The sequence below is a fragment of the Chaetodon auriga genome, chromosome 13, assembly GCF_051107435.1.
Source record: "Chaetodon auriga isolate fChaAug3 chromosome 13, fChaAug3.hap1, whole genome shotgun sequence".
NCBI lineage: Eukaryota > Metazoa > Chordata > Actinopteri > Chaetodontiformes > Chaetodontidae > Chaetodon > Chaetodon auriga.
Window position 1 is genome coordinate 2,553,956 of NC_135086.1, and position 144,179 is coordinate 2,698,134.

The 144,179-nt window shown below is 44.7% G+C and overlaps 4 protein-coding genes and 1 long non-coding RNA gene across 5 annotated transcripts; 1 reads left to right on the forward strand and 4 right to left on the reverse strand.

Annotated features, from left to right (window-relative positions):
• The first annotated feature begins 570 nt into the window (after positions 1 to 570).
• LOC143330695 (uncharacterized) lies at positions 571 to 71,814 on the forward strand. The gene is made up of 5 exons (XR_013077967.1): positions 571 to 755; positions 49,237 to 49,381; positions 53,092 to 53,181; positions 53,282 to 53,376; positions 71,408 to 71,814. It is a non-coding gene; the product is annotated as an uncharacterized LOC143330695 (long non-coding RNA).
• Positions 58,427 to 67,463, reverse strand: LOC143330694 (inhibin beta B chain-like). The gene is made up of 2 exons (XM_076747422.1): positions 66,288 to 67,463; positions 58,427 to 60,784 (listed from the first exon to the last, which is right to left on the reverse strand). The coding sequence occupies exons 1-2, from the start codon at positions 66,673 to 66,675 to the stop codon at positions 59,961 to 59,963; spliced, it is 1,212 nt and encodes a 403-aa protein (XP_076603537.1). The 5' UTR covers positions 66,676 to 67,463; the 3' UTR covers positions 58,427 to 59,960.
• klhdc3l (kelch domain containing 3-like) lies at positions 67,926 to 76,755 on the reverse strand. The gene is made up of 8 exons (XM_076747421.1): positions 76,701 to 76,755; positions 73,561 to 73,753; positions 73,291 to 73,373; positions 73,132 to 73,210; positions 72,106 to 72,152; positions 71,160 to 71,280; positions 70,766 to 70,955; positions 67,926 to 69,951 (listed from the first exon to the last, which is right to left on the reverse strand). Exons 2-8 carry the CDS (start codon positions 73,730 to 73,732, stop codon positions 69,330 to 69,332), a joined length of 1,314 nt encoding a protein of 437 aa, XP_076603536.1. The 5' UTR covers positions 73,733 to 73,753; positions 76,701 to 76,755; the 3' UTR covers positions 67,926 to 69,329.
• Positions 76,756 to 79,914: 3,159 nt separating this feature from the next.
• slc10a2 (solute carrier family 10 member 2) lies at positions 79,915 to 82,865 on the reverse strand. The gene is made up of 7 exons (XM_076747757.1): positions 82,850 to 82,865; positions 82,035 to 82,485; positions 81,476 to 81,594; positions 81,235 to 81,323; positions 80,966 to 81,141; positions 80,701 to 80,858; positions 79,915 to 80,102 (listed from the first exon to the last, which is right to left on the reverse strand). Exons 2-7 carry the CDS (start codon positions 82,418 to 82,420, stop codon positions 79,915 to 79,917), a joined length of 1,116 nt encoding a protein of 371 aa, XP_076603872.1. The 5' UTR covers positions 82,421 to 82,485; positions 82,850 to 82,865.
• Positions 82,866 to 90,172: 7,307 nt separating this feature from the next.
• On the reverse strand, positions 90,173 to 96,050 carry gtpbp8 (GTP binding protein 8). The gene is made up of 8 exons (XM_076747140.1): positions 95,899 to 96,050; positions 95,421 to 95,608; positions 95,124 to 95,277; positions 93,220 to 93,318; positions 92,873 to 93,003; positions 92,268 to 92,367; positions 90,761 to 90,879; positions 90,173 to 90,329 (listed from the first exon to the last, which is right to left on the reverse strand). Exons 2-8 carry the CDS (start codon positions 95,588 to 95,590, stop codon positions 90,239 to 90,241), a joined length of 864 nt encoding a protein of 287 aa, XP_076603255.1. The 5' UTR covers positions 95,591 to 95,608; positions 95,899 to 96,050; the 3' UTR covers positions 90,173 to 90,238.
• Between the last annotated feature and the right edge of the window lie 48,129 nt (positions 96,051 to 144,179).

Here is a 144,179-nt window from a genome sequence, read left to right on the forward strand (position 1 = left end):
AAGAGCTCCAGACTTAATTAAACGAGCCCCGCCAATAACAAATGCTTGGAAAACAGGCACGTACAATGCAAATTAGTGAATAAAATTCAAATTCACATATTATTATATTCATGCACCATATACGGCATGCTAATTCACAAACTAACACCACAAACAAAAGCGTGTCAAAGATCTTTGAAGAAAAATATTCTTCCTGGGTGAACGTAATTCTAAGTGAACGGTTTCCAAACTTGCTCATCATGCTTTCGTTCTGAGGTCCAGGTGGTTACAGAATAATCCAGCCTTGCGTGGAGAGAGAGTGTGAGTGTCTTATGGCGTCTGGACAGTGACCTTGGGACTGGCGGCAGGTCCAGACAGACCTAGAGAGGGGATTTGGTCACGCAGTAGTGGGAAACTGGGGCACACTGGGATCTGTGGTCCTCAGAGTGGAGTCCTGGGTTTTACTGAATGAGCCTGGGCCGACCCAGCAACAGTTGCAGCCACGTCCCATTGGTCCAGCTGCAACTGGTGGCGTGCAGATATTGGGTATCAGCTGTAGTGCTGGCAGCTGTCAGTCAGTCACCACCTGTCTTCGCGCTGGATTGGCTTCTAGACTGGCTGTGTGGCAGGTCTTTGGACTGCGTGTGCGTCCGGGGACAGGTTACATGACTGGGACTCCAGATTTCACAAGGATAATTTTTGATGTATGTTTCAACTTCCATGGATTAGGAGAATCACTGGAGCATCAGCACGTGCATGTCCAACACACACCTGGGGTGAGTGTAATTCATTTCTCTGAGCATGATGTTTGTTTGATATCGATAAAAGTCCCACAACCTGAAACAAATTCGGCTAAATGTGAAAACATCTCAGCTGACTGTCTTTTAAAAGTCTAATGATCATATCTGACACAGCTTATCAGAGTAAGGATTTGCTTCCATGTGTCGTATGACTGAATGTTTGCATAAGTAAGTTGCACAGCCTCTGCCTTGATACTGCAGGGAGCACACAGAGAGGCCAAACAATCACATTATAGGAGATACAGTAAATGCAGGTGAGATGCTTCTGGCCTCTTGTGGTTCTCAGAATATGACGCTACCATTGGATAAACCCTCTGAACGGCCTTAAAAAGCCTTAAAAATAACTCTTTTCACGCTGATGGCTGTGCTTCTTACCATGTATCTCCTCTCGGCTCCAGGATGATGTGTTTGTTTTGAACCGGCAGCACGGCAGGTGCTGCACGCCCCCCCTTATTACCTCGCCTTAGTTGATTGCTTGTAATGCCTGAGTGCGTATGGCTGAAGGCACACGCCGGTGTCACAGGGAATGCCCTTTTAATGGGGGCAGCAATCAGGCGTCCGTCGTCACTGAGCCAAAGGAAAACACACTAGAAACATGCAGCATGTCAGAGGCTCATTAAGGGACGGAGCAGCGTTTATAACACTGCTGAGAGGAACAGTAAATCACTGTGCTCCCCTAGAGCGCTGAGTGGAGGGAGTCCTGCCCTGTTAAAGCACTGGTCATCATTCTACACACACCACTGACTCTGTGTGTGTGTGTGTGTGTGTGTGTGTGTGAGTAAGTACACTCACAGTGGCCGTAGCAGAGGCCAATTTTCTTACTTTTTATGTTTAAAAGTCTCCAAAATAGGAGCAACAAGCTATGAATGTGACCCATATAATGATGCAAGTAAAACTGTGTGTGTGTATGAGTTATATATGTATGTGTGTGTGTGAATGCTTTGCTTTAAGGGGATCCGTTCAGCTAACCTGGCGCCAGTTACTGTGCCGAGCAGAATCACAGGCAAAATATGTCTAAATATTTAAGACCTCTTAAGGTCATTTAAGGCCTGCTGGAGTGTGGTGCTTCAAAACCAAATAATGAGTCCCACTAAAGGTAAAAACATAACCAGATCACTCAGACCCACTCACCTCCTGGTCTCTGTCCAGGTCCGGTCTGCTCTCAATCTGACTCTGCTCCATTGAATCTTTTCTATTAAGCGTTCCCGGAGGAAGCACGTTGTGTACAGCCTGACGTGAACGCATCAATTCTTCAGACATTAGCTCTTGATTAACTCTTCCAATTAGATAACCATCAGCAGCGCTGGGGCCCTGATACAAACCAAATGGGATAGCAGACACACAGCCAGAGTGAATTGTGTCATTGTAAGGCTGATAATGGCTGCCTTCTTACACACATTAAATGCAAGTGGGGGGGGGGGGCCCTCGAGGCCCCTGGTGGCCTGTTTTTGCATGAAGTAAAATGCCTCCCATTCAATAGGGCACGGGCAGCAACGTTAAACATTTATGGAGGTTGTTTAAACAGCCGTTAACTGCAGATTAAGTGAGATCTGTGCTCCTGGTTAGGAAGAATCTGCCGTTCAGATCCTGCACACACACACACACACACACACACACACACACACACACACGAGCGCAAGCATGAAAGTGCATGAGAACAAGCACACACACATGCACGCTCGCACATGAAAATACAACCCAGCACACACAGATACATGACACACAAAGGACCCCTGCTTTCACTGCCGCTGGAGTTTGATCCTCTCATGAGTAACATGTAAGCGTTAGGATCTAAAGGTTCCCTGATTGGTTGTTAATGGATCGAACAGGTGTGAACAGAGTCACGGTGCTGCCTTTTTTAATCCTCTCAGACAAAAGCATCACCTCCAAGTTATCCCAGCAGAGTCGGACAAAATAAATTCTACCTTCAGAGAAAGAAGAAAGGTGTTTTTATTCTTCATCCTTTTCCAGACGACAAAGACTTTGGCCTGATGGGCGACGGTCAGTATTTTTCATAAGCTCCGACTAATGATGTGTAAAATGACATTCCTCACATAGGCCTGCAGTATGATGACACACGTAATCATGCTGCATTTACTCGAGAAGACAACAGTACTCTGTAATGTGTTCCACATTTAATCGCAGCATCTCTCAATGATGCATAAGGGGATTAGGAAATGGCTGCATTGATGCAGTCATGCCGACTGACAGCTACTGCTCTTTCCCAGCTTTAAAAAAATATTTGTCCAATCAAAGCTCAGTAAGATTAAGAAAGGGGGATGTCACTTAGTGTCTTAGCTACCTAGCTACAGTCAGGAAAATACTAACAGAAAAATGGCAACGAGCCTGGATGAGACTGACACTACTGACTTACAGAAACAACATCTCATCAGACATATTCATCTGATCCTCATGAGAAACGCTGACTGCTCCTGGCAACATCGCTGCTGATCGTTTAGGGCAAAACAAATACAAAAAGCTGATTATTCCAACACATGAATGCAGTGAGTAAGAGATAAAAGGCCCCGAGTCAAGTGAATCTGGAGGCGATCAGGAAGGTGATAGCTACAAATCTTTAATTATGCATTAGGAGAGGAGATAATGGTGAAAATGAGCATTTTGCAGCAAACACACTTCCTCACTGCTTAATTTCCAGGTTGGGTGTGATGTATATTTTGTCATTGACTCATCGTGCTGCACACGGCTGACCCTGATCTTGAGGGGTTTCTGGAGATGGGTCAACTCTTTTACATCTTTTATGGAGGAAAAAGTAAAGGAGTCACTGGTTCGTCATTGGGTAATCAAACATTATTTCCACTGCCCCAGTGACCTGATTTTGGAGGGCCAGTCTCTCACAGTGTCCTATTTTTCACTTGCCCTTTTCTTGGCTAATCTGGCCTTGAAACCTCTGTAAAGGATGGGAACTGAGAGTGTGACCTGACCAGATTATCTTTGCCGGTCTTTCCCGCTGTCTTGCTCTCAACCCAGACAGAAACGTGACGTAAGGTTGAAGTGGCGCCCGGTGCTGAGCGTCGCACGCTTGCCTTGTCTAATATGGAGTTAGCCTCCTTTCGCTGCTCTGTAATCAGCAGCGGAGGCAGGTTGGGAGATGGACTGTACGTGGGGAGGAAACACCGTGAGGTCATGAGGCTGGCGGTGGGTCACTGTCAGGGTCAGGGACTTGTTAATGAGGCGAGGATGTTTTGACTGCGCTGATGAGTTAGCTGGCCTGTGGAAAGAACTGGAAGTGATTTGGACTCAACAAAAAAAATCACGGGTCAGTGCTACGCCACCTGGAGCCAACAAAAATCCCATAAAGTCCATTAACAAACCCGACTTTAAACGAACAAAAACCTTTAAACATCATGAATACTTCCCTAATTTCACATGAATCAGCTTGGATGTATCAGTGAAACCGGATTTTGAGATGGCAGAGTTTTATTTACATCCTCTGAGCCAGTGTTTGCGATATGGTAATAAGCCTGCTCACACAGTGGAATTGGCAGCGCACACAGTTGGCTCGTTGTTGTTTTGGTGTTTTGTGTGGGCTGGGGCCGGGGTGCCTGCCGAGGCGCTGGTGTGGACAGCTGGCCCGTCTGATCCCTCTAGTCTGCTCTTAAATTGGTTTTAGCGGCAGCACTAATAAAGCTGATTATCTGTGTGGCTCAAGGCCCCACTAACCCTGTGACACTCCTGGCAGCTGGTGGGACCGGGCGCTCGGAAGCCAAAAAAAAAGGCATATTAATTAATCATTTTGTCATCTAACATGCAGACATCACATTTTTCCTCAGTATGTGCAGGAAAAGAAGACTCCCAGGTAGTTTGAACTAATCCTGTTCATCCCACTGGATTTGTTTCCCTGAAAAGACTTAATATGCGTGAAGCTAACTGACAATTTTAGTATTTTTCGGAGTAGCACTGCCTCCTCCTCCTCCTCCATCCACTCCTCTGACTCTCTTCCTACGTCCTGCTCCGCCCTCCCTCCTTTATTTCTCCCTCTCGTACAGTCGACGCTCTCTGGGCAGCTGCTGCTAAACCCTCTCTGCTGCTTTGCCCCCCCCCCCCCCCCGTCATCACCCCGTCCCACCCTCGTCATCGCTGCTTGTTCCACTCTGCACGCTTCACGTCGGATGTCCACACTGGGGAACAGGTTGTGTGCTGTTTGAGTGCCTTCTGGCATTCACAGCACAGGTAATCTGTTCATTTCTACTTGGTTATGTTCAACATATTGTCAGCCCATATGCACGCTGACATATGTGTAGTCCCATTGTTGAACATGGGGTGGGGTGGGGTGGGGGGGGTGGATGCCCCTTTCACAGCCTAATTGTTTAATGTGCTAAATGTGTGCTAAACGACCCACGCAGACTGTGTGAGATGCTCGGATTACGACGTCTTAATATTCATATTGATTAGCGTGTGATGTTCTGTTGGGAGGGCAGAATTTCTCCCTATAGGCAAACTATGCTGCAACCAGATTCTGCTAAATACAGCACATAAATGTGTAATACAAATGTACTTTGATAGATCTTTTAATGGAGAAGCAGATTATGTGCCACAGAAATCTGAATCGAACACGTTTTCTCCTCTTCTTCACTGTCCGTTGTGTGCTGATTTGACCTTCCTGGTGTTTCGTTATGGCGGCTGACAAATACTCAGACTCTCTCAAGAGCCCAGTTTCACACAGGGAACGTGATTTTACAGCAATTTAAAAAAAAAAAAATTATTTAATCGTTTTTCACAAGATGTTTCATTGTGAATGCATTTGTGAGTGACGGGTTAACGACAGGGTTGTCGATCAATGCGAACACTGTTTTTGAACCTCTCCGAAGCCAATAAGGTCAGAGATTGTGTCAGCAATTTACTCAGAATGCTACAGTGATCAATGAAAAACATGGATCAATAACAGCGTTTAGGTAACAAAGGGGAAGGTGCGATCCTTGTATAGTTCTGCTTGTGCAGCTTCCACCCTTGGGAAGAGCGTTTGGCTGGTGAATGGGCGTCTTTGACTCGCTATCCCTGCTCCCATGTGCACTGCCATTTCTCTGGTTTCACTCGCTGAGGAGGCTTGCTTGAATTGGCCAGAGGCCCGGGCTTCCTATAGGCCCTAAACTCAACAGAGCTTTTATGACACCAGCAGTTTCAGCTCCACTGAGAAAGAAGGAGAATTATCACGGCACGGAATATTTCCTGCAGCAGAGATCTGAAAAGAGAGAAAGGCTTTTTTGTGCTCCCCTCAGTAACAGTGAGGTGCCTCTTCTTCTTCATTTACTCTGCTGCTCATCTGCACGAAAATCTTCCTTCTGAGAGTTGCTGGTTTGATTTGGCCACTTATCTCAGCGTTTTATAGCATCACACTGTATGTTTTGAGTCATTTTCACACATGAGGTGGTCCAGGCTTCTGTTTCGGGCTCCTCCTGGTCACACACCTGCCCCTGATACCTACAGACCCACGATACACCTCAAAATCACTGAATACAGGACAGACAGCACATGTACAGCACATGCAGTTCTGTATTTTCTTGGGCATCGGCATACGTGAATGTGTTCCACACACGTGCAGTCAGCATGTTTGTAGGCGTGCACAATCCACAGTTATTGATTTTGGATGGAGCACCGACATCCACCTAAGGGTACGAGTAAACCTTCCCAGCTGTTAACACTTAGACCTCACAGACCCTCGAGGCGACGTGGAAGCAGGATTTAGGCTTAAGATGGAACTTGAGACTGACAGTGGGACTGGTGCAGTGTCAGCAGTGATGCAGGCAGTTTACTGGACTGTTGGTGAGGAAGCTCAAACGATGAGGAGTTCAAACATTAGGAAGGAGTTTGGATGCATTGTAAGAAACCAGTTGAGGTGGTTCTGGCATCTAATCAGGCGGACTGCAGGCAGCCTCCCTTTGGAAGGCACGTCCACGCGGGAGGAAGCCCAGGGCAGATCCAAAATATACTGAAGGGATTATACATCCTGCCTGACCCGCCTCGCTATCAACCAGGAAGCGAGTGCGTGAGTGGGGAGAAGCTGCCTGACCGAGGCTGCTGCCGCTGCAACCCAGAGGTGGAAGGAACATGGATGGAACTCACTTTGTCTCCATAATCTAAATGAGACGAAGTTTTCTGTTTGATTAACAGCTCTGTTTGACATTTGTAATCTGTTTCTGTGAGACAATGGAAAATGGAAATGTTAGAAGCCAAACATTTTTTTTAGGTTCAGGCTCATTATTTTAAGTTTCATTAAACAAGAAGAAATCTGGGATTTTATGTGCCTCCAGATGTGATTTTAAAAAATGATTCTGTTGTGTTTTCGTGTAGCTGATTAGACTTCAGGACTGTGTGAGTGTGTATGGACGAGTCACACCTTTATCAGCCTGCTGCACTGAGCTGAGACACCTGAGGACACCTGTGTAGGTGTGCAGCAGAGCAAGTACCAGTTTAACCATTCATTGCTTCCTGTCATTACTTTAAATCACTCTGGTGCACAATCAGCAGCTCAGTTGAATTTTCGGTAAATCATGGTAAACAGGGATGCAGTATCATTAAAAAAATCAATTCTAGTCAATCTGAATGTTTAAGAAATGGTTGTTTTGCAATGAAAAACAGTAAAACACACACGCGATGAACACCCATCCATCCAGACTGAAGCCCGGTTGGGACCGAGCTGACGTTGCCTGCGGCCAGTTTCTTACCCTCAGAGAGAGAGAGGAGCCCCCTAACACGAGGAAACGACTTCAAAAGGCTCAGAGACTTCTGAACGTTTAGGAAGTAAACAAAAAAGTGACGCAGGCGGCTGCACTGTAATTGCCTGGCTCCTTTGACTGTTGCCTGGACTTTAAGCTGGAATGTGCAGCGGGGAAGAACTGTGTTGACATTAAGCTTGGCCTGGCTGGAGAGCTGCATGGCACGCTGCTGTAGCTCCGCTGAGCTTCTGCTTGGTTTGATGAGCTTATATATTCCCTGATGATGGATGGACTGACTTTGCTGGGTGGTTAAGTGGTTGAATACTTGCCTGGTTTTTACACATGTCATGTGACCTAAGGATGTCCACATCTGCAACCAGTAAGTCAATTATAAAGAACAGGATGATTATAGCCAGTGACACTACTGCGGGAAGGGTAACACTCAATAACTCACACTGAAAATGAGAAATGCAGTACAGTAAATGACTACTTTTTCCATAGAGAGTACTGGAAGTCTTTTCTAATTTAGCCATATATTGTGACATTATCACCCACACTGCTCATTTTGTAAACACTTTGTCATTATTAATGGCACACAACACCACTGTAAAAAATGACAGAAAAACAAAACAACCTCATAAAGTCAAGTTTATGATTTCCAGTAATCAGTTTCACTGCGAGGGAGACAGTTAGGACAAACCTCAGATGACTAGCTGCATTGCTAAGAATAAGGGGGAAAGATGTGCAAATCCACACTTATTGTTGTACTGCAGGTCTTATGTTTCACCAAAGCCTCTCTAACTCTCTTAAATATGTATACACTCGTAGAAATTACATAATACTGCAAAAGAAAAGGCTTAAAACATGAAGCATACCAAAGGGATTTTATTTGTCAAGCAACACACCATCAAACGAACAGCAAACAGAGGCTGTTTCGGGTATTCAGGGGTTTAAAGGAAGGTATCTTTCTTACACAGTTACAGTAATCTTCTGTGTACGTCTGCAACACTTTGTCTTATCTCAAGGAGCAAATGTGTCTGTAGACAGAACTACCAGAATATATCTCTTCTCATAATATTACCTCTGAAACTGATCGTGATGCCAAAGAATGTGTTTCGGTTTACACGTTTCATCACTTAGAAATGATGGACCACGTAAACCAGAGAACATTCTTTGGCAACACGACCAGACTGAGATTTGTGATGATGAAGAGAGATGAAGAACCTTTCTTCGCACCATGTAATCCAAGTTCAGATGAATGACATATGGGCACTGGATGGTTCTCTGCATTTCATTTCTCTTTGTCTTCACCCTGCAGAGCGTGTTCGATGCAACATCTGTTTGATGTTTTCAGGCGGGGGGAGGGAAATCAAGAGAGCGCAGATACCAGCAGTGATGATCCAGGGCAATGCTGGAGAATCACGGGGGAAACTACAGAGCCATAAAGGCGTAAGATGGAAACCATGTAAATACCAGAACTCATTTTCCAGCACAAGTGGCAATTTTGATGCTTAATCCAATTCACGTAGTCTTTATTTCTCTGCTGTTGTTTAGTCATCTACAGCCAACACACTTCCTGCTGCTCAGTGACCAGAGTTACACGTCTCTTGAGAAAACATTTGTTCTTGCTCGGCAACGCTGAAGCTATCAACGGCTCAAAGCACAGTTTAATTGTAAGGCAGCATGGTTGCACCTCTGACATCACTGTAATGTAATGGGGACCATGATGGAATATTAATGGATGAAACCCGTGCAAGCATCTTAACTGGATTAGAGCCTTATGCTTATTATTAGCTATAATTGGATTATCATGTGCATGTAAACATAGCCAAGGGGACATGATATAAGAAGCAAACTGTGTTTGCAGCAACAAAGTTGTAATCATAAAACGTTCAGTGCACACAAGGCCACCTTAATTAAGTTCCAGTTTCATTTCAAAGGGGTAGAAAAATACAAAAAATACCAAAGACTGAGGACAAAGAACAAAAGGCAATAAACAGGGAGTGTGTGTGCTACACACACAGGCTATGCATAAGGTATTTCTTATGGGGCACTCCACTGATTTGCCACATAAAGGTCAGATTACACATCATGAAGAGCAGTGTTTAGTCTATGAAAAGAGTTGTATACTGTTTTCCGTGGCTGTGAAAGAGATTTGTCAAGTGTGGGAAAACAATTCTGCTGATGTCATCAGGATTATCTCAGTTCAGTTCCCCAAAACTCACGTGGGATGGATGATTATGAGACTATCGGTCATGCACGGCGATGATATTTGGCGTTCTGACCTCGTCACTCCTTAGAAGAAATCACAGCGGAGCAGCAGGGTGACTCAGAGCCTACAGGTGGAGGCTGAGGTGGAGGCGGGGCTTTGAAATGCTCCATGAACAGCAGCAGTGGAGGAAGCAACAGCAGCAAATGACACGGCAGGTTTCAGGTGAACAGTGTGGCAGCAAAGGAGCAGAGTCCCGGAGGCTTAAAGGGGCATTCCACCAATCTGACACACTGAACTCGTGATGGACAGTTTTCAAAGTCCATGCAGCAGGAGCAGAGGTTTTGCCTTTTCATTCCTCCCCGTGGAGAAACAGACGGCTTCCTGCATCTTTTTCAAATGGATTCCACCGTCCTGCAGACATTTTCTGGTGGGTAAAATCGAAGTTTCCCTTTCAGTGTGTTATGATGGATGGAAGAGCTCCCAGGCTTCGCTTCATTTTGGGGACTACAAATCTTTGCAAGGTTGCCTGTTAAAAACCATGGTTCAGAAATCAAAAGATGTGTTTGTTACCAGGATAAACAAAAACACTGTATTGAGTTACGTTATGGGAAGTGCAGGATCCAATGCGTCCAGAGCATGACCCATAGCCGTGACTAAAACTCTCTCTTTCTTGGCCTCCTCTGCTTTGATTTGGACATTTCTTCTGTTAATGTGTCTTTAACGACTCCCTCAACGACACAGAAGTTCAACATTAAACTTGCTGGTGTACCCTCAGAGGGCAAGTCTCCATTTTTAATCATTCATGCTTGTTGTGATTCACACAGAGAAGAATGTTAAACGGTAAAATTAGCCCTGTTATTTGATGGCTTGTGGTCCCTCTTGTAGACACACCTAATCCATCCCAGTGTTAAACTGGGGTAAATGTTTGTCAGCGCTGTTATCTTTAACTCATGCAGAAAACCTTCATGCCGTCTGCTTGTGTGCGGTTTACAGCCTTAAGAATCAAAGGCGAGTTTCGGCATTTGAACAGTAACCAGCAGATGAAGAACCGAGGATTGCTGCCTTGCTCAAGGGCATAAAATGTGAGAGGCAGACATGAGAGCATGAGCCATCAGGCTGGAGATTCTCTGACCGCTGGCAAGCCTTAGCACAGACATGCACAGTTTGTTCCTTTGTACAAACAGAAGTAATGCAGAAAAACTACCTCACTGTCCTCAGAGAACCATAAAACTGCTGGGTGCAGCTTCAGTACATGGTATGCTTCCATAACCCCGGCTCCTAAAAGCACTTTCATAACAGCTGTAAATGGGACAGTGAAAACAGGACAACCGTGTTACTGGGCTGTGGTGACAGACAGCATCCAAGCTGTTTACATTGGACTGAGTCTGACATAAACACACACACTCTCTCTCTTCACGTTATCCACTCTTTCTCTCCTCTCTCGGCCTGCGGGTCTCTCTCTCCTCCCCTCCTGAGCCCACACTGGGGCTTCTCCCAGCAGGCCTGTCAGCAGTGGTGCTCGGGGTCAGAGGTTAAATATGTGACCTGGCCTTGTCAGGATCTGCTCAGGGTTCATCACGACCAAAGATAAGATCCTGCCCCGATGCTGGGTCCCTCTAATTGTTTGAACTCAGCCATCATGGCCACAGCCTGGACTGTGCTGGTTGTATGAGTATGTATTATATATAATCTGTCTGCTGTGGAACTCCCAAACTATTCACGTCTGCATAGTGTGTATAGATAGTACATGTGGGTGCGTCTCTCAAAGTGTGCATGCGTGTGTCCTCGCATGATGAGGTAGTGTATGTGAATCTGTGTAAACAGCAGCTGAAATGCCTCCCCTATATGGCTCATAGCCTCATGTGTCTCCCTCTGTGCCTCCACATGTTTTTGTTCCTTCTTCAGTTAACAGTTAATCTGCGACTGTTAGCCCCTGGCTGTTAGCAGCCGCTCAGATGTCCTTCATTCATTGTCTCCTGAAGTATGACAAAACGCCCTCACACTGTGAAATGGCAATAAAACCTGAACTTTTGATAATAATGAATATGTGCATTAAGCAACAGTGTACCACATTATGCATACACCACTTTAAACATGCAGCACAGAAACATATCATACACACAAAGAAGTTATATTTATAAAATAAAAGCAAGGCCACAATGGAAGACATGCATGCAGCATTTTCATGCTTTTTTGCAGATAATTACTACCAAGCAAAGAGCTGAAGATGTGCGTGCCCCTGTTAGAGATTACCCTTCATTGTGTCCTGACCAATCCATCACGTGGTTTGTGAAGCACAATGTGCAGCGACAAGTGGGAAACAGAGCTAATGACACTTTGTCGGGTTATCTTTTGTCTTGACTGAGCGAAAGAAGAATAACTGTTGAGAAATGATGAGAAAACAGATGTAAAACTGGGGTCTATTTAGGATCTGAAGTTGTTACTGAAAGAGGCTTTGTTTCATGATAATAGTACAACATACAGGCTTAATTTGATTAAGTTCTTGTCCTCACTCTCTGTCCTCGTCCAGGCAAAGGACAAAACCTCCTCCTGTTTGGTCACAGCAGCACTGAGGCGCTCAGCCGCTCGTCTCCTTGCTTCTTCTCCTCGTCGTAAGCTTTGCTAGCCTTGACCTTGACAACCAAGCAGCCTGCCATCACACCTCATTAACATTAACAACAGTCTGCCTGGTGTGAACTGCTGGCTATGGGAACCTTCTGGACTTTTATGGCTCCAATTGGCTGTCAGGTCCTAACATGTGGAAAGAGGAAGTTGTATTATCTTCACTGCTAGGCTAATGGTGGGCTGCATTCATGTTAGAAAAGCCCCACGGTGTGCGGCGGCGAACACCTACACGTCAAATTCGGCTGGAACATTGAGGAAAATCTGCTTTTGTGCCCTCAGCACCCTTAAAAATGAACTGTACTCTTATTACTAAATGCATTAGGTTGTTAACTCTATTCACTTATTATCAGAAGAGGTGCAACATGGGACATTTTTAACGATGGTGTAAAATGTAGTAACTGTATTAAAGGGATATTTTGAACTCGATCTCCTCAATAGCTTTTCTTTTGTGGAGGGCTTAAAATTCACATTCCACACTGTCAGGCATGCAGAAAAACACCAACTTTGGTTTACAGATGGTCCCACTGAGATTCTAAAGGTTTTGAACAGATCCAGGAGCGAAGGAGCACCAGGAGCTGAACTAAGGAGCTAAATCAGGAGCAGCAAAAGATGAGATTCTGAGATGCTGAAAATGCTTCCTGTGTTCACTGAAAAGTTCCTGCCATGGAAATGGGCTGAGGTTAGGAGATAACACCCGTCTGAGGAGCTCTGTGCTAAAACAGTTCCTCGCTCCTGGGCTGTAACTGTCCGCATGGCAGAGCTGGCAGGGCGTGCTGTCATGAGGGTTTTCTCATGATGTTGGTCATGTGGGTGTGGAGTCCAGAATGGAAGGAGAAAATGGAAAGGAAAGAAAGGAGCAGTGTACTGAGGAGTAGAGGTGGAGATTAGTTTAGAGATGTAATGAGGAGAGGGAGGGTGGCAGAGTAGAGGAAAGGAAAGGAAGGATGACAAGGAAGGAAGGAAAAGAGATCATAGGACACATGATCATCCAGGACGAAGAGGACAGAAGCAGGTAGGCAGGGAGGGACAGGGGGAAGAGGGTTGGAGAGGGGGTTAGGATGGAGCCAAGGAGGCAAGGATGCTTCTCTCCTCCTTTTCCAGCTTCCTGCAGCCACTGGAGAGAGGAAGCAAGACAGATGAGACGAGAAAGTGACAGGCCAGAGTGTAAAGTGTGAAGGATGGAGGATGAGGAGGAGCGGGCAGATGGGCCTGACAAGAGGAGAGAGGAGACTGACGAAAGGAATCAAGGCCGGGAGAGAGGAAGGATGAGATCAGCGCACTCTCAGGCGGTCGGGAAGCGCGCTCGTAATGGCTTTTACAAATGGCTGCTAAGCTGTGAAATATTTAAGGCCTAGAACGCTTCTGGTATGTCAAAAAGAAATCCCCGTCCCGCCAAAAGGCGACCCGGGAAGACAAACAAGGCTCCCAAAGCTCTGGTCGTAAAATAAGCTTCCTCTTGTCTTGTGCTATCTCCTGAAGGGTAGCTGGAGTTAAAACAAGGCAATCGGGAAACAACAACAACAACAACAACAACAACAACAGAACAACAGAACAACAACAACAGAACAACAGAGCGAAAACCCGACGCGGGGACTCTGCAGAGCACGGGGGGAATGCACAGTAGTCAGCTGGATTTTAACAGCCTGCTGAGGAAATGTAAAAGATTTTATTGGTGTTTAAAAGAAGATAGGGTGAATGAGGGCCTATTGTAAGCGGCTCTGCAGAGGAGCGGGGGTGGGGGTTTTGCGGGGTAGAGGATTGTGCAGGGCTCAAGAAGCTTTGAAACACAGGGGTTCAGGATCAGCCTCCTCAGCTGTAAAAAAACATGAAGGCCAAAGCTGTTTTATTCCACCGTAAAAAAAGGGCCTCCTGCCGCACAGCGCTGTTTACACAAACGCCTTTTATGTAAAGTCACCAAACTAGAAGTGATGGTATTAAGAATGCACAAAAATTATATTGTTTCCCACTTCAAAGCCGAGGGAAAATCTGCCCTGAGGAAATTAATTGCAGTCATAAATGTAAGCTTTGTGAGTATAACATCAGCAGAACCATTCATGCTCAGGAGATGTGAGCTGGCTTTTGTTTATGAGTTTGCCTGTTAAAAACAAAAAACAAGTAGTTTCAGTTTGAGAATAAAAAAAAGTGGCCAAACTTTTTCTAATAATATTCTTTAATATTCAATAACAACGATCATCTGATTCAGAAATCTGACCTGCAGATTCCACTTTGACAGAAGCTGCGTCAAGCTGCACAGAGCAGATCGAGCCAGGCAGGAAGTCAGACACAGGAAAGACATGGAGAAGATTTTCAAAATAAAACAGATTCCCGCTCATATGTCAACATTAAGATTAAAAATTCCAACTGCACAGCCTGCGCACCCGTGGCAGAGGCACAAACATCAAGGAATGAAGACCAAATCAGCCAAATCTGAGCAAGCTGACGAAAGACAGGCAAAGCAACGCTATCAGCCAGGAAGGAAGCCGTGTGGAGGACGCAACAAAAGCACGGGACAAGAGGCAGCCGGGCCCGGTCAGTAGCTAAGTCTCCATTCGAACGTGACACTAATTTTAGCTACATTTACAGAAAATAAGCAAAAGACAAGTTCTATGATGGCAGCGTTGATCTCCTGACTTTTCCTTTCTCCGTTATCTCCGGGTGTGAGCCGTATGAAAGCCCAAAATCAGGGAGGATAATGTGAGATAATCTGCTCAGGTGGCAACAAGACGTTCATAGAAAACGCTCTGTTTGTGTGTGCATGTGTATGAGTGAAAACAAAAGAAGAGCATGATCTAAAGTGCTGTAGATGTTTCTATCGAACATGTTCTGAGGCGTCCATTTAAATTCTGGAGCGTTAAACTTATTTGTTGAAGTTGAAAGCAATGCCAACTATTCTTATTGCTAACACGTCCCACAAAGACACCAAAACCATCAAGGAGTGTGTCCACTGTTGCACTGGATGACAAGCTCCTTTATAACCGTGAACACACACGTGGGGAAGCCTGAGCAGAGCGGTGAGGAAGACTGTAGGAGGCAGACTCCTGAAACCACGTCCAGGTGTAACACAGGTAGTTTATTTACGAAGAGGAGTGGCACCACAAGCCAAAAAGCAGCTGCTTAAATATCCTCTTCCATCAGCAGGAGCCGATCTGACCTGTACCACACATGATGCAGGTGAGTCCAGCACCTCTCCTGACAACAGGGAAGTGATGAAGTTATTAATTCTGACTGATTTCCAAGTGGAACGACTTCAGATAGTTTACCAAGTCCCACACGATTACAATCACGTGTACAGGGATCAACATCAACATAAATAACACGTACTTAACCCGATTTAAAGCCTCCCATACTTGGTCTATCTCAGTGACATCACTGATGATGTAACCACGTGTATAAATACAGGAAGTATTCAGGTACCCCCTCCTTTAGTCCCTGGAACACATGGAGGGTACGGTAAGTAATAACAAAACAAAATGATTCACTTATGTTCCACATTACAGACAAATGATGGAACGACAGCTAAACAACGAATTAACGAGCACGGAGACGTTTGGAAGCCACGTGAGGTTGATGTGATAATGGGGACAAATGGCCAGAAGGATCAACTCATTGTTGGTTTTGGTCTTTTCATGGGAGTCGTTGACGAGAGAGTCGAACTATCTACAGTGAACAACCCAAACATAAGCATGAAAGGACCAAGTTGGGTACGCCAATCTATTCAATCTACAAGACAAATCATGAGAGTAATCTGCAGTCAGTGCGTTGGAGCATCGGATCATTCAGCCAAGCTCTCACATGTACCTGAGGAACCAATCCTGCCGAGGTGAAATGAGGAGTATCAGAGAAGCCAGGTGTAGCTAAATGTCCGTATTTTGTAAAGCAAGTTTTAATATTTTCAAGACTTTTGAAAGACTTTTTCTGTTTTTGGCTGCAAAAGAGGAACTGGTGAGTCTTCATGTGTTAACAAAGCATCTGAAGATCTGAGACAGACACAACTCAAACAAAAACTGGAAACAAACTGATGCATTTTACCACAAACACTGAAGCCCGACACTGTTTCATCCATTTACAATGGAGGAACAGTGAGTACGAGTACGTTTATTTTTCTTGTGTTTTATGGACCACGTCCAGCAAATCTGCAGTGTGCCTGATAGTGTTAGCCAGCGTTAGCCTGGCGGGTTACATGATGATTCATGTCAACCGATGACAGGACACTTTATGCAGCTTGGGGGTGTCGATGAAGAAAGTTATGACAAATACACTCAAAACAGGTTGTCAGATAGCTAAACTGCTGAAAGACGGCGGTCATGTTCGTTACGATAATGCGTGTTTCTGGCGGTGTTCATAAAGAAAGGATGACAGAGTGAAGGTGGTCCTCATGAGCTGATGCTGTAGAGTTAGCAAGATAAAAAAGAGACGTTTCCCTCAGGGCTTTCTGCCAGGAACAACAAATGACATGAAAAGGCTGAAACCAACAATTTGTGCATCTTTCAATAGTTTAATAGTTTAATCATTAAAGAAGTTAATTCCTAAAACAGGAGGGCTCTGTAGTTTTTAGCAAATGCTTCTCAAACAGGAGGAAGTCGTGCGTTTGATAAGGACTGTTTTCAGCTGCAGATTAATCTACATTTTCTACATTTGGTGTAGATTATTGAAAGCTGCAGCTGGTTTTCTGACACTTTCTTGCATGCTGGCCCATAAATGGACAGTAGAGCAACCTTTGACTTGAAAATGGTCCTGGACACTGTGGAGCGTCTGAGTTAGCTGACTCACACAGAAGCTGCACACTCACTGTCGGGATGTTTGCCTCATTAAGTGTGACTGCCTGTGCAGCATGAGTTATTTGATTGTGTTTTGATGTCGTGTGATGAGAGAAAGTAACGCAGCAGACTGCAGTTTAAGGAAAATTGTCAAGATGTCCCCGTTTGCTGCAGCAGCACATACATTACACATACACAAAATACCTTGTGCATAGCAACATGCTTATCTTTCAGTGTTGCTAGGTGGAAGCGTGTTCTATTTGGAAGTGTGGTTGTCTGTAGTCAAGCAGCAGCATTTACTGTTTTGGAATATTTTTCCGAGCAGAATGTGGGGCCTCCGGGTTGAGTTCTGTCCTTTTCATCATACGACTAAATAAGCTCCCAGTGCTGTTTTGTCTTTTTTTTCACAAACTGTACATTTGGCTGCGTACTCCCAGAGAGCTCAAAGCGAGGAAACACTTCCAGATAGAGCTGTATGGGCGTAACCAAAACTCAGGGGATAGCTGACGTGTGCGAACACGTCCTGTCAGAACAGTGAGATCCCAGGTGATGTCCTCATGGACAAACACATGACTCATTCAAGTCCATGTGATATGCGTCTCTGTGACAATGCAGGAATAATAATCACAACAATCAGTAAATAATTCGCTGTATCTGTGGAAATGTTTGAGAATGATGTTTGTTAATGATAAAAAGGCCTGCTGCTGATGATGTTTAACATCTAGGCTGACCTGATGATGATGTTATTCAGGACAGAGGCAGTCCAGGTGTTTTCTCTGTCACAGGTGTTGTTCAGCACATGACGTCACTCTGCAGCGATTCTCCATGATCCGAATTAGCTCCAACACAGTCACCGACATTCTGTTCCAATATATCCTAATGTCGCTGCTGCTGATGTGACACGGCTCTTTTTCTTTTACAAATAAATAAATAAACTCCCAACACTTTCTACTTTTAATTATCCTAAGACTTTGATAAACGTGAATATTGAGAGAATATGTCAAATGAGGGCTAGTGCCTGCAGGAGTATCAGAGGAGAAGCTGGGTGTAGCTACGCATCAGCAGAGAGACTTCATGTGTTAACAAAGCATCTGAAAATCTGAGACGGAAAACTCAGTACATCTTTAAAAACTGATGGATTTTACCACAAACTTACACTGAGGCCCAACACTGCTCCTTCATTTATACTGAGGAAACGGCGAGTATGAGTACGTTTATTTTTCCTGTGTTTTATGGACCACGTCCAACAAATCTGCAGTGCGCATGACGGTGTTAGCCAGCGTTCGCCTGGCGGGTTACATGATGATTCATGTCAAACAATGGCGGGACACTTCATGTGGCTTGGGGGTGTCGATGAAGAAAGTTACGACGAATACATTCAAAACAGATTGTCAGATAGCTAAACTGCTGAAAGACGGCGGACATGTTCGTTATGATAATACGTGTTTTTGGCTTGTTCACAAAGAAAGGACATGATGATGAAGGTGGTCTTCATGAGCTGATGCTGTAGCGTTAGCAAGATAACAGGTTTCACTCAACAAGGGGAAAACCATTAGCATGTTGTGTTATATGATGCAGCTGAAGTATTAACGATTCTGATATAGCACCTGTATGCTTCAGGTCAACAAAATGTCAATCTTTTTTTTTTTTTACTGTTGCAATGACGAGTCGCTCCTCTGTCCAGATTGTAAAACTCTTGTTGGATTTCCTCCCAACATGCTCCTCGTTAATCCCCGGGAGAAAAATCTAACCAGATTCCAGTTAGTTCAGCCACAGGTCTGCAAACAATTAAGCAATCAAAAAGAACCATTCCTGGAGGAAGCTAGCCTATTATTCTGAATTACAGTTTGAGAGATTGTATTTCCTTGTCTTGTTCCATTGAGGGCTGCATGCTCGGTAGGACTCGTGTCCCATGTGTCCCTGATCAACACGCCTCTCCTGGTTAATCAAGCTCACGTCCTACTTTGACGTGTTCTTCCTTCTTTAATGGCTAACATTCATCTGGTCATTTGCCAAAGATCCAAATGAACCTACTGTGCAACTCAAACTGTGGTAGAGTCACAGATTACAGAAATCACATTTAGAGGTTATTTCATCCTGCGTTAAGCTGCAAAGTCTTTTAAAATCTAAGTTGTCAAATCAATTAAGGCTCTGATTAAACTGCTTGCTGGGAAAGGTTTTTTTTTCTTGTGGCATATGACCAGAGATGTGTAGTTTACCGGAAAGCAGCAGGATATCCCAACAGCATCAGGAAGGACATCCGCGAAACTAATCAACCCAAAACCACAGAGCCCCTTAAGTGGCCGGATTCACATATCCTTACGCATGGGATCACCTCGGTCAGATCCTGTATCTAACAGGGCCAACGTCCACTAATCTGGCTTTAAGTCATCTTTATTGACCATGAATTAAATCCAAAGACCCCCCGCAAATAACTTGAGCGAGATGGACGTTTAATGGCTTAATGATGGAACAATTAATCTGTCTAAGAGCTTTCTTTCTCCAGTTCTAAGTGTAACCCACATTGAGTCACAGTGTTAATCTTTGAATTTATGTATTTTTAGCCACGCTGGCAGTGTGGGTCAAAGGCTGGCAACGTCGGGTCTGTTGGGTGGTCGGTCCACCATGTTGCCACTGTGACTGTGGATTACCATAAAATTCTGTCCCCATTTACTGTGGAGATCTGCAGACCCTTCCTCTAATGTCACCAGCAGCTCATAGTTTTCACATATCTTGTGTAATATCAACATCTGCTGGATGGATTGGCACCAAATATGTTACAGACATGCACAGTTCCCACATGATGAATCCCAATGAGTGGTGATCCCCTGACTTTTCCTTTGGTGCTACCATGAGGCGGGTGTGGCGGGCTTGAAATGTCTTGACAAGACTTGGATAGACTGGATGGATGGATGTGAAATTGGTGTAGACATTCATGTCCCATCATTGTCAAAGCATAAATTTGTCAAATACTTTGGTTTATGGCTAAATACACGCAAAACTAATGACATTCCCATGTGTTTAGAGCCAATTAGAAAACATGGTTAACATTAAAGCTGGTTAACATCAGCATGCTGGCACTGTTATTGTGTGCACATTAGCATGCAGATGTTAGCATTTAGCATAACAAACTGCTGCCGAGCCTCACGGGGCATGGGCGTACACTCCTGTTTTGACATCTGTTTACGTGCAGATGTGAGTGAATTATATTCCGTATTTAAACATGACATTTCAGAATAGGAAAGGCGACGTGACAGATGGTGGTGCTGTCTGATGTTTGCAGTAGATAACCGTCCCTTTTCCCACTAACATTATAACACACTCTGTCAACAGCGATGCTACAATCTGTTCCTCAAAATAGACATTTCCTGGAATCAATTCACTCAGTATCTCAGATTGGGAAATTGGGTGGTGGGAGGGGGGATGACAGGAGGGGGTGGGGGGTGGGATCAGAGCCGGATTAGAGGGAAGCTGTAATTTACTGACTGGGAACTGGGAAAGAGCTTCCCATCATCACCTCTTTCTCAGGTCATCGCCCTCAGGCCTGGAGCCCCGGTGCTCACCTTATTTCAGTTTCATGGGACTTTGTGCATTCAGTTACTCAACGTCTGTCCCAGAATAAGAGAGCAGCTGCTCTTCCTATGTTCTGAAGATGTTTTACCTTCCAGTCTAGACACTCCTCACCTGACTACATACAAAGTCCAGCTGCTTTTGTTGGGCAATTTCTAGACATCATGTGGCCTGAAAGGCTGAAATCCTGCCTCATAAGAAATGCATTATTCTCCAGCGGCTTAGATTAGAGCTCGTAAAATCCGAGTCCTGGGCCAAGCAGTTTTCACAAATACCTTTAATGGTTTGTTTTGGCATACATGCTGTAGATACTAGACTGAATAGATGTTTAGACAGTCACAGGGAAGTCAGTTTAGTCTGGGAGTTTAAGCAGATTACGATTTCATTAAAAACTTGTAACAGCCATCCTGCCTATTTGTGGCCACAGAGAGTGGAGTCCTCCCACTGTTCTTGGTGCAGATGCAAGCAGCTGTGCATCTTCCCCCAGCGGTGCAGTGAAAGCACCTGGCATCTTAAAGCTCTTTTGTACAATCCTGATAAACAAACAAGTAAGCAAAAGGGGGCAAATCGCTGTTAAGCCCAGTAAAGATGGCGGCTGTTGGAATAACCCCTGACAGCTAGAGAAGCACAGAGCGCTCTTACTTCTCGAGTCCCTCTTTCTCTACAACACAAAGTCAATATCTGGGCTTACCCAAGTCCACCCTGCATGGTGTCTGGGTTCACGTGGAGAGCCACCCAGGTCTTACAGCTCTTATTGTGGCTGTTCTAACTGTGCTAGGAATGTGGAGGGAAGGAAATGTCACCTCAATGCAGATATTTGCAGGGAAAAATTGTGTTGATCCTCTTGAGTTTGGACCTTTTCTGTTCCATCCCATTGTTCAGCCCTCATACCTCCCTCCACTGAATTACCAGTGAGCTGTGGAAGATTAGGAAAAAGCTCAATAACGCAGCATCTTTGTCAGTCTATTTTTCTCTGTTCCTCTTTTGAAATCTTTTTTTTTTTTATTCCTAAAGCTCACCCCCCCTCACAGAGAAATCCACAGGGGTTTTGACCATCCCACCTGCAGAGAGAATAATATCCTAAATCCATATTAGTGCTCTTTCCCAAAAGCTTTGGTCAACAGATGGTTTACCCAAATCCCCTGGACCTCCCATCCAACCCACCCCCCTGCCCCATTTGACTCTGAGCGTGGACATGTGTTGGCAGGGTCCTATTATAAAAAAGAGATTCCATGATTCCCTCCCAAATGTTATTTATTTTGAACGCCCCACAACAGAATTAGTACTGAAACAAAGAATCTGGATCCTGGAACACTGGATTTGACTTTACGGTAATCTAATCTTGCAGATATAATCCCACCAATAATTAATCATTTTGACTTAAGGAAGAGCAGGACAACACAATATCAAGCAGCTATGACGGAAAGAGAAATAAGCCTTTTCATCATGTGTGTTGCTCGATCTGAATTTCCTGCAATCAACATGTTTTGATTCACACTTCAGTGGTGATTTTTCTCAGCTGGCTATGAGATAAGCAGTAAGGATTGCTGTGCCAGAACCAATTAGGGCTAACCCGGCGCTGTTCAGGAAGTGTCCCTGCTGCTGGCTTTTGCAGTGTTCGGTCATTAAGCCCCAACAGGAGTGGCTGGTTAATTGTAATCCTTGGGCGCTGGAACAACAGCAACACTGTGGTGAACTCAGCTGAGCACCCCCCTCAGAAAACAAGTTAGTTCAAGCTGCTTGTCATGTGTCGAGTGGCTTTGCCGCTCTCTTGTTGTCCCGGGAAACCAATCAATCATCAAGTGTCATTTCAGCATGTTGACGGATAGATAACGTCGATTTTACCTGAGAAATTGAGACGTCTGTAAATGTCAGCTGAAATATTTTTTTTTTGGCACCTGTTGGACGAGGCGTTACCTCTGTGCTCTCTACAGGAACCATATGTGCTTTAAGAGCAGTGCTGTATAGTAGATTCATTGCAATGGGAATGGAAGAAAAATAAGACATATACTTCCTTTAAAAGGCGACTTTGTTTCATATATAAAAGTCAAAGCACATCTGGAACAGGTAGCAATCCTTTAAAGAGGTACAGGAACATTACACGCTCGTATCTCTCAGCTCTCTCTATATTGTATCTCCCATCCACGCGCCGCTTACAGTACATAAGGCAGCGCAGTGTTTTTTGTTAAAACTTGCCTCAGGAATGTTGTCTTGTTTTGCAGTCTTGGTCCCATTCTGTGGGGTCCTATTTGTGCATTCCAGGGAAGAATGCCAGGAATGGCAGCGTTGCAACACAGACACATCACACGGGACATGCCAGGCAATAAATGTGAGGCTGATTGATGCTGCAAAGCAAATATTAAAGAGTGTTGATGTCATTTTATTCAGTTGTTGACCCTGGTTGCAGGTGTCCATGCTGACAAAATCACTATAGATTACATTACTAACATATATTGGCAAATTAAGGATAATAGTATATCTGATTTCAGTCTTTTTACAGTGTAACTATAGCTCAAATTGTTCCCAGGAGCTTTTGAAACAGGTAGCATCTTATCTGATTTGTGTTTGTGTAGTTTCCCAAGGCGTTAGAGGCATGTTGCATTATGTGCTGTAATTTGTTGTTGTATAACATGTATACATGTGCACTGATATCATTGTATGTGCATGTGAGCCAATCGTATACTTATTGTGTTGCACAGAGCATTATGTTACACTTTCTGTGTGCTTTCTACCACATCTCTGTGTGCACAGCGTGCATGCACAATGCATCATGTACTGTACATTACAGAGCATGTGAACTTGATCTGTTTGATCTCTGACAGGAGATGTTAACACAGCATGGGAGTATGACACTCCTACTGTACCCGTCAGCGTGGAGTGTCACCTCTCCGTGGCCTGTGCGTCCAAAGCTAGCACGCGATCCTGTGTCAGCCTCTGTCAAAATGCTGCAGGTGCTTTCTGCACCAGCTTTCCCACACTGAAGGGCACTGGAGGGCATGGACACCTTAGCTGCCTATTCAGCCAACACACTGCACAGGGCGGGCAAGCAGGACCGGGCCCCTCCCCTCTCAATAGCGCAGGGCCGCTCCTCTCCCCGTAGTCCAACAATGGGCACTGCTATCACTGCTTGGCTACACAAACCAGGGCGGGGACCCGCCAAGTGCTCATAAAAGACCCTGTCACTTTGACACTGGCAATCAGAGAGCTTGCCTTTATGAAAACCATAGAGAGAAAAATGGGGCTTTCTCTCAGTCTCTCCTTCCTCTCTGCTTCCGTTCCGATTCTAAATTCCTCTCTGGCCTTTTGTCTCATGGCTCACCTGTACCTGATGTGACATGTTGAAGACTGTGTCAGGCGGTTAGATGCCATGACCTGAGCTTGTCAGGTGAAAACAGCAGGATGGTGCAGTATTTGTGCAACAGGACGGACTGAAGCCAGCCACTGTATGAACAAGCATTTTATGATGACGCAGTGTATGTTGGATGATATGGAGGCTTCTTTGAGAAGTTATCAGCTGATGGTGTTTTCCACACAGAAATGAGTGGTAAATAAATACAAAGCATGTACAAGACATGTAGAGGGACTTTAACTATGAAGATGACGACCACCCTATTCTTTCATTTCGTCAGGTTCAGCTTGTGATAGCGGTTCTTCGACGCTGATGCTAACCAGTGTATGAAAAAAAAAAAAAACCCTCCCCGCCATCATAACCAATGAACCACTGCATGGGTGCAGCGAGGTTGCCAGTTCAAAAATCACACACACTTGTGGGATATGTTGTTATCAGCATGATAACTTTTTACAGAGTTGCAAAATCCTGGCTCACAGTATGAGATAAACTATCTGATAAACTCATCTGTTACTCAAACTGGACGTCCTGGATCGCATTTCATGTCTTACAACATGTGTTCCCCCTGATACAGACCAGTTCTGAATGTATGCTTTGGCAGGTGTTGCCATGATATCTGTTGGCATGTCAAAAAACGGCTGTTTTTTATGCAGAAATGCGCCTGCAGTTTCTGAGAAACTGTGTCTCATGTTGCAGAAAACTCTCTCTTAACTGACAAATACCCAACTATGTAGCACTGTTTGCAATTGTGATTGTGTTACTTTGATATTAAAGCCTGCTGGCTGGTGTGCTGTGGATGTAATCAGCACTGTTCCAGTATCACACAGTGCAGCACGGTCTTAAATGATTCACTATCGCTTATGATGCATCTAATTGTAGTCGCTGCCGTGAACAGAAGCATTGGTTGCCAGGCCAAACCAAGACAGCAGGAGAGCTTTTGGCTCACGAAGGCCTTCAGCGAAATCAGCTCCAGAGTCCAGAGTCAACCACATTGCAATAAGATTCTGATCCATATAGAAAAGTGCATGGAAGCGGCAAAATTATTGAAAATGGGAGCAGCTGAATAACCAGTATATATTGGAACATAAACATATGGTATTCACTTCACATGCATTTTAATAGGCTGTGTTTTGTAATAGGTTTGGACATGTGTGTGCTTGTATGTGCATGCATGAAAGAGCCATTATTCTTTCAACTCTGACATGCATGTAAATAAAGAGCAGATGAAAGTATGTCAGGTATTGTACATATTGGTACAATAGCAGTACAATGTGTTGATGTGATCCTGTAGAGCTGCATTATGTTCAGGCCTTTGTCACAGACAAAGTACTGCCTGTATAGGATCTGTCTGATCTGTCTGACTTAGAACAAGTGTTAAACTTTACCATAAGAGGGATCTTCCACAACAAATATTGAGCTGCTGCTGATGCCAAGTGGGCAGACAATGTGCTCATTCTCCCTCATACTCTTAATTTTCCTTGGCCCGTGAACTTAGAAGGAAAACCTGGTGACAAAACGTGATTTTGTCCTCCCCTCTCCCAAAACCCATTAGGAATTCATTAATACACAGATTAATATTTGTAATGTGGTTTGTTCCATTGTGAACCTGTGCGGAATGTGGCGCTGGAAACATTAGCATGCTTATTTCCACTGTTGCAATAAAACCATGCAGACCAGAGTCCATAAAATCCTTAGTTTACCGTGCTCTCAAATTGCCACTTGCTAGCCTCATCAACTACTGTAAAGCACACCTAAAAACAAACAAAGGCCCCATGGCTGTTTTAGAATCACTTAACAGATCCAGTGATGGATTTATGAGGACAAGAGTCAAAGCTCCACTCTTCTTGTCTTGGCAGAGTGTGGAAAAAAGGCTTCAGTTTAAATGCAGGCCCCGTATCTGTTCATTATTTCATTGTGCACCCTAGCCACCGTGTCTCATGTAAAACCCAAGGGAGGCCATAAAGCAGCTTCTAAAACAGCACCTCACTGTATGCATTTAGCACTTTTGTCATTTTCATTAGGGGAAAATGTTTTTCTGTAACTGCTCCTGAGACTGCGATGAATGCCTTGTATGTTGTCGATGTCCCCTGTGCACGGCCATAAAAGCCACAAGCACTTTTCTGTCCCTGATTGCTCGGTTAATACAAACGTTTATTCATTTTGATTCACTGACAAATGCCTGAAAGGGAATTCTAGCATCATGCTACTATTCTCCCTTCTTCAACTACAATAAGCTATCTGTCATGCTGAAGTGCGCTGTTCGCAGAACGTTTCAGCACCCATTTAAACATATTTATCGAAGATAAATATGGAAACCCGCTCCAGCCAGGCTGACTCGTACTTAGGAATAAGCGAGACTAGACATACATTGTGTCGCCGTAGGTCGCATTTGACAGCATCAATGAATTAGCTTGTTGTGAATATGAGCTACAAACTTGTTCTGTTACTGTACCAAGAATCATTATTATCGTAGGTCATGATAATAATTTTGGAAACCTCTCTTTGTAGGAAAAAGGCAGCCTCCATGAAGGCTGGATAGAGAGGTCACATTTATGGTCAACTCGTGTGTGTTTATTCATCCCAAACAGCCACAATACCTGTTTATTAGCCATAAGCTAGCAGGCATGGAGACTCCAGCTCTGTCTGTTTCCTACCCGTCCCTTTGCTTTTCCTCTCTCCTCTCTGGACGTTAATGCAGTAAAGCACATTTCCCCTCCAGTCAGCTGTCAACATGGACAGAGAGACAAATTACAAACACCCCACAGAGGAGGTCAGGAGGTTGAGAAGGAGACTGAAGATAAATCCACTTTTCCATCCCAAAAATTTGAAGAATAAACCCTGGGCTCTGCTCCTGCTGCTGCTGCTGCTAAACGGCTGCAGATCGGAGCTCTGGATCTTCATACCTCTGGTCCTCCTCAAACACTCACAATACATGTTGAGGATACTCATGAGGAGTATTTTCAACCTGTGCATCCGATGTAAATTTTGCCTATTCTCTTCTTGTAATAAGTGGCGTCTGGCATGAACAGACCTGAATTTTTGTCTATTTGTGTCCTTGCATTGACTTTGTATGAAGCCTGGCTTCTACAGAGAACATGCAGACCGTTCCAAGAAAAAAAACAACATCCATCATTTGTCATCTGCTGAATTATGAGCTGCGTTTAACCTCAAGTGACGAGGACCTCGAGCAGCCCTGTGAATTATGACTATTGTCCGTCTGGAGCAAAGGTGGACGTAGCATGACATTTCTGACAGAGCCACAAATCTTCGTCGAGATGGATCAGTGATGGATCAGTCCAGTATCCCAGGAATTCTGTCCATATTGGACGAGTCCTCGCCTTTGGTTTACATCTAACGGCGTGCCTACACAGGAGGCACCTCAGCCAGGTTTTGCAGTCATCCATCACACGTTGGTCTGACAGAACAGATTCTCCTCTATTTTAATAAATCCAGCTGTCTACACCCGTGCTTTAAACGTGTCAACACAACGCGAAGCCCATTTTTACACTTCAAGTCAGTTTTATTCTGTTTAATGCAAAACTACAGTGATTGTGCGTTGGGCTCCGAGCGCTGCCAAGACATGGATCCAACAGGGCAGGAAGCACGAGCGGTCAGATATTCAGACAGGCTGAAAACAACAAAAAACACTCCGGTTAGCCAAGTTTATCTCAAAGAGAAAACGAAGACAGGGTGGAAAAGAATTTTCCAGACTGTCGGTCGTTCACGTGGGTCCACGCCATCGCCGATGACACAACATGTTTTCTGATCAGCAGGACAACATTCGTCTGCGCCAACGTTTGATCAGGTTCAGACACACAAAGGACAGTTTCAGGGAAGATGTCATGGTGTGGGTTAAAATTTGTACTTTGAAAAATATGGTGGTTATGTTTTATAAAAAGTTGACTTGTCGTCTCCTGTGTTAAACTATTTTACTGGGCCCTCCAACCACCCTGACCTCCAACCACACCAGCCTGCTTCCTTTGGGTTTTCCCCTCAGATAAAGTACTTCAGTTAATAGTCAGCTACAATCATCTTTTTGTATTTGTTGTAGAGCTTGACCGATAAATCGATGTCCTTGATCAGCACAAAGAGACCCTCAATCAGAAGGGTGCACAGTCATCATATTGCTGGTACAGTTTACACAGATACCTTTTTTCATTTTAGACTCTTTTTCATTGCTATAAGTCAGCATCAGTTTTGTTTTTTGAGTGTTTTCAAGCTTTGGCATCGAGAACCTTTCAGCAGTTAAAATGAAAATAAGCAGGTATCTACTGTAAGACATGAAAGTGCAGTCATGTTAATAACAGTACAGACATGGAAAAGCAGTCGTAAAATGATGGGTCTGATTTATATGTCATGTTTTTTTCTCCACGTTGATGTGAAAACCATATCTCACAAAGCTGCTTCACGTCCTCCGTCAGTCATGGCTCATAGCACAATGGCAATTTGAACCATCTAAGATGCAATTACAAACTAATTACAGATTACCCCCTCCCTGCCTTCTCCTCCTCCCAACCCTCCTTACCTTTCCATAATCCTCTCTCAATCCTCCCCTACAGCTACAGTAACTCCTCCAATTATGTGCTCCCACTCATGTCAGCTAAGGGTTGTTTTTGTTTTGCATCTGACGATACGTGTTGCCGTACGCTTTCAGTTTGACAGATATACGCGTACGACGCTGACAAGACGACAGCTTTTTGTGGTGCTGAGGATTTTGTCTTGTATGCATGTGTTGATGGAGATAATGCGCTCGTCTAGTCAAGCATGAAGCTGAACAAAAGACTGTTTACTCTGGGTAAATTATTGAGCGTGGGCAAATGCTATTTGGCCCGTAAGATCACTGAGGCACTCAGCAGGACATGTTAAGTTTTATACTCTCTCTTCAGGATTAAGATATCACATAATTTGGGTGTAGCATGGAGACGGTTTACAGTGCAGATAGTTTTGATGAGGAATAATTCTGTATTGATCATACAAACAATTTCCAGTAGTGCTGCAGGATTGTAGCGGGAAAGTGGGACCACCACCGCCGATTTTTTTTTTTTTTTTCGAAGCTGCATCAGCACGGCTAAAAACCTCCCCTGATGCACAGCACTGCATTGTGTGTTTACACGAGAACGTGCTCTGTTCTGTAGACGACCATGACAGAATGTATACAGTTAGTCGCCAGCCAGAGACTGGATGTTTTGACTGAATACCACGTATCCCCTGTTTGTATATTATCTGCTTTACCCACATACACGCTGTATACTCACAGCCTGAGAGATAGCAGCTTGCATTTGTATTAGCTTAATTCTGTTTTTGGGTTATCTGTGGTGTGTCTGGAGATAATGGACTGAGAGCTGGTCTTTTGCGTCACTGTTCAGGGATTAGACTTAGACATAGTTGTATTTTACAGACTTCAGGGGAAAGATATGAGGATGCTCAGAACAGAGGCGCTTTGAGATGTTTGCCAAAACGAAGGTGAGACCGGCCGATTTCATTCACATCTGTTGATTGCATTCCGCTTTGCTCGCCTCTCGCTCAGGCCTGTGCGTGAATGCCATTATAAAAAATGTCATTGATTACTGCTGCTGGAAATGTTCTCATTGTTGGACTTCCTCCACAGGGAACAGCCAATTAGCCAGCAACTTGGCAGAAACAAATAAGGGCCCTGAGACTCATGCATCCTAGTAAATGGTGTTGCACTGATGCACGGCTACATGGAGGATGATTTTAGCTGACAGTGACGGTCCCTGGATGCATTTCTCTGACAGCGCACCAACGAGCAGATGCACTTAATGCTATCAGTACATACGCACATCTGCTGTATGTAAAAAAGTGAAGCAAACGCGTGACCTGCAGAGGTGATTGCCTAATTGTCTGTAGACTGAAGCGACGTTAAAGATTTAGTCCTTGGGTTCAAGCAAATGAAACGAAGATGCTTTGCTCTCAAGTGCAGATGTATTCTGCTAGTCTGAAGATTAGAACCACTGACCTCTAACCCTTTGGCTGCAGCTGCCCCCAAATCATGTGTCTGCACGTCACGGCTCAGTCCCGTCCAAAGTCGGCCCCAGCTGATGGGCTTCAACGCGATGACAACGACACACCTCACCACCCAAATCCTTAAGCTCCTAAACTGGAGATTCCTTCTGTGGGCTCGTCACTGTTGATGGAGGTAGGCTCAGGGATCCGTAGCTGGACAACGAAATGTGGAAGAAGTTGGCTGGGGGGTTGGTGTGGGCTCTGCTTGCACTGTTGACCTGGGTAACCCCAGTGACCCCTAGGCCCATGTCCCCTTAATAAGTGTTGCCCTCCCCGGTGGTAACAGAATGGTCAAACATTATGTCAAGGGTAATTAAGGTCCAAATGCTCCTGACCCTGATATAATCCCCTTTGAAAGGATCTCCAACTGTTTGCTGTGATTAACAAGGACTGCTGCGCTGGGAGGATCTGCCGCTGGTGAGAAGGCTTTATTGGGCCCTGTTTTTTATCACCACATAAAGTTGCCTCCAAGAGCTTCAGAAGATGTCCACAGGTCCCAGAGACAACAAGTCGGCACTTTGAGCTGCCATTGAACATTACCGACCAAATGGCCGGCTGGTTACAGACTTCGGAAGCTATAAAGGATTCCCTCAGGTCTGAGCGCTGTTTAAAAAGCCCGTAAGCAACCTGCTAAGATACAGAGGGTTTTTTCCACGGTTGATCTCTAATGCTTGACAAATGAATGACTCTGCAGTGAGCCAGGAAGTAAAGGGAAGTAGTTACAACTGTTTAGATGAACTGATTTGCAAAATCACACCCATAGCTCTCTTTTAAGTTAAACATTTTCTATTATTTCATGAATATTGAATGCTTGTGTGAAAAAAGTTTAAAGGATAAAGCAAACAAGTGACCGCCAGCCAATGATGAGACGCGGCTAAAAATACAAAATCGGACACATGTCCCGTGCAACATTTCCAAAGCCTCCCCCACGACTCTAACATCAGGCTTCAGCCACATTTGTCCTACTGCTGTGCTGCACGCAATACCCCACTTCCATAACAAACAGACCCCCCGCCCCACCTTGCACAAGCTCACGAATAAATATTGACCACACGCACACATTACCATCCTTCCACTGGGAGAAATGACAGACTGTCCTTGCCATGTCCACTAACGGTCACTTTAATGCGCTGGAGGTCACAGGATTAGTCTCGGGGGGGTCATCTTCACAGGGCCAGAGTTTTTAATATGAATCCTACAAAGAGGTCAGTGTCCGAGGGCGGGAGAGGTGGTGGATGATGAGACTCCCCCACATGCACACAGAGGCCTCAGTGTGTCCCCTCTCCGCCCCTTTCCCCACAACCATATCCTAACTCTCCACCCGTTCCCTCCCACCTTCTTGTAACCCCCACCCACCCTCTCCACCCGCCTCTCCATGAGGACAGCAGCACCCCATCCATTCTTTATCTCTGGGGGCAGCGCAAGTCATGCAGAACTCACGAGAGGAACATGCTGAGTGTGAGCTCATCGGATTAGGCTTCGCGATAGGGGCAGGGCGCCTCAGAAGGAGTCAGAGTGGCTTCCTCTGCCTCATCTGCCTTCTCCTTCACAGCCAACTTTTGCACAAAGAGCAGGAAGATAAACAAGCTCAGATCCAGCCACAGGACACACTGCGTAATGATGTTTCAGGAGAGACATCTGGAGGTTGGGGATATGTCTTCAAAAGTTTGCAAACCTGGCTGTTATTGTGTGTAACAAACATGTTGAAACTGAACTCTTCACCCTGCCCTCAGCCCTCCTGGTACTCTCCTTTCTTTGTCCTTTCTGTGATAATGTCACCTCTTCAAAACGGTGAGGAGCATAAACAGTAAACAAACATGTGCCCATATCAAAGTGTCCTCTCAGACAGAATGAACCACGAAGGCATGATGGTAGCATTTTCCCCGTCACAGTGCTAATTTGTGGTGATGTGTTCAAATGGGCTGGGTGAGATGAAATATCAAAAGTGTAATAAAGCGTGACAAAATGAGCCACGGGTGAGTGTGGGTGCAGATATGGCACAGATCACAGATCAAAGATGACTCCCAGCGTTGAATTATCCCTCCTTGAATTACATCAGATTTGGAGATGCTCACCGTGCTTTGTTGGATGCTCAAACGCCCGAACAATTTGACTCTGTTACAGCTTTGACGGGAGCAGTGTTCTGTGATGAATGGGGTGAGGCGCAACCTTTTGAAGTAATAAAACAAAGAAAAGTAGGCCGATGCATGGCTGTGTGCCAGAGTTTTAGCAGGGGGCACAGGGGGGAAGGAAAGCACATGATCGCTAACGGCTGATGGCTTTGATCATGCTTCCAAACAAACGGCCAGATAAAAAGGGTAATCAACACCTTTGGCCGCAAGTCCAAATTTGCTCCTGCCAGTGTCTATAAATTACCCACCATTAAAGACGAACATTTGGCATACATTTGGCATTGTTACACCACTCAGGGACCAGGCAGTGACACGTGAAGGGCGTAGCCTGCGTTGGGAGTTTTCAGTTACGGAGGCAGGCGGGAACAGCACAACAGGCCGGAGAGCAGTTTCCAGCTTGTCAACCTTGTAGCTGGGAGCTTGTTGGGATCAGTGGGTGCCAAAGAGTGAGCAAGACGATGACCATGGCTGAATAGTGCGGGGGAGTCTTAGACCTTGGTCTCTGAGTCGTGACCTTTGTTCTCCTCAGTGTGGTTTATGTCTCCCTGTGGACCGGCTCCCAGGCAGCGCTGCTCCTGCCAAACGAGGGAATCCCTCAAGCTGAATGTCCACTCTCACCACTGCTTTTCTTTTGCTCTGTGTTTACAGGAAAAATACCCCCCTGTGCTCACGACGCTCCTGTAAAGATTGGCATTTTTTTGCGCTTGCACTGAATGCTTGGAAAGTCAAACACATTTCAAATCTGTTCGGACCTGCTATTGAACTTTAGCACGAGCCAGCGAGTTGCCTGAAGGTATTTGATGATGACATGCATGTAGAGATACAAAAGAAAATGTTTCATGACTTCAGAAAAACCCCTGCTGTCTCACATCTGGATCGGCATCGTAAAAAAGACCTAACACCACATCACTGCATCTTCATGAAATACACCACAGCAAGGGCTTTTGCATGATCACTGCACAGCGGCACGATTGCTGATACCTTTGGTTGACTGGACACCTATACTTTGCTAATTAGCTACTGTTGGTGTGTAGCTGGATAGAGCTTGTCACTGTTACCGCCACTTGTCGTGTAAATTAATTAAAATATTTCAAGTAATTGATGTTTATGCTCAGCTGCTTTCATTTCTTAACCAGCTGTGATCCACACCAACTGTACAGCCTGAACACTGCAAAAAATAATCATTAAAAAACAGTGAAGAGCCTGGCAGCAAAAGTTTTTAGTTCTTATTAAAGTCCAGTAAAATGCAATAGATGTTTCTACAATGAATTACCAGGAAAGTACAGTCCGACTTCAACTGAATTACAGTTATTTTATCATTAAAATACCTCTAAAATGTAGAAAAGCAAGGATTCTGCCCTTCTCTCCCACTGTCCTCCTGTTTAAATGGTATGAGATGGGTGTGTGGAGCGGTGACAAACAGGAAATAGTCATCAAACTGTTAATTCAGAGTTTGTTTAACTCCTCATTTCCTCTGCTGTGCTCTGCAATCAGTGCGCACGTTAAACCCAGAATACTGAAGCAGAGGAAACATGCAAGCAAAGTTTCACGGCTCACGAAAGACGCACGGTCACGTTAAAAAAAAAAAAAAAAACATGCTTATGGACGTTTACAGAAAGCAAACCAGGGAATGTGACACACTTTAAACGTAGCTTACATTATGGCGTCCTGCTGCAAAGATGGTTAAATGAGCTGTTAAGTGAGGAGAAGAATAGTCTGCTTTGTCTTTGTGCCAGCTTCACTGTGTTTTCTCATGCAAACGGAATTTAATGGAATTTTGTGTGAAGAAAACAACCTTGACGGAAAAGTGACGTGCGCGTCCAATATCCACTGCCTTGTGTTAGTTTCGGTGTCAAATGTTAAAGTTTGGCATTTCTCATGAGCCTCGGATGACACACAAGTTATTGTTTCCCTCTTGCAACATCACGATGAACACGTATTACAAACAATATTTATCGTTCATAGGAGAAAAGTTCCCACTCTCACGTCATCGCACGGAAAGCAACGTGTGGCCTGAGTTTGTTCCAGCTGATTTCTCTGTTTAAATCACAGGCCCTGATGTTTGGGTTACAGATTGTAATTTTGTAATGGCTGTTTACATAGCTTTAGGGCTGGCACACAGGCAGTGAGAACAAGCTGAGGACGCCACACGTGCTGTCCTTTAACTGGAATGAACAGCGCGCACACACATCGAGGCGCTCTGCAGTTTAAGCATTTCAAGTGTTTGTGCTGATATCGTAAATCACTGTAACTGTTGCTTTGTTAGTCTCGTGTTTCCTTTAGGGATTTTCCTCCATTTCACAGGTATTCTCACATTTCACATGGAGATCAGTGTGCAGTGAATCTCAAACAATGCACCTTAACTAACCAGACAGAAAGGAAATATGTGCTGGTCTCAGGACAGATTTTTACCACCATCCCACACTGCATCTCTGGGTATTCAACAGACTTTAAAATAAAAAAGAAAAAGAGGTGTCTTATACTGCAATATTGTGGGCATATTACTGTGAGATAATTGCACATTTTTTAAATGGAGTAAATTAACTGCCAAAGTATTAGAGCACAACACACCACAGTCTCACTGCTGGTTAAATCCTGCATGTGCAGACCGAATGATTTGCATTTGGTTTGCAAACACTCACACGTTTTCTTAACAGCAGCCTTTTTTTTTTTTTTTGCATTTGTTATCGAATCTGGAAATTATTTAAGCAGTTTTCTGTTGAAAAGTGAGATGAATATTTGCTGCTGACACAGAAACGGTTGGATAAAGGTCAGAAGTTGAGACTTTAAAGAGTGTGAAAACACCAGAAAGGAGGACAAGTTTGAGCAGGTGAGCCATGAAAATAGACATTAAAACAAACTCTTTTCTTCACTGTGTAGAAAGAGTCACGGTCAGTTTAGGAGTATCTAAAATCAGACGTGCTATCATCATCTAATGACAGTGTAGATCATGAGAAGCTGCTCTCAGACCAGCGCTAGTCAAGCCTCTGATGACAGACGCTGCTGTGCGCTGGGCACAACCTCAAATTAAAGCTAATCCCCAAATGTTGCCGTGCAGTTCTCGCCGTGCTACATCATCCCAGAAGAAATGAATAAACAATCTGCTCTTTTATCTCAGTTTACCTCTGCTGGCTGTTTATTTTAGGTCAAGCAGGTAGCTCACAATGGCTGCTTTGTCGGACGTAATCAAGACGGCTGCATCCAAACGGTCGATGGTCCTGAACATGACGCCATCGGCAGCACAAAACATCATTCAGGTTTTACTTTGACTCAATAACATGATTACAAAATTAATTGGCTTATTTAAAGGATCCCCATTAGCTGATGTCGAGACACATTACATGATGAGCATTAATCTACAGAAAGCAAGCTCATTTATTATTTGTTAATTTAAGGTTTGAATCAGTCGTGTTTTAGAGGATTACTCCAGTCAGTCAGAGTGGTGCGTGTGATGCTGTCTTCAGTTTTCTGTTTGTGACATTTTGAAATTTAAACACAATATCTAATAATTAACGTAATGTCTGGAGCTGGAGTCACGATGTGTTTAGCTTAGCTTAGCATACAGACTGCAGACAAGTGCAAACAGCTGGTCTGCCTCTGTCCAAAGTGGAAAAATAGCACATGGAAAGCTCAACAAATAGCACTTGCATTGTTTGTTACATGAACAGAAATGTAAAAATAACAATTTGGGGTTTCAGGTGCTGCAGCTCAGTGTAGTGACTGTACTCAGCTCACTAAAGTCCTGCCATTGCAGTGAGGTTGACTGTGGTATTAACCACATCTGTCACACCCTGCAGCATCCAGCAAGTTCAACGTCAACCCATCTGCAGCAATATCAGATGCTCGGAGCAACGTGAGGTAGAATGAAGAGTGAGGAAGTCTTACAGTGGTGGAGATACCACAAGTCTAAACCACATCAAAGCAAACCACATATCAGGAAGGCTTTTCCTAACTCGATCTTATCTTAAACTTAACCAGCACAACCAAACTGCGAGCGTTTCACGACAGCGGCCTCCTCATGCTGTCATGTCTGTCCGAAAGGCTTTCGCTATCTACAGTCTTCATGCTATGCTAGGCTAAAGCTGTTTTCAGCTTGACACTTAATCACTTATCTCAAATCTGGAATGAAAACAAATGGCATGCCTCCAAATACTTGGAAGTGTTCCATTAAAGGAATGATTCAATTACTACATTTACTGCATTTGATTCCTCTGACTGATGATCCAAGAGGTCCACACAACACTACAGCATTAACATCAAACAGCAGTCCACATGTGCATACTTCCTCCTAAGTTCAACAAACTCCTGAAAACAAATGTTGCTGCTGTTTGACATGTGCAATCAGATGAATCAGCAAAAAAGAAATGGGTGAAAGTATGTATTACTGCATCAAAGTGTCAGTAAATGCGATAAGAAACACCAACTTGAAGTAACCAGTCTGACCTTTCTCACAGTGCACAGTTGACACCTCATAACTCCTCGTGTCATTGAATAAGAGCATGACACAGTTTATCACTTATGCCACCACTTCTGACCTCCCGCTGGGACCTGCCATGGACACAGTGTCTGTGCATAGCTGGGGTTTATTCATGGTCCCCTCAGGAGAGATCACAGCAGCGCAGCCCCCTCGCAGTCCAGCCCTGGTGCAGGTGCGCGACCGGATCTCCTGCTTCTCAGGCCGCACACGTCATTCCTCCAGCCCATGTCCGTCTCTCCCCCCTCCTCGTCAGATCCCCGTGGAACAGATTTGTAACTGTCCATTACTCAGCGAGACCACAGGGTCCTACTCGCTGATCCCTGTAAAGCCTTTACTGGCCGCTGCCCACTAACGGGCTGCAGACACCTCGGTACATTGCTTCGAGGGGACAGCTGTCACAACATTCATCAACAGCTCAGGGAAATGTGTCATTCCACCCTCCCATGCTGACCTGATATCTGCCTCACATTAGGACAAAGGTGGACGATTTACTGCACTTAATGGGATGTATGGAGCAACATATGCGAGCTGGTTGCCTGGACAGATGTGTGCTAACACTTTACTTCGCTGTTACTCTACAGTTTGTACGATGCAATATTTATTCAGCCAGTTCATAAAAGCTTTCACGCTCGCTCTTCTAAACATCCAGTGATGTCTCTGTGGGGAAAAGTTCACTGTGGGGTACCAACTGTTTAATCTGATCATTCGAGGAAAAATGAATATAAAGCTGTCGTGATAGTGCTGTCGCCTCTAGGTTTTAACATTACATTGCAAAAAGAAGTTAAAGCAAAGCAAAGCATTTCACTTTGACAAGGACCACAGTTGACATCTTGAATCTTGTATGAACAGACGACATTCTTTTAACCACGAAGATGATGTTTAATCAAAAGCACAACAGGCAACATTTCTGCATTAAAATGTCTAAAAGCATTTCTGCCCGAGTCACCTCAGATGGCTGTTTAACAAATGAAGACAACAACTCTGAGTAGAAATTACACACTGTGCATTTAACTGAAAGTAGATTCAGCTGCCGAAACTTTACCAAAACCAAACGCACATCTGCATGTTTCTGGAACAGTTGTTGTTTATGCTGACGGTTTGGGCAGTAAAGCATTAAACAATGACAACATTTACTGTTTTCAATCATGATTAAAACTTGAAATTCAGTAAATTCACTAAATGCGTTACCGTTACCAATCCCAGTAACGCTCCACTGCTTCAACATTTTAGGGGTCAGCTCATTGGCGCTTGCCATAAGAGGAAGAAGAGGAACATATTTTGTCTTCTTAGCTGCTACCACTGGTACTCCAACATTCAGCTGGGTTTGGTTCAAACTTTCGGGGTTCTGCCGAGTCATCAAGTTACAAAATATCCTCCATATGCTGCTGATGGTTAAACCACAATGTCTCATTTTCTATTTCTACATGTCAAATGACGATGTGACATCGTGGCAGCTTTCCAGTCGTTTGAAGGCACCTTTGACTGAGCGAGTAATGGAAAGCTCTGTAGTCGCCTGAACAACCCTGATTATAAGACAATCCCCCTTTTCCCACACTTGAATTTGGAAAATGACTGTGAGAAACAAAGAACAAATCCCACATTTTTGCAGTTTGCGCTCTTATGATCTCAAGAGCTGCTAATATTCCTCATCCTGTTTATCACTCACACACTCTCCCTGAATGATGTTGGCCTCTTTCACACCGTCTATTTGATCTCCTCGAGCTCAAATAGACTTGAATTGTAGGTCAGTTTCTGCACTGGAGACATTCAGAGACTCTTTATTCTTGTTTTCACATGTAGGGAATTTATCTCTGAGCCATCAGAAACTCCCATAGGTTAAACAGGGCTAACTATGTAGCTTTAAAGAACTCACTATAAACTGTAAATGACTCCCTATAAACTTTCTAACAACCTTGAGGCTACATGCAACAATCCCTTAATGAAAATCGCAATTCAGTCAAAGAGAACAACACGCCGTCTCTGAATATGACATGAAACAAATCCACAAGCTTCTCTAAGTCAAGTCAAGAGATGAAGAAAAGAGTGAGAATGGATGACTTCCAAAATAGCTCAGACAGGCAGCTCGGTACAATGAACCGCGGGCAGCCATTCCTCGTGAAGCACTCAAATATCACTTAACAGCCCTCACATGCCATTCATGTGCACACAGAACTAACAGCCATCGATTAGTGGATTCAGGTGCGCTAATTCAAGCGTAGAACAATGAGGGTACTTGGGGAATAATAGCCGCTGATCTTCAAAGTAGCTCGACGGTTTGATTCCTCGGTCTGTACTTTGCCTGTGTCACAACACGGGGAGGCGTTCAGGGCAAAGTGAAGACTACCAGCTGGATCTGACGACCCGTAGAATCAACACAAAACATGTAAGAAGGGGATGAAAGAGGGGTTTAATCCCTTCCATTGAATGCTCGCTTACAACACATACGAGGGTCTAAAGTGTGCATTGGATGTGGGTAATGAGGGTGGGTTATTCTATTGCCCCTGACCATGGTAGTCCTTCATACGCAAACATTGCTCATGCACTTCAGAGCTCTCTGTTTGGAGCAGAAGAGCCAGAGATGGAGAGGATACGGGTGTGAAAGACTTATAAGAGACGTTCAGAACAATTACTCTGTGAAATTGAAGAGATTATTGAGGATTTCCTCTGAAAATGTGTGATTATCAGGTGTGAATTGAAAACTTCTGATTGGGGAGCCAGACGGGGGCGTTCGGCGTCATAAATGAAAGCCAAATAAACAACTTTAAATATTCTAATTAGAAATAACTGAAACAAGTAGCTGCTATTTGTAAGAGCCTACAGCCATTGGCAGATTAGGAGACAGTGGACACAAACATGGGAAAAGACCCCCCCCACATCCCTCCCACGTTGGAGCAAGACACCCAGAGTACAAACCATGAGGTCAATGGTTGTTTCCTATGTGTTTCTGTGATTGTGTGACAATGCCAACACATATTTCTTTATACAAGTTTGCTTCAAAACTTTTTTTCCTTTGCAGACACGAAGCTCAGCAGAACAGTTAATCTCACATCCAAAGTTCATTCATACAATCAAGACACCTGAGACACAACTCAAGATCAACCACTAACAAACAAGTATTACCACTAACCGTTCCAACGGCCCACCCATGGGGACGCAAGCCAGTGATTCGTCTGTACTCGTATTAAAAAAGGTTTGAAAGCTCAGGTTCACGTGAATCAACTGATGGAAACCATTTCAAGATACAATCACAACAGGAAGCTCAACAAACACCAACAGCATACAAACATTTTCAAAATGGAGGCAACTCACCAATGACGTCTTCCAGTGAGCCACAGGTTGACAAAACTCCAACAAAAACAGTCTGGAAACATCCACAAAGGTCCAGAAGATCCACTGCAGTCAACATATTTAGTCCAAAACATGAAAATAATCCACAGAAAGATGTTTTCTCCTTCAAATTAACATGTGCTCCTCCTCCACTCTTCTTCTATGTTTTCCCAGTTTCAACTTCCTGATTCATACACAGAGGTTTTGAATTACACCTCGTTTGACCAATCACGACCTGCCATATGAAGCCCAGCAACCAGAGCAGCCAATAAGAGTCTGAGTTGAACAGGAAGGCCTCATTCTCCTCTTCCATGTGAAGATCAAGCCAATCACAGCTGATTTTGTAGATGATTGACACTTCCAATAGCCAATGAAATTCTGAACATGCCGAAATATCACTTCAGTGACTTATTTACAGCTCTGTCACCTCAGATCAAGGATTTCAGGGCTAACAGTGACATAACACTCAGTTTGAAGTGATAAACATTATAAATGGCGTTAATATAAGTTATATAGCCAAAATATAGGCAAATTTATGTTAAATACAAATATAGATGGCCAAGATTTTGTTGTCATGAATATATATTTTGATATTCATGTGGATTAAGAAAACCTATATATACCATTAAAGACAACATATGAAAATATTCAGTTTCTGTGGTATTTATTGAAGTTGGACTTGGGTAAGGCCTCTTGCTGTGCTCCCATTGTGTTTTCCAGCTAATAAGTCCCAGATATAGACATCTGCAAGCATCTATTGAAAAAAAAAAAACCTTCTACTTAAATGTTCAAACTTTTATTACTCAATGCCAGTAGCACTTAAAGTGATTCTGACTGCTGGGGATAAAAGTTCAGAGCGTTACCTTTGAGAAGAGACTAAAACCAAGCATGTACTCCAGATGGTTCAAGAACAGCTTTCAATTTACTTTGGGCTTGCCTTGAAGTGATTCCAGTAATGCAATATAAAGCCATACATACAGAGCTTCACATATAGAAATACATCATCACCTCATGTCCTCTCTTCTAACACACCTGAGTGAGTATCCACCACTCGCTGCCTCCACTGATCATGTGGACGCTCATCATAAACCTTCCATCTGCATGAGGAAAATGAGAAACCATGGGTTTGAGGAATGATAGTGACATGGAAGTGAAAGTGACATCATGGACTGTAAAACCACTTTGTGCCTGGACTCGGCCTCACCTGTCCGTTTGCTCACCTGGCACAGGTCTTTTATTGAGTTCACCAAGGAATGAATCTGTCAGCTTAGATTTCAACAGATATGAATAAAGCTTGCAGTGAAATACAAGTGCAGCTAAATGGGTTTTCAGCTCGGACGGCTGACACCTTTCACCTAAATATTAGCCGTATTGTTTGGTGCAGCATGTCACAGTCAACTGCTCGTCCATCCCTTTCAGGCTCGTAAAAAAAGATCTGATGTTTCTCAAGCTATCGCTGGCAGTGATGGGCAGCGGTCCCGCCTTTCATTTGAAGGCAGGGAAACCTCAGCAAACACCATGCTGAGTGCTCCAACTTGATTGATGACTTGTTCTTATTGATACAATGCCTCACATGTGGTTTGGCCATTGTAGCACATGTGGTTAACCAATAAAGGACAGATAGAGCTTGGATGCGAAGAGGACATGCAGATTACAGGCTTTGGTTCCTGTTCTAATTCAGCTCACTACATTGTCATTGGCTGGTAAACTGACTCCAATGGGCATGTCATATTTTTCAACCTGTCATTATTCTACCTCAGAGGTTTTTAAATAGGATTTCTGTCACGCTTCTTGTTCCCAATAGTGGGAGCTAACTGTGTTTTCTCATGGAATAATTCAAGTGGACAAAAGCAAGAATGTTGAATTTGTGTCTTATTTCTTGATTGTACTAATGTACTTTGGTGGGTTATCATCGCTGACGGTAACGACTGCCAAAACTGCAAAAATATGACTCAAGTTACCAGTAGGTTTCTCTACCTATGACAGGAGCATTAGTGATGACATAATACCAGTCTTGCAGGATTCCACAGTTTTAGGGGAGGCAGAATCCAGAGATCAGTCCTCGTTCGAGGGATTCCTTCTGTTTTTCCAATTCTACTACAAGGAGCTTGACTCAAGACTGCTGCTTGTTCAAAGGCAGTTCATTTAATGGGTGCAGCCAAATAAAAATCTTTCATGCATGTCTGTCCCTGTTATGATGAAACAATTACCTGCTGCTAAGTTCAGCAGGTGAAAACACAGGACTTCTACCCAGGAGGCAGCTGTTCATGTCCTTTGTCAAACCAAAAGACTTATTTTAATTTGCCTAGCGAACTGAAGTTACGTAAACCCAAACCGTGACCCTTCTCCTAAACTTATCCAAGCAGATTTGCTGCCTAAACCTAAACAAATTACAACCTTTTAACAGCGTTAACCACGTGATACACGAAGGTGCAGAATGATGAAAGTGTGTCTGTCAGTCATTTTCAGTCGATGCCAAAGCTGCAGCATTATTCATTAAGAGCAGTTAATGTAACAGCATAACTGGGTGCTGGCTGACATTTCCAATGCAAAAAGCCATTAAATGCTAGCTCAGGTCACATGTTTGGAATTTTCTATCTGCTGATGAGGAATGAGGGAAATGTCTTTGAATTCACGAAACCTCTGCAGTCGTGACGCAGCCGCTGCAGCCTGCTGCTGCTTTTCTCTGTTACTGACTCATCATTGATACAAGCTCTCTATTCTAAATAATTTGGAACAGTTGTCTGGATGAGTGATGATTTTAAACATGCTCAGTCACAGTTAGGAGACTATTAGAGACTCTTAAAGGCTGGAACTAAGGATACGTTACTGAATGATAACAGATATTTATTTAGGTCCCGATTCAGAAAACACTGCAGCAACTAGTTTTTAATTTCTTTATAATTGAGCATTGACAGTATAAACTATGCATTTGCAAAGAAAGAGGAAGAAGGCGCTCACTCATGTTTAACCCCCATTCCCCACTTCCTGTCCTCAACCTCTGGTAACAAACAAAACAAAAACAAAACAAACAAAATTCCAAAATACCAAAATACCTCGTCATCTGAATATCTGGAGTGTTTATAATGACGTTTGTGCAGGACCTCCTTCATCCACCGCTCATAAAATGGGGCCAAAGCTCGTTTCCACTCTCTGATTTATTGAAAAACGTTAAGTGTCTGATTGATTTATTGATGAAACGTTAAATGTAGGCCAATGTGTCAACAACACGATGTTGTGGGTAACAACCCTGATAATTAATGAGCTCTGACTGGGGAAACACCCTGTGAACAGAGGTGAGCGTGTTGTCATATCTGTTCCTTTTTTTTTTTGTTAACAATGTCTTGATTATCTGCCAAACGGTCCGGTTGGGAGCCAGGTGCTTGTTTCTTGCGGTTGTCAGGACAAGGATGGGTGGCAACCATGTCAGCTGTGTATGTGTGTGTGTGTGTGTGTGTGCATGTATGCATGTGTTTGAACCTGATGCATTACTGACAGGAGCGGGCCCTGGTGCAGCAGTGAGCCATTGTTTTCCTTGGCAGAGATTAGCGGCCCCCAGGGGCCCGTGCTACAAAGAGAGCTCTGTTACCCACTAGAGTGCTTTATTGTGCCCCAAATTACCCCCGTGGAGAGGGGAAAAAACAGCATGGCAAATATCGAGCATGCATAATGTCAATGAGCAAAATGACAGCTGCTCAGGCCAGAACTTACGTGCTGCAGGCTTCACAAACGCTCGTCTTCTTGTGGCGATCGGTGCCAGAGGAGATGTATGGACTCTCCATGGTGAAACTACTCCAAGCTGTGTACAACAACTCATTAATCTAGAAAATGTAGTCCAAATGTGCTCGCAGTCTTTTTTCTTTTAGGTCTTCATCACGCTCGTGAAAGAAGTGTATGACATTTGTGCCGCGTTTCCACTTTGATTCTTGTGTTTAGAGCCCCTCAGTTTATCACATCAGAAAAAAGAAACCACGTTGTTTTGTGCGGCTTTACTCCCTCTTAAGAGCTTGTTCTTTTTCATCTGAAACATGGGTAGAACTTTATATCCCCAAATTCCTCTAAGACGGCTCAAACCTCTCGAAAAGACGAATGGGGTCATGTCTACAAAGAGCAATAATCTTCTTTTCTCCGCGGCCTACAAACAGGCCTGTCAATTGGCTTCATTGTCAACATCCTAGGGGACTGCTATTTAAAAGTGTCAAGATCAAAAGGCTTGACTGACAAAGCACGCTTTTTATTATTGCAGTGGCAACCCATAAGCTTTTAATGTTGGAAATTACAGTCATTAAGTACAAGCTGTACAAGCCTTGGATCTCGACGGAGGCTTTGAGGAGTTAACCACAAATCAAAAAAACAAGCCCATAGCTGAGATAAAGAGGGTTGTCTGTAAATATGAGCCCTTTGTACTGGTAAGCAGTGCAAAGACCTTGTCTGCGGTGTCTCTTATCGTTCCAAGCAGCATGGGATTGATGAAATTTAAAGAGATGGTGCCTTTGGTTTGGAATGAAGGGAGGGGAGGAAGGGAGGTCGTAAAGAGAAAGAAAATGATAATGAAGGAGGAAGTGGGAGAGAGATTTTAATAAACAATGACAGTGGGAAAATTTAAAGTAATAGCAAAAACACTTGAAAAAGCTGCGAGCGAGGGCTTGATAGTGATCTTTTTGGAACAGCCTGAATGACTTCCATCCACGCTCTCATTTCAAATGTAAATAAACAGTTTGAGACGTTCAGAACGCTGATCTGCAATCATGTCAAGGCCACATACACAGCATGCAACTTTTCCCAAAGTGTTTGCCCTCTCACTCACTCGTCTGAACGACTTTCCTTTCAAAGACCAGGCTGGGATTGGGTGGACTTTAAAGATGAAATTATGGATGTTTGGCCACACGGGGCAGAAAACATCTAACAATACACAGCAAATTCAGTTCAACGTAGCAACCTTTGAGTCGCTTTAACAACTTTATTTAAATTGAACACTAATTCTGATTGTTTGCTCAGGAAACTCTCGTTTTTACCTTAAACTGTTAAACTTGATTTTAAGATTAGTAGGTAAAAATGTTCCTTATCTGTTGAACAGATACTTTGTTATGTGGTAGAAACACACTTTGTTTGTGTGACTCACATCTTTCGTAAAAGCACACCACCACCTTATGTACTGTCAAACTATGTGACATATTAAATACTAAGATACTAAGGAGCAAATGAGTCCAACTAAGTCAGTGCTGTACTATTGAATCGTTTGAAATGTCTCAGTTTTGGTCTCCACCAGCTCCAGAGAAGAATATCTGGCTCTTTGGCTGCTGAATAGCTGTCTTCATTAGCTAGCGGCTAGCTTTGTGTGCTGCTGCATGTCGGACTTGTTCTGCTGTAAAAGGCTCAGGCTCAGCTGTGCAGTAAACTTAGTGTCATAAAACTACAACAATGAGCTAAAAGGTAATAAAACACTTTGTGCTGCTGAGGTGGTTGGTTGCTCACAGCTCAGACTCAGTTCATTCAGTGTAAATATCAAACATGTAGATTAATTAATGCAGGTTTAACTTTCTTCCCAGTGTGACAAAGGTTGCAGCTTTCACTGAGGATATGCATTGTTGGTTCGAGTGAGAAAGACAGAGAGACGGCTCTGTCCCGGCTAGCTTGCAGTGCAGTGTAGTGCTGGTAGTTGCCCTTTGGGTGGCCACTGCGGTGAAAGGCTGGTGGGCAGGGGTGACTCGGCCCTCTCCTCATTGTTCCCAGAGCTTGGTATTCCTCTCATAGCATGCCCCGGGCTCTAGAGGATATGCTTTTAAAGATCTCAGGCCCTCCTAATGGCCCCACTCACCTCCCCAACTCACACATTTTAACAAACACACCCCTTGAACTTCATTTTTTTTAATTTTCCACCTCATAGCGGAAGGTGAGTTTCTTCACAGGAACAATGTCAGAACAAAGATAGAAATCCTGACAGATTGTTTGTATATTTGTTTTAATCACAACCCCACCTTCTCCATATATCCTCTCTTTCATCCCTCCTCTCTCAGGCCTCTCTCTCTGTCTCTCCTTCTTTTTTGCTGAGTGTCCCGCTCAGCTGGCCAGCACCTTTTCACTCTTTGCCTAGGGAATTTTCCCCTGCATGTCAAGTGTAGCCATTAGAAGGAAGGGTTTGGATGAGAGGTGCTTGTCACGTCTCCGTCCCCCTCACCTTTGAATGGAGACAATAGAGCTGTTCTTTATGTCCAGATGACCACACACAAATACACACACATAAACACACTGCCAGGAAACTTAAGTGTCCTGCAGCAGTCAGGGCCCGTACGCTAAACTCACATTTCAAAGAAAGAGTATATTACATAACAAAGCCGTGATTGCTGTCTTTCGCTGCATTAACCACTGCTGCGGTCAGGACGACATTACTTGAGGACAAGTTAATTTCATGACAAGGTTGACAGTGCAGAGTCAGGACAAAGTGGATATATCGCCAAGTCACAACCAAACCAAAGCAGAAAGGGCGCTATCTGTGGAGAGACTCAGAGGAACGGGGTTAAATCAAGATGATCCTCACCGCAAAGCTGCATTGACCGAAGTCCATTTTGGTCTCCACCAACTCCTGAGAGAAATATCTGGCTCTTCAGCCACCAGCTTGCTAGCTAGTTAGCATTGTCTGGCAGCCATGCGGTGCTGGTCAGGAAGTGTGTAACAGGGCTATCAGACCTTTTTTCTGAAGCTGTTAAGAGTGGATATTGGCAGCCATAAAACCAAAACAATGAGCTAAAAGATGCTAAAATGCTCTGTAGAGCTGAGGGGAACTGCAGAGTAATTCTCTATGGGTTGAACACTATGAGCAACACCAGTCGCTGCCCCTACTGTTTGGTCATGGACAGTAACGGTTTTGAACCAGTGAAGCTTGTTATGCCTGTAGTGTGACCAGTGAGCTCACAGTGAAACTGAGGGCTTTGGTTTGATTCTTGGATACATAGATCAGAGAGAAACTAGCAGATTTGTGGCATTTAAATGTCTGCCTCACAGGTTGTAAACCTCACCTGGTGGGCAAGAGAGAAGAATAAGTAGGAGCTTACTTATTTATGCATGAACCTGTGCCTATTAGGTGTCTATTGGATACTGTTTTTTTCAGGTAGATTAAAAAAACTGCAGTGTCTTAGTGTCTTTGTGCAACTGAAGTGTTTGTTTATTTGGCATCACGGCCTGAGGCTGGAGCTGGTTTGTGTCAGCAGGAGCCCAGCCTTAACTCAACAGGTCCCAGTCCACTGACTTTCACTGGCTGGCTTCTTCTGATGACAGCAGCCACGCCAAAGATTACCAGAGATGACTTTAATTGTTTCACTTTCTTTGTGGCAGCCAGTCTTGCTCAGGCCACATGGCTTTGGATTTGTCTGTCTGGGCTTATTCCAGGAGAGTCACACTTTGAGCTTCAGGCCTTTCTCAGCTATATAAAGGAGCCATGAATCAGTTTTGTTGATTGTTGTTGATGTTGTTGTTCTAAGGAGAGCTGAGGTAAATTAGCCTGCTGGAGGTGATAAGTGTTGGGACAAATCGCTTTAAGTTAGTAAAAATCAGGTCCTTCTGTTCAAGGACAGACTTTCCTTTTGATTTCAATTTGTTATTTTACTCCCCTAAAATATCATAGATGACGAGATCTGACACCGGTAAATATGATCTGTTTGCTTTCATAAGTTTTGTAAAGGAGACACACAAATAATGCCAACAATATTATTGATTTAAGAAACCGGACAAATCAAAAACAACTCTACACAAATGGCCATCAAATCCTTCAGTTCATGTTAAAAATCTTGCAGTTATATGGTTTTTAGGTGTTACAGCATAACATCATGTATCACAGCCACTGTGACATGCCAGTATGAAAGGGCAACAGGATCCAGGCCCAGACATCGTGCTTTACAATCTTGAGGCTAGAAACTATGAGGAAGCTGCCAGGAAACGTAAAGCACACTCTCTCTAAGGGCACAACGCAAACTTGGCATTTGGCACACTCTCCAGCAGCTCCTTTAAGGCCACGGGTGTCAGGACATGTTACTCTCCCTGCTAACTTTTTACACGATGTGGCAGCGAGCTTTTCCGAGGAGCGGACCTTGACAACCTTATCTAAAGGTCCCTTAAGTGGCTGGCTTTAGAGAGTGACTTACACAAAGTTTTGAAAACACACATTAAAACAAGCTGGAGAGGAATCAGAGGACGGAAAGGGGTCATTGTAAGCCTTACACCGGCATTCCCATTCTCACCACCACGGGTTTGTCTAAGCCCCTTACCGATAATGCGCTGTACAGTCTGGCCCCCATACTTGCCTCCTTGACTGACAAAGTCAATCAGACCAGCGGATTAGCAGGTTGCACGGGGGCCCTCCACCTCTACATGGCAGAGGTTGCGTGTAACGTGCCCATGATGGACGTGCTGCGACATGTAGCAGCTGGTTCCAGCGCTCCGTCACCCTCCACCTCTCTGTCCCTTTCATGCCGCCTACCATCCCTCCCTCCATCCATTCTTTACCTCCTCCCTCCTCCCCGACAGGGTTGCTACATCTGACTTGAGTCGTATGAATCAGGTGGGAGGCCTATCCTTCGCCTGCAGCAACAAGAATGTCAAGATAATCTTCAGGTGGCTGGTACACACACCGGCTTAGTCCCAGGGCTGATTGCTGACCTCTCCTGCTAATACGTAGTAGGTTAGGAAAACACAGCTCCTGAGGAAACATAATGCTACCCTTCAAATACTCACAGGCTTTATAACGCACCCCACAGCGAAGGCACAAACAAGCCCTGCTGCTTACACGCATTCCAGTTGCACATAAACACAGAACTTAGGCTTTGTCCAGCTAACCCTTCTCCTAGTTTTCCAGAGCCAGCTTCAGTTTGAGTGCACTAAAGCTAGCAGGGGTACGGGTGTAATCGTTCCGCACTTGTGAGCTGCATAATGTGTCATAAGAGGTCACCATCAATAAACGCTCAGAGTGAGGAAAGCTAGCTTTTTTCATCATGTGTTGGTTGACTTTCGCTTTCATTTTGCATTGCTGCTCTGCTTTTTGTTCTTTCTCCTGAGCTGTCCATCGAGCGTTTTGTGCAGCCCTCGTTGCTTAGTTTTAGCTGAAAATACCAAATTTGGAGGGAAGGGATACGAGGCTAGATTGTCACTTCATGGGGCAAAGTTTTAGGAGAACCAGGTTCTGGACCGGTGGCCGTCTGCCTTTATCACACTGAGCAGTTAAACAACCTGTTAGTTTTTATTTGGCTTTGTAGACAGCAAATCAGAGCTAAAAGGAGAGTGAATATTAGAATCCCACCCTAACCCTTTTCTCCTACAGGTTGAAGCATCCCCACGACTACCCAACAGCCCCACAGGAGATGGTGGCCATTCAGACACTGACTTGAATCCTGGTCCCCGGTTGAAGACTGGTGCCTCCAACCTCGCCTCACCCACTGCTTGTCAGTTCATAATTTATCTGTAAGGTAAGGATGATTATTTTATTGCAAAAGGGGTTTAAGTTCTCTGCTTTGCCCACAGTGGAAAGAGATGTGCTCATTCTGACCAATCAAAGTTTCCACCTCTCACGGAAAATTACATCAGTGTCTTATTACAGTTAGTGAAATCAACTCGCATGCAGAGGCAGCAGACAGTCACCTCAATGAAAATCCATTGATGAGGCTATTACTGCACTACAGGTGTGATTTAGCCACAGCTGTCTGGGTTAAGAACAATGCTAATGTCAAATGGGGCATACCTGCGTCTTGTGTCAGGCGTGTGTCAGTCCTGTTTGTGGTTCTTAGTATAACCTTATAAGGGCTGCTTCCCTTGAGGCCTTGGCATTATGAGCCACAAGGTCCAGCCGACCTCCAGCACGTATGAGTTATGAAATGACTGTCTGTGAGTTGTCAGCATGGGTTTAATTGTTTCAAACCCCTCCCTTTCCCCTCTGCTTACTTTTTGCTCAAGTAAGTAAGTAGTTTCCACATTGCAACCTCATCCGCTCTGTGTGTGGGTGTGTGTGTGCAGCCAGACAAATGTCTGGGGCCTTGCCTCAGCCAGCTGCTCCCAGAGTTGAGGTGGAGCACCTGTACACTGACTTACTCATTCACAAACACAAGGCCTTACACATATATACACACATTCTAGATTGTCTGGCATTGGGATTACAACCGGCTGACTTCTTCCAAACATGTGAGTCACACCGTGCGTTTGAGACATTCATAATAATCCAAATAATTAAATCACTTTTACATTCGGTTGGAGGCAAACTGAAATATACTGCACCCACTCTCTGTCAGCCTGCATTCTTTACCTCACTTGTCACTTGTGAATTCATCCTGGTCAAATCTGGGAACAATGAAAAACAACAAAACAATGACAGGCAGGACTTGAATCTATCATTATCCTAAAGGACTTGGCCTCAGCTTTATTCAAATCACCGTTAAACCAGCTCTGACACCCGGAAGACTTGCATCATGACTTGAAATTTGCTTACGGACTTAGACCTAATTTAGCCCTCAAAGACTGAGTACTTGACATGACTTGGGTGACTTGAGACTAGACTTGGGTGACTTGTAACTGCAGTGACCACAGACTAGCACAACCCGAAACTCTAATGACTTGGATGAATGGAGTTGACTTGGACTTGCCCTGATGGCCTTGGACAGGAATGACTTGAAAATTGATTTGGTGACTTGTGACTCTGATGACTTGAGACTTGGCTTGGACAGAGGAGCAGAGCATTCCTTGGAGCCGGCAGCAGAACACTGGACCGTCTATGGGTTGGAACTCCCGAGTTGTTGGAGAATCTCCAAGCTTGTCTATTAGACACAAGAGGCATCACTTGGGTTGATATTCATTGGCCAACTGTTGTTCTGACTTCCACACTGAGTATTTTCGTCTGCTTCCTGGGATCCCAATGGGATCTTTGTTGAGATCAGGACTCATTCATTTGTAGTTGAACTGAGGGTTTTGTATTGAGCTCTGGCTGCCTCCTTGGTGGAGGTCTAGCAGCATTAAATATCTATTCATCATTATGGATTTTCCATGTTTTTTAAAAGTCTTTTCACACTAAGATAGTCTCATAAAAACACAAATTTTAGAAGAAATTAAAAATAGGAAACAATAATAGGCTAATTAGACACAGTGTATGCTCAGAAAAATTCTGGCTCTTGGACAAAAGTAGTTGAGGTACAACACTGCAGCCTTAGGGAGAATGGGACACACCCAGAGTTTGGTGTTCACGTGTCGATTAAATGCCCATAATAAGGCACAAGTAGGGGTTACAAGCAAACATTTAAGTGCTCGGGACTCACAGGAAACCTTCGGTACCAATGCGGCACACTCTAAGCAGGTCCACTGTGTGATTTGCAAGGCAGAGGGTGTTAACTTACTGCTGCTGCTTAATATGTTGATGATACCCCTTATGTGGATTTCTGTTAAATCCCCATGGCTTTACTACCGCTTGGTTAGACTTAAACACAACCCTTCCCTGTTATTGCAAGGGATTCTCAATAAAGCCAACCCAGATAGAGCTACAGTTACCACTGATCCCGCTGGTGTTGGGAAAGCATGCAAAGCATCTGGGTCTGTCCCGGCGAGAGCCCTATTACTCATGGTTGATAATCCTGCTGGTCCTATAAGGAACATTCAGATGAAACACACCCAGAAAACAGAAGGAAGGAAGTAAGACAAAAAAGAGGGGACAGGACAGGAAAGGACACCGGAGGACGTAAGGAGGGATGTGGAGAGGTAAAGCCCGAAAGGGTGAAAGGTGAGGGGAGAGGAGATGACAGACAGAAGGGATGAAGGAAAGTAAAAGGAAAGGAGGTGAGCTCTGATAAGATGTGCTGGGCCTTCTGTGGAGTCAACACTCCAGGGGAAGGTTTACTTTGTGTTATTTTAACAGAAGAGAAGACACACGCTGCTCAACAGAAAAATTAGACACGGGCATGCAGTATTCGCTAAAAGCAATAACAGGACACTCCACACATGAAAACACGATTGCACTGCTCGTCTCAGCCTTTGCAGTCTTACAAAAGGTCTTCGAGATAACGACCAAATGAGCGTATTCTTATTAAAATAGACTGTTGACTCTGTACATGTGATCCACTTTATGGCCTGTGCCACCTGACTCCAGGCCCAATCTAATCAGGTCACAGCAGCCGGCTTGCTGCCCCAGGACCAGGCCACTCCATCCTTTACCTCAGCTGATATGCATGTGGTCAAGAGAAGGAAGTGGCTGAGATAACTGAGGCGTTTCTCAGTCAGACAGGCATGAGGTAAGGCATCAGGAATCTCACAAGGCATTACCTCAGTCTGCAAGCCTACAAGCGGCTGTTGCAGCGACTGCTTAAAAAAAAAAAAAAAGAAAAAAATTAAAAAAACACACCCCGGAGGTGGTACCTATTTTAGGCAGCAGGCCCTGATTCATTGTCATTATGATTGTCTGCTGTGGTGGGAGAAAACACCATGACTCATAATTTCACATTATGAGCCTGGCTAGGTGTGCGTGCAATTAGAGCCCATGCCTGCTCTTGTTCCAGCATGGATTGTGTCAATTTGTGAAGCGATTTCACACTTTTTCCTAGAAGCTGAAGCAAGTAGCAGGTTTGTTTGGGGAGCTGTGTTGCAGGCTGAGATACTGTAACGTAGGCACAGTTGGTTTCTTTCTGAGCCCTTGTCTCGTCTTGTTATATCCTGAAAAGCAATAATCTTTTTCTTCTTTAACAGTAACCTGTGCAGCTTCCTGGCACGGCCACAAGGAATGTTCAGAATGCACCTGAAACAGTCAACAATAAAAGTATTTAGGAGACATTAAATTGGACACAATGACTGCCGAGTACAACAGATGCCTTTGTTGTGTGTACTCCCAGCTCACCACAGAGGTACAGCACAGGCAGGGATCCTATTCCAGCGCTGTAATCTGAGATAAAAAAAAGAAGAAGGAGAAGTGTTCAGGGGGAAAGACTTTACAGGGTGGGTAGCTTCAGATGGTATCTCTTCTTCTGCATCATCTGAGCCATCAAAGACTGTGTGTGGCACACTCGCTCACCGTGATCCCGAGCCAAGGCGCCGCAAAATTAATTTTGATCTGAGCGATATCCACGAGCAGAAGCCCTGTGCCCACGCCCAGAGAGGACCCATCCAAGTCTCTTTGCCTCTGATGTTTTTGACTCTGTGCCCTCTGCAGAGGCTCCCTCGCAATGTGGCTAAATCTACAGGAATGTCAGCATAATGCATCACACCCGTGAAGCTATGTGAACATCTGATAGTGGCAAAAGTAAGCGTTTCTCTTTGGCTGTTCATCGCCCAGAGATATGAGGGGTTTGTTGTTTTGTTTTTGTTTCTTCCTCACCTCTCGTTTTTATCTCCCTTGGCAGCTGGCGCCAGGCATGTGTTTGGAAGAGTGGAGCATTGTTTTCCCTCACACTGTCAGGGAGGCTGTTTAAACCTGAAGTGTTTCAGCATTACGTATGTAGGTGGTGGACACACACACACACACGCACACAAACATATTTGTGAAGCGTACTTGTGAGAACTTCGGAGGGCTGACTGTCATGAACGCTGACTGAATGTCTTATGTACAAACCTTACATTTTACCCCAATACTAAAGGAAAGCAGTTCAGGTGGTGATGAATACATGCGATTTTCCGCAAAAATATTGGTGTGTTGTCAGTATTTACAGTGTTTCTGTATTTCAAAATTCCCTCTTGAACAATACAACTCATAACATGACAACACTCGCTCTGAAAATATATGCCCATTTCATTGGCATCGCCTCCGCTGGTGTGTATTCCAATATGGGCCACACACATCTATCTTTGAGATGCTGGCTCACCGTCAGTAAGACTCACACTCACTGCCAGATGAAAACACAAGAGCATCACTTGTTCTTCTATTATTGAAACATCTGTCAGCAGCTCCTTTGTCGTATTTATTCCAGACCAAAAGGACTTTCCCATGAGGTCATGCAAAGACACGCACAGTCTCTCACACAGCGGGGGATGTTAGCGTCCGGACAACACAGTCATTTCTGTAACCGCAAGCCTGCGACAATACGAGGTGAAATTCATCAGAAACGACCCGGAAAGAGAACAAAACGGTCAAGTTAAGGCCAGCTGATGGGAGCTTGTGCGACATGAGCAGTTTGTCCCATCATGTTTTCATTCACAAAACAAGTCACATCAGTGTCTGTGGATTTTTCTCCTTTATCGTGGCCGCGATCCCCACATCCCACCGCTCTAACCGCCAAACATCTAACCGGCTCCTATTCTTCTTCTTCAGATGTGCTGCCTCTCCGAACAAAGGTTCTTCTCTTCCTTTGATGCCACAGTTTTTCTGAGTCTTCTTCACTTTGACTCAGGCCACCGCCGCCCCCTCTCCTCCTCCTCCCTGCATATTTTGGTGTTGTGTTTTTGGTATGCTCATGAAAAGGCCCGCAAAGACGGGACAATAGGGCACCTGCCAGAATAATGAGCCCTCAGAGAGAAATGCAGCTGGGGCCGAGAGTCATACAGGAACGCTGATGATGGCCCCGCTTTAAAGTGGTCAGAGATGATCCTCAGCCACACCTTATATCCCCCTGGCTGGAATTTCCCCTCTGACACACACACACAAAGCACTCATGCTCACATACAAGCACACACACACACAAGGTGCACACACTTATGCACAAGGAAACAACACAGGAGATAAATATCCAGAGCTGTGTTTTTCCTTGTTTGTCACAAAGGAGTGTTAGTGTCCGTCTTCCCTTCAGAGTGTGTGAGCAGGTTCATCCACACACACTGCCGCCCTCGCTGCCAGCCTATCAGTCAGCTGGCTATCGCACGCACTGCGTCACTTGAATGTGGACAGAAACTATGCTCCTCGGAAACAAAAGCCAGACTGTTTACATACTGGTTCTACATTTAACTCCCAAGAGTGCACAGGACATTAGTCACCAGGATTCCTTTCCCTTTTAAAGGTTGTAAAAAAAAAAAAAAAAAAAATTCCCTCATTCATTCAAAATACCATCAGTGAGCTAAATTTAGCTGGTCAACAGGTCCAAGGGGACAAACAACAGCAAGATGTCCAAAGGCATGAATAAGTGGACAGAAACTGGGGGTGGGGGGGGTGATTATGGAGCCACATGCTGCGTTCACAGCGAGCGCGTTCGGAGCAGCTTCTGGGACAGTTTGCTGAACTTCAGTGGGCTGATGGGAACAAAGCTCGGGCTGCCCTGAATGACCCCAGAGAACCAGTGGGAAGATAAACAGGAGGCTGCAGGTGGCCATGAGTTTAATTACAGCTATCATTCATTAGACTCATTTAATGCACTAATGAGTCAACAACAATAATCATTTCAGTTGTTTTTCGAGCCTGTTTTACTAAAGAAATGACTAAAAAATCTAAACCAAGTACAGTAAAAATGACCCTGCAGTAGTCTTTATTAGAAATTCATGTCTGTCTGGGGATCGGAGAGGTTTTCCATGGCTTAATTAATTTACTGAAGGATAGAATAAAGGTATATTTTTGTTTTTATTAGCTTTTATGTACAAGCCCTGATTTAAACCGAACACAAAACACATGCTGAAGGTGAACTTGCACCCTTACTCTCCACCCACGCCACCACCTTCACTGCCTCCCTCCGTCCCTGGGTTTACTGTCTGACTGGAGGTGAGCAGAGACGATCCTGAGGCCGGCACAGGCTGCCTTAGACAACACAAATGAGAGCATTGTGGCCCCTGAGTGTGCCTTCAGTACTCAGGAGTCAGGAGGTCAAGACGGTGGAAGGTGGAGTGAGGAGGTGAGAAGGTTTAGGGGCTGACGGAGAGACATAGTTTTGAGGGGAAGAGGGTGGAGGGGGGAGGGGGGAGGCTGAATTTGGTGACAAGGCTTCAGTTGTTTTGCTAAAATGGGTAGGAACAACCCTGACATTATGACATTGTGGACTCGCGAAAACACACGCACACACACCGCGCAGTGTGGCATGTTGACCCCGTCACCTCCTCGGCTGCGACGTTCAGGGGAGAGAAAATAGAATTACTGATCTGGTAACAGCCTTTAGACGAGTGTTAACACTATTTTCTCAATACTGGACATTTGTAAAAGCAAAAGTCAGAGTTGGCGCTGGTGTCAGTCAACTTGAATGTGTCTTTCAACTCCCTGTAATAATTTGCAAAACATGTTCGCTGCGGCCTCGTCTTTGGAGGGAAATTGTACATACTGAGAAGGATTATAGTCAATAAAAAAGCCGCTGGCGCACCATTATCTGGGAAAGTGATTATGGAAGTTGTGTCGCAGGTGAAATCCAACCAATAACTTGTAGTTTTTCAACTCTTTCCCATCTTTTTCACATGAAACAGAAAGAGAAAAATGTAGAAAAAGAGTGAAAAAAATGCAGCGATACAGAATGCAGCCATTAAGAATGATAGGATTAATGAAGTTTTTTGCTCATTAGTGCTCACAAATATGCTTTCAAGTTGCAAAGCCTTTTTACTCCAGTAATCCGGCCGTGAGAGAGAGAGCTTGCAGGGACCACAGTCCACGTTGCTCCAAAGGTCAAAATGTCACTTTGGGTTGTAGGGAGAAGTAAACAGGGGTGGAATAAGCCTCCTGTCTTAGGGGGCCCACACCATAAATCCTTAAAATAAGAGTGCCTCTACATGGTGTCTAGAAGCTGAAACAAAGGGTCAGCCTTTAATCGCCGGTAATAGAAATCCTGTTGTGTTAGCTCAGTGAACTGAGTTATTAGCAAAGAGCCGGGATCATAGGTTGGGAGAGGGAAAACTCTTTAATGGGGTTCGGTAATATAAGGAAAATGAAAACAAAGATAGGTGAGAGCTCATCCTGAACACATACGGTGCATTCCTCCAGCCAAACACAGGCGAGGTGAAGCGCAGGAATGCCTGGCCCCGGGTGATGAATAGTCATAAATTCATTAGTGAATGTGGACCCGGCTGATTTGGAAGAATGAATGCTATTGCAGTGATAAACCAGTTGACCCCGTCAACTTGGCAGCTGTCATGACCTCAACCTGTGGCGGTATTAGATGAGGGAGGGCGGAGGGACAATATTTGTTTAAGCTGATAAGTAGGGGTTGTAGGGGTTGTGCGTGTGCATATATATTTGTGTTTAGTGTCTTGTTTATAGTGCATACGTGTGAATGTGACTTTGGGAAAGAAGACATGTGAGCGAGCGCGATTATGTACACAGGTCTGCACGAGGGCATGCTAAGCGATGGATTTGTAACAATGCTGCACAGATTATTGATACAAACAGTTTGGATGCACGTGCAAACACACACACTTACGGTGTGATTGTGCGCGAGCGGGTGTGTGGCCCTGAGTGCAGTCATGACCAGCAGCACGCTCAATGGCCTACAGCTCTTGCTCAGCGTCATTAACATTCCAGCTGTGGAGATTTTGGCATGCGTTGGGAAGCATGACGAGACAGTTACACATCTCTCTCCCTGCTCTCAGCACAGACTGTCATTTGTCTAGAGAGGTGCAGTCTCCACCAAGTAGATTAAAAACAACCCCAGTCTCTTCAGATCACTCTGACAGATGATTTATCTTCTTGTTAGCATGCTTGTCAGTCACACGCACCGTAATATTGATTTGTTTTTTCTCAGTTTCTTTTTTTCTTTTTTTTTGGAGAGAGAGAGAGATATTCTGCTGCTGCTCCTGCTGCTACTGACTCACCTATCCAGCTACAGGTAAAGAGTTAGTTACACTGATCCCTCCCTAACATGCTATTTGCCCTGCAGGCAAACAAATCTCATTGCGCTCCTTGGCAGATCCTAATAGATACATTTAGAGCAATTATCTGACTGATATTTTACAGGGACACGTGATGTGTTTTGATGGAGCCTTGCAGAAACATTAGATGAAATCTAGCCGTTGGTAGGTGTTGGTACAGGCAGGCATTCAGTCGGGCAAGCCTTGTGCTGTTGCACAAAGTGTTGACACACTGCTGCTGACATTATGGCAACTGTAAACCTACCTTGAGAAACAGAAACATGAAGAAGTGTTGCAGGGAAAACCACTCTGGTGTAATAGACTGCGTGGCTGCAGGTTTCCTAACACTCACCCATGCCCAAATACAGATACTAACACACGATCGACTGCATGCACATGCAAACGCACAACAGGGGCTGCAACCAAAAGGCAGGTATGTGAAGGTCTGCGTGCTGGCAGCATTAATCATAGTTGTGAAGCTGTTAATCATAGTTGTAATTACTGTTCTACAGCTCCAGAGTACGAGGAACACTGAGTCCTGACAGACAGCGAGGCAGAGATGTTTTATGTTTCAACCAGAGCAGACAAAGACTCAAGTGTGCATGCGTGTTTCTGGAAGTGCCCCGACTTTTTGTTTTTAATGAGACGGCTCAGAAAGAGGTTTCACCGGGAGGAGAACACAGAAAGCCTCAGCAGCATGACGCGGGAAAGAACTTAAAGTTACCAAATATTTAAGAAAACATTTTATTTTACATAAACTGTACAGGTGACATTTATTGGACTAAATGATTCTTAGACAGGAACTAAAAATAACTTTCTTATTAAATAGAAAACTGAAACAAAAATAGAATTAAAGATGAAAAAATGAAGTGTTGCTTATTGTACAAAACAGAGAATGAAAATAGAGCTAAGAAATGAAATCATATATCGTACCCTGATACAGTGGTAGGCCTATTGCAAATGATCAAAAACAACATTGTACACAGTAACTCAATGGCCTTGCCATCTTAGTACAATAGCTAAAATCTTGGCCTCTTTGGTTCCATTAATTAGGTAAAATACATTTGAAACAAAATTCAGTTTACTTCTATAAAAATAACTTTTCAATGGCAGTTTTTGTTTCACTAATCCCGCAACTTTTCAGTGCAAACGTCACAACAATCATTCGCTTTGGAAAGGAGGCGAAAGATTACATTTCAAGTATTGATAAAGAGTCGAGGACTGAAGAGAGAAAGAAGGAGAGAAAGACAAAGACGGAAAGAGAATTCAGTCTAATAGAGCGTGTTGAGTATGGGTATAGGTTACTATACATTGCATAGCTCATGTGGCACTTATTTCGCGATAGGACAGGACACTCAGTACCCCTTGGAAGGCATTTCTTTAGACAAGTGCTATTCAGGGTGTGCATTTCAGTTTCTGCAAGTGCTGCACTGCACTGTGGCGACCCACTGGGCCAAAACTAGAGTCTCCACGTCCGGGGCCCACTCCTGCTGGGCCACAGAGGGCAGGAGGAGGCAGTCCTCTCTCTGTCGCTCCCGGTGCACATGTGAAGTGCACTTATGAGATCTATCATCACCTGGTTGTCATGGTAGCAGGGCCTGCAGCACTCTTAGGCAGGAAGCTGAGGTTGAGGCCCGTAGTCAACAGCAAGAACGACAACAGCAGCGGCGGCAGCTCTGTGGACGACTTTCTTTTGCCTTTCTGCGGAGGGTATAATCCTGCAAGGCATTAAGCGCTGCCGGTCTAATTCCACCAGAGAGGACGGTCAGACTGTGTCTGTCGGCATAGTAGGGAAGTGCTGGTGTTCTGAATTGTATAAGCTGATGAATTGTCAGTGCTTTATAAAAACAAAAGTCTGTCATGTGCTTAAAGTACTTAAGAGGGTTGGAGGAGCGGGGTCGGGAGCGTCGGGGTGAAGCCAATGTCATCGGCTGATCCTGTCACTTTCCTTAAGCGCTTGTTATCTTCATTCAAGAGGAGATGATGAGCCATTATTTTTGACTAGAAATGGCAAACTAGAGCAAAGTATCATTTGGTGATAATCATTCCCTTCTCGTCCCATCGCTGACCAGTTGTCGCCGAACGGACAAAAACTCGGACAGCAAGCATGTCACTCTGATAAATACACACACTCGCACGCACACGTGCAAACAAGCGCATGCACACGTGGACACAACACTGACGCTTGCGTTTGCTAGATTGTACCAGCGTGCATGCTGCTTGCACATACAGTAGGTATAGATATATTGTATATGTGTACCGTACAATAACGTCCCGTTTGTACAAAAGGCCTTCTGACTGTTCCAAGTTCAAAGGTAATGAAGAGTCGGTGTGGACTCAAGCACAGCCACACTCCTCCACGATCATGTTGGGCACATCCCTCTTTACGATGTTGTATTCATCGTCAAAGTAGAGCATGGACATAGTACTGAGCTTGGTGGGGATGCAGCAGGAGTTGACCGAGCCCGGGCTCATCCCTCTCATGCGGTACTGGTTGACCACTGCAGTGTGGAAGGATGAAGCTGAGCCCGGCACGCCTGCCATGTAGGCTGGGCAGCTGCCCTCGCAGTAGTTGCCGTAATAACCGGCTGGCGCGATGATCCAGTCGTTCCAGCCAATAAGGCGGAAGTCTATGTAAAACTGCTGCCGGCAGCAAAGGCCCCCGCTCGTGCCGTCACACTCCAGCCCCCGCTTGCGAATGCGGTGCTTTCCATCCACCTGCCTGGCACGAACCACCAGGAAAGGCCGGTGGGACGGGTCGCCCGGGTCAACCAGCACCGGGACCACGCCGGCCGTGTCGCAGCCCTCGCAGTGGACCTCCAGGTCCTGCCGCCGGCTGCCTTTCCCGAACACGGCCCGCACTGCCTCCGAGAGGGGGAAAGTATGCCAGCCACTGCGTTTCAGATCCACCCGCTTCTCCACCAGGGCCCAGCGGCCCGTTCCCCCTCCGCCGCCGCCTCCCGGGCCTCCCTCTGCACCACTGGCGGCCCCTGACTCCTGGTAGTGGATCTTGACAGTCACCTTCCTCCGGAGACCCTTCTCAGGACCGCCCGGCAGCACACGGAAGTAGAGCCACAGGTTGGCCTGGGACACGTACAGGTTCTGGTTGCCCTCGGTGGAGATGAGGAAGTACAGACCAGACTTGGAGGATGTGTGCTCATCTGTTGGAGACAACAAAAACGGGAATGTTTATTCTCAACCTTCCATTTAAACAACATTAACCGTCCAAAACGTGAACACACACACATGAAGTTTGCTCAGTTGTCATCCCGTGAACTGTGGAATTTCTGTAACGTGATAACACATCTGATAACAGAGATCGACCTCGCCCATCATAACCACCTGTTGTCACATGATCCAAATAACAACAGAACCATCACCAAGACGACTCAGAATTTGTTTGTATTGGCTGCTGAAGGCCAAGAAATGTGGCTGAAAGCTCTGGAACACTTCCAGTGAGCAGACCTTGTTGGAGGAATGTTTCGTCAAATGCGTTTGTTATTTCAAGAGAAAGGAATAAAGAGTGTTTCCCTTCTTCACACATACAAACACACAAACACACACACACACACACACACACACACACACACACACACACACACACACAAGCAGAAAGCCTCCCAAAAAGGGCACAGCTCTATCTTTTAAGGGCCTTGTTTTCTCTGTTCGCCCTCAATCACTGTGTCAGCTGACCTCTGTGGCAGCTCCTGATAGGCCAGCTGTGACAAGCCAGTTCTGGGATCAGGCCCAGTTGGCCTCGGGTCCAGCTTTGTAAGTGACAGGCCCAAAAAGAGAGAGAGAGAGAGGGACAGGGAGGAGAACAGAGAAGAGGAAGACCGAGGGAAGGAGGAAGGACGCAAGCTGAAAAGGTGGGAGGGTGGCGGTCACCGCCAAGGCTCCCGGGGGGTTCATTGAGTTCGCAGTTAGAGCCCCCCTGAACCCCACCCCCACCCTACCCCACCCCTCCCCCCCTCCTTCCAGTGTGAGCACCCTGAGAGTGACAGCACAAAGCCCCCTGTGAGGCACTGGGAGACAGCCGCGCTGCAGCCCCGTATTGAAACGCGTGGCTTTCCAGCAAAAAGCATGATGAGGCAAAAATAAAAGCCATTTACATGACACTGGCCACTTTCTGCAGCGGCACAATGAAGAGATCCCGGGAGTCTAAAGGTGGCGATGGGCTCTCCCTGGCACTATTTTTTTTTCTTTTTTCTCCTAAGCCTAATGATGTCTTCCAAATTACCCTGAGGTAACTTGAAAGGTTTCTATTTCAGGAGATTTGGTACAATGTGCTCAAGCAGAGCAGCGCCTTTGAAAGCGGCTAAATTACTTTGTTTGCCGACTGATTAGTGTGTGTCAGTGTCAACAGGTGGCCACCAAAGACGGGCCCCCTCTTTAAGGCGCCTCACGCCTCTTCCTCCTGTAAAGCATGGCTTTACATTCACTCAGAAACCTGTTCAGACCAGCTCTCCACATGTCAGCTGGGAGCTCAAGCACTTCACACACACATTTCCATCCATCCATCCATGCACACACACACACACACACACACACACACACACACACACACACACACACACTGGAAAGGAATACATCAGCCATCAGCCTTCTCAATACCAAAGCCTGTGGGTAGAGTACCTATTGCACTCTGAGTACAGACTGAAGTGAGCGACATAAAGGAATCAGCTGAACAGCAGTTTCTCCTGCGACTGCCGTTAAAGGCCCCTCAGGGCTACAAGTAACTCCTCTCACCTCATTCAGCGCTCTGCGTTCTTACTTGCCTCGACAGCTCCGACCTCCGAAAATCGGGGATCGCACAGCAGCGAGCACAGTGTGACAGTCTGATCAAAGGACGAGGAGCGACGCCTGAAAATGAACCGATCGTGACTCTAACAGCTCAGCTGCTGCTTGCTCAAAGTGATTGGTTTCCATTAAAGGTGTGTGTGTTACTTCAGGACAGGACACTGTGGGACAGAGCTGACTCAGGGTGGACGGTTTTAGCTCTTTGTTCATGTCTCACTAACAGCCCTGATGCTATTATTGGACTTCACCTAACTTTCAATTTCATTATCAATCAATACAACATTTATTATCTCTAATTAGTTGATTAATTGCTTGGTCTATAAAATAGTGTAAAATGCCAATCACACGTTCCAAAAGGCCAAATTGCTTCTTCTGTCTAATACTGGTTCACAGCCCAAACACATTTAATGTCTAACCACATAAGACAAAAAAACCCAGCAAATCTGCACAACTGAGAAGCTGGAACAACTGAGTGAGTCATCGATTACTGAAATAATGATTAATGAGTTGTTTTTTAGCTTTCATTCATAGACCCATTTGATGGCTTTGACAGCGCTGAAAAGGATTACGAGACACTGTGGTTATTCTGTAACAGAAGAAACTATGAATGAATTGCTGAAGGCGTCGCCGCCACACTGCTAAACGCAAACAGGAGAGTAAAAAGCACAGAAACTAAATTTAATCACCTGATGACGAAGCATCTCACTTCAAGGTCACTTTAGCAGCTGCTCTGGAGCTTTCAACTACAACGCATGGAGACAGTTTGCCAGATGTCATGGAGTCAAAGTCATCCAATTCTCTATTTTCTAAGCAGATTGAGGACTTCTCGTCCAACTTTGCTCTGAAAAAACTGTAGAAAGCTGATGAGGCTCAGGTGACATGATCAAATGCTCCAGAACAGCTACTAAATGGACCTGGAGGTGACTGTTCTGTCAACGGCTGTTTACAAGGTCCAAAATGAACTGAGAGACTCATCTGCAGCTTTAAGAAACGCCTGTTTTGAATGATTAAATCCGTGTAAAACTCCTCACGTTGCCCAGCTGTGCAGCATGTGCAGCACTCGCTGAGCAGGACGTGTTTTAATCACCTTCAGCATCACTTGCATATGAGTTTGATCACACGGCTTCCTGAGGACTGACAGCACATGCCACCCCGTCACATGACTTATTTCTGCTCAGGCCCTTTTCAGGAACAAATTGTTCTTTTCATCCAGCGTTAGAAACAATTTGGAGCTGGCCCCGACACGCCTCGCCTGACCCCACGGTGGAAAAGCTGCGACTGAGTATCAGCAGGCAGGACACCTGGGTGGGCTTGTGTGGATAAAGAGCTACTTCAGCGTGTCCCCACCTGCGCCACCAAGCTGGGGAAGAGGCCATGGAGGCAGGCAGGCAGCTCCAGAGCTCATTACTCAAAGCTGCTGTCGACAAGACCACACGCCGCGGAGGGGCGAGGGCGCGGCAAGGAGCGTTCGTGGCTCCGACATGAGCAGAGGCGTGCGTGCATACGCCAGCCATCCCTCAGGCCTGAGTCTCAGCACTCCAGGAATTCCACACAGGGTGAGGAGGTGAAGGAGGTGCTGAGGATGGAGAGGTAGGGCTGAGACTTTTGGCTGGGGGTTAAGGCTGCTGCAGCACTGGCTCTGCTGTTGTCAAAGCTTTACTACAGGGGCATTTTTAATAATGCTGCATAAATCATTTAGAGGATCAGAAGGTATACAGAGGCAGCCAGGCCCATTGAGGACTGAAACACACACTTGTGAGTGAATGTGGAAAATGTCTGGAGCAGGTCCAGGATGGCCATGACTGACAGCTCCTCCTGAAAGAGTTGTGTCCTGAAGTAAACCTGCCAACCCGATCCTCTGGAGGAACCGGGCCGGAGTTAATGACCTCCCATAATGAAGTCTTAATTCCGTGTCTTGGACCACTCGCCGTGAGTTCACTGGGTCCGAACGGCTATAGCGAGCAATCAAGAAGCGCCGATCTAAACTTCTCCATCGACCCCTCTCTCTTTCGCCCTCCCTCCTTCCCTGCTTGTGTTCCCCGCTCCGCTCCTGTGGATACGGGACACCAAATCCCTCAGCAAGGACCCACGGGACCATGTCAGGGGAGAAGGGAGATTGGCATCGTCTCCCTCACCCGCTCAGGGCCGCTTGGCAGACCTCTTACCTCTGCGCTACCGCAACCGGAGATAAGAAGCCGGCGGCCTGGCTGACAAGCACGCAGTTAACCCAGTGCTGAGGGGAGGCAGGGGACGCAAGCTGACCTCACGGCTGCACACACGCACAATGCACATAAACACCTATCCCCATCCACTCGCTGGCTCGCTGTTGGCTAAACATATGCCAACCTCACCCCCCCAACCCGCCCTGTCCTAAACTGTGACAACAACAATTCAGGCTCCCTCATGCTTGGGGGACAAGCTCCCCTGGCTTCAGAGCTTTCTGGAGACCTTGCCTCTGAGCCATGCCCCCGCTGGCAGCATCCGATCTGGGGGGCGTGAGCCAGCTGGCCAGGAGGCAGACGGGGTCTAGGGAGCAGGGACCCAAGCCAGCTCCATGGTACAATGCCACACAAAGGCTCAAAGGTGTGAGGAAGAATAGAACTCGGAAAAAAAACAGAAGTAGAAGAAGAAGAAGAAGCAAAGGAGCCCAGCGAACCTTTAGAACGACAAAAACATTCTTTACAACACTGTAATATGGGCACACACACACACACACACACACACACACACACACACAGTGTCACCCCCCTCTGCCATCACCAACACCATACCCCTCCACCCACTCTCCCCCAATCTAACCCTGCACGAACTCAAATGTCTCATGCATTATTCTGATTTCTTTTGTTTTCTTTGCTTTTTCCCTGCCTAACGTTGACATGTTGGGTTCAGCAGGAACACATAGTGCTCTTATAATAATTGCCCGGCTTTTGTTCCCTTGTCATGAGGGCGCTCAGATCATTCCCATTGGAAGGCGGGACCTCGCAGCCCATTCAGGCTAATTGTACCAGCAGGGCCAATGGGAAAATACAGGATGATGTGTGTGTGTGTGTGTGTGTGTGTGTGTGTGTGTGTGTGTGTGTTTAAGACGTCCTATTTTAGTGTCTTTAATTGTATGTTTTCTTTTTGTTAAACTAACAGTCTGTGTCAAAGACGTGGTTCTCACCGTGCTAACTGACAATTATTGGATTCTGTCAAGCGCAGATGAGTTTAGGTGGTGTGTGTGTGTGTGTGTGTGTGTGTGTGTGTGTGTGTGTGTGTGTGTGTGTTTGTGTTTGTGTGTGTGTGTGCGTTAGACAGAGAGGCAGAGAAAGGAAAGGGTGTTCTCTTTGGACTTCTGAGAATTAGTTAGATACACATTCTTAGAGGAAGGGATAAATGGCCAATTGAGGGACTTTGTCCGTTTGTCCGTCTAAAAGAGGGCTTTATGCATTGGAGTATTGAATGTGAACACAGCTTTAGTGATGAAATTGGATTCAGAGGTGCTTTTTATCCCCTAGACAATGCATGAGGGTAATTTAAGGACTCTGTCTTTAGTTTCATTTCGGTTTAATTTTGACGGGGCTGAAACGGGAGGTTTAACACTAACCACTGGCTTCAGGCAGGAATGATGGAGTTATGATGTAATGAGGTGATGAAGATGATGGCTGAACTGGATCCAGTTGGTTTCTGTCGCTCGTCTGTTTTATCTCTGCTGCTTATTCAGATCAACGTGAAGCTTTACAGAGTGAAACTTCATCTCTGAATGAGACTATTTAAAGTTTTAGCTCGCCTGGTTTCCTGAGCTGCCCGTTACACAAAGTCAAAAGGTGCACGGGTTCATTGAGGGGTCGATTTGAATGTGCGTAATGAATTATTGATTATTACCTGATTCGGCGAAGCTGATAATCTCAGAGTTCTCCGCTTGAACCTCGTTGTTGAATGCAGCCTGTCCGTCAAAGTTCGGGATCTCCACCCGCCCATCCTCTCGCACTTTCCCGGCGTGCAGCCTCCTCAGCGCCGTCACCATCGCAGCCTTCGGGATGGGATGGGTGATGTTCGGCCTGTCTCTCATCTGCAGCCGGTTCAGTATGTGTCTCTTCACCGCCTCCAAGAAGTCAATGTTCACCCGCTCCGCCTGATCCGGCGCCCTGAGGCCGCAGGACGCGCACGACTCCTGCGGCGAGCTCTGAGTCTCTGTCCCGGTCACCGAGCTGCAGCGCACGGAGAGAACGCACGCAACCAAACAGGACAAAGCCAGACAGTATATGCTCATTTTTCTAAAGTTGAAATTACAGTCCAAATGCTATGGAAGAGAAGAGTGGATGCGGAAAACACACACTGAGGTTAAAGCTACGTTTAATTTACAAATTTGCAAATTCCAGGAGAACATCCATCTGCGCTCCAACTGTGAGACGCGTCAAGAAATCCACACAAGCCAATGAAATCTTTGTATTCCCAATCACAGGAGAGTGCTGCTGAAATTGTGAGGCTAATTAGCTCCAGTCATTACGCGCTCATCTTGTGATCCAGCGAGGCGTCTTTACTCTGCACAAGATAAAAGTTCATCTCTGTGACTGCGAGGCGCACTCAGGAGTTCTGATTGTTGACGCGCTTCTGTCACACGGCGCTCAGTTCAGACGTGAAATCTACCAAAACAAACGAGGATCTATGCGTCGCTTCGCCGTGAGTCTAAATAAAAAGCCATTCGGTGTCCAAACGCGTTCAGTCGGCTCCTTCCCATTCAAACACGCAGAAAGTCCACGTCTCCAGCTGCGCTCCCAAAGAGAATAACAAGTCTCGATGAGTCCCGCGTCTTTTGTGTGTGCGCCTGGGTACCGCGTCCGGTGCGCGCGGCTGTGGATGGCCAGTGCGTCCTGCGAGATGCTGCTCACTGAGACCCTTTTCTCCCTTTGCAATCACGACAACAGGGGCTCCGCACACCCAAAGTTTTTATACAGGAGTCGAAACCACGTGGGGATTTCCACCAACTGGGACGCAAGGGATTATTGGACACTACTACGTCTCAGCGCCTCTGATGGAACAAGGTTTTATTATGGTAACACGCCGGCCACAGAGAGGTTGCGTAATTTTTTTCCTCACAGGTTTTATTTGACTTAGAGACTGAAGCTGACTTTGATCATCCGACTTTCAGGTCTCAGGTCTGGAGAGCGCAGGTTCAGTTTGGGCAGTCCAGGCTGCTCAAAGCAGGTTGTGTCACCCTGCACGATGTTAGGTCACAGTTTCTGAGCTGATCATGAAAATTAAACTTACACTGCCGTGTAAAAGACCAATATTCAACCCCCCACGAGACCAGTTCAGTCTCTGTAAACCAGTCATGCATTCAGTCCATGAAACTTTCTGATTATTAACAGAACAGTCTCACTTTGCACAAAATAAAGTCAAAAATATTAATGGAAGATGAAAAAATTGAGTGAACGAATAAAATAAGAGTTGGAACAGAAGTCAAGTGAGTTCATAGGCATGCTGCAATGCTGATTAACAGACACATAGCGCCATCTACCGATATAAACCCCTCATTACACACTGGATAGATCACAGTCTGTAATTCTACAACAGTATCTCTTCAATAAACACTGTGCATTGATAGAACCCATTAAAAGAAGGTGCAAGTCAAAGTGATGATTCTACATGCTGCACAGCAATGTGCACGATGGCACATTAAAATGGACAATATGTCTCTTTTTTACACAGAGACAGGCGTGTATTATGTAATAATTAGTGTACTTGAGAACACTATCAAATGTAATTCAGGCAGTTTTAGAGAGTTTAAAAAGGTTTAAGTGCAGAGACTGAAGCAAACACTATATGTACTCTGATTAAAAAGTCAGATTAAGACTCAATGTCAGACAAAATTATGTTGCTTTTGTATGAGAAGGAAAAATGACTCTTGGGTTGAAGGACACTATGATGAGACTTGTTAAAGGGTCAAACATGCTGCCATGAAATGCTTCTGAAGCTTGTGTAACAGTGAATACTGAAACATCAATGAATTACTGCGTGAGATCAGTATAATGTGTACCACAGTGACATCATGTGTTCTCGAAGTAGAAGTACTTGTAGCAGTTTTTCGGAGCAGGTGTGTGCCACATGCAGCAGTGAAGTAGGTATATAGGCCAAACGCAGTGAGGAGTGATGGATTAGAGCAGCCGGGCCTGCAGCGTGGGAGCTGATCGGTTTCCTTTCCTACAGGTATATCACTGGATAACAGCAGACAGATGTGATGTCAGACAGGATGGAAGAAGACGCATCTTAGGTATCGACTTCAAAGGATTAGGCTGAAATTTCTTTATCATTTTTATTAACAACAAATGAAAAGACCAGATACAACAATGTGTTAGCGGAGGGCTTTCAACGACCTCAGAGTCTCCGTGTCTCTCAGATCCCCTTCAGCAGGCCGATGACTGAGCTCTCTGCTGCAGGTACACGTCGCAGAGACACCTGAACGCTGAGCTCTGGTGCCATCATGTGTAATTCATCTGGTATTACAGGCATTCTGCTCTCCATGTCGTCAGTTTGTAGAAGATGAAAGCAATTGTGCAAAGATTTGGAAGCGCATGGGGCTGAAATATGTTAGACTGTTAGTGCAAATTAAGAGCAAAGTGTGACAGCAGCACAGATAATACAGGGAGCAGGTAGTGAGGAGATCCAGGGTCTGTGTTCATGCTCAGGTGTGGGCTGCATCAGCCTCTTTAGATAACTGTAAACAACTGTAATAATTCTATAATATCTCTTAATGTTAAATTCTTTCTGAAAAAGAAAATGTGTAATAAACATCAAAAAGTTAAAGTATTATAAAAATATTTCAGGTTATTTTCTTGTACACAAAATGTGAGTAAACTCTTTAACGTATTAACAAAGGTGAGGTGATGATGTAACACTGTGTCGTGTGACGTTTGCTCTTGGCTGTTATGAGTCGGTCAGAGTCATTTGCCAAATGGAGATGGGGCTGTGTCTGCTGCACGGCCGCCCCCCCAGCACCAGCAGCAGATCAGGCAGATGAAGGGCCACGTCGTCATCCTCCCCGTTGAGCAGGTCCTCGTCGGTGCACTGTGTCCTGAACGCCTTGTTCTCAAAGGTCAAGCAGTTTCCGATGCGCTGCGTGTCTTTGCCTATCAAGCCCTCCCGCTCTGACTGTGAGTGTGTCTTTTGGCTTCCGTAGCGTCTGTCCGGGCTGAACGTCTCCAGCTCTATGGCTCCCTCTGACCCCAGAAAAGTGAGTGGGGCAGGGAAGCACTTGTTCTTGAAGGGCCTCAGCCTCCCGTCCAGCAGACTGGGCTGGAGTCCTGGGCTGGAGCAGGGGCTGCTGGTGCTGGACTTGTAGCTGGGCCCGAGCCCAGCGCAGCAGTGGTGGATCTTGTTTGGGGCGTTGGAGCCTGGGAGCGTGGCAGCCTGGCTCCAGGTCTGAGTGGTGAAGCTGTACCTCCACAGGCAGTTCTTTGGAGAGTTCTGGCTCTCGCCTCCCCCAAAAAGAAGCATGCTGTCCTTGTAGGCCACAGTGGAGTGGCCCATCAGTCTGGAGGGTCCGGACCTGAGGAAACAACAACAGGTGGTGTCAGCAGGAAGGAACACACTAAACAGTGTCTATTGTGTGCACTGGCCTTTTGCCTCTTTCTGTATGGAACCACCAGCTGTGACAGGGTGGGGAGGAAGTGCTCGGATCACCCTGAACTCATACAACAAGAACGACAGCTGGAGAGACCCAGAGAGGGACTGTGCACGCATCAGAAATATGACAGGGAAGACGCTTTTTCCATGTCACAGCAGAGACTCTGATGGAGAGCGGCCACGACGTTGGAGCGCTGCAGGGTTCCAGTCGTTTACAGTCGTGTTTATTTCATGATGTCATGTTGGGTTTGGATGTGTGTGCGTGCTGCTCTCCTGTGTGTTCGCCCTCTTCGTGTCGCCCTGCGTTAGCGCAGCTGAGCCGTCTGAAAGCTGATCCCTGGCTGTTCAGCAGGTGTTGAGGCATTCGGTATTGGCGATTACCTGAACAGGATCAGGTTCCTCCGTCACCGTCAGACGTGGTCGCGGCCCGATGAAGCGCTCTGACAAACTGCCTGTGAAGTCTGCTGGCGCGGACGGCTGATTGTGAACGGGGTGCATCTCACATTTACTTTGAGGTTGTCATCATTCATGATACACCAGTATCAGGGATGAATTTGTGTGATCATGTGAAGTGATACGATTTTATTTCTAAAAGTGTCTGACGGGGGCTGCTCTCACGTCCAGGCGGAGCTCCTCAACGCTTACGATGCTCGACCAGAAACGGACGTAGCTTTTTTTAGCTGTGGACCCCAGCCGACACCCACAGGGACAGACTGACACATGAGACGACCACTCACTTGTTTCTGAGGGAGGTCCACGTGTGGCTGCTGGAGTTCCACCTCCAGAAGTCTCTCTGCTCCCGCAAACCTTTCAAGCCCCCAAACAGGTACATGCAGCTCTGGTAGGTCGTGGCTGAGTGACTGTGTCGGGGGCCCGGGCCCAAAGAGCCCTGCTGAGATCCGGTCAGCAGGGACCAGGCCATCGTGTCTGTCATGTATATAAAGACAGTGGTGCATATTAGAGCTCTGAGCTGTGGGGTGCTCTGCACAGAGACACAAAACAAATGAAAAAGGATGTTTCTGCTCATAACATGCAAAGTACAACAAACAGGACCAACACACCGCGTCCGTCCACGAGCGGCTGCAACACGAATGAACACGCTGCATGGAAACAAGAACAACACACACTCACCAAAATCCAAACTCCAGAACTCCTGCGAGGATCCCTTCATGTCCACAAACCCTCCGTACAGCAGCATGGCCGAGCCCAGCACCACGGCGCTGTGACCTTTCCTGTTGGTGGGCGTCTGGGTCTACGCACGCGCGCACGCACACACACACACACACACACACACACACACACACACACACACGCACGAGTTGGTTTTTCCTTTGGTTTGCACAGTTTGCTCAGTTTTGGATGTTTCTGTGTGTTTTTAGGTTCCATGGAGCCGACAGAACTCCAGGTCTGAGGTCTGCCTTCATTTGGAGGGACACCTGCACAGGTGCTGCTGCGTTCATGACCACCAGGAGCTGAGACGTTTTTGACTCATTTGTTGAAAAAAAAAAAAAACACATGAATTGCTCCTAAACATAATATTTTCAGTACTCTTTGCGTCTAAGAATAAAACCTTCAGTGCCTGATATAAAGCTGTCATCTGTTTAAAACTCTCCGTTAACCCAAAACATCTGCAATAATTACGTCTTTGTAAAGGTTGTTCGTGATATTTTGACCACACTTTATATTAAAGTATTCATATTCATCGTTAACTGGTTGCTCATTAGCATGTGTATTAGCAGGATACTGGCTCTTAGTTAGTCATTATTAAACACTTATTAAGTCCTGACTCTGGGCTCGGAGTTAATAAGATCTTAATTCATGCACAACAACGTCCTCACCATCAATTATTAGTAATTAGGAGGTTATTGAGGGAAAACTCGTTAAAGTGAGAGCAGATTCAACTCTTTAAACTCGCTAACGGCCTAGTGGGTGGTCATGCAGAATGAGGCATTAAATGAATGAAATGAAATAAAAATGCTGTTTATCATCAGTTTAAAACAGTTTGAAGTGGAGACGAGAGCGTTTTCATCTCATCTGTTTCTACTTCAGTGGACCTCATGTGAAAGGCGCTCTGTACCTGGGGGGAGCCCGTCTTCCCCTGCCAGTGCACCCACTTCTGCTTCTCTGGGAAACACACACACAACAAAATGAAAAGTTACAAAAATGAAGCTGGAGATAAATTACATATGAACTGAACGATGTTCACATCAGACAGACGGCTGAAGGAGACGCACACACCGGGCGCCTTCTCTCAGCCTTCAGCTCAAAAATGGAAAAAGGAGCGTGTCGTCAAATGAACGAATGGTTTGTGAAGGCCACACAAAATCCAGAAAACATGGGAACAAAGTTTTGGCTACAGACTCCACATGAGAGCATTTTACAGTCTTAAACAGTCTCTTATAAAATGTGCAGCTTCTGATTCATTAGCTCACATATGTCTTTACACTCCAGTGTTCTGCACCAAAGCTGAAATACAGCTAAAACACTGTGGCAGAGAAGCTGAACTGGACTTGCAGACTGTACTCACAGACGATCTTAACGGTTAAGAGATTAAGGTTTTCTGTGTCCTCAGCTCAGATTTGAGTGGGACGGGGACATCAAAGCGCAGACACACAGACTCAGATTCCTTCCTTCAGTGGAAATATTAAAAGCACAAACCAATATCAAGTACAAGTCATTAAAAAGGAGCTGGTGACTGAGGCAGAGTTAAGCTGTGTTGAACCAAGCGGAGACACAGGAACCAACAAGTTGTGGTATTTTTACTGCAGCACAAAGTTGTGCTTGACGCAGCTTCGTTACATGAGTCGTATTAGTGATCTTAAATCAAACTTTCTTATATTTGGGAGTTTTCCTTTATGCTCAAGCGTTTAAGCGTTGTGACAAATGTCTGAGAAACACGTTTCTCAAAGCTCACGAGAGCTTTCACGGGTCTCACACGGCGCTGAACGATGGCGCTGAATATTTTCACAGGGGCTCGGAGGCGTGAGAATGGAAGCGACATGCAACAACAGGCTTTGTCTGTCAAGTCTGAGCACTGGCAGAGAAAATCATAACACCGGCTGCCAATATCAGTTGGACCAGTTGTCTCCACAGTGTAACTCACCAATGTCAAACACCCAGAGGGGACACCTCCACTTGGTGTACGCAGAATCCAGCATGCCTCCAAACACATACAGGAAGCCCTGAAGAAGGTGGAAGCTGTGAAACATATTCAGTGCAGTATCAGCAGAGATCAAAGCGGTAGAGGATAATGAAGCTGTACCTCGTGAGCCACCACAGAGTGCTCCTCCAGTTCTTCAGGAGCAGCTTCACCGCTGCAGTTCAGCTCTGTCCACTCGTTACACACTGAAACATAGCACACGATTACACACACCATTAGGATCACACATGGCGCTCACCTTCCTTACTTTCACACACACACACACACACACACACACACACAGCACTTTTCCATACACTCTGTATAAAATACCATATACCTACGTGTTAGCACTATAATAAACCTAATGCTAGCTGTGTGTGTAGCGCTTACCCACGCTGTACCTCCAGAAGTCCCTCAGACAGCTGCTGTGTCTTCCTCCCAGGACGTAGACACTTCCATCATAGCTGCAGCAGGCGTGCTTGTAGCGGTCACGTGGGGACCGGCTGCTCTGGGGTAGCCGAGTCCACAGGCAGGGGCTACTCTGACTCATAGCTGGTGTCATCGGCTGTCACTGGACCATTTCCTGAAGGGACAACATCAAAGTGTTGAGAAATGTTGTATGAAACGTACTCACAGGCCTTTCGCTCAGTTTAAGTTAGACACCGACCGCCTGCACTCCTCATCCAGCATCAGGCGATCTGTGCCGTTTACGTCAGTCGCCCTGATCACGCAGCTATTTAAAGCCTCTCTGTCGGCTCCTCCAAAGCCTCCTGAGCTCCACCACGTCCACCACCAAACAACCTCCAGGGGCAAACCTGCTTCAGCACATCATAAAGCTGAGATCACGACAGTCAGGTGCTTTGCGGTTTTATGGCTGTGAGAAGAGAGGAGGGGGCTTCCAGAAAATGGATCATCTATTATCCCTCCACACGAGTCGAGTCTGGCCGTGTGTTAGCTGCAGAGTGCTAGTTGTTATGGCTGTGGAGAGCGTCGCTCCTGTGGGGGCTCAGCTGGGACTGCTGCTACAGGCCCGGTGTCATAGAAAGACCGTGACGCTTGGCTCTGGGGACAATCTCTCCAGTCGCTAAATGTTCTCTTACAGGTGACGTCCCTCTAACTTCAGCCATGCTAATTCATTTCTTTGGTCCTATTTGATCACTTTGGGCGACAAAATCATTTTCCAACACTTTTAGCAGCCACTTAGATCAACAGCGAGACTGACCTCATAACACAATTAGCTGTGGATACTTGAAGAAATGTTCTAATTGTGCAGCAGTAATAACAACAGCAGCTTCTGTTTTCACTGTAGCAGAGCTTTAATTAACGGCAATTTGGGGAGAAAATCTAAACATGTAGTTGGTAATAATGAAAAACTAGATTACACAGAACAAAATCATCAAAATATAAGACCTGTATTCTCCGTGCACGACTACGTATGTACACGACATGCTACACATCGAGAGTCTGATCTATAAATGGTCAGAACGTAGTGAAAAATGTTGGACACGTCATCAGATGTCTTGTTTATTTTTTGTCTTGTTTATTCAGTTTATCGTGTTAAGACAAGCAGAAGCAGCATATCCTCATGTGAGAGAAGCTGGAAGCATCAAATCAAAATTAACTGATGATCAAAACGGCTGCTGGTTCATTTTCTGTCAATCTGATGGATTAATGGACTAATTGCTGCCAGTCAAAAATGCTTAATTACCCAACTTGAACTAAACCACAGTGATAAAATGCAACCCGGGCATTGACCTTACACACACACAAGAAGCCATAAGTGATTTATATGGTTTGACTCATCTGTCAGAAAACGACACGGAAACATTTACTGAGAAAACTGATGACTCGCTTCAACAATCCTTTACCATGTTTATGAGGACACGCTGCGTGTTGGGTGGGGTTTAACACGCTAATCTTACACATTCCAGCGCAGTAATTTTCCACACCGTGACGCAGCGACACACACCTCTCCTCTACCCTCACCTTGATGTCGCTGCGGCCGCCTGACCATTTAATCAAAGTGTCACATGAGCAAACAGCCCGGGGGTCACGACACTGTAGTAACACACCTCGCTCCGCCCTGTCCAAACACCTCAGTGTTACTACAGAGGCCCATCTTGTTTTGTGTGTTATTGGGAAAAAAAATGGGAAAATTCCCACAGAAAATAAATATCAGGCAGACAGAAAAGGCTCCAATAATCAGGAATAATGTAACAGCTGTAATCTGACAGAATACACACAACCTTTGTGAAACTGCAGTGATGAAGAATCAGCGGTTATTTTTGAGGATGCTGTTTGCGCTGCTGTTTGATTGGACTGCTTTACACTGCGAGTCATTTCTAACGTTCTGTCTCTGTGCGAGGTGGAAACAGCGTCAGAGCAAAGCTACTGTCCTTTAAAACTACGTGTGGGCCGTCAGCGTGTTTCTGTGTAAAACCTGGCAGACAAATGAATTAAACAAACACAAGGAGAAGAGTTCTGTGCCCCGACATGTCAGGACAGACGCCACCTTTCAGTTTGCATTTTCAGCCTGAAATGAATGACTGAGACAGGCTGTTCTGTCTGAATGTCCTCTGAACTACAGAACATCTGTGGTTTAACAACTTCTCTTCATGGAAACTCCTGCAGAGGCTTCCACTCACCTGTGTTTTCACCTGTCAGCGGCTGTACCACCGTCTATCATCATGTTAATCTGAGGTCACACACCTGCTGAGTCACAGAAAGGTGATGTTGCAGCACCTTGATTTCAGTGTAGAGTTAATGTGACCACAGTGTGAAGCAGTGTGAGAAACATGTGATTTCCTGTGATTCCTGAAACGTTCACAGTAATTTGGTGTTTGCTGGATCACTGGACACTTTCTTCTGTTGAAGTCAAACACACACGTTTCCCGCTGCTGAACAGCTAACTCAGCAGGTTAACTCGATAACCGAGCTGACCTTCCTCAATGAGCCCCTTCAGTTAACGTTACATCTGACTGTGGTGACACGTTAAGTTCACGTTAGCACGACTTCCTGCAGACGAGCTGAATTCTGGATTGGCTCACGACTCATTTCTGACATCTTTTCCAGCTGCTTAAGTTCAGCATCAGACGCGCAGCTAGTTACGGTTAGCTAGCTAACGCCGCGTTAACTTTAACGTGCCGTTACTAACGGCGGCTTGTGAGTAACATGGCAACCCGTTAATTTGGGATCCAATTTCCATCACCGCCCTACAGTTGGCTGTTTACCACACAAAATGACTGTAACTAACCAGGAGTAAGTGATAACTTTACGGTCTCATCCTTCAGTGTCTCCGTTAATTACAGCGGAAACAAACCCGACGGGGCTAATAACCGTTAAGTTGAAGAAGAAGAGGAAACGAGGAGAGGAACTTTTTTTGAAGCTTCTTCGCCGGTTGTAACGTTTTTTGGCGGAAATAAAACAGCTTGTCCTTCAGTGCCAAATCGTCAGCATGCTCCTAAATAGCGCGACAAGCATTTAATGAATAGAGAGAGTAATCATGTTGTAAAGGCTGATTTATTACTTACGACGCCGCTCCTCTTCCTCCGACTGTCCCTCTGTAAACGAGCTTTTGCTGCGTTCAGGGACGCCTCGTAAACTGCGGCTTCTAAGTTGGAAAGCGGTGAAAATAGCCGCGCGACTTGGTTGGATGTATTGCAGATGTGGAAAGTTACAAAACATTGACATTAATACATAAATATTTTCCAATATCAGTGCTTAGAATGACATTTACATTGCAGACAAGATTGTACTGCAAAATTAGGCTACTCTGCTTGGAATCTGAGAAAAACAATAAAAAACAATAATAACACATGCAGTAAAACAGGTCAGGGCTGAAATGAGTGCTGGGCCTGCCTCATTAGCAAGATGCCAAGCAGTGGTTGTAACTAAGTAGCCTAATTTAAATGGTACGAAATGAATTCAGGGTATACATTAATAACGAGTGCACAAATTATATATATATATATATATATATATATATATATATATATATATATATATATAAATTTTAACTTGATAAATTTGGTGCATCTTAGTTTCTGTTGTTTCATGCTGAGCATTTGCTGTCAAGGCTCATAACTGTGAGACAGTTAAGTCAGATACCCAAGGCATTTCTGAGGTGGAAAAAAATTACATTGCAAATTAATTAATGCTATTGTCAGCGTTCGAGATCGGGCTGCCAACTTTCCATTTTAGCTCAGAGGGAGATTTGATATGTGAGGAGTATGTGTATTTGATGAGTCACATTATCCTCCGCAGGCATTGATGACATCACCCCTCAACCACCAGGAATTTTGCTTAAAATTTTCAGCAAGCAAATTCACAATTTTAAAGCATTTAGAGATAAAAAGCCAGTAATCACGGTCGATGATCACTAAGCATGGTTGGTAAGCATACCTGCCAACCTCCAGACGTCATAGCCGAAACTGGGAGACCAAACCTAACCAGGGTATCTGTGGATCTTTGCACAGTAGATTATTCATTTCAGAGACTGTTTTCCTGCATTCTAATGCAAGTAGCTAGAGGGTTGGCAAGTAGCTACATCTACAAACAGTAAAGTATGAAAGGTTGTTTCGATTTATCAATGGATTCATTTATGAAATGACACATATTTACTGATAAGACTGTGAAGGCAATTCATCTTCTGAGACCATGACAGCTGAATAAGATCTCATCAAAACACATGAGGTTGCCTAGATAGTAACACAAAGTCAGCGGTTGTGCCCCTAAGATATGACCGCACAAAGGTCGAATTGCAAGTCCAGAAGGAGCCAGACAGATGTCGTCCACTGAGACACCGCTGAAATGCACCCACATGGACGTAATGCCCCTAGTGGAGAGTCCCTGCAGGTCCGCTGGAAGAGCTCCTGCAGATTGCATCACAAATCCAGTGAATGAGACATTACACAGACAGAGGGGCCCCCTGTGCCTGATCACCATGGCAGACAAACAACTCTGAGGGAAGAGAGTCTTCAGGCAAGTGACCCTCAGCCTGAACAAGGAGGTGACCCTGAGGCTGCGAGGACGGATTGAGATGCAGTTCCACGTTCTCTCTTTAGTCACAGACAGGCACACATGAGGAGTGCATGGACAGTGCACTCTACTGTTGGCCCCACTCCATTGGTCAGCATGGGTTCACCTAAAGGAGAACCAGAGAGGACACTGGACATTCTCCTTGCTCAGGTTAGCTACCGGTCATCCAAACTGCTTTAATTTTCATTTCAGGCTTAGGGGAGAGTCCTGTCTCTAGGCTAAGGTCTGCTGTGGACACTTGTTGATGAAAAAACACTCATCTACGGGGAGCTCCATTGGCAAACCGCTCCTCTGCCACAGTGTTTTGGCTGGTCAGGATAACGTGCACTCGGCTCCCACCTCCAACACCACACGCTAACACATGTTGGCTGGTCTGTCATGGTGTCTGAGTTTCACACAGCCTGTCTCAGTGAGGAGTTTAATTAGGCAAAACAGCTGTGTGGGTGTGCCATGGTGGGCGTTTGCCTGTGAAACAAAACGACTAGAAGATAAACATTTTTGCAATCATGGCCATGTGCAAGTAGGAAAATTCCCAGCATTCCGTGTAGTAAGTGAAGGCAGCCTGTGTGCACTCATCAGGGGGAGGGGCGAGTGTGTGTGGAAGGAAGTGTGTGTTTGGTTCAGTTTGAAGTTGTGTCACACACAGCTGAACACTGCTGTCATCCCATGATGGCACATACGTTTCATGGCCTTTGGGGACAGCTGACGTGCTTTTGCTGCTCCAGTTTGGACTTTGAACAACTGTAAGAGTGGAATGTGCTTATTTTATGTTTCTGACCTTGACCTGAGACCATGTGCTCTGTAAATGTTAACATTTTATTATATTACTACAGAAGACCAAATTCTACATGTGCTACTGTTTTCATGACAGCATCACGGTCATCGTCATTTGAATAATTAAAAGTCCTTATATTCTCCTAACAAACGTATACAACATAACGGCATAGTTCACAAATATTAATATTTATTGAGTTGAGTACTAGTACTCATATTCATATCAAAACATTAATTATTACAACAAAGCACACAACAAAAATGTAAAACTTTTTTTTTTTTTTGAGAAAAATACATTATTTCAGGAGGCACATTTCTAAAACAGGTAAATAAGAAAGTACAAAGTTCAGTAAAATATATTCTGCACATCCATGAAAAGTCCAGAAAACGCAGAGAAAGGAAATTAATAGAGCAGAAATCACTTATCATGAAACAGCAGAATACGTGTTTGTCACTTTTCCATAATACAGAGGTGACGTGTGAATATGTACTGATCACAAATATACTGCGATTACAGAAGATAAAGAAGTATTAAGTGTCAAACATCAGCTGTCAGACGTGCACACAGTTCCTCTCATGTGACACAACTCTGTGTCTTTCAGATGAATTGTGACAGTAAATGTATGTATGTGGACATGTGCTAAATGAAGATTGAACTATGGAAGACGGAGGAAAATGTGTTTATCCAGGAACACGTGCACAAAGAGCTTTCTGACGTAACGTACAGAGCAAAGTTGTTTTAAATAATTACATATGAATAAATTAAGGAAAGGGAGCCTGATATCTGACTAATACAATAGCATAACTTTTGGCCATACGAGGGAAGACGTTTGGGTGCACACCTCCGGCCTGCAGAGTGCAGCGTGTGTTCACAGTTAGACTGTAGATGTTTGTACTGATAGTCCAAAGTCTGTGATGTGCAGCTCTGTCATCTCACAGCTGGGTGTTCTTGTAAGAGCTCTTTTCCTTCTCGTCGCTGTTCCCATTCTCGTTGAACTCATAAGCGCTATTTTCCATAGCATAGTCCTTATCTTTTGTTATTTCATCATCTCCGTCTTCGATAGCCTCACCGTCTTCATCACCTGAATGACGGCGGCGGAACCTTTTGTATGCCTGGAAGCCTGTGGAGGACAAAAACGAGGATTCAGAAACTGACATGTAGCGTTGAAATTAACTGGATGTCAGTGAATAAGCCTTTTCTCTGTCACTGAGGGCTTGTCTTGTTCTCCTTCTGCAGGTTAATTATTCTTGTTTGAGAAAACTACAAACTGGAAAGTCTATAAAGAGATGATGAACAATGCGACAATTAAAGGGAGTTGTCCTTGTAAACCGGGCAGATTTTCATTGAAGTCTTACTGCCAGCCTCTCATCTTTACTACATCAATGTCAAGCCTTGTTTACTTACGTAATATGTCAAAAAGCAGGAGGCACAGGAAATAGCATGGGCAGGGCTGCAAGCATAAGCAAGCAGCTACGACTATGGACAAAAGCATTCCAGCCGCTTAAATTATACTGCTTCTTATCATATATTTTATTATCATTTACTTTGATCATTGCCCTCGAGCTCACTGCAGCCAAGCAGCATCCTCTCTCCTCTGCTTGTATAATTTTCCTTGCAGTTATGTAAACACAGATTCAACCAATCAGATATGAACAGGTGTCACTTTAGACAAAATCGGCAACTTTAACTGTGCACGTGTCTGCCTGCTTAATTCTCACCTCCCACACTTACGACTGCCACCACCAGCTGGAAGATGCTGTAGATGAGGGGGAATGCAAACATGATCTCCAACTCAGCGGGGCTGAAGGACAGCTGGACAATGGTGCTGCACAGCTGGGAGTTCTGGAAACCAGTCTCCAGTGCAATGGTTCGGCATCTGAACAAAGCAGGGAATGATGAAGAACCTTGTGAGGAAGTCAACTTATTCATGTGTGTGCCTTTTGATGCAGTCGCAGTTTCATGGCAAACATCATGACGCCCTACCTGTACCAGGGTTGACCTGCAATGCGGGCCAGGACGAACCCCAAGCTGAAACCAATAAAGGGGTAGATAGTTCCAATAATCCAAAGGGAGGGAGCAATGGTCCAGGAGGACTGGTAGAGAACTCCTCCAACCACAGCTATGATGAGAATGAGGGCAAAGCCTGCAATGGACCCAACCTGTGCACAGCAGATACAGCCACAATACAGTAATGACGTAACAAATCCCTTCATCAAGTATCAGGTTCACAAAAATAATCTGAGTGTTCCTACCTTGAGGATCATTCTTGCCGCACGGGGCCATTTGTGTTTCACATAAATTCCAAAAGCAATTGGAATAAGAAGGGCTGCGAGAGTGATACCTGAGGATACAGAGGTTTCACATCATCTCATGCAGCAGGATTATAATAATCCTGTCGAGTGCTTCTGGAGCAAAAGCACAAAGTGATGATACACATAATAACAAGAGGTTAGAAAGTCTCTCTACAAGTCTGCCACTGCTGCTTCTACTTACCGATGCTGTCAAATGGGATCTGGATGGAGCCGCTGGAAGTCCAGGTGGTGGTGTAAATGAGCAGACAGAGAGGCATCATCCCCAAGGCCATGATGGAGGAACAGGCTGTCATACTGATGCTGAGGACCAGGTGAATATGAACAGTGTTGGTCAAACAAGCTCCTTTAATGACATTTCATTTTTCAAGCAGCACCTGTTCCAGAAATAGGTGGCCCATTTTGGCCCAATCATTAGCCCACATAGTACAGCACAAAAGGGTCCTTACTCCTCACTTTGGGAACCATGTGCACCACATGATAGCCTCATTAGTAACCCACATGGGGACACGCATTTGAGTGCCAATTTCTCAATGAAGGGATCTCAAAAGTTGTCTAAATGCTCTGTGCTAAAAACTTTGACTTTAAACTGAAGAATCTGTTTCTCCTGCCAGACAGTTAGTCCATCAACAGGAGAACCCTCCAGTGCGTCAGGTGGACAGGTTTCACTCGTTCAAACACCACATGACTGACTAACATTAGATTATCCAATGAGCCTGCTAACCAACCAGCTGGTTCCTTACCTTAGATCCATGTCTCCATCCAGCCAGTAGCAGATAATGTTCGAGCCGGTGCCTCCGGGACAGCAGCCCATAATGACAATGACAATAGCCTGCACAGGCAGCACATTGAAGGCCAGCGCCAAGGCAAAGGCTGTGAAAGGCATGATGCCGAACTGGCAGAGGAAGCCGATGAAGATGCCCCAGGGCCTCTTGATGTGGCCCCACAGCTTTCTGATCTCCACGGTGCAACCCATGGCGAACATGACCAAAGCAAGCATCACGGTGAGCACCGTGCTCAGCACCAGGCTCAGTATTTCATTGAAGTTGCTTGGAGGAACGAGGCAGTTAGCGCCTGAGCAGACCGTGGCATGAGCTTCGCAGCCAATAGGTACCGCAGTTGTCGCCATTGTGGAGAGTGTAATGGGAGAAGAGGGGGGTAATCAGCGGCTCCCAATTTGAGAGAAGACTGGAGTTTCCTCAGAGTTTTAAATTCTTAGATTCCACGAGTCTACTCCAGTTTCTCCCTCTCCGATATCCAACACGATGATGGTGACAGTGAGAAGAACCGTCCGGCTCACTGCCCTTTATGAGCTACACCACGACAGCAAGTAACAACTGGGAGGGAAAATCAGGAGAAAAAAAAAAATCAAAAATTAACCAATACCTAATGTTTTATGGGGTCAGTGTTCAAAAGCACATGCATATAAAAAAGAATCGTTCTGAAATGTGAAGTGTGATTGGACCATTGTTCCAATGTTTATTGCCCTTTAGCCTCTTAAAACTTTATTGGACAGCTATGGTATGCAGCATCATCAGCCTTCAGTGCCAGTCAGGACGGAAGATGCTTGCAGTTCTCAAAGGTAGGGCACACCCTGCATGCACAGTGCCTACATAAACCCCCCCGTTGGCCTCTTTTTTTTTATAATCTAATCAAATCACACAGAGGATTTAATAAGCATTTTGTGACACTGTTTAACAGGAATGAAGTCTTAAATTTCAGTGTAAAAGCAAGTCTCTGTGATTAAAGTTATAAAACACACACTAAATGAGCGTTAAAGTGCACTGACACAGCAAAATAAAAGGTTCCAAAATATTTGTAACCTGGCTTTAGAAACTAAGAAACAATGGGAAGAATACATGAATATTCCCGAGACGCTGAATATCCTTAAGAGTACACAAAGGTCAGTCAGAGCACAGCTGTTAATCTGCAACAAACTGACTGAGCTATAGGCTGAGATGGCTGCTGCGTACAGGTGATTTCCCGGTTTGTTTTTTCTTTTAGGTCCAAGTATTTGTGGGTGAAACTGATTTAAAAACTCTCAAAGTCTGAATGAAAACAAACCTAATGTCCCGTCAGAGTCCAGAGAGTCCAGTTTGTGGAAGAATTAGCTGATAACTTGATCAGCTTTATGTAGAAGAACAGGTGAAAACTAGTGTCCAAATGTGCACAATGGAACCTAATCTAGACCTGACATGGCCTCGCAGGTGTGATTCCTCATACAGGTACATCTGTTAAATATTGACTCGAAGGTGGCGAACACTTCTGCACTTATTTTGTATTTTATATTTACATTTAATTCATACATTAGTAGATATTTGTTCCCAATGCAACACTTTAGCCTTTAAGTCTTTTAGTTTTGTATCAAGTGTCAAAAAAAGCTAAATGACGTCCACAAACTTCTTCAGTGTCATAAAACAATAAAACATAAAAGGGTCCAAGTGGGAATGAATAATTTTACAGGCACTTTAGTTCAACGGTCTGCACATGCCAAGAGTGGAAACAATAAAAATGTTAAAACAAGTTGCAAGACGTTGTTCTTACCTTCCTGCTGAGGAGCTACGAGTGGAGAAGAGTTAATGCCTCACTGTAAAGTTAAAGGACAACCAGTCACCACCCAGAGCGAGCATCATTTTTTCATCAAGACAATAACAGCTGCAGCACTTACAGCTCAATTTTGAGCCATTTTGAGGCTTCAGTATATGCAGTGAAATGCAGCAATCACAATAAAATGTCATCAGTACAATTTAATGTAGTTCAATATAAACAATATAAACAACAATATAAACAACCTTTGTGATACATAAAAAGCTTTTTTTAGACTTTTTTGATTCACCGGCATTTGTTCCTGTGTGACCGTGTCCTTTGTCAAACCACAGATTTTCATCAGACTGATACTGGAAGTGATATTCAATCATTTAAAGTTTTAATATTTCTTTTTACTCAAATGTAAAAATAATTCTGTCTAATAAATCTGTTCAGTTCAGGGTTATTCTCCCTTATCAGTAAACTAGGTTAATGTTAACATGGACAAAACTAACTGATGACACCAAACCTTCAGGAAAGAAATCTCAGGAAGCAGGTTTGACATTAAAAGCCATAAGTCATGGATGAAGATGAGGCTGTTTGCTGACTTTGTTAAATCACCAACGGGGCTGTTTTTCTAACCCTGACAAGTCAAAATATCTGCTGTGGAAAAGGTCAATGGGGCTGATTCATTTAGGAAAAATGACACAGCATCAGGCAAAATGGGGTTCACTATTTTGCCCAAAGACACTTCAACACCACCAGCCTCCTGAGCCACGGCCGCCCCAGAACATGAATGAAGGAACACGAGCGCTCTGAAAATGTCCAGGTTGGAAGACAGATTCCTGAAAGTTTAGAGAGGCAGAAAAAACGAACTGCTCACTGAACAAACCGATCAGTCGATCAGAGCAGGAAGCAGCTGTTTGTCTGCTGCCGCCAAGCCCAGAGCAGGAAAACCTTTATCTGACAATTTGGGTAAATCCTAAACCAACTGAAGAGAGAAAGAAAAAGAAAGGTTTGGAAAGGAAGCAGAGCAGGAAAAGGTGAGGAAGAATGTCAATCACCCATAAAGACCTTCTCTCTAAGCTTTAATAAGACACATAAAAACGCTCTCCTTGGAATAATATTTGTGTCCATTCGGATTTTTTCCCCATGAAAAATGTGAATGACCCAGTTAAATTTTTTACTGGGCCGTATCGTGTTGGTGAAGTCACCTCGTGCACACACCTGTCAGAGTGACACACCTGGAGACGTTTCCAAGTGTTTGCCTGAAAAATACATTTCACATCGCTTCACTTTTCAAAGTGATTCCCTCTCAAACGGTGGAGTACTTCAGAGTATTTGATACATAATTGAAGTATAGAAAAGTGATTCCAAGAATACTTTTACTTTTTGTGCTTCATTTAAAGTATGTGTGACAGAAACTTTTAAAATATGCCATTAATTTCTATCTACATGTATCAAAAATGAAACTACTTCTCCAACACCTAAAATTTCAAAGTACTTATTAAAATCATACCTTATTGAAAGTGTATAACTTGTACTTAAAAAGTGTATGAAATTACAGATATTTGTAATGTAAAGCGTACTTCTGAAAAGTATACTTATTTTAAAGTCCTTTGTGAGACACTACTAGCATACTGACTCATTTCAAAGTATGTTTCAGTATATTTCCAACACATTGGTGATATAATACAGTTGTACTGCGAGTGTGTTTTGAATACTCATGAATCCTGATTTTAAAGTTTGTAAAAACTTAATTTGCCAATTTAGCAACTATTTACACTTCAGGTATACTCAAGTGGTACTCCAGGAATACTTGGGTACACTTAAGTATTCTTACTTATATGAAGTACAAAGTGTTCTCAGTGCATCCTTGAAAAAGTAGAACTGAAGTATAAAGTGTTTTTCCTTTGGTTTGTCGCAGCAGGTCGTCTTTGTTTGTGGTCGCTGTTTCTGCTCTGACTCTTAAATGTTACGTAAGCTGCACCTCCTCCTGTACCCTCCACGCTCCTGCTCTGCGCCTCCTCCTATACCCTGCACGCTCCTGCTCTGCGCCTCCTCCTGTACCCTCCACACTCCTGTTCTGCACCTCCTCCTGTACCCTCCACACTCCTGTTCTGCACCTCCTCCTGTACCCTGTATGCTCCTGTTCTGCACCTCTTCCTGTACCCTCCACGCTCCTGCTCTGCGCCTCCTCCTGTACCCTCCAGGCTCCTGTTCTGCGCCTCCTCCTGTACCCTCCACGCTCCTGTTCTGCGCCTCCTCCTGTACCCTCCACACTCCTGTTCTGCACCTCCTCCTGTACCCTGTATGCTCCTGTTCTGCACCTCTTCCTGTACCCTCCAGGCTCCTGTTCTGCGCCTCCTCCTGTACCCTGTACGCTCCTGTTCTGCACCTCCTCCTGTACCCTGCACGCTCCTGCTCTGCGCCTCCTCCTGTACCCTCCAGGCTCCTGTTCTGCACCTCCTCCTATACCCTGCACGCTCCTGTTCTGCACCTCTTCCTGTACCCTGCACGCTCCTGCTCTGCGCCTCCTCCTGTACCCTCCAGGCTCCTGCTCTGCGCCTCCTCCTGTACCCTCCACACTCCTGTTCTGCACCTCCTCCTGTACCCTCCACGCTCCTGTTCTGCACCTCCTCCTGTACCCTCCACGCTCCTGTTCTGCGCCTCCTCCTGTACCCTCCACACTCCTGTTCTGCACCTCCTCCTGTACCCTGTATGCTCCTGTTCTGCACCTCTTCCTGTACCCTCCACGCTCCTGTTCTGCACCTCTTCCTGTACCCTCCACGCTCCTGTTCTGCACCTCTTCCTGTACCCTGCACGCTCCTGCTCTGCGCCTCCTCCTGTACCCTCCAGGCTCCTGCTCTGCGCCTCCTCCTGTACCCTCCAGGCTCCTGTTCTGCGCCTCCTCCTGTACCCTGTACGCTCCTGTTCTGCACCTCCTCCTGTACCCTGCACGCTCCTGTTCTGCGCCTCCTCCTGTACCCTGTACGCTCCTGCTGTGCACCTCTTCCTGTACCCTGCACGCTCCTGTTCTGCGCCTCCTCCTGTACCCTGCACGCTCCTGCTCTGCGCCTCCTCCTGTACCCTGCACGCTCCTGTTCTCGCCTCATGAAGCGTGAAGGCGTGTGCGGCGTCGTTCGCTCTGTGTGAGGAGATCAGCTGTGTGTTTGAGCAGAGGGACAGTGAGACACTCGTAGTAGCTCTTCAGAGGGCGTCTTATCGCTCGTTATCTGTCCCATCAGCTTTTATCTTTTTCTCTCCGTCTCACTTGTCTTTCATTCAGGCTGCAGTAAATTTTAAGTATCTTTCTGCTCTGGATGTGTGAGTTAGTGTGAGAGGCTTTGTGTCACGTCACAGTCGTTATCTCAGCTGATCTGACAGCAGATAACAATCTAATCTGATCCGTGTGTGTTTTATTTCACTGCGTTAGCTCCAGTGTGAAATAAGGAAATGAAGATAAGACTCCTTTGAGAAACTGTCCCACTGGCGAACAAGAAGACTCCAAATGAAAGAGACTCAGTGAGGTTTTCACTGACCTTGACCCCCCCACAGCCAGCTTCTATAAAAGGGTTTATGACTGCACGTCTGCTGATCTGCTACGCATTTTTAGCCTTTTATAAGAACTGTATCACCACTCTGTTAAACAAAGTCAAATAAAATGATTCAGAGTATTATATTTCTGACAGGAGAGCTGGCTCTCGTTTACCTGCGATTATGACCCAGAAAAACATGGAAGAGGTTCATGTATGTAAGTTTCATATTCCAGCTCTTTGCACTTTTAGCTGTTATGTCACTAAATAAATAAATGAATAAATAATAATAATAATAATAATAATAATAATAATAATAATAATACACCGACACAAACACACTGTTTTTTTTACAGTTAGATAGTTTACAATAGATAAAAATATTCATTGGGTGATTATCGTTGACCTGCAATGTACTTTCTTTGATTAATCCAGTAAGTTTGACCATAAAATCAGCTTTTGAAGGGTCAGTGCTCTCGTTACAGCTCGCCTCCACTTCCTCCACATGACTAACGTACAAAAGTCATCTGTATTTTAACGGAAATGTTCATAAAGATGCTGATATGATGATTCCAGGTTAGCTGCATGTGTTGTCATGTTTTATTTATTTCCCTTTAGAACAGCCTTCAATAAATAACTAACTATAAGACTTGTAGGACCTGAACACTGAGACACAGACCAACAAAACTACTTTTTTTAATACAAACTGGTTTATTCTTTGGGTTGTAGAGTGACTCCAAACAAGTTGAGACGCTGTTTAAATCATAAATAAAACAGAATGTGATCTCAATTTTAACATAAACTCACCTGAAAACAGCTCAAAGTCAATATATTTCATGTTCTTCCTCATCAGCTTCATTGATTTCTGTAAATATCTCTTATTGTGAATCTGATGCAGCAACATGTTTCACAGACTGAAAGATGTGGAACGCTCCAAAAACACCTGTTTGGATCATTCCACAGGTAAACAGGCTGATTGGTCACAGGTGAGAGGATCATGATTGGGTATGAAAGGGGCGTCCTGGAAAGACTCAGTCGATCATAGAGGACGGAGGGAGGTTCACCACTTTGTGAACACATGAAGGATGAAGGAGATGAACACATGAACTCAGAGACACTTCAGGAAGCTGATGTCAGTGAACAGTTTGTTTTTATTTACATACGTGTGTGTATATGTAACGTGACACTGTGTTCACAGCACGGCCCGACTAACAGGGTCCATCCTTCCACTGTTCTTCTTCTTGTCCTTATTCAGTTGTCTTATCTTTATCTGGCAGGTGTCTTTGCCTTGTGTCATCCTCGCTCAATGACTTACTGTGATGTTATTTTTCTTTACAGAGCCCCCCTGGACATAACGCTAATGCATCATAATGCTTTACGACCACACTCACAAGCACACTTAACGCTCTCTGATTAACTGCATCAGCACTAATAAAACACTGATCTGCCTCCTTACATACGTTTCTAATGTATGCGCAGTGTTCAACAATGTGATGGATTTCATAATGCCACAATGAGCTGAGTGCATGGTTTCCACTATCAGGTTCATAGGATTATATTATATAATAAACTTTTGTACTGTAAGTAAGTGATTATGCAGCGTAATAAAGCAATAAGGCTGAAAGCCATTAAGATAAACCACGATGTGAGACTGAAATCAGCCGTCAGAGAGGATACGAAGCCATGTCTCGAGGCTTCAAAAGAACGTACTCTGCAGGGCAACAGCTGTGCATCACCTGTGCTTACCTGTGCTGTCGCAGGGGATCTGGTTGGTGCTGTTCAGACGGAGGTGCACATGACAGGAGATGTTCCCAAGGCCCGGAGAGCAGAGCCGGCTGGTGGAACACGTCCGCGGCCGTCCAGAGGAACTGAGCTTGATGCCTCCAGTCACACGTTTGCTCTCCTCTTATGTAATAACAATCATTTGGTGTGTTTGCTTCAAACGTAAAGACTTTGATTGATTTTCAGGTTTTTAAAAGCTTGTTCTGCACCATCACAAACACCACAAACACCAACCACCAACACCTGTTCAGAAACAAGTAACAAACACTGATGTCTCACTAACCTCCAGTGGAAATCAGATGATCTAAGCAGAAACCAGCACGTGGTTGTAGAATCAGACAGGTGAGTCTAAAGGAGCCAGTATGCTTACTGACAAACTGCAGACAGACTTAAGGCCCACTGGCTCTTGATCGGCCTTATGCGGCTTTCGGCGTCCGCGGTGGAACCCGTGGCGAGCAGGACCAGAGCAGGACCTGATGGAGGTGGCTGAGGCCAAAGCTCACACCTGAACACAGTGAAAATAAACACTGTGGTCAATGTAACGTGAGTAAAATCAATACCAACACGAGAGAAGAGTACGTGGTTAACATGTGGTTCAATACCAAGAAGACCGTCTTGACAATATATAACAAACAGATCAGCTGCGATGGCTGACATCACTTTAAATTTGAGTTACTCCACGTCCACCTTTAACTCATTATTTGGCCTTTTAACACGAGACTACAGCAGCAGCATCACTGCAGTAAGAGGACGAGTGCTTTCAAGACACTTAGCTGTAAGTTAGCTGTAAATGCTAAGCTAAATGCTACACATTCTGCATACACTGCATACTTTAATGTAACACAACGCCTCTTCCTCTTGTCTGCTTCAGGCAGAGTTTCACTACACGCCGTCATGTATGTAGACGCCATCACTGTCCTCGTCCACACACTTCAGTGGACTTTTGGTCTGGTGTGGTGTACTCGTGTCAGCAATCTGGAGAAGGTAATATAATGTTTAACTATAAAGTAAAAGGACAACCAGCCAAACCATCAACACAGTGTTTCACATTTTATTAGAAAATAAAAGCGTGGAGCGACGTGGAGTCCATCGCTGACCTGCAGTCAGCTCTGAGACGTGTCCTTTAACCTGATGCTCCCTGTTACATGAGCGATGAAGCACCGCAGCAGGTAGATCCCCCAAAACTGGAGGGAGCTGAAGAGAAAGAGACAAAGAAAGAAAGGATGCAAAATGTCCCGTAAACATGAAGGTAAACAACACAGGACTTACAATTATGAACAAAGTCATTCATTAAAGCTTTGCAAGTGTTTTAGGGGGAAGGAAATGCAGCGATTGGGATGAATTTGTTCAGAAAAACAGTATTTCTGTGTAGAGAAACGGTGAAAAGGTGTTTGGAGAATGGAAGAGATCCTGTGGAAAATGTACATTTTGCTGAATTCACAGGCGAGCCTCCAAAAATGTCACTTTTAAAGGATAAAACTGGTGTTATTACATGTTTTTATCACGGCCCACAAATCCCATAAAAAGACTCAAATACATAGTTTCATTTACAGGAGTAAAACTTTCAAAGTTATTATGGGATTTGTTGATAAGATGAATGAAATACATGAAGGTGTGACGCTCACCTGACCAGGAACGGCTGCGGGAAGCAGCTCGACGTCTGTGTTTTCACCACATCCTGGAGGTGCAGTATGTTTGTCAGCAGCGTCCCGTGCCGACATCTGTCAATCTTCGTCACCACCACCTGCACAGTGAAAGGATCAGGATTCAGCATCCACACACACACGTTCCTCAGAGATTACTGTGTGTCTGGAAGCTTGTAATGATTTCAAACCTGCAAACCCACAGATGTAATAAAGTGCACAGTAGGACCTTCTGTCGTTCAGCGCAGTCACATTAGGCCTTTCTGAGCGTCTCTTAATCTAGTTTTGCATCCTATCCGACCTTTTTAAAGCCTGCTCCAGGTTTGAAACCGACCCTTTCATCTCCCGGCTTCCTTCGCCTTCGGCGGCGAGGCTTCATCTCTGTTAAAAGCTGTACTGTCACAGCCTTAATAATGATCAAAGTGTTTAATAACCTGAGAGCATGAATAATTGACTGCAGCGAGCGCGCAGAGTGGAGGCGCTTCATTATAATGTCTCAGCGGTGGCATTTCAGAGGGGACAGCAGTTTTTAAATAGCTGAGTGAGAGCGTTCAGCATTAATTCACTGTGGACATAATGAGGAGGATTTGTGAGAAGGATGAGTCGGATGTGAGGAGGAGGGGTAAGAGCTGGTTACCACCTCCTCCATACTGTGCTGTCAGCATGTACAGTACGCAATCCGCCGTTTCTCAAGCACAGAGCTCCTCTGTGCGGACCGGCCACACATCTCCTCCCCGCCTGCAGACTGCTGGTTCGTGTCCCGACGGCTGCAGACGTGGTTGGATGTCTGCTTGTGTTTTAACCTGTGTGTTTGCAGCTTACAGGGCGGCTCGGGCAGGCGCTGTGCTCTAAGTCAGCGTCACCGTGTGGGCTGCAGAGCTTCTCATGTACAAGTCACAACATGTCGCACACACACACACCAACCTGCTATTTGGCAAGAGTGTGTAAATCGCAGGATGTCTGTGTCGCAATGAGTCACCGCCCGTGGAAACGTTTTAGGGCAGCAGCAGATTACCTTCATATTCCATTCTTCTGTTAATGTTTTCTTCTACACTGACTCATTGCTTGATCCATAAAATGTCAGAAAAAGGTGGAAAATGCTCATCAGAGTTTCCCAAAAGCCCGAGTGGAGAGGACTCAGGAAAGCAGTTCAGAGTTCAGAGGTTGGAGTCTGACTCTTCGATTTATGGTTGAGGCTCTGAAATGTTTACAGAAATCAGACAGAACTCAAAAGTAGAGTACGAGGAGCTGAATAATTACTGCATGTAATTATATCTGTATATAATTATATTTGTATATAAGTACTGCATTTATTTGGGACGTGGATAACAGTTTTCTCCATGTATTCTGCTTTTGGCTGGGAAACACTGTGAATAATTATTGTCATTTGGAAATCTTCTCCATCAAGATGATGTTATTATTTATGAAGAAGGTGTATGTGTGTGTGTGTGTGTGTGTGTGTGTGTGTGTGTGTGCGCACGCGTCGTACCACATATGGACGTCTCGTCTCCTCGCACATCTCCAGCGCGATCATGTCAGCCTTCTGAAGACCGACGCTGCCGTCGACCAGCAGGAACGTCCTCACCAGACTGAAAGATCACAAAGAAACAAAAAAAGATGTTTGTTTTTCTTCTCCTGCGGCTCTTCGAGTGTTTTCTTCATCGCAAATAAATTCAACAGCAGTGCAGTGATTACACAGCACCACCTAGTGGATCACACCATCCACCAACGAATGTGAAGCTGCAGTCAATGATGTGTTAACCTGCTGATTGACTGTAGAAAATTCATTTGGAGTAAATTATAAATATTAATACACCACAGCCGGATAATCATTACTGGATCTTCTGACAGAGAGCTCTTTGAATTAAATAAAGTTTTTGGCATCGTGAATGGGTTTTACCTCCCAAAGTCTGACTCACACGGCAGAGGTTACTTCAACTTTTTGTATTTATCACGAGACAGATGGTTAATGAGAGTCTTACTTTGGCCCTCAGGACATCCATCATACGTGTGTGAGGGTCATTTATTCTCTCCGTTTGTGCTGAGACCATGTGACCACCCGTCAATACACAGACTAGCTAACGAGAGCCTCACTTTTTCCTGGCGTACAGGTACGGCTCCACCATGTCCACGAAGTCTCTGGGCGCTCTGTGTCCGTATCCCGGCATGTCGACGACGGTGAAAGCTTTGCCCACTCTGAAGAAGTTCATCTTCTTTGTGTGACCCTGAGGCCAAAAGCAAACAGACAAACTTTAAGACGTTCAGTTAAACTCAGATCACAAGCTGGTGTCTTTCTAAAACACTCTTTTTAATCAGACATTCATTTTAATATAGACTTCATAGCAACCCGTCATCGGTCTGACTCAATGTGAGAAGACGCTCTGCAGAGGCTAAACCCTCAAAGTGTGACAGACACACCGTCTGTCGGTTAAGACACTCACTGGAGTTTTGGACACTCGGACTTCTACCTCAGGACTCAGAGCGAAGAGACCTTTGATGAGAGACGACTTCCCCACGTTGCTCCTGCCGATGAAACACACCTGAGAACACACACAGGCAGCACTGCTGTAATCCGCCGTGTTACCGCGTTAATGCTGGAATAGTTTCATTTCAGGTTTCACTGAATTCACTGAGCGAACGTTTTAACCAGCACACCTGCTCTGACTGTCACGGGCTGCTCCCATTGGCTTCTAACATTTTGCTACTGCAGTGCCAACGACCGCCAAGTCCCACAGGACACGGCTCGGGCTCATCCATCTCTCTGACACAAGACAGATGGATGGAGGCCGACGCTGCCAGTAAGCCACGAATACATCATCCTCTGACAGAGCGGAGAGGCAGAGTGGTAACTAACTCGGCATGCCAAAGAGACCCCGCCGTCCAATCAACACAATGTTCCATTCTGAACCCTCCAGTGAACACTACTGTCTATAAGGTTATAAATCTGCTCATTTATTATCAAGCGTCAACTCGTGCTTAATTATGTATGAGGCTGCGGGAGGGCGAAAAGACATTACGCTACATTTTTCATTTCAGTGTCCGTGTTTTGGGTCGAGGAAGGGCAAAGTGAACAACTTCATGTTCAGCATCCTCACTCACTTAAACACACACCTTCTCCTTCTTTTACACTTGTTGTACATATTTTCAAGCACAGGTGAAGCCACTAATAATCCAGCGATGGGAGGAGGCGGGCGAGGCTCGGTTAAATTATTCTGTGAGCGGGTTTAAGGTTAGAGACCGCTGGCCTCTTCGTGACACTCGAGCATGAAATAATAAACTGTATCTATGTTTGATTTGGTTGTTTGCAATCTGACGGGTCCACTGCAGTGTGAAAACACTCCAGACTGTCAGTCTGACAGTGATAAAACATCCAAAAGGAGTTCTGCTCAAGGCCGAACCAACAGAGAATAAGAAGTCACTTAAAAAAAAAAGAAACCTCCTCTCATGAATTTTACATTAGCAGAGTTTGTCAATTCTATCCGCTTCACAAAGTTACTGCACAATTTGTTTTGCAGGAACAAAGAAAGTGGAAACGACTTTCAGTGAACTGCATGAGATGAACAGGAAAACAAGATCTGGTGTCGTGTTCTTCATCGTCTTCCACTCTCTGCCCCGGCACAAAAATGTCCTCCACAAAGGAGCGTCTGCTGCTGCAGCGCGCTGCTTCATGTGACCGAAGAGACATGAAAAATGCCAAAACAAGGAGTTTACTCTGAAAAATGAATCTTTCACTGCGACACTTATGAGGTAAACAAACAGTGTTGATCTTACAAAGTTATCTACCAGGAAGGTGTGCTTGCAGGTGTGTGACTGCTCAATGCAGCATCTTGCAGGACGACGTCACGGTGCGCTGCAGCAAAAGTTAAGCTGCGTTCAACCTTTATGACTGTGTGGTTCTTCGAATCTACTCATGAGCAGATCGTGTCGTTAAGGAGCCACGAGAGCAGAGCTCTCCAAACAGCTCTTCAATTCTTCTTATGTACAGGTTTCTAATGAAACGAGTGTCGGGTGAAGGGTCCCATCCATGAAGTCAGTCGAGTTCTTTTTAGTTAAATCACAGTTAATGTGCAGATCGGATTAAATTTAACAACAGATGTGTAAATACTCTGAAGTGTCTGTTTGGAGGGGCCTCAGTAGATATTTGGAGCTGTCACACCCTGAAGGTAACACCAGACGTTTCAATGATATGATGTGAAGCTGACGCTGAGGCGTCTTTAAGATGTTTTTCTACACTTTTCTGAATAATTTTCTCCCAGTGATGCACAATTTTTCAAACAGCTCACCTAAACCTTCACCTTTACTGCTCTGAGATACACGTCATGGCTCAGTCTGACCGCCCACTAACCTCTGGCTGTTTCAGTGGAGGTATGTGGTCCATCCTCTCTGCAGAGATGTAGTAATCAATCTTATGAAATTCTGAAGAGCAGAAGAGCTTTTCTGCTTTAACCATATCCTCCAAGCTGGGATGAAAGAGCTGGAACTGTGTCGTGTCCACAGACCTGAAAATATCGTTCAAATCAATTAAACCATCCAAGCCAGGACATGAAAGAATATGTCTTACTGTTTTTATCTTCAGACAATACAAAAACATGTGCTCTTATACAATTTAATCAAATCTTACAAATGCAAAAAAATACAGTACCTGTGCAGGTACGCCTCCAGATCGCTGAAGGGATAAAGCAAACTTTGGACTTTCTTTGGGGGAAGCAGAGTGGCTTTCTGAAGTGAAGCAAGTTTGTGAGCACTCTGTCGGGGAACAGTGAAACCTTGAGTCCCAGGCCGAAGCCGGAGACACAGCCGGGGACAAAACATCTTCAGATCTGCCCGCAGCTGAGAAAAGGACATCAGTCACGTTAAGGGCAACGTTTAACGACATCACTGCGAATTCAAGTTCTTTAAACAATAAAAAATAACAGTTACAGGTGTCTACTTGCTTATAAACGTGTGATATTTTCTTCTAAACTTGATTTTGTCGCTAAACAGACAACTTTATGGTCAAGTGTACTGGTAACTGCTAAGTTAAGGCTAGCAAGCTAGCAGCAAAACATTAGCATTACATCAACAATACGTTTGAAATTAACGACATAAATTTAGAAATGCGTGTTAATTTAACGACTTACCTGAATTTCAATAATTTCATTGCTTACTAACAGAATATTAAAGCATGTTTTGGAAACAATGAGCGTTATCCACTGTTATCATGACTATTTTCTCTGTAAGTCTTCACTTTCCTCCATGTTGCGTGCAGCGCTTGAAAGAGTCCGACTGAAACAGTTCCGCGCTGCCAAGGGTTCCTCTTCAACAAGTTAATTCTCCGGCATTTGATAAGCCAATTGAAATAAAGGGACAGAATAAAAACGTATGTAGCAGTGTGTATTTTTGTGTTTGTTGTATTATTGTGTATATAAGAATATGATACATCACACACACTTCCTGCTATACCTGCTCGGACATATAGCTGTAATATACTTTTTGTGGTAATTCACTTGCAGACAAATGGATCTATACAGTAATTTCAGCTAATAATGCTATTACAGATTACTCTGCTTTAATTTAAAACTCATAAATCTAAAAGAAAACCTGGTTTATGTTTGTGCATTTTTGTAAATGTGGGACAGCTCAAAACATAAGAACAATCCATTACTTAAACACTCGCGTCACACTTTGCCCAATCCCAACATGAACATTTCTCTGCAGATATGTCACATGACGTGTGAGACTTTGAGATTCAAGTAGAAGACAATGGGATGAGACTCTGAGGAGGCTAAATCAAGGGCGTTGAGATTACATCTCTACTGTGCTATTCTAATATTGCATAGGGTGCTGGAACATAATTAATGGGCATGAATCCTCTTTTAGATTCAGCTACATTCTTCACATTGATGCATGGCTGGTGAAACATACAGAAACATTCTTGTGTTCCTGCTCTTGGATGAAAAAGGTCTTGTATCCGCTGGGGAAGGCGCAGTTCTAGCTGTCACATACATCCTCCATCACCCTCTTGGTGGAGATTATTGAGGATTATCATACTGACGTTTATGAAGCGAGCGCCAAAGAAATGTCTTCATAAATTTGGTTATAGGAGGTGGCAGTGATAGGAGCGACTCCAGGCTTCTCTCCCACTCTGCATTCTTTTACAGTGAGTCTCCCACGAGGAAATGGAGTTTCATCAATAGACATGTTCGAGCGGTGGTCAGGTTTCACAGGTTCATGCACACAAAGCGGTTAGAGAGTATTCTCCACATTCCTCCCCATGGGGAGAAGACATCAGTTGTACTATTTATCCAGCTTTGATGAATCGCTTGAAAAGCAATTTTATTTTGAAAGGTAGAATATTTGGCTCGCTCTGGGAATCTCACTTTAAACCTCACAGTTCATCACTCTCTTTGTGGAGCCGTTTCCCTCCACATGGTGGCAGTGCAGACTACTGAAAGCGTCACTCTGCACTCAGGCTGATATGTTGAATGTCTGCCTGCACCACCTTGTGCCAATCCTCCCTCTGCTCCATCTGGGTTTTATGACCTGATGTGATTCATAGTATGTTCACTGAGCAAATTAATTCACAGATATCCAATTACAGCGCTCATATTCTCCCTGCCTTTTTGCATGTGGCAATGTGTCTTTTCATTCATCAACCATTTAAGAGAATATAGATTTCCTACGCATGGAGTGCCTTATTAAAATAGAAAATTAAACATGTGATTGATTTATTCTGTCAGTTTCTGTCTGCCTTTCATGCTCCTTTATTGTTTGTGTGTCTTGCACATCGTTGAACATGTGTTCAGCAGTTAATTAAATAGCTTCGACTAGAATATGAATAAGATGAAGAGTAGTTTCATGCTCCCTGGATTACTTAGCAAATTAAAGGCTGGTACCTGCATTTCTTTAACGTTTCATTACTACTGAGGGAGATGAAACCAGAGGGAATCGCCACCATGGACAGCTGATGAAGAGCTTAATAGGTGGAGGTTTTTAACCATCAGTTATTTATATGGCTTTTAGCACAATAGAACCATTCAAACCTCACAAAAACACACTTCACCAGGGTTTTTAAGAGCCACTTGTGTGGGAAACAAGACAGTGAGGGATATATAGCAGCAGAAAGGATAGATAAATGATGGAGGGAGCAGAGAGGAGGGGACGAGCGGGTTAGACGGGGGCGGGGAGCAGAGGGGAGGCGGCCACGGGTGCTCCCATGACTCCATCGCACCATCCTTCACTGTGAGCCAGAGGATCAAATGCCAGACCAATCAATCGTCCACCAAGCAGACACCTACAGCACAGGCCATGATGGCATTTACCTCCCCAGGGTGCATATCAATAAAATAAAAAAAAAGATATCATACAGAATTGATTGTTCCCAAACAGCCTGCCCACCCACACCATCACGCCAGCCTCTGCCCGTCATCATCATTTGTTCTTTGGCTCTTTATTCGCGCTGTCTGTCTCTCTCCAATCCCTCGGCTTTTTGTTGCTTCTCTGTCTGTTGCAGCTCTTTTATTGCGCTTGATTGATGCGCAGCAGACGAGGTTTGCAGGGTTTTCGAGGAACAGAGCAGGAACCCCTTTTGGAGACCTCTGGGTGTTTTTTTGACAATGCAGCGGGAGGAAGAAGTCCAGCTGCAACGCTGACCAGCCACCCACCCACACCCACACGTACACACTGATGACGCGTTAACCTGACACTGAATTATCACATGGCTTGACCCAAGTGACCTTTTCAAACCCATTAAACCATTCATTTGCATGTTAACCACTGAGGCCCACCCCCGCTGCCCCCTGCTCGGTCTCTGATACCCCCCGCTGTGATGTGACGGGGGCACAATGGGACGTGCGCCGCCAGAATACCAAAGCCCCCTTGTTCCTTGCTTTTGTTTGTCCATGAGGATGAAGTGCAGAAGAGTTTATCAAGTCAGGAGGTCAAACCGTCAATACGCCTCACGCAAACACACACGGCTGTCACACGCACTCGCCTCAAGGGCAAAAAGACAACTGGAGATTAACACAGGCTGCACTGTTCTGTCTGCCCATCTGGTCGGGCTGAAGGCTGTCAGGCCGAACACCTGTGGCAAACATCCTCCATCTACCACTGGTCAGCATGTGAAGAAGAGGAGAGGAGAACTCTGCTTCCGCAAGCAAATGCTGTATCGCTTAATCATGCCTGAGCTTTCTCCCTCCAGCGTTTCCACTCTCATTACTCTCCCTGCCTCTGCTCAGTAAACAGAACAATCAGAGGAGTAGCCGCCCTCGCTCTCGTGGAAAAGGGAAAAAGGCGCTGTTCCACATGAGGTGGTTCACCCAGCTATAACCTGCACATCAATAACGTTCACACTCCTCACCAAACTTGAGCAAAGACTGAAAAACTGATCCTGAAATATTTAATAAGAACTGCAATAAACTATAAATCACAAGCTATTGTGATATGAGCTGCACAGTGTCCTATTTAAGATCCGACGAGCCACAGTGTCTTTCCTTGTTCTTCTGTGTCTCTCTAAGCATCTCCCATGAATACAGCATAAATATTTTGGCAGGCGGTGTTTGGAGGATATTAGAGCACAAGCGCCGAGCGCTGAGGGATATCGATTTTGCTTTAGCGGCCAAGAACCACGTTCTGACGTATCGATGGCTCTACTGGCATCGATACGTCAAGGAGATGAGGTTGAACCAGGAGGAATGACCTTGAGCCAGGAAGCGATCTCGACAAAAAAAAGAAAGCCGCAGGAAGGAAATGCAGAGAAACAAAACACTGAAGATGTCAGAGAGCAGAGACTCAGGGTGACACTGAGGTCTGCAGGGGGATAAAAAGGGGAACAGCAGAGATCAAGATTTTGGAGTATCTGATGTTCAAAGCGACCCCTTTTCCTTCTGATTCCTATTGATTTAGGAGCAGTATTCCATTTGAGGAAGACACCTAAATGTCTGCTCAGGCTGGAATTTCAGTACTGCGAAGATACACATAGATTTTCCTGTGCGTCAGGGTGAAATGGGCATCTTCAGGTTGAAGGAGAATCTCAGAGCAGCCAGCGCAAACATCTCTCAAATCTCAACAGGTTATCACTCAGAAAAGGAAAAGTACACGCTCACGTTGCACGAGTACAAAAGAAACAGGCGCACAAACATCTCCCAATGACAGCAGCACATGTTCCAGCGCTCAGAGGAAGCTTTAAAGGTGGGTTAGAACACGTCTCTCCTGGAAGACGTTTATAGTGTGTTCACAGTCGTGGTGTTGTCAGTTGTTCACATGAAAAGTGACAGAAATAGAAGTGTAAAGAATGAAAATAGGGAGCTTGACAGAGAAGTTCAAACCCGGCGTACTTTCTCACCTGAAGTGAGTGTGAATGTCGGATTGTCTGCTTCAGAAGTTACACAATGCTTTTGGACGCAGCCCCATCAATTTTAGGTTAAGTGAAGTAGCAGCACCGCAGAGTAAAAATACGCTGTTACAAGTAAAAGCAGGCTGTAAAAGTATTAGCAACAAAAAGTACTTAAAGTATCAAAAGTAAAAGTACTCATTAAGCAGCAGAATGGCTCCTGTTACTGCAACCGTGGAGCTAATTTTAACCGCCATACTTTGTATATGTTAGTATTTGGGTTCAACCCTTTACAATATATCATTTTAGAAACACATCAAAGGCCCAGAAAAGCTCTTTACAAATATATAAAATTATTATTATTCTTATTAAAATGGAAATACTCAAGTAAAGTACATCACTCAAGTCGAGCACTTGAATAAATGTGCTCACTTTGCAGCAGTGGTTCTGTGCACTGGCTCCAGCTTCGGCTGAACAAGCACTGCGGATGTTTCTCCTTATTGCACTCACAACTGAATTCACAGCGATCACTTCACGCTGAACCGTAGGAGTGTTTACAGCAGCCAACAACTCTGTCAGTCTGCACACGGCATGTGAGCACTGTGTTGAGTCACAAACGAAACCCTGTCGTTTAATGGGGAGACAATTTCCGAGAAACTAGAAGTTCCTCTCTTTAAAAACCGCTGTCTTCCAGCTGACCCCGTGTTTTGATTCCTGGAGCATTTTTGCAAATCTGTTTGTTTCTGAGTTACAGTCTATTACAGGTCAAGGGGAGGTGGGGTCTGATTTTACATGCTCCAACAATAAATAACACTTGAAACAACAAGCGCAGACTTGACCTCTCTCTTACTGGGTCACATGAAAATGCATCCGAGACCAATTAAAAACCGCGGGGACGCCATTCTGTCAGAGGAAACGCTGCTGCTGCTGTACAAAAGGTAGAAAACCGCGTGCTGAGGGGTATGGCAATTTGCCTGCGAGCTAATAGGCCTGTATCCACGAAACCTTGAACTTGTTTATTCATCTGATGCCTTCATCCATGTGAAAATGAGGTGTGAAAGCACAGAGGTACTCCTACACGTCAACCCTGGGCTGGTTATCAGCGCTGTGCTGTATGGTGCAACTCTGTGAGGTAACCTCTTAGGTCATGTTTCAGGATTTAGACTGCTCCCTGCTTCAAGAAGACCATTACCACTGCCAGCACCTCACTTGCTCTGCTCTGTATCGCTTGTCTTTGTCTGTCTCACAGTCCTCCACCCTCCTCTTTGTGTCTTTGTGTCTTTCATTCCACAGAGATGATTTATTTTGCTTCTCCCCTCTCCTCCTCCAGTCCTCAGCCGCCCCCGGGGTCAGCGCCGAGCTCCATCACTCTGTCTGGATTCTTAATCCCCGCGCTGGAGACGCCCGTGCCAATACAGGAGAATAACAGATTAAAAAACGCAGCCCGAGCCTCGGGTATCTCCCCTTTTTCTCCCTCTGCCTCCCTCCGTCCTCACAACAGATAAGTGGAAAAATAAACTTGGGGAGGCTAAGCTGGAGTTGAGAGGCGAGCCATCGAACCAGGGATGACAGAGAAGCTTCCAGCACGGTGGTTAATGAAGGTGATGCAGCAAAGCGAGGCCCTCTGCAGAGGCTCCCTGAGTTATAACACTGGAGCCTTGGGAGGTGACACGACTGCAGGCGGGAAGGTTTCCACTTGGCTGCAATTGTCTAAGGAAGATACATGGTTGACCCCAGACAAAAATATAAGCACCAGAACATAAAAATAATGAAACCCGAGGCCCCATTTTATATAACCAAAAATAATGGCTGTTTCACCTATAGGAGGTCATTGTCAGCCTTGGCTCCAGAGTGAGTGGAGAGAGGATGGAGTATTACGGTTAATGGAGACAGAAAATCCAAGCGATCTTATTAGAAAGAATCTAAAAATAAGAACAGTGAAGGAAGGAAAAAAAACTGGCAAAAGGGCAAGAAAATTTGTAGACTCTGGAGGTTGTATTCACAAAGACTCCCACAACAGCGTGCCTAACCGCTGATCCGAGACCAGTTCTGCTACGAACACATGCTGGTATTTGCATGACTTCACAACCCAACCAGTGACCTTAAACCAGAATCTTTAACAAAGCGGGTGCAGTCCTTTCATTCTGATAGGAGACTCCTGTCCTTGTTGGGTGAGAGATGGGCAGGGGGAGGAGGGGGGAGGTGGCGCTGCTACAGGAGAGATAATGGCTGTGTCAGTTTCACACCACTCCTTCATAAAAGCTGAGCCAGGAGGAAGCTGGGAGGGAGGAGGTGCATGTGCACGAGGCTGTCCAGGCACGTCTGCATACGCTCGAGTGCATGTTAGCTTCACCCGTCTGATGCCAGCGTGGCGTTTTTGTGCATACGTGTGCTGACCGTGACACTCAGCAGCGTTGGGAAAGCTACATGGAAAATGAGCTAAGCTAGCCACATGAAGTGAAGCCAGTGTAGCAAGCTAAGCTACAGCAACATGGCACTAACAGTTTACTACATCAAAGCTATTTATTTTACATTGATCCAGTGATCAATACCACCGTCAGTCAAACAGTGGAATTGCACCATTTCCTTTTCTGACACAAACATAAACACAGAGAGGTTTACTGTGATTGGATGTTGTCTGTAAAGGAGAACTAGCATTAGCATTGTTAGCCAGGTGTGAAAAAAGTGGGGTCTGGTTTAAAGGACAGGCTCACATATCTCGCACTTCTATAAGATGAAGACAATGATTTGATGTGTTGGGGCTGTGAACAAAGTCACATCCCAGCTTTTCTGCTCCTCAGTTGTTGTCATCAGGCTTTAAAGCACTGCTAATTCATAAAAAAGGTCATTAGTCTGGGTTTTAATGAAGAGTTCTGGTGTCCCAGATGTCTTTCCCACCCTCAGGAGCAAACCAAAGCACGTCTCTGTGATTCTCCACTTTCAAAATGAGAAATATAAGTACTGGTATCCTGCTTTACAAAAAGAAAGTCAGAAAAGAAAAAGTTTCTTTCAGTCTGTGTATGCTTGTGCTTACAGGCTTATTGTTCACTCCTCCACACCTCTGTGACTCTGAGAGGGGACGGTAGGGTGCAGGGTGGGGTGAGGAGGGACACAGTGTCCTCCAAATCACCGTCACCCTTCCTCCTCCCTCTCCGTTCCCTCTGGCACTAAAGAAAGTCTCAGGGCCATGACGACAGGACATCCCTCTCCCGTGGCTTCCCTGCAGCTAGCGTACTCATTGTGACTCGCTGGACTCTGACAGCACAGCCTGCACTCACAATGTGTTTATTGGACATGGCTGCATGTGGCACTTCACCCCCCGCGAGTCCCCGGGCCCCTGAGCTCCGTCTGTGTGGTGCCGATGTGAGGCGGGGGCCCCGGCTGGACGGTGAGGTCATCTTTATGGAGATGATGTGGTGCTGCAGCAGGAGAATCCAAGCCAGGCCGAAGCGTTAGCTGCTGAACTTTCTCTGTCTTTGTCGTATTTTGTGCTGCCCATGGCCAGTTTGGGTCACTCTTGTCTTTCCACTGACTTCATGTACCACGTTTAAAATTGCTTTGGGTCTGAACGTCTTATCAGAAAATGCAGCTCTACATGCTGAATGAAAGAAATAAATGGGGTTTCTCTGAATGTGTCACAGTCTGCTCCTCTGTGCGTCCCTCCAGCCACATTCCCACCTCTCCAAACATGTTCAGTTCAGCAGGCTAACGTGGACGAAGCTAAACCAAAGCAACGGACAGATTCTGACCTGATGGTGGCGCAAGAGGGAACTTTACAATTCATCCTGTTAGGAATGACTGTAAGAGCCATATTCAGAAAGATTCAAGGTCAAAAATTATTATGCTCACCTGGTGTATTTCCTGTTACGTGCCATTGGGTGTCGCCGAGAGCGCAGGTGTTTAGGTAGGACACCTCGCCTCGTTGGGTGTGTTTGACCCTGGAAGCGCATATGGTTTTTGACCGCTGTGGCGGCAAATGGGACAGAGGAACCGGGAGTTAAACACCTCGGTAGTTTGGTATCAGACCAAGCTCCTACAATGACAATCAGTTCAAGAGTAACAAGGACATTTTACTCTGAACCAGAAATGTCTGCTGCTGTTGCCAGATGAAAACTCAGGGCATCACCAAAGTCGGCACCCGAACGCCACGATAAACGTTGGCATCGGCATTTTTCTGCAAACCACGGATTTATTGAAATGTCATCTCTCTTTATGTTTAAATTTTATGTCTCTTAAGTTTCAGTTTTTAACTTCATGTTGTGACAGCGCTGTGGTTGAGGTCTGGTTAGGGTTTGGAAAAGATCATGTTTTGGCTGAAAATACTCGGTTTTGTCGCCACCAACGTGGCTCGATCAACGGTCTGCTGCTCGGCGCTCGTCTCGCCTGATCATCTGAACTGCATCACTTTCATACCTATTGTAGAAATGTATGAAATGCACACATTTAACATATCTGTCCTTTGCAGAAACGCTCAAAACCAACATTTTATTGTGGCCACTGGGCTGCATTGAAAGCACGGTCAGCCAGCACCATTGCCATCCCTCGGCAAAAACAGGAGAAAGAGGAAAAATAAATGGTTCATAATGAGGCTGTAACCTGACAAAGCCTCACAACAAACAGCCCACAGAGAGACAAGCTCTGCCGGCGCTCCCACCCCTCCATCCCTCCCTGTGTTTGTGTGCCACTCTCCTCCGAGCGTGGAATTCGCCGCCTGCGACTCTTTCTCTTCGCAGTGACAACATGCTGCCCACTGTCTTGTTAGAGCGGTGATTGATTGAGCGGGTCTGGCAGTTCTGAGCCCCCTGCTCGGTTCATTTGTTATACATTTATAGTTCATAATCCATCTGCTCTCACCTCTTCACATTCCATGTGATTTTTCATCCTCTTTTTGTATCAGGGGGGTCATTTTTCTATACGGCTGTGATAGATTGTTTAGTGTCTGCTGTCTATAATTGGCCCAGATAGTGGGAAGACTCACATGTGTTTATCATTAGAGCCTGTGTGGAGATCTCTTCATCATCGCTCACAATGGACATCCAAACTTCAGTAGCTGAGCTGAATTGATTCATTAAGCCAGTTTGAGGGTAGAGGAATGCTTCTTATGGTAGTTTGCATGAAGCATTTCACACCATGGCAAAAAAAGGTGTGTTTAGGCAGCTTTCCTGATATCTTTATTTCAACGTGGCGTTCATCCTTCCTGCATGTGACCAGCAGGTGACAGTAGAGGACCATGCATGAACGAGCAGTGGCTGAGTCATTCAGAGTTTACCATCTGTTGCTCTGCAAGAGTTCCCAGGAGATGCCAGACACGGGAGGTAGACCTAATGCTTGTTACTCAGGCTCATCCCAGTTTTTATTATTATTGTTTGCATTATTTATCTCCACAGCTCTCAGCCCTGTTTCTCCCGGTCACTTTTAAAATTGGGGTTTGAATTACGGAGCCGGAGGCGCGCTGAGGTTTCCGCGCCTTTCCAACCTTTTGGCTGAGAGAAAGCGGGACAGAATAAAATCCACTTGAAAAAAAACCCTTCATCACGCATAATTGATTTTAATGATAGCTTAGCATTATTTTGAAATGAAAAACCCAAATCAACAGCTTATGAGCTGCACTCAAGCCAATGCAAAATCACTTCGCCTGCCAATGAGTTGTTTCTGGGAAGTTGTTGCTGCAAAAGCAGCTTCTCACCTTAGAGATGAAACAACATAAAAAAAAAATATTCCATGAGCTTACAGTAGCACAAACTGCAGGAAAGAGGTTAAACAACACTGTAAATGTATTTCAAATACAGCAGCCACAAGAATTTTCTGACCTCAATTTGTGGTTGCCTGCCAAAAACAGTTGTAGAGATCTGGGATTAATGTTGACCTATTTCCTGAGGAGGGATTTTTCAGATTTGTCAGCAGAACCTCTTCACCTTTGCTCAACCGTGAGCGATAAAAACCCAAAAAGTTCCCATTAAAAAAATAACTATCAGGTTTCACATGTTGCCTTGTATGAACGGGTCAACAAAGCTACAGATGTTTTGGGGAAACTGGGGAAAAAAACTTTAAACAGAAAAGGTTTAGAGGGAAATGTATTGCCAAGCAAATGATTTTTCTATTAAAAGAAGAATGTGCATTAAATTCTGGCTTTTCAAATCTCCTCTGAGGTTCTATTTATCATCTTAACTGGTGAAAATGCTAAATAGCACCTGAGTTCAATGCAACAAAAGTTCAAGATATCATTGTAGAAAAGGACTCCAGGCTTTGTTGATCACAGCGATGAGAAACATATGTTTCTCTGGTAAATTATAATAGCTCAGCAGCTATTCTGGTGATGATCAGACAGAGGTGCTCCAAAAATAAGTGTCTTTTCAGTGTCAGGCAAGGACCCGTCCTCAGCCCCCTCAGTGGGTGTTGTAATCTGTATGGATGACTGGCCTCTATATGTGTGTGTGTGTGTGTGTGTGTGTGTGTGTGAGGCAGGCAGGACAGAGGCAGAGAATCCTCAGACAAAGCGAGGGAGGTGTATAATGAGAAAGAAGGAGCTGGTGGAGGAGGTCTGATTTCTCTTGCCGTGCCACTGAGTGCACTCCTCGGTGCTGCTGAGGCCCCGGCGGCTCGCTCCTCCTCTTTGTCCTCATCGCTCCAGAGGACAGCGCTGCTCCGGGAGGTGCCGAGGATCCTTTTGGCTGCGTGCACAGCCAGCCATGTTGGAATAAATCTGTCCTGTAGCTATAAGCATTATCTCCTGAGCCTCGCGCTGGCATACTGAGCTACAGCTCAGGCGGGGACGATGCCACGCAGACAGGAGGAGACGCTGTGAGGTGGAGGGACGGGTGGAAGAACGGGAGGGTAAACAGATGGAGCACTGAATTATAATTAAGGAAACATTTTGCTTATTTGCTATGCTTCTGACAGTGAGCGAGAAGATTGATACGAAGGAGGTGTTTAGCGTAGCTTAGCATGAAAACTGGAGGCAGTGAGGAAACTTACATCACGCAGTAGCATGTTAGCATGATAAGCTAGGCTAACCACTTTGTGACACCAACTTCCTTTTTACCTCACAGACTGTGAACCTTTTCTCCAAACTCCAGACAATAAATCTATTCCTTTCAAATGGAGTGATAGAAGGAGAACAGGATTAAAACTCTGGCCAATGGAAAATACTAGTTTATGATTAGCTGGTGGGCGTCCATTAAGGTCACATGTCAAGATTATTGTTGGCTGTTCTTGATCTTGGAAATAATAGTTTATCAAAAGAATCTTTTTTCAAGGTCCACTTGAGTTATCGAGGAAATGGCTCTGTCTTCTTGACGTGACCTAAGTGTGCTGCCTCAGTCAGGTCATGACAGGAAGTTATACACAGCAGATAATAACCTCGGGATCTGATGAAGGATAGTTTATCTGCATCAGACGTGAATGTCCGTGATCATTTTCCAGCCATGGATGAACTCATGGTGCAACAGTAACTCAAATCAGGACACTTCAAACCAACACATTCAGTCACCCTTTAAGGCACTGGGTTCCTGCTCAGCATCATATAGTGAAATGGTCACATAGTGGTTATAGGTTTATCAAAAGATTTACTTATGTACATCAAGTTCAATACGTTATTTCACTTTCCGAACTAAATCAACCTTCACTTTTGGTGTCCTGTGTTTGTCCCATCCAACCACCCCACCTCCCTCCAAATGTGTTTTCTTCACTGCATCAGTTTGATGTGTTAGGACTGAGAACAGGCTGCTCGCAGAAGTCCACTGGACTCTCCTGCACATTGAAAAATGAAGCTAAATGGGTACCCAGAGCCTCGGCCAAGCATCCATAAGGAGAGGTTCTTCAAACGTACTATAACCACTGCTCTTAACCAGTGTGTACAGATAACCATGGCAACAATACTTGTGCTTCATGCTGCAATTTCTTGTTCTGCCTTTCAACAATCTTCAGAGAACATGCCTGGTTTTGCTTTCAGGTGGAAAGAGCAGCAGCGACGGTGCTTGAGACAGAACAGCGGGAGCATTTCTTGTGGCTGCATTGCATATTTGTCCATCGACGACATTCTGACGCTGGAGAAACTAGTGTTTGCCTCTGCATGGATGTCTACAGTCCAACAATAAAACCTGTAATTTGCTGCTGATGCTATAGAAAGCTTTTGCTTTTAATCAAACTCCAGAGCAGCTCTGAATCAGTACGTCAGCTATCCACATAAAACATAACTATACGTTGCCAAAGTGTGGAAATCTGGAAAGGTGCTATACGTAGCTGCTCTCCTTTGCCAGTGATAAAGTCTTTGAAGGTGGATATTTTATTTAAAGGCCAGCAATGGTAGATTATGCTTGTACTTAGCAGCATTAATGTGTATAACTCTTAAACTGTAAACCTTAGGTGTTGAAGAACAAGACCAGAAATTGTGACTAAAACTCTTCCCGGGATACATCATTTTAAAAACATCAGTGCCTCAGGCGCAGTAGGCAGAAACATTGCTAAGCTAAAGCCAACCATGGCGCTCTTTGTTCATGAAGACCTCAGTTATGGGAGCAAAATGGATTTTCCCTCTAGCCCTATTGAACAGAGAAGTGCTGCTTTCTGGGGCCCTGTCACTGCTCAATGCAGACACAGTCCAGACGCACCCTCAAAGCTAGTTTATTTGTTCTGCACTCATAAATAGACCAGTTTCATCTTCACCCACGACAGGGTGTTATTCCCTATGTTATTTCATTACGCCGCATTCTTGCCCTCTTAGTAATACTTAATAGGTTTAGCAGATTGACAAGTGCGGGAGCCAAAAAAAGCGCAAAGGAAAAAGACAGATAGAGAGGGAGCCAAAGGTGGAGGGAGAAGCTGACAGAGACAGATGTTTGGAGAGTGAAAGAGAGAGGCTGGAGCTGGAGAAATGAAAGAGTGATTGGTTAAATGAAAGGGACCGAGCAGCGGTCCTCTCCAAGCTCTGTGGTTGCGGGTGTCTGTCCAGGCTTAGCAGCCTGCGGATGAGAATGGGCCACAGCCGCTAAGATGTGCTGCTAGCTTTGGCTGGCTCGCTCTGCCTCTTTTGGCTCGGCGCTACCCTTCTCCTCTATAAAAGGAGAGCGCTGGCTAACGTCAGTGTGGCCACACTCCTTATAGCCCAGAACAACCCCTGGCTCTTGGGACTGCTTACTCATCCCCATTTGGCACCGTGCATCTCAAAAAAAAAAAAAAAAAGCCTCAAACCCCTCCACCTCTCACAATCCCAACAAGCTCTGTTGGAAAAAGCGACACCCGCAACACTTTCCCATGGTTAAAAGTCTCCCCTCAAAGACATTGAACTCACATCCAAATCTATTTGTCATTTTTTCTTTTTCCTCCGACATTCACCCTCACAGAGGAGCCGCAGCCTGAGGGCCATTATGACATTAGTGTGGAAATTATGGTCATGAGAGATAAAACAGAATTAGAGCGGTAATTAAGAAATAGGTTTTTTTCCAAGGACATGCACTGACATACAATGCAGGCTGTTGTGAATTTCAGACTCATGATACAGGAGCCATTATGTAACATGGTATTCATTCGACTGGTGCTATTATACACTTCACAGGTCCGTGTATTTCAAAGGAACCGAGACCCTACTCAAGACCCATTTGGGTCGATTCTGGTCGTGTTCGGGTCGACAGCATTTTGGATGGTTTGACTGTCCTCGCACCTCTTTCTCTTTTTCAGTGGGAAACTTAAGTATAAAGATTGAAGCTCTGCTGGAAAATGACTGTAATCCTCTTTGCTCTGTGAAATAATGGATTTATTTTAGCTCATGACATTACAGCGCATGTGCTTTAAAGAACACAGCACTGAGGCAGTTTTATGTCTAATAAGCCCATTTCTCATACCCTCTCCCTCTCTCCAGCTCCAGATCGTCTTTGGTGAGTTACCTCTGGACGGAGGGAGGGACCGCTCTGCCTTTAAAACAATGGAGACTGGTAGTCGGTAAATAGGAGGGCGTGGATGCACAGAGCTGCACAAAGCCTCTGGCTCCGTCGTAGCCATGTGTGACACCATGTGAACAAGAATCAAAATCCCTTCTGTCATTCATCAACTTCTCAGCGGTCTGCTGTTGCCATGACTCCTTCGCCACCAACAGTAGGACTTTCTCCTTTGTTCTTCACAACTACCATCTCACTCCGGTCCAAATCTTTATGGCATGCTGTGATTTGTCATTACTCTTTCAGTTAATACACCCTCAGAGTTTATTCTCCCAAGAAAGAGTACAAAAGCCTGTCTGTGGTCTTTAATTCAAGCAGCTTGTATCATCATCACAGGTAAAAGTCGCTCATAAGTGATGATGTCTGGCGAGTTGAAAGTCGTTTACACAGCAGTTCTGGAACTTTACGCCACAGCTCAAGGCTTAGCTGACTCCCTGTTGGCTAAATGTTAGCCATCGTGCTGTGAGGCACAGCCACTCATGAGTGAATGACAGCTTCTTGACAGCTTCATTAAGACCACAGATGGCGGGGGAAGTGAAGAGAAGCTAGAACAAATGTAACGCTTGCGAAATGTGAGGGAGGCCGCGGGACCTTTTCACAGCTTGTGCGGCTGGCCCACGTCCAAGCAGCCTGTCTGGGCAACCCGTCCCCTCTATCCGAAATCTGGCTTCGGCTGAGATCATGGAGCCCCTGCAGGTGAGAGCCTATGTCATGATGGTAAGTTCTCTGCTGCCGGTGGGTGAGGTCCAACTGCTCCCCCTTACAGACTGGGGTGTGAAGAACGGACATGTGTGGTCATACTTACACTTAGCAAAAAGCGCAGTAAAATAATCAGTCTTGTACTTGCTGTAGGACAATATTTTGACAAATTAATGGGGACATGGATGTGACCACAAGTGTTGATAAAGCTTCCATGCTCCATCTGCTGTTTTTGTGACATATGCTTGCAAAGGAATAATTCTGTCATTCAGTCGTTAGTCGTCAGTCGATGAACTCCCATGTTGGTCAAAGCTCCATTAACGTTTCTATGAAAACTAACCGCAGAACAGGAATCAACTCGATAAATACAATGAGGTCACTACGGCAAGCCGCAGGGCCGGGTGGTCATCTGCCAGCAAAATGACTTCAGTTTGATGAACAGTTGGAGAAATCCAGTTGTCATTGTTGTCATATTCTTTTTTATCCGTAAAATAATGTCTCTGTTCAACGCAGTGATTTATGAGGGCCTATAATGGGACTCAGCCAACTGACATCCTGATGACTAACATAATTTTTCTTTTGGGTGAAACTATTCCTCTAAAACATGCTGTAAATACAAAAAGGGAATATGACCTCTGAGGCCTGGCTGCCTCGTTTTCTGTCTGGCCAAAGCAGTGATTGTAAGCGATGAGGACACGACTGACCGTGGCTAACTGACCGTTCCCCGAGCAGCTGGAAACAGGCGCAGCAGGCCTGTCGAGCTTTGAATTCCTCAGCGCGCCGAAGCAGTGTGCATGGCGCTGTGGTGCCGATTCTTCTCATCTGAGGGGTTTGGAAGTTATGTCTTATTATCTCCTTTCCAAAACCAAAAATAGTGGGAAAGGAATGTCTGTCCAGGAGATAGCATATCACTAGCTAACTATTTTATTATGGACAACTTATGTTAGATTAAGCCCATTCATGACTGAAGCAGTGTAACATCAGTCCCCAAACTAACCTAAGCACGACAGCGGTTTTCAGGGTAACGCTGTCATGAACATGAACTTCTGTACCAAATTTAATTGCAATCCATCCCAGTAGCCGTTTCACTGAAGACCACATTTCAACCAGGGGACCATGAATTCATGCTGGTAGTCCAATTTATCTGTTCCTGATCTAAAGTACACTCTGAAAACAAGTCTAATATTCTATTTATTATTTTAACAACAAGCAAAAAAACAAAACTGCTCCTTTATTTTTTATGTCTTTTCAATAGATTACAAGCTTGTGGGGATGTTGATTTGTTAGCTTTAGTACCAGTCTGTTCTGCATCATTGCATGGCATTAAGTCATATCAAGTATTTAGCCATTAAATGCATATTCAGGACTGTCTTGCAGTTTTCTTGATATCATATGAGTCTTCCAGAAACATTAAAACCAGAGTCTGAGCTTGCAACTGTCATTTCTGCCAGTAAAATTTACTGCTGCCAGCTTAAAATGCTTTTGTCTAGTTCTGTGTGAAGTAAAGGACCCATTACCTCAGAAATTATCACAAATTATGAGATGAATCTTCCACTGATATCTTTGTAAACTGCATAGTAGACTGGAAAGCTCAACAGGCATCAGTAACTACCAGCAAAGGGTTGATTATAATCGAGAAAAGAACCTGAAAAAGGCTGAAACCACAGGAGAAGCAGAAACAAAGAAAAGAAGAAAGATGCATCAGCCTTCAGGGAGCTGCTGATGAACACAATAAAGACGTCGAGTGTGTGTTAAAAAAAAAAATCGTTAAGTCAAATTAACTTGAAACCACAAAGCTACAAAGACAGAGATGTACAGGTGGAGCAGTGGACGGGAGTTTAACACATTCATTCAGCCTTACAAGAGGCGCGATAAAAGAAACACAAGCGAATGTAGTTCAGACATCGCACATGAACACTCTGCCAAGGAGTGACTAATGCTTGTAGAGGAGAAAGCATCATTAGCCTTTTCAGACACCTTCACACACACACACACACACACACACACACACACACACACACACAAAGGGCCCAGGAGGGGTGGGTTATCAAACATAGGAGGGGATGAATAAACTCGTGTCGTGAAGCAGTCAAACTAAGAGGAAGGTCTCCGAGGGCCAGCAGATAGAGTTGCCATCGGATCTGTCTCGACTCTGTGCTACCACCTACACAGCATATGGCGCCGGCTGATAACTGAGGCCAAAACGAATAAGGCTGGTGCATGCTAACGAGGAAAAATGACCAGATATGCTAATGAATGTGCCCGGCAGCTGCAGCAGTGGCAGCAGGTGAAGGCAGAGGACTGCAGGAAGGTTGGTGGGTGATATCAACAAGTTTGAAAATCCTTGAGGGAGGAGAGTGAGCCGGATTGTTGTGACTCATCTCTAATTTGCTCAGCTAATGTTTGCTCTCTAAATGAAGTGATTCGTCCATGGTGTCTTCTGTGACTGATTCCTTTTCATAACTATGTTTGCGGTCAATATTTTTGTCCCGTATATGTGGCGGTGCTGGGGGAATGTGGTGAGTCTGGTACAGGCGAGGCCAGAGGGTTGTCCACTGAGTGTCTCATAAAAAGTTAACCGCATCGAGTCTTACAGCTGGACTGGCCTTGAATCAACACTCAGCCTGCACCATTAGTGGTTAAAATGGGCCGCGGTGTACATATCCAACTGTGCATGCGAGCCGCTCTCCATTATATTTTAGATCTGCTCCCAGCGTACATGGATGGAAAAACTTAAGTGAAACTTGAACAGCAAAAAACACGTTTCCTCAATTTCCTTGTGTTTCCACTTGATTTCATTTCAGATTTTTTTTGGCCGTATTGATTTTCTCCCTTCTTTGTTCTGGTGCTTCTGTTATGCTATCGAAAATCAGCAGCCAATGACATTACGGGGCATGCTGCTCTGAACATATGCACTCCCTTGCCTGACAAAGCCTTGAAACACAAACAGAGGACGGAAAATGAAAAGTGGTAAATGCATACCGAGCGATCAGAAGACAGCGTGGAACCGGGCGGCCTTACTAAAACACGAGACCTTTCACTTATAACGTGTTGAATTTCAACTGCTTCCTTGTCCATAACACGCTTGATATGCTTGAACTTTATATGCATTACAAAAATGTGCTGCATGCACAGAAATGTGAAGCATTCTCGATGTCCTTGTGCATTTCCTGATGCATTTCCTCATTTCACAGTCGACCCACCACGCCGTCCTTCGCACACTCTCGGACACCGACTATCATCCGCCCTCTTCTTCCTCCTCCTCCTCCTCCTCCCCTTCCCTACCTGCAGGACCTGAGCTCATTGTTTTTGCCCTGCTGATTAACCTCTCCCCGCCCCGAGGAACGTCTCACATTGGGTCCAGGATGAATGCGGGCTGCGCCGGCACCACAACATGCCCGACTTTTTCTAATGAGTTCCCGTCGCTCAGGGCTCTGGGCGAGTTAGCCTGCTGTGATTGGCACCTGCTTAGGAGGACAGTGTGGCTGTGAAATGGGATGAAAGCAGAGTTTAGCTGAGGGAACGCTGAGTCCATCCTACGGCAAACAACAGCGAGAGAGCGAGGTTTTATTTGACTGACTGAGATTATGGCAAGTTTTGATATTACAAATGTTTCAAAGCTGCTTGAAGTGCCAATACACAGAAGTGGCATTGGGCGTTTGTAGTTTACCAGCTTTCTGTGTCTACCCACTGCTGTCCACTGCTATCATTTACCAAAAAGAATCACAGAGAAGCTGATGAAGATCTGTATTTTCTTATTGTCATCGAATCCCATGAGACGACAGCCGTCTTCCCGTGTGTCACAGAGCTCCATTGTCATCCAAAAACTATTAAAAACACATCAGTGAGCCACACTGTTGCACTAGATAACATGTTCCTTTGTTCCCATGAACACACACAATGCAGTTCTTTTTGACTCAGTCACACACACACACACACACACACACACACACACACACACACACACACACACACACACCGTCCTGCTGCTGGAAAAACCCATGAGACATAAAGAATAATCCTGAAAGCTTCATTTGTGATGGTAAGATGGTAAGAAACACACCAAGCTTGTAGATGACTGTGGCCTTTTTCAGTCCAAACCTGTTGTTTGTCATAACCAGATTGCTTTTGAATCTGGACAACAAAAAAACAAACAAAACGCAATTTTTGCAAATCCAAGTCACATTCGGAGATGGCTTGAAATGCGATTCCAATCGAATTCCTACAGACGCGTCTCAGTCCAGACTTTCTGGCTGTTCAAATTGGATTTCAAAGTGTGTTTTGCGTCACCCGCAGTATGGCGACGGCAAATCCAGAGTGATGGAAGTGCATCAAAGCGACTGAGCTGAATCAGTGTTTACCAGCCAGCTCTGCGCCGCGACCTGACAGCACAATTGTTCGGAGGGCGAGATGATGGATCTCCATTTGTCACGCTTCCTCGCTGGAAAGCAGCATCGCTAGCACATGTAGCTACTGACGCCTCCATCCTCACCGCAGCAGCCTATGCAGATAATAGGCTGATGATGTCTGGACACACAAACCTGATCTGATCACTTGTAAATAGCAGTGTGGACAGACTGTCCCGAAGATCTGATTTGAGAAACAAATCTGTCCGCCTGCAGTCTGAAGAGTGTAGTCAGTAAGAGCGAGCCAACTCCACCGTACAGAGCACAATGATAGTACTGGCAGTGCTTTTAGTAGTATACCTCAGAGCATCATGGTAAACAGCGTCTGAAGAGTGTGGGTGCTGAGAAGAGGCATGCTTGAGAATCCTGTCTCCATTATCCTAAACCGATAAAAATGCTGCTGAGGTTTTTTTTTTCTGAATCAAAACAAGGTTTTCTTTCTGACATAAAAGCCGAGCCTTAACTTCAGTTTTTTCATCGGAGAGGCCAGAAAAACAGGGAGACGTTGATGATAAACTCCAGATATTTGTGCACAGAAACTCTCTGAAAGGTGATGACAGGAGGACAGTCAGATTCGTTTCTTAAACCACAAAGCTTTCAGGTCTTTATGACGTTCTTTGGCCCACAGATGGGGCATTCCTCATTCCCGATGACAACACTTGACAAATTATCTTTGCTATCAACTGACTGCATTATATTTGGATGTCAGCACTTGAATAGGGTCATGGGCTCAAAGGGGGCTGCACCTCCTTAAACCATACAACCACAAAACCAAAATCTATATGTTTTCAAACGGGCAGTAAATGCAAGCTCAGTTGAGTTTGGCAGTTTTCGACTGTAATTTAAAGCCCACAGGAGTGGACTTGGTGCAAAACAGCATATAGACCATTGGAGAGCACCAGCGCCTGGCGTCCTGGACCTTTGTTAACACTGTGAAATGGTTGCAGTTTGTGTAGCATTAGGCATCAAAACTACTTAGTTAGGTAGAAAAATTCAGCGTTTGGGTTAAAATAAGTGCACTGCTGCTCAGTGCATGATGTAACTGTCATGATTTGGTTTGTTTGATTTTGTTATTTCCCATTTTATGTCGAAGGTTTAGCTCATGTGTTATCTTCTGCTTTACTTCCTTTGTCTTCCCGCCTGTATGATTGTCTGATTGTTTTCACCTGTCCCTCATTACTCCTCCCTCCCCAGCGTATTTAAGCCAGAGTTTTTCCCTCTATCTTTGCCAGATCGTCATTTTACTTTATGTATCATGCTAACCAGTCTTCCCTGAGGGTTCTCCCAGTGTTTTGGGACTTTTGTGTTGTTTTCTTATTTTTTTGATTATTGCTTTTCTTTTATTGTCCTTGGACCTTGGACTCTGGGAAAGCACTGTTGTAAAGAGTCCAGAACAATAAAGGTTTTGAGCCCAAAAGCAGAGATGGTGCAGTTCAGTAAATTTCATCATCAATCATTTAAACAAAAGGCAACGAACAAAGAGGCAGGTGAGGATCAAAACCAATATAATAAGTCTAAGAGGCAATCAAATACAACAAAAGAAGAAAACAAGCCAGATCTATGGGGACAAAACAGTGCAAAAGTCTGAAAACACAGGAAAGACTGATTTGCTTGACACATGAGGTAAGACGACGATCTGGCAAAGACAGAGGGAGAAACACCGGCTTAAATACACTGGAGAGGGAGGACTAACGAGGGACAGCTGAAAACAATCAGAGTCATACAGGTGGGAAAACACAGGAAGTAAAGCAGAAAATGACACATGAGGTAAACCTTCAACATAAAACAGGAAATAATAAAACCAAATCATGACAGTAACTTAAGTTATATAAGTTCAAATATGCCAACGTTGACTTTCGGTGTCACTCGGTCCTTGTTGTACCAGTCAAGAGATCACCTGTTTCATGGTGTTGGTTCATGGTATACCAAGAGGAGTGAAGTCAAGGACGGCTGGAATTGCTTGAGATTCTTGTCTCGCCTGTCATCCTAAAGGATTCTTCAGACACAGACATTTTTCAGTAATTTCCATCAGTCGAGCTTGAACAAATGGTTTTTGACCAGTCACCTCAGCAGGTGAAAGGTGTTTAAATTGGTCATGTTCTGGAGGTGTGCTGGTTCCCGACAAGTCAAAGTGAGATTCTGCTGCCTGTAGCCTTTGACCTAACAGCTCACTGCAGCTTACACTGTTGCTCCCTGCAATACTTAAAACTGATCTGCTGGCCTTTCATTGAACAGCATAACCACAAGCATACGAATACGCTCCCAGGGGTTGTCGAAAGCCTTTAATGCGTTTAATGTTGGCTGATATCTGAAAGTGTGAACAAGAACGCAAGAGTGAAACTAAAGTTCAGTTCGAAGCTACAAAACCCTGAGAGCCGCGCGTGGTCGGACTTTTAAAAACAGAGCTTTCATTCTCGTCGCCGCCAGAAACAGACGTGTTGAGCCAGTCGGTTTAGTGCAAAATGTGGCTTTGGTTTGGCATTGATTGAGCGGCACGGGGTAACACAGATGTGAGGTCACAGTGGGAATACATCCAACTTGGCACAGGATGGCGTGGTGTAACTGCGCCCATGGAAAACAAAGCACAAGAGGTCCATGTGTATATTACTGTAAAACAAAAACACATAAATATATGTACACAGCGGAGGCCGGCCTATCGCTATGAAAATACCATGTGGTTTGGTCCCTCATACAACTCATAGTAGTAACGTGGTACCATCCCTAACCTATAACGTAAGCCTGCATGATATTAGCTTAGCTCCATTGCAGTCGATTCTCACTTTGACATTGTTTCAGAGCACAGACCTTTTAAAGCTCACACATCTTAAAGTCAATAAACCCAGCAGCGTGTGGAGCTGTGGGCCTGCCTCCCTCTCTCTAAGCCTTTTCTGGCTGTGGTCAAGTGACTGTTGTGGGGCAGAAAGGTGTAACAACAGCGTGTCTGCTTTGTTTTGGGAAATGAAGCACAGGATCACATCGATAGCCCCGTGCAGCAGCTCACAGCCAGTCCCAGGCTCTCAGGTTAGACGTGTCTGCTCGCTGCCTGGTCACCCTGACAGGACCTCCCCAGCAGGAGTGATGCTTCACATAATGGGAAATCAATTCTATTTTTGTTGCCTGGGTAGGTGGGCTTAAGGAATAATTACTCAGTCAAGAAGTGGGAGACGGAGGAGGGAGAGGGAGCGGGAGAGAGAGAGGCTGTCCTCACAGCTTATCCACTGTGGTCTTCCTGCTCCCGCGCTGATGTGAAACCAATACCATTATCCAGTTAAATCCTCCATGGACTGCTCCCGCTCTGTAAGAAAAACAGCAGTGTGAGGCTGCGCCATCGACGTGTGGAGCTCCTTAATGAGATTCCTCAGGGTGCATTCTCAAATTGCTGGGATTTCATGATTCTTTTAGCGTTGACTTCTTTCCGTCTGGCTTGTGGGTCTGCAGGGAGGCAACAACCGATTACACACTTAAACACCCCGGTGCTCTTACCAGGACACTTCATTTGTATCAGTCAGCCACCAACCCCCCAACCCCCCAACCCCCCCTGAACCTTACACACCCACCTAGAGAGAGACAAATGCAGTTATGGGCAGCTGTGGCCAGCATTACTCTAAACTGTCGATAGATGGATGAATGGATGGATGGATAGATAGATAGATAGATAGATAGATAGATAGATAGATAGATAGATAGATAGATCGATCTGGGAAATGACATTTAAACATTGGCCATGACATTTACACCTGGTATAGAAGAAGTATAGTACCTGGCTGAAGAAGTCGGACTTGCTAACCAACATGGTGAAGAGAATCAATGCAGGATGCTAATGATGTACTGCTACAATGTGCAAGGTTAGGTTCACATGGCAGTTGGAGACATTCATGCTATGCATGCTAACTAGGCTAATGTTACTTCCTGTATTGTCCCAAGTAAAAGACACTACTTTTGTCTATTACCTTTTAAAAGTGAAGGTCAGTTATTTTAGTGGACTGCTTACATATTCACATCACATGTTCCCTTGGTTCGTTGCACTGTGGGTGGTTTGTAGCATTATTGTTGCTGGGCTACGCTGAGCTTCTTCAGGTCTGTTTATAGTGCATCTTTAAAGATAGTCAGCCCTGTGATGGTTTATGCAACATGTCGTGCCACCACAGAGGACATGAATTCCACTGAAGTGACACTGAGTCCAATAAAATGGCATCGTTACTGTAAAAACAGACCGGGGTCGTAAGACAAGAGCTGTGGGGTCACAGGATGTCATGACGAGGAGCTTTGAAAAGAATATAACTCCAACCACTTCCAAGAGCTTAAGGGTGTGTTGAGTGTTTGACTGATAAGCACAACGAAGAATTGGTGCAATTAAAAACACACTACAAAGAGGTGCACAATGAAGGGTCGACATTATGCTTTCATAATGCGCTCATGTTTCACTTCTAAGGCTTTGAAGATAAGGGCTGCATTATTCTTCAACCTCGGGGAAACTTTCTCAACATACGGTGTTATTTTATGTCAAGAAGGTTTTTTATGTACAAAAGCAGGTGTAGGAAACGTGAGGGGTGTCGTATAATCGTGGTCATCTAACATTCTGGCCAATATGGCACTTTTGACAAACTGGGCTCGACCTAATGTTCCTTTGCTGAGGAGGAAGAGGCCGTGTGCAGTTTCTTCATGGACGAGACGGCCATGCACCTATTTGCAGTTAGGCTACACCTTTCATTAATATACGCTGCTTATCCAGATGGGATGTGCAGATATTGAGTCAGATAGATAGATAGATTACTTGTGGCCCGGTGAGATCACCTTATCACAATACTGCCAAAAGCAAGACAGTGTTGATTAACGGCTTAGAAATCCAACAGGCTGTTATCTCCCCCTTTCTCAAACATACAGTTCAAACCCTGAATCAAAGCTCCTCCTTTTCTTCCAGTGCATCACCTCCTCCCTTCTCCCGCTCTTCCCCTTCCCATCGCACTGCTTGCATCGCAGCAGGCCGTGCATCTTTTGTGAAATGTGTGAAAAACACAATAAAGGGTTTAAGATGTCTGAACTTGGGGTTGAAATCTGGATGCATCTCTCCCCAACCCAATTAACACAGAGTCAATAGAGAGCAAATTAAAAAGGCCCCGGGTGGTGGACCTTGCCAGAAAATGCCAACGGAATCAAGACAGTCAAGGCCAGCACAAAGGCAAGAACTCCCTGGTTTTGTACAATCCTCCTGAGCTCCCCTGATTAAAGCAATGGGAGATTATTTAGGCCCTTTTCTTTCACGGTGAGGGTAAATGAGGGGAGAGGGTATCCATTCAAGCAGGGCAAAGGGCTGGGAAAAATGGCCGACTTTGGGTTGGGAACCATTGAGGCTGCTCACTGAGGTGTGAACAACCCACCTCCCAAAGACAACATCCACAGTGGGAAAAAAATCTAAATGAAAATGGAAAACAACTCTGGTTAAGACAAACATTGGGAAATACCAGCGTGTCCAGGAAAACTGTGGCAGCATTTAATATATGTCCCATTATATGCATGTTCTTTCCATGAATGCCTTTGCCTTGTCCGTTCCATATGGGCTGCAGGCACCATTGTAAATTGTAACAGCAATTACGAATATGTTTATGGTTTGCACTAGCCTATTTAAGCACCGGATGAATGGGATATCCGTCATGGAGTAATGCAACGTGTGTAACGCGGTTCTGAAAATCACATTGAAGTATTTAAAGGCGATTTTGTGTACCATTCATGACTGAGAATGCGTGACACTGAATTGTCCTGATTTGGGTAATCCCATTCATCTGCTCCTCTGCGCTCATTATGTTAAGAAGTATTTTCAAATACCATGCGAGTCCTGAGCCAGCCACCTCTCTGTTTAATGGATTCTTGACCTTTATTTTAAGAGTTATACATGACGCTTGCTGGTCTCAGTGGCTGAGTGAATACCTCACCATCCTTCTTTACTACCTTCATAATTAGGTCCCTTCGCTCATCCGGCCACCTATATTGCCTGACTCCCCCTTGTACAATTTAGTCACAGCATGTCAGACTGGAGGTTAGGAATCTCTGTCCCCTTCCATAGGACCCTTAGTAGATGATCCACCCTCATTTTAGCCAGAGAGCCCTGTGGAGACACCTTTCAGTGGGCAAAGCCCTCTCCTGGCAAGATGTGAAGCAGCGAGGGAGCTAAACTAATTACAGCTGGTCCTGTCTCCCTCTCTGTCTAAGCCAGGGGCTTACCCAGCACAATGGGGCCTTTAGTAGAGTGCCTATCCTCTTAGCTCCACGGTTTGGAAGCACTAAGGCCTACAAAGGGACTTCCATTAGTGTAATTAGAGGCAAAATGAAGTGCAGTTTTGTTCTGTATCTGTAATAAGTTGTTTGGCATGTTTTTGTCTGTCTTCTTTGTGCAGTGGAGGGACCTCTGGATTCTTTTAGCTTTTGGTGAGCACTTGGGTGATAATGAAACATACCCAAGGCTGGGGAGCCAAATCTGATGAGGGCTCTTTTACTGTTTGTTTTCCTTTTGTGTTGGCGCTAGCAGAAAATAAGTTAATCTTATTCCCATGGCAACCAGCCTGTGGGTAATTGGTGAGGGAAGATTATATCTTAAAAATGTCCTGCACCTTAACACCAGATTTCTTCTATAAAATCCTGGCTATTTCACACGAAGCCTCTTACCACGCCGAGATTACGATGCAGGGCTTAGCTTGGATATGAATGTGTGTATTTTACTAGAACAATCTGAGACAGACAAAACCCTTGTATCAGAGTCAATATTTGCTGTTTGAATGAGCCGAAATCTTTTGCTTTTTCTAATACAGAGACTTCATCAGTACGGCAGCAGGTTTTCTATGTGCAACTCAGCATAAAACCACCGTAAAAACCACCAGCTGTCAGAACGAAATTAAGTAATGTGTTGGTCAAGCATGTTTGCAAATATGCAATTATTATTATTTGGCATTTGATACTCAAGACAGGAAATGTGGACAGAGAGACAGGACACTGGGATATGTGTCAAACAAAGGTTCCTACGCTGTGATTGGCTAAAACTGGCTCATCTCTCCACAGTCTAAACGCAGGTGTTTAAAGCATTAGCCAAACTGGAGGAGCTCGGCATCCTCGGGGGGAGAACCAAGTTATCCCATCCCAGTAGACGTGACCTGGGCTGAGTGACGGCTTCCCCTGCCCCCTCAGATCAGCAGCCTTGGCCTGGGAGAGGGGTGGGTGGATGGCGGCCATGGTGTCGGTGCTCATGGCCTGCAGGTGCGAAAAGACGCTCTCCAAAGAGGGATTTAGAGGCTTTGGGGACGCTCCTTGTTGCTGGTATCACGTTTCTGTTGGGAGGTGCTGCTGTCAAACATGTTTACATTCAGTCAAGACTCTGTGACCTAACAGCACTTATGCTGCAGAGCTCCAGCTGTGTGTGGGTCTGTCTGAAAAGGAAATGATTTAAAAAGTAAAAAACAGTGTATGCAAAAGCAACGTGGAGCGCACTGACCACACAAACTGACACGATTGCTGACTCTTTCTTTTTTATGTTAAGTCTGTGCATTCTTCTGGTGGCAGACGCCTGCATGTTGTTCTGTTTGTGCTGATGTAAAACATCTTGAATGATGTAAATCACTGTAACATCATAAGGGGAGCTGGTGGAGACTTTTATTCTGAAGGGCATGCAAGAACATCTGGTGCCATATTTCCTATTTTCATATGTGTCTGAAACTGTTAATATATGCTAATATATTTTTATTTAACTGTATATACTTTGCTATAAAAAGGAGAAAGCATACAAATTCCTTTGCTCTCTTTCCTTTTGATGTTTTGTCTTTTCAGTGAATGCATAGCTATTTTCTACATTTTGGAGCTAATGTTTTATTTACTTTAATGCATAAAACTGCTAATTAGAAGAGAAGTTTGTGCGGCATGTAAGCAGCAGGACTGTGGTGTGGCCTGCTGAGGCCATGTTAACGACTGCAGAGCACACTGTGACTCTGTCCATGTACTGAAGGCGCAGGGAGTGTTTATGCACAGAGACCCCGTGGATGCTCCGTTTCTCTAAAGTTGCAGATGATACTGCCTGACTTCAGCAATTTATTACATCCACTTACTATTTTACAGTAAAGGCCAAAGGGGAGCCAGTATCTTCAGCGAGAATCCATTCTTTTTTTTCATGTATTTATATAAACTTTATTAAACTACATGGTGAAATGCGACTCGACACAGACGAATAGCCAGAGCGACCTGGAACACCAGCGTCCTCGGTGTGTTTTCATTGTAATTCTGCCTGTGGTTTCATAGTAATTAACATGGGGATGCGAGTCCATTTTGGGCCGTCATAGTGACGATGACAACCCCTGCCCCCTTCAGCTGTGCTGCGTCTCACACTCACCCTGCTGGGTTCAGGGTCCGTCGTCCATCTGCTAATGGGCCTTTCCTCCCTCATGGTCAACCACCTGGATATCCGTCAGCGCCGGGGTCCGGGGCCTCCAGATCTGCAGTCTCCAAGAAGTGAGTTCCCAGAGGAGGGGGTCTGATTTGGAATGTGGCTCGGGACTTTGTCGTCATCTCCTCGCTGGTCCCCTCTAGTTCTTTCACTCATCACTCGTTTCCCCAGCACCCAACTGAGTTTCATCGTAATGGGGATGTTGAGAGGAGGCCGCAGGCATCGACAAATGGGAACAGCACAGGTGACAGAGGGCGTCTGGCAGGCCGCGTGCTTTGTACGAGGCTTGTGTCGGTGCAAGGCTGCAGCTGAAGGGGATATACTGGTATGTGCAGGTCAGACCACCGTGTGTCATCATGCTTCGTATGGAAAGATGTTACAAGTTAGATATTTTGTAAGAAGGCCAATGAAAATACATGTGATCATCCAGGATCAGAAATGTACACGTTTAACCCCAACCCCTCAATGATCACTTTTCTCTCTTTGTTTTAATCAACGTGAAATTGAACATTAACAAATGGATAACCAGGAAATCCTGTGCAGTTTGTTCTAAGATGGAAAAATGATCCAGTTTTTATCAGATCTCTGAAGCTCGATGAAGCAGAACTACAACAAGCAGAAAGCACCAAAAAAAAAAAGCCTATGTCTGTTTTTATCTGCTGTTTACAATTTATTCAGAAACACAAAGAAATGTGTTGACACTCACACACGCACACACACACACACACACACACACACACACACACACACACACACACACACACACTAACCTGACAAGCTGTCGCTTACTGTAGACTTCCTGGTGTTTGAGACATAGGGGAAGAAAGTGCAAGATGTAAAGATGCTGCAGTTATTCATGTCAGAGGAGAGAATCAGGTTCTGTGTCAGACTGCAGGATTCAAACAGCTTCACCAAAACATCGTCTGCAGCTTGAATTTAGCCTCACTGATAGCAAACCATTACACAACCAGAACAAACCACTGGCTGATATTCACAACAGAAGAAGAGAGAAAAGTGAATTCACTCTGAAAGCACAGCACAGGTTTCCAGTTAGTGAGCATAGAAATCCTAAAAGTGTGAGGCCGAACTTCAGGTTGCTCTTCTGCTTTAGACAGCTGCATCGACAACTAAAACAACAGAGGAGGGTCCAGCTGCAGACACTCGTGTGTTTGAGCTCATGGGCAGACAGTCGCAGACACGAGGATCATCTCATCTTTAGTGGTCTGTTTTTCTTTCTTTGCAAATCGCAAATGAGCATACGCAGTTCCTGAAATTAGAAACCAAACATTAAATTATTACATTTATAATTCATACAAATATCTGCCAGTTTGTGAATGAACTGTTTATGATGGTTTACATATCTGCTCTGTAAACCTCCTGCATTCTCCTCTGACGAAAAACATCAGAAACCACAAGGGAGAAATTTATATTTTCATGCATATATTTCACATTTGTGTGTCTGACTGACAGCGGCCTGACAGCTGCTGTCAGTCAAACACAGATAGCTGTACGCTCATCCAGCTAGCTGAGCCGAAAGACCTTTTTCCCTCTTTTTAATAACAAAAACAGCATTAATACTTTTAAAAAACATGCTTAGATCTTGGCAGACGATGAAAAGGGATGACTCAAGGTGATCTCAGTTGGACTTTAACGTGCAAATTTGAGGCCTTCAGGCACAAAAGATAGCTCACACGTGCCCCGATCACAACAGAAAACTCACCCCGCTCAGACGAATGCAGGATACAGAACGGCAGAAAAGTGTAATTTACTGAGGGAGAAGATTGCAGCACAGGGGCGCCTGTTGATAATGCGCCCCAGTAAAACAACACAGGTTTATCTGGCAAACACTGTGCGATATTAGCTGTCATCCCGGGGCCCAGAGGTGACGAGTCAAATCGTTCTTTTGTTGCAGCCGGCTCTTGCTGGGGTCTCTTTTACATCGGTTATTGGAATCTTTGTGGGGCCTCCAGACAATCAGGGATGATAAAATGTGAGGCTACGTCTGAAAATACACTCACAGTTCATAAAAAATTCATTGCGACGGAGGATCGCTGTGACAAAATTTTAATGAGGGAAGCTGCAATTGGTTTGGTAGCCAGGTTACTTATTTATGTAAATACAGCAGACTGGTGGACGGAGGAGCGTGTCACAGCCGACATATTTCAGCGAGGGCATTTTTCCTGATGTTGTGGCGTTTGTGGCCTCCGCCGGCGTCGGAGCGATGCTGTACCCGGTGCTACTCAAAGTGAGACGTGAATAACGAAGAGGATTCAGTGGCTTTGAGGGCAGAGGCGAGCGGAGGAATTAATGTCAGGTTTGAATTAATAGACTACTGTGCTCCTCCAACCTCAGCGCGTGAGGAAGAAGGCCTGCTAATTAAAAGCAAAGCAAAGCAAAGATGATAAAAAAGACTGGTATTGAGGCTGCGTTGGTGAGATGAAAGACACTAATGCTGCTTGTAGAGAGAAAGGCAATTAGACGAGCGAAAGCCGTTAAATTGAAACTGTTTTCTTCTTTCCGTCTACCTTTTCCACCTTTTCTTAAAGAGAGTTGCTTTAACTCCCCCTCTGCTTGTAAGGGTTACGCAGGCTTTTATAATGGCCTTTGACGCTCTAGCAGCCGCTGTAATTGTCGCTCTACCCAGGAAGTGTGCTCCAGCAGTCTCTTGACTGACTTTAGTTTGCTACCCGTTGCCATGGAAACAGCACTGCACTCTTCTTCTCTGGTTAATTTACAGGCAGGCAATCCTAAACACACTTCCTGCCGAAGCTAAGTCTGTCGTTTCACAGGCTGGGACTGACACCGTATTGCTAATCTATGGGAAACAGCAAACCCGGAGCTCCACTGGAGACGTGTGCTGCTGTTAGGCTGCGATCAATAACCTGAACTCATCAATGGATCAAAGGACTGCATGTATTCAGAGAGGCTCACCTGTGCTCCTCAGCTCTGCAGAGCTGCATCTGAACTCTCGTCAGAGTTGTTCTGACGCTGCAGCTGTGGACGTCGTGCTGATGATTGATAGATGATACAGATTATGTGAACATTCGCTCACATTCATTACATCTACGTAAATATCTTTGTGCAACATTTCATTTTTTACTGTGTTGTACATTTTTCCACAGTGTAATAGTACAAAGCACCATATTTATAATCCATATCTAACTCTAAAAAAGGTTTACTTTTCTTAGTACTACTGCTATTATTAACGTTGTTATTATTAATACTACTACTATAATTACTATATATGTTTATTACATATATATTACTACATATAATTATCAGTGTTTGTGTTGTCATTATAGTAGTATCAGTAGTAGTATTTCAGTATTCTTCTTATTCAATGGAGAATGTCGAACAACAGATATATTTCTACTTATTGTAATATAATAAAAATACTCTACATATTTACATATTTCACATTGTTTGTTATTTATGGTTGATTGATGTTGTGCGATAGAGTGCATAGTTTTGACTTATTCTCCAAGATTAATATTTATTATTTTATTTTGTAGATCTGCAACGGGAGCAGCTGACCCAGTTTCCCCTCAGGGATCAATAAAGTGACACATTTGTCAGATCGGCCTCCATCAGGCTCTAAATGGATGCTAATGTCGCTCAGTGTCTGAATAATGACCAGTGCAGCGACGATAACTTCGATTTATTTGTTTTCTTTGGATGGCGGCGCCGTGGTTAGTAATGTCGCATCACAGCAGGAAGATGATTGGCTAAACAAGCATTTGGGGAGAAACAGACTGAAGATGAGGTGTAGACGGCGACATCACTGCTGGCTTTACCCTCCATGTGTCGTATTGCACTGCAGCCACAAGAAAGCTGCAGCCTGACTAACGGACATGATTCACTCCCTCAGCGTCCTCGGTGTTTCTCCACAGGGGGTCTGGCTCCACAGCTGCAGGGCCAAAGTTATTAGTCAACTCGTTAATGTGCTGACTCCACAAAACTTGTTCTCTGTTCTTGAAGCTACGCGGCACCCATTTCACGGCAAGCAGCCGATCATGATACTGTGTTTTTGCTGCTACAGTCTCATCCTGTGCTGCAACACGATCTGCAGCGTTTTCCTGTGCAGATACTCTGAATGAGTGTTGCATTGGAGGGGAATCATAGTCCTGCTGCTTCAAAGTATATGTCAGCTGAAGATATAAATTCTTTGTAACAGAATTATACAGCTGGTGGAAATAAAAGATTAGTCCCTGACAAAAGTGGTAATTTGTTAATTTGAATCCAGTTTCAGCTCCACCGTCTTCACAGCGTCCGTTAACCGCAGTTCAGTTTAAACAGCGGCTGAAGTTCAGCGTGTGGACGAGTGCGCAGTGACGTTACAACAGAGGGGTTTGACGCCCGAGTTCAAAGAGAATTTGTCTGAAAGAAGAAGTTTAATACGAGATCCGAGCAGTGAAGGAGAGGATAAAAACAGCGAGGGGAGCCAGCTCCAGGGATCAGCACTTCATCCAGCGATGCATGGCTGCCCGGTAAATCCAGCCAGAGTCGGAGCGGCACTCTGTTTTTCTTCACGACTTTTCTTTTGGAGTTTAATGTTCAGAAACTGGATAAAGTCATTTAAATATGTCTTTTCTGAAACCTTCCCATGGCTCTCCTTCCTCTTCTCCTCCACTTCGGTAATTTCTAAAAGGTGTTAAACAGCTTTTATGCACCTTCTTCCTTTTGTTGCCCCTCTTTTTTGCTATGAAGACAAGCTTTTATGACAATCAGTAGCTCGTGTTGTAGCTCCACTGCTCCATCAACACAACGTTTCGTACTCTAATTATCTGTCAGACTAAGTGTTTTCTGTGCACACTTGGTAGACAGATGAGTAGGAAAATGAAACCACATAAAAGAAGAAGTTGAACTGCTGCTCACAGTTTATTAAAGACGTTTTGGTCAAAGAAGTTTTGGTCAAAGACTTTTTGGCCGATTAAGTCATCGTTTGTAGCTTATTTAGCCGAATGAATTAGCCGTAGCTAGCTAGCAACGTACGCATCGACCGCTTGTGTTGCCACAAACCTCCTCTTTTTTTCTCTTCTCTGCACATTCATGCAGTGGAGACATCTTCGCTCAAGTCTAAACATTTTCTGTTCACACAGATTTAATCCTTATTTTGTTCATGCAGGGAAAATTTGCACCTATCTGTGCGCAGGCGTGTCTTTATATTGACTTAACATTCGGTCTGAACAAACCTTAATGCTGCTTGGATGGAGCAGCGCTTCACTATCGTCACCATTGCTTTGTCCAGCTGCTCATAAAAACTAAAATCTGAACTTGGAGCTGGTGTGTGCTCTGGAGTGGAGCTCTTTGACTCGGCTGAGTCCGGCTGGGCCTCAGGGTGTCAGTCAGGCTCAGGATATTAAATGACTGCTTAATTGATAATATCATTAATTACAGTCCCAAATCAGGCTGGACTGGGGCGAATGTCTGATCTAGAGGCTATGAAAAGTACTGTGGAAAATATTATGATAATGTAAGAATAACTTTATTTACATAACACCTAAAAACAGAGTTCACAAAGTGCTTTGACCGACAGAGCAAAAGCAGGATTTTAAGGCAGTCCAGCCAAACGAAGAGAAGAAGAGGAAGAGCAAGAAGAGAAGAGATGCAAATACAAATAAAAAAACATACTGAATGCAGGTTGAAATCTGCATTTTGTACATCGAAAAACTTCATTAGAAAATGACTTTTGCAAGAATTTATCAGCTGTTATTTAACAGTCTGACAGTTCTTGTGGACAGTCACCAAAACGCCTCTCACAGCGCACCAAAAGTTATGTCTTGAGTATAATAAGCGAGCGTCCTTGGGAGAAAAATGTCCAAAATTGCTTGAAATGAGCAGCGCTCAGTGTTCTCAGCGTGAAGGGAAAAATCCTCCAACATGTCTGCTGTATTTAGAAATGAATCACTTTGATGGAAAAGGGCACCTTAATTATTTTTTCTTATGTGTCCAATTTTTGCTCGATTAAGCATGATGAGAGTGTGATTTAGAGATGAGTAATGTAATTACTGATAAAACTAGTCAAAGTACGGGGCCCCATGTCTAATTTAAAATGCCTCAGCTTTTCTTTGAACCTCTGGAAGAAGGACCTCCTAATGAAATACATGCATCTCCCTCACACTGTTTAGGTGGGCATGGGCAGAAAATCACTGTTTAGCTTCTCTCTCCATTCTGTTACGTCTCAAGTCAATGATTAAAATCTGGAATGTTCCAAATTTAATTAACGTCCCGTTGTACTTTTTTCTTCTTATGCTTCCCGGCAAGGATATTAAAAAATGACATTATTCTGAAGTACAAATGGATGCTTAGCATCACTGCAAATCAAGTCTAACAGGCTTTGACAATAATGAAATTTTTCTGCCACAGATGAAGTAACTGGAGACCTCTCAGTACCCCGAAGCTCTGCAGGTTGAAGAAACATTGAGAGACAGACGCTTTCATTCATGTTATTTGTCTTTTATATATGGACTCTGTTTAATTTAGCTCACGCAAAAAATGATCCACACTTGACACATGTTTCTCCAACGCAGGACAGAATTCATTTCTTCACATTGAGGAGAAAAGTTTGAGCTCTGAAAGAGAAGTTATGACAAGAATTAAAAAAAAAGTCTAATTTCCTACATATTTATGTCTTACTTCATGCACATGCAACACCAATCTGTCGCTTTCATCCTGCCGAGTGGAAACATGTAAGAGTGCAGCTCGAGACTAAATCGACCAGCTAGCTTCCAGAGAGCGAAACGCGTCCCCACGCTGCCCTTCACGGCACCACAATCCTGTCATTTCTATTCAAAACATGAACATGTGAACAACGTTTCATATTTCAACTGTTTGAATGCAAAACGTCCCAGCACGCAGCGCGGGGACGGTCCCTAAAACGCCTCGTCTGCGTGGCCCATTAGAGGCCTTATCAGTAAACCAGGCTGCAGTTATTCTCCCCGCTAATGCAAAATGGATAAAAGCAGCGAGCTGTGCAAAGTGAATAATCACGACACCAAGACATCTGAGAAACAATGTGCGGAAGCGTTTTAGATTCGACACCACAGATGCAAAAACTGGATAAACGTAATTGTGTTTGCTGACTTGGTAAATTGTGACTCCTGACTGCGACTGAACGCGACGCCAGCTCTAAATATAGTTTCGGATCAGGCTGTGTGGGCTGGGTTCAGATTGATCCAGACAAACGTACGTTTTTACTCCTTCCAGCTGGATTTCGACTTGACTGCGGCCCTCCTGACTGTCAGATACTGAAGCAGTGCCATTATTTGATGCAATAAACAGATCGATGTGTCATTCCTAAAAGAACAGCAGCCAATCTGTCAGGAGGGACCAAGTGATTATTTGTAATGAGTCAATCCGTCACTTTCTCAGTCCAAGAACAAACTCCAAACTTCAGCTCCGCTCAGCCTCATCCTGCCATTTTGAAAGAGGCTGCAGCTCAGAGAGAGTTATTCCCAGACACAAGTCTTCATGCTCACACTCCAGAACGTAAACACAAAGCAGGAAACACACACACACGCACACACACACACACGAAAGCATAAATCATTGTGACTTCCTGCCTATGGACTGTGGAAAGACATGAGCACAGGAGTGTCAAGACAGGGGGTCAAGGGGAGGAGAGGTGGGAACAGGACACGGGGGGGGGGATGAGAGAGAGAGAGAGAGAGAGAGAGAGGGATGGATGGAGGTTTGGTCTCGTCTGTTAATCATTCAAGGACTCTGTGTGTGTGTGTGTGTGTGTGTGTGTGTGTGTGTGTGTGTCTTTGGCTGCGCTCACACACAAACAAGGCTTTTTTTTTTTTTAGGACGTTATAAAACACACTTTAATCCATCATTATCTATTCCTGCTTTTTGCACTCGTCTTTCTTTTTTCCTTCACTCTGAAGGCGACAAGAAGAGACGACAACAACAAACATGGAGGACATCTACCAGCGCCTGGTCCATTGAACGTGTGTCTGCTGCTCTGTCTGCTGTGGACTCCGTCTCCTACAGTCAATGTGTCTTAAGCTGTGAAGCTTCCAGACCAGCGGTTCCAAACCTTTTTAGCTTGTGTCCTGATATTAAGACACTACTTGAGACCCCTGATCGCAGGTTATGGCCTTTAGTGTGCAAGCTGTGAGCAGTTCAAGCAAAGGTTGTCTCTCTCACGTTTCATTTCAATGATTTTAGAGGCCAAAACCTTTCGAAACTTTCTTCTTTCGAGCTTTAACACTTGTGTTCTGCACATCGGTGGCTCCCACTGTCTTTCATGTGAGTGTCTCTGCAGTTCAGTAAAACTCGCCTGTTTGACCTGTTTATCATTGTTTCTACACATGACGTGTGAATGCAGTGTGCTCCTCTTCCCTCTGCCACATGTCTCCTGCAGAGAAACTGATATGATGAACTTTAGATGGAGTGTGCAGAGGTGGCGTGGTGGCACAGTGTTGTGTTAGTGTGAGTCTCCTCGTCAACTGGTGCGTGACTCCACCTGGACGATGTCGGCGCCGAGCCACCGGAACATAACGAGCTCCGTCACACCATCATACTGTCCCTCGACTGCAGCTGCCAGCGCCCTCTGATCCCGTGTCCCCGAGTCCCACAGACCATGGCACCATGTGTGGGGCAGAGCTACCGCAGACCCTCGCCTCCACCTGCACCTGTGGCCCTCAGAGATTCCTCGGAGAGGCCATTACACGATCACGGCTGACAGAGCAGAACTCAGCTCTGCTTTTGGCCCGAGGCCTTTCATGATGCGAGGATGAGTGAGCTTTAAAGTTCAGCGTGAAAGCCAGAAGTCCTGCACGCGCTGTCAGACGGCCAGCTGTACCACGTTCACTTGAACGGGAACTGGATGCATCTGCAGCCTGATATCATGACTGCGGTGTCTGCAGTGAGACTTAACGCTGAGAGAAAATGACGGCGCAGTGCTTGTTAGTCTTGATGGACATTAAATGTGCCACAGCATCCTCTTTGGCAGCAGTGCAGAGAAGAATACCCTGATATTAACTGTGAGCTCCTTCTTCAGCCGCCTGATGTTGTGCCAACTGGTCTGGAGCAAAAAGCAGGTTTCTGAGAATATGACATGATCTCAGCTCATCCGTGACATCCACACATGCATTTCTGATCTTCAGGATTTTTCTGGGTGCATATAAAATATAACCTTAAGCAATTTTGAGGTGAGACATTACAAAAGAAACACATTACAGTGATAAGTTTTGTTCATGTATAATTACACATTATAACACATTATTAACAGGATTTTAGTGATATTATTATGTTTATCATCATAATAAATGAGTAATTAATGCCTGTAATAATGCCCTCAGCTGCCCTCCAGCAAAAATTACCACCATAAACCACCGTTTGTGTGTGTGTGTGTGTGTGTGTGTGTGTGTGTGTGTGTGTGTGTGTGTGTGTGAAAGCTGCATGGTTTAACATAAGAGCGTATGTGTTGCACGAGACGAGTGGGACAAAAACGTCCGATAAAGATCGTCAGTAACTTGTATTAAGTAACGTATTACACTTTGGAAGTAACTCTCCCAATAATGATGCAGAGTTAACTTTGAGCAACAGATTCCAAACGAGTCTTTTCAGAGCACCCATCTGCAGTTTGAACACTGATTCGCAATGATGCCTTCAATTTCCATAATGAGTGCCGGCGCTCCAGCGGCCAGCATGGAGGCTTACAGTACACACACTGTAAGAGGGCTGTCAGGGTGGATTCATTGTCTGCTTTATGGTGAATCTCCGCGGCCTGGAAATAATTCATCACGGCGGTGAAACAGCTGTGAAGTGAGAAGTCTGCTGCGGTCGTTATCCCTAAGTGCTTCTCTTCTTTTGTCTGCACGGCTTGGCTCTCCTCGGATCACACGGACGCCGCAGATAGAGGCCCAGACATATAAAGGTCAACCTTTTCTCTTAATTGTTTAAGGCTGGATGCGCTTTCCTCCGGTGTGGCGAGGGGTGCCTCAAAAGAGCACCGGCAGAATGTTGGTGAAGTGAGGACGGACGTGACGTTCGGCGTTGTATGTGTACATATGCATGTACTCTGCACCCTGTGTGTGTGTGTGGCGTTCGGGTGCATGCGGTTGTTAAGGCTCTCCTCTGTGCAGGCCCTGAAGGTTGGCCCAGACTTCACTGTCATTTCTCATCCTAATGGTTCCTGCCACATCCTCCTGCCAACACACGGCTGGAGAACAACCAAGAGCCAGGAGGAGAAAAGAAAACTCAACAGACATTCAATCTGTCTCTTACTCTCTCTCAGAACAAAAGTCACTTTACGGTTTAGAGAAAAGAAACAATAAAATGACTGCTCTTTCCTCTCTGGAGATTTTCTTTTTTACGCGCACAGACTGACATAAGGTGCTAAATCAGAAGGCTTATTAGAGCCAGAGCCGGTAAGCTACATTAGCACAGCTTACTTCAACGAGAGTTTGCCGCTTGGTACTCGTGAAGACAAAGCGGTGACAGTCCTGCTCAATAAACCACAGGGTTCATTGACTGTTGAGCCGCAATGCTTCCTTAATAACTGGTTCAATTACATTTTATAGCCAAAGTTAGCATCCTGAAAGCTGCATCCGTCTCTTAAAAAGGGTCCATAATGTCAAAGATGCTGCTCGTAGTGATGAACCCGCAGAGATTTTTCTTTATAGCATCTTTCAGTTCATTGTTTTGGTTTCATGACCTGCAGTTTTACTGTTTTGGTTCACTCTCAGTGCTCTAGATAAACTATACCTATATGACACCTGCATGGCACCAAACAGCTCAATACTGTGCAGCGCTTAGCCGTCAGATATTTCCCTCAGGAGCTGGTGGACCGAACCAAACTCCAGGGAGAGTTGATATTGGATTAGTTCATCAGTTAGACAGAAACACAACTCAGAATGAATGCTGATGTTGCTCTGTGTCTGCTGAATGTATAAAACAGGCAACTGTTTGCTAACCTGTTAGCCATATGAGCTCTGAAAAACAAACGATGCATGATGGTTGATGTGAATGCACCGTAGGTCACTGGTGATTACAGTAGGCATGATTAAATGACATGAGTTTGGCTCTAAATTACACGTGTATCGACGACCGGGGCAGCAAACATTAACCTGTCAGCAACGAAACAGAGAAGAGCAACGGGTGCATCTGTTTAACATGCACTCAAACTAAATGCAAGCTGAAAGGATTCAATATCACTTTCTTTCAATAAAGAGAGGTGATTACAGAGTGAAAGTACACTGAACGCCTCTTAGTGAAATCAAGTAATCCACAATAAATAGCATCAAAAATGGGCTTTAATATATTAAAATCTTGCTGTAACTTTGACAGTCAGTGGATTTATAACACATGCAAATAAAATCCACATTTCATTCGTCAATTAGAAACTCTAGTAATTGATCCAGAATGATAAACCCGACACACAGTTATCTCTGCATCCTTTTCAGCCTCCCCTCAGATGAAATTAACACAGCATCCTCCTCACTCTTGCTTGTATTCTTCATGGATTCAGGGCTGCACTTGGCGAATTCGGTGGCGCTGACTGTCAGCTAGAGATAACTTCATTTCTGAGAGTTTAGAGGATTTAATTAGCTGCACTCGTGTAGTGTGACACAAACTGCACGCTTCTTGGACTTAAATCTGTTCTTGTTCGTGGCTGCAGAATGTGGGCATAAAACAGCTTCCTCAGCAGGTCGCGTCATTGTTGTTGCATCCATCTTTCTGGACGGAGCTTTCGTTTGCTGCCGTTGGGGAGACCGCTCTGTGTTTTGCTCTCAGGCGCTCAGGCGTCGCCTCCTGCGTGCGGGGAAGAAATTTCCCTTCGACGATGATTCCTGACTTCTGGAATTACTTTTGGCAAAGATGATGAATCTGTGACATCTCGGTCAGGAGTTATGAGACACTCTTTTCTGCCGCGGCACCTATTCTTTTGAGGTTTAAGCTGTTAATGTGGAATTTCTTTAAAATATGAATCTTGCCTTGTGCAGCTGAGCTTTTTCAACTCCTGCCATCATTTATGGTTCCTTGGAGCGTCAGCTGAAGGCCTGAAATGTCAAATGCAAATGCAGCTGCTAAGATATTTGGACCCTCGCTGCTGTTTTTATGCCCCTTTTATTCTGTCAATCAGTTGCTTTCAGTGCCCCTCCAAAGCCTGCACATCGCTCCTCATACCTGCTTCTCCCAGGGGACGCGGCGCTCTGGTGTCACTCACTTCCGTCACCTTCGCTGGCTTCCATGTGTCACCGCCACTATCTGCCTCTCAGAATCACCTGCAGCACAAAGACCACATTGTGTGTCTCACAATAAGGTCTTTAAATTTTGAGTGGCTGCAGTGCTTCACACTTACAGTGCTGACGATCAGACGAGGAATATTTACACTCTCCATGCATGTAGAGCTAAATTTAACATTTTAATTGATCATCAGAGCAGAGGCCTTCATATGTTTTCATGATTATCTTCAAAAATCTGCTGCTGCTTTGATGTGTGAACTGTACATAGCAGAAGCATACAGACATATGTATGAATAAAAAGTACAATACACTCAATAATACAATAAAAATGTCATGTTATATATAATACATGTGCAGTATATGTAATAGATGCTCAGTAATAATACAATACGATGAAGTGTACATTATAGAAATGGGGGCAGCTGTGGCTCAGGAGGGTTACTGAACCCCAAATTACTCCCAGTGGTCAGGCCAGCACAGTGTGTGTGTGTGTGTGTGTGTGTGTGTGTGTGTGTGTGTGTGTGTGTGTGTGTGAAAGAGCTCTGGATAAGTGCTCTATAAATGCAGCCATTGTTACCATTTGAAATGGAGGAGAACACTATGATATAGACTCTAATATAACAACAATAACAGCAATAAAGTCATAATATGATCCTGTTATACAGAGTTAGAAGTAATATAATGCAATGTTAAATGAAACGTGTTCGATATCTTAAACCGCAGCTCGCATCATGATAATAATACTGGAGATCATGGTGTATGTGTCATCGTGGACATGGTGCAGGTGTGTTGTTGTTAAGCGTTGGAGACAGTGTGCAGCATTAAGCCAAATTCTGCTCCACGTTCGTCATTATCGAGTCCAGATCTCTGATGATGTCACCACAGTTATCCTGAGTCTTCAAATATCTGACAGAAAACGAGACACTTAGTTGCGTTGCTGCCGTTCTTTCTGAATCTGTCTTCTGAAAGGTTTCACTTCCCAGTTTCTGTTCCAGCTCCTTTGTATTGAAGATACTCACCTCTTGTCTCGTCTCAGATCACTTCCCGCCTTTGTGTGTCCTGCCACCTGTTTGATTGGCTCTGATTAGTCTCACCTGTTCCTCATTAGATTTCCCTCCTGGTGTATTTAGCCTTTGTGCTTCCTCCTCGTTTTGGCACTTCATCTTCGTACCTCATAGTCTTGTTTTCCAGCTGTTTTCATTGGTATTCCTCATCACAATCAACCTAACTTCTTGCGTTTTTTGATACCTCTGCTTGTAATTTTGGTTGACTTTCTGTGTATTGAACCTCTGATTAAAAAAAAAAAAGAACACACAAAGTCGCGACTTCAGTGAGGTGTAACCCACAGGTTCACTTCTTTGGAAGATAAAACAAAAGCTAACAGTCACGCAACAGTGAAATCCAGATGAAATAAAGCCTCTGTTTCACCTTTATCACAATCATCTTCTACAAATTTCTATCATTTGCAGTAAGACATGTATGCTAATTCAATCATACAGTTCAACTGACAGACAGCAGGACTCCATGCTACATGTCTACTGCATGTATGTTTGACATAAAGTCAATGATTATATGATCATCTTTACAGCATGCGTACAGCATTTCATATCTCAGATCCGCTATTTGTCTGGATTTATTCGCTCCAGTCTCCTCTTGAAATATGATTTCTCATTTTAAGCGAAGGACCCGACCAGTAGTGTCTTCTCATACTTTAAGAGCATGAATGCATCTTCCCTAATGCTCCATAAAAAGAGTCTGCAGCAGCCCATATAGGGTGTAACCTAATGATCAAGTTACTCTGGTTGCCCGCTGGCTTGGTAACGGTCTGGAACATTTTATTTCTTCGCGTAAGTCACTCGAACGTGTGCTGTATATCAAATGTAAGCCGTGCGAATGAATAGCTACATCATGAATGTTGTTCTTCTGTGGGAAAAAAAAAAGGAGATGGATAAAAGGTTATGATGCAAGAGAGGAGTAAAAACAGGCAGGCTGCATCTTTTTCATCTTTTTCTAAAGACCCGAAAAGTCTGTGAGACTTGGCATGAGCATCTGCAGTGTGCATTAATCATAAACCCTAAACATCCATCTTGGAGCGCTCACTTGGATGTACGACAGCTTGGGTGTGTGTGCCTGTTTATACCCGTCAGCATATGCATGTGCTGTTAGTGTGTGTGTGTAATACGCGTGTGTGTTTTCACCCAGGTGTACACGGAGCCACGTGCTGTAAATCCAAGAACTCAAAGTCGACATTTTCCAGACGGGCCCATCTGTCGTCACCTCCTGAAGATGACATCGTCCTCTCGCGCAGACCGTCTACTTTCCTCTGACAGTTAATGCCTCATTGAAAGCCATTTGCTAGCCTGTCCTTAATTGTGGCTAATAATCCAATCACACTCTCGGTACCAGTGTGCCAAGGACCATTAAGATAAAATGGGGACATCAAGGAAGGAAGGAAGGCAGACTAATGACATTCACAAGAAAGTGAGCGTTTGGTTCTAGCTGCAGGTCCACAGTATGACTTTTGAGTTGATATCATTGAGATTTAACGACTATCAAATAGACACTAACACTTATTACCGACATAAAGTGGACAACTCTCATTTTACGTCCTGAAAATAATTTCATTCCCTCCTATAGATCACCGCGTGTCAGACAGCCGACAGTTGGACATCAATCTGAGGCGACAACATCATCGCACGTCAGGACGTAATTCGTCGCGGTTGAGCTTTTTCCAGTGTTTCCTTTGCATATTCCACATGTGAACACCTGCAGCGGCGGGCTGGTCCACGTCTCTTTGAGTAATCTGATGTCATTATGCAGCTGCAGCAGCCGGAGTAGAAACTGAAAAGATGGAGGGAGAAAGGAGTTGGCCTTGGAGAGTTTGTTTTGGCTGAGCTCACTCAAATGGCGGGACCGAACAAATATGAGAGCATTACAAAGCTGCTTGGCACCTCGGTATTTTTCCTGCTCCTAATGATTTCAGTTGATATATGCATCCCTCTCGCCAAAGCAAACAGAGCATTTTAATTAGGCTGGTGACAGTTGACCATGTTGCCATAGAGAAGACTTTGATGTTCCCCTTAAAACATGTTCGGCGACTGTGTCAAAACACGAGCCGTTTCAGACACCCCATAATATGCTTGACGACAGCGGTACAAATGTGCCTCGGAGATACTGAAGGCGAGTTCACCGCATTCATTTTTTAACATTTTCTGGGGCCCACTTAGGAAACTTGAACGCTGTCCAGCTGAATTAGAAAGGACGCGATGTTTCACCCCAACGACGAATGCGGCCCAGCCCGAATACTAATCTGTCATCCACGGGTGAAGGCAACAAAATAATGGTGCTTTGGAACGGAGCGAGCATGAATACATGGTTTTTTACTGTTTGGGTATCCCAGCCCTGCTCGGAGGAGAACATTTCTACTGTTTGCTTGTCAGTCTGGAGCACAGCTCGTCTGAATTACTCATGAGGTGGACGAGGAAGGAGAAGCTGACCCATTTCACTGTTCCAGTTCTGTGGCCTCCGGTCTCCAGACCAGCCTTTCCACTTACAGCAGCTGTTTTCATTTGCATTTCTGATCTGCACTTAAAAACAGCTGGATGGAAATCCTCCCTGCTGTAATTAATGACTCCTTCTCTGTAACTTGAGCTGCGACACCCTCCAAATGTCTCCAAACTATAATTCAGTGTTGGTGGCTCTTGTGTCTGCATGAATAACTAAAAGAGGCAAAGCATAAAAAATTTAATATCGCGCACGTCAATCTCAGTTTTCACAACAGGCACATACACACACATTCAAAGTTGGTGTCCATAGACTTATGGCAAATGTAATAATATGGATAATAGTCATGTTGCTAGAATTTTGAATAAAAAGCTTTTAATGAATGGACATTTTGGTAAATAACATCACTCACTTATGTTTGTTAATATTATTATTAAGAGATTATTTTAATTATGAAGCACAAATCACTCTTAGCCCTCACATACTGTCCAGTTTGACAGCTTTGGACATTCGACAGCAGTAAAAACACCCTAAAAGTGCATCTTTCCCTAAAGTGACCTGAAATTCACAAACACACACACACACACACTGAAGCTGTTCTGGGTCAAATCTGAAAATCCACCTGCAAAGAAACTGTTTACTGGGAATCGTGAAATGAGGATTTTTGAATGATAGAGCAGTGAGGACAGTGTTTGTGATGTTATAAATGGTTGTATAATAAACCCCACAGCTCCCAAAATGTTCTTCTTTTTTCCACTTTCATCAAATATATTCAAACCTTTCAAACCGTTTTTCAAACCCTGCTCTCTGAAAGGCTAATTAAGGATTAATCGCTCATTTGTTAATGTCAGATAGCTGTTTATACATTCTACACACTGTGAATGAACAGTGTGTAAGAGTTAAAACCACATGTCGCATGTCCGTTTCTCAGTGTGACGCGTTAGAGCAAACAACCTTTGTCCCGGTTAAATGCAGCTCAGCTATATGTGGAAAGCAGACTGCAGGTAGATGAAGACTCTGTGTGATGAACTGACTGTAAATCTAAATACAAAACGTTTCATGTGAGTTCAGAGCGAATGTGTGAGGCTGAACTGTCAGCTTTAAATTATAACCTTTATACAGCATGAGGCATTGACCTGTGCTGTAGTAAAGATGCAGAGTGAAGTGAAGGAAGTGGCTGCTTTTTGATAACATTCAGTCCCAAATAAAGTTTGACATTAGCTGAATGTTTGATACGACACATTCGCTTTGGCTTCACTGCTTGATGATGGAGGGAAAGATTAAACTGTTGTCTCTTTTACGATCGCACACAAAAGCTTTACTTCCTATTTCTGCGTAACTATTTGACTGTTTTTACACAATAATACTGGAAGCTGAGGTAAAATATAAATCCTGGGGCCTTCCATAAAAGTCAGACTATCCTCCCCTCAGCCAAAAGAAAAATTACAGCCCCCCGCCCGACCCGTCCCTCACTAATAATTTTCACACAGTCCCTACAGAGGAGGGGAGGGAGCGATGGCCAGCTTCACTCTGCAGAGCTTCAGTTTCCGTTCCTTTAATGTGGAGTTTGCACAGACCAGCAGAAATGCGGCAGCTTAATACATCTGAACGGCAGGATAATCAAAAATAGATGAGCAGCCAATCATACGACACATGTATGTGCTCACCAGTACCTCCCAGCAGCGCCTGAAAGTCATTCTGACTTCAGGCAGTTCCACCATGCGAGGAAACACGCTTTCCAAACGCCCCCAAAACCAGGACACGTTATTAAATAATTCATCCCGCTCCATTATTCATCAGCGGTAGATTTTCTTGAATGGATACTGTTGTCTTGTGCTGTAACTGCTGCTGTTCTCAGGTGATTTTATGCTGCGCACTAAGCTTTTAAGAAGAGAGCTAATGACAAAGGTGGGAGGAAGGAACTTTCCTCCCAAGTCTTCACGCAGGCACGGATCCCAGCTGGTTCCCCCTCATCGTCTCATTATCATCTTTTTATGGCTGCTTTCTTTTAGGACTGTCTGAGACCCTCTTGGATGTGTCTTACATTGCAGTCACCCATCATCCAGCTTTTATCCCTTCTCCATTAGGGTAAATGTTTAATTCGTCCTTGTCACTGTGAGTACTTCTAAGGGACTGTCATTGCGGGCACTCTGGGCTCACAATAGCCTTTTTAAAGGGAGCGGGCCGACGTGCTGACTCGTGCTGTCAGTCACAGTCATTAGAGGGTCTCCTAAAGTGCAGAGGATGGCTGTTTGGGAGTTTCAGCCGATCTTTGAGCTCATTCATCATCTGTCCAGCTGATTGGCAGGCGGTGGCTGTTTGTGTGGTGGCGGCTACGCTTTACGCAAGCTAACATTTAGTCTGCTGGCCCGTAGATTCCTTCATCAGCCGCTCTTCATCGGAAACATTCACATCAAGTCGAGCAAGGATGACGTTCATGACTCAAGCAGCTGAAAGGCCACGCTGAAGAATCAACGGGAGGCCGACTCTGAACCTGGACCTCTCGCAAGAGAGGGGAAGAAACCTGAAACACTTGGAGAATTGAGCAGCCTGTTAATTTCACAGACAGGCTGCTTTCTGCCAGCGACGCAGCCGGCGAGGCCTCGTCTCCGTCCCGCTGTGACTGGAGCGAGTCCCTTCGTGTCGGACATGTTGGATATTTGTGACGCATCGTGAATCCAGTTCTTAAGATCTGCGTGTGGTCTGTGGCTCGGAGGTTTCTCACCATCACGGAACAAAGACGACGAAGCTGAACCTTCATCAGTGGATGGAATCTGCTCAGTTGCCATGGAGACGGCTCACTTGATCTTCGTCACGTGAGCTGAGGAGCTGCGGTCATGTGATCACAGGTGACAATCCGGACATCTCCATGACAACTGAGCATGCAGGAAAAGCTTGTTAGTGAACCTCAAGAGTTGTTTTGTTCAAAAAGACAGATGTGATTTCTGTAAAGCTTTAGAAAAAAAAAAATTACCTTTGACACATCAGCCAATCACAATCAGCGTGGTTAGTGACGACTGTCACCTCCACTGAAGGAGGACATGGAGCACAGGAGCTGCTGCTTTACTCTGAAAAAAGGGCAAAATAAGGCGACTTCTGTCAACTATATTTGCTTGTCGGTCGAAAATTCACAACCTGAATGAAGCATGTGCAACGACATAGCTAACAGCTAGCAGCTATCAGCTAGGAAAGAATGTGGGTGTTTGCAGAGCTGAGGCACGTTAACGTGACTTTAGGTTGTAGCAGTAGCTTCATATTAACTGTTAAATCTGATCGACTGTAGCATGATTCAACAGTCAAAACCATCAGAGTCCTGAATCCGTCCAGAATGTCATGTGATGGTCGTAGCTGAGGAGCAATCTTCCATGTAGCCTACTGCCATATGTTAGCCAGCTAGCTAGCTAGCTAAGAACAGTCAGAAAGCTGGAGACTTGACTTCAGGTTAAACCTGAGTAACATCCCATGAATTCATGAAATTAAACAAATGACCATTGAATACCTGCCAAGTTAATATGATTGAAATCTGTGAGCCACACAAACACAAAGAAAGACAACATGATAAGCATCACACACCAACCAGAGAGTCTATACTAATAGAATCTGTGGTTATGGTTTGTGACCAACACTGGCTGAACCAGTCCCAGATAACAGACCAACTCTGAATCAATGTTGAAGTTTAATATTGATTTTTCATTAGTTTTATATTCTGACATAACGTTATTTCAATGATGAGGAATTGATCAAGAAGGGCAGAAAATCAATGTTGGTTCAACTCAATCGTTCATTTAACATCAAATTAACATTGAAATAATGTTAAATCAGCCCTGCTTTAAAGGACCAGAGAGGATCTGACTAATACGTTGGCCTGTTCATCTCTGTTGATGTCGCTGTGTTGGGTTCTCCAGCTTTACATGATGGGGCAAAGGTCGTCGGGGCTCTGGGCTGGCCCATGTCTGAGTCCTGCAGAGCCCTGGCTGTTAAAAGGTAGGAAGAGTTTAGATGATGTGGGGATTTAATTTGGTTCAACTACAGCAGTTATATTTATGCACCCGCAAAAGAAAAAATAAAACATTTTTTTCTATCAGAGGAGCAGTTCAGCCGAAGAGGGGAAGTGGGCCGCTTGGACAACTTCAGCTTAGTGCACATTCTTGGTGGAAACTAAACCAAAATACGAGGCATGAGGGTTATCAGTCATTGCTCATCACGATCTCCACAAAACATCTGCAGCACACCACCAACATCTCCCACTCTCTCTGTCCTCCTTCATCTCATACTCACCATCTCGAGATTGGAAACCAATCAGAAGTGAAAAGGCAGGGAGATTTGCCTTCTTCCTAAAATGCTGTGAATCAGTTTTTTGTCCAAAAAGCTTTAATTTTCTGAATATGAACAGAGAGACAAAGAGATGAACAACAGCAGAGATGGACGCTATGTGGAACTCTTATTCTTCAGCATACAGATGTAATAACTCTGTACTAATACTACATTACACTGTTTATCTGTACAACAGCATTTCTATGTATTCATGATCATTAAGAAGTTAACAGCATTAGCCACAAATTGCTTCTCTGTAGGTTCTTGACAATAATAATCAAACGCTGCACTACATATAAATATAGGTGTAATAATATATTATTACTGTTTGAATACAAAGCTGGCTGTCACAGGATTTATAGGTAAACAAGAATATAATCAAAACAGACTAAGACAGTATATAATCCCCATCCTACAGTACTTGGGACAGACTTCCTCTGACCTGACAGACAAGAAGCATAATTATTTGGACAATTCGGCTGATAATAACAGTGTTTTTGCTCCTGGGAACACACTGAGCCGCTCTACGGATGCTCTTAGGCATCTTGTCCTCTATGGCAATCCACACAACCTCTGTTTATGTCCAGATCCAACCTGCTTTTCTGTGAGTTGTAAAT

Bases quoted from the DNA above. Each gene is read 5' to 3' on its own strand.
- gtpbp8 (XM_076747140.1), bottom strand. From the start codon at position 95,590: ATGTTTTGTCCCCGGCTGTGTCTCCGGCTTCGGCCTGGGACTCAAGGT. The intron at 93,004-93,219 runs GTGAGTGTCTTA...TTTTGGCCTCAG, and splicing joins TCCGAGTGTCCAAAACTCCA to GGTCACACAAAGAAGATGAA. The intron at 90,330-90,760 runs GTGAGCGTCACA...CTTTCTCTTCAG, and splicing joins CCGCAGCCGTTCCTGGTCAG to CTCCCTCCAGTTTTGGGGGA.
- slc10a2 (XM_076747757.1), bottom strand. From the start codon at position 82,420: ATGGCGACAACTGCGGTACCTATTGGCTGCGAAGCTCATGCCACGGTC. The intron at 81,324-81,475 runs GTAAGTAGAAGC...CTGTATCCTCAG, and splicing joins GATCCCATTTGACAGCATCG to GTATCACTCTCGCAGCCCTT. The intron at 81,142-81,234 runs GTAGGAACACTC...TGCTGTGCACAG, and splicing joins CGGCAAGAATGATCCTCAAG to GTTGGGTCCATTGCAGGCTT.
- klhdc3l (XM_076747421.1), bottom strand. From the start codon at position 73,732: ATGACACCAGCTATGAGTCAGAGTAGCCCCTGCCTGTGGACTCGGCTA. The intron at 71,281-72,105 runs GTACAGAGCGCC...GCGCGTGCGTAG, and splicing joins GGAAGACGGGCTCCCCCCAG to ACCCAGACGCCCACCAACAG. The intron at 70,956-71,159 runs GTGAGTGTGTGT...TATACATGACAG, and splicing joins GTTCTGGAGTTTGGATTTTG to ACACGATGGCCTGGTCCCTG.
- LOC143330694 (XM_076747422.1), bottom strand. From the start codon at position 66,675: ATGAGCATATACTGTCTGGCTTTGTCCTGTTTGGTTGCGTGCGTTCTC. The intron at 60,785-66,287 runs GTAATAATCAAT...TGTCTCCAACAG, and splicing joins TATCAGCTTCGCCGAATCAG to ATGAGCACACATCCTCCAAG.